Source organism: Chionomys nivalis, chromosome 21, assembly GCF_950005125.1.
Source record: "Chionomys nivalis chromosome 21, mChiNiv1.1, whole genome shotgun sequence".
Taxonomy (NCBI): domain Eukaryota; kingdom Metazoa; phylum Chordata; class Mammalia; order Rodentia; family Cricetidae; genus Chionomys; species Chionomys nivalis.
Genome location: NC_080106.1, coordinates 3,122,508 through 3,244,403, shown reverse-complemented (window position 1 = coordinate 3,244,403; position 121,896 = coordinate 3,122,508). Strand labels below are relative to the sequence as shown.

The 121,896-nt window shown below is 47.8% G+C and overlaps 2 protein-coding genes across 3 annotated transcripts; one reads left to right on the top strand and one right to left on the bottom strand.

Annotated features, from left to right (window-relative positions):
* The first annotated feature begins 11,610 nt into the window (after positions 1–11,610).
* On the top strand, positions 11,611–14,832 carry LOC130864055 (cytochrome c oxidase assembly factor 6 homolog). Its single transcript, XM_057754431.1, has 2 exons — positions 11,611–12,082; positions 14,296–14,832. Exons 1-2 carry the CDS (start codon positions 11,939–11,941, stop codon positions 14,389–14,391), a joined length of 240 nt encoding a protein of 79 aa, XP_057610414.1. The 5' UTR covers positions 11,611–11,938; the 3' UTR covers positions 14,392–14,832.
* Positions 14,833–22,873: 8,041 nt separating this feature from the next.
* Tarbp1 (TAR (HIV-1) RNA binding protein 1) lies at positions 22,874–69,910 on the bottom strand. 2 transcript variants are annotated; one of them, XM_057754429.1, is made up of 30 exons: positions 69,100–69,910; positions 65,980–66,077; positions 64,765–64,834; positions 61,309–61,457; positions 59,175–59,227; positions 57,455–57,552; positions 54,789–54,924; positions 53,519–53,615; positions 52,045–52,134; positions 51,551–51,686; positions 49,349–49,448; positions 48,749–48,921; positions 46,765–46,862; positions 45,707–45,868; positions 42,734–42,948; positions 41,853–42,114; positions 41,572–41,760; positions 39,012–39,202; positions 38,788–38,859; positions 36,218–36,338; positions 35,370–35,480; positions 33,670–33,819; positions 33,152–33,238; positions 30,482–30,678; positions 27,637–27,718; positions 25,727–25,898; positions 24,381–24,572; positions 24,095–24,219; positions 23,612–23,748; positions 22,874–23,378 (listed from the first exon to the last, which is right to left on the bottom strand). In XM_057754429.1, exons 1-30 carry the CDS (start codon positions 69,908–69,910, stop codon positions 23,210–23,212), a joined length of 4,743 nt encoding a protein of 1,580 aa, XP_057610412.1. In that variant the 3' UTR covers positions 22,874–23,209. The 2 variants fall into 2 exon arrangements, with proteins under 2 accessions (XP_057610412.1, XP_057610413.1); XM_057754430.1 differs by having other exon boundaries at positions 49,349–49,445.
* Positions 69,911–121,896: the final 51,986 nt, after the last annotated feature.

Here is a 121,896-nt window from a genome sequence, read left to right as displayed (position 1 = left end):
CCATGTGTTTCCATGGAAACCTGTTCTATTGCCTAGGCGACTAAGGACTCATGCTGGCACAGTTAGATGATTATTTTAAAATTTTCAGAATATTCAGGTCTACTTAGACAAAAAAAATCACACTTCTTAGCCACATTGAAACTGCTTCATTATTTTCCTAAGCCACATTCTAAACTTTGCATTTTTACTCCCCAATAAGTTAAGGCAAAAAATAAATCTCTGACTTTGTAAATTCTCCAAGTCTTTATCAACAGTAGTGACAGTAAAAAGTTGCAGCTGCCTGTGTCCATGCAAAAACACAGCTTTTGCCTCAAAGGGGATAAAAGATGCTTTACTCTGTGGCCAAATATGAGTGATCATGGTCCAGGCACACAGATTCAGTTTACCCTAAATTCCGTGTTCCTATGTGATAACATTTCATGGAATTGTTATCATAACAGAACAAAGAAAGTCATAAATCAGGGCTGGAAAGATGGTTCAGTAGTTAAGAGCACTGGTTGCTCTTCCAGAGGTCCTGAGTTCAATTCCCAGTAACTACATGGTGGCTCACAACCATCTATAGTGGGATCTGATACCTCTTCTGGCATAAAGTCATACAGATAGAGCACCATATACATAAAATAAATAATTTTTTGTAAAAAGAAGGAAGGAAGGAAGCCATAAATCATGTCACCTTTCAAAACTATCGGTGGGAACGTCCAGTAAGCAGGTCATGGAACAGCAGGGAAACGGCGGCGTCACAGAGCAAGAGAAAATGTAGGCCTCCAACACCAGCTGATGCAGTCTTTAGGTTGGTGGAAATGGGGATCTGTTCGTGCTTTCCAAAGAATTTATCAAAAAGTCATGAGAATGCTTGGTCGGACACAGTGGTGGGCAGTAAGTGGCTGTTAAGAAATTGAAGGATGGCCCAAGATAGATTTTGGTGAGGCTCTGGATCTGTAACATTCCAACCCCTCTGTTCTGGTAGCCTTGGGTCCCATCTGCAAATTCAGCTTTTATGGAGACAGACACAGCTGCAGAGAGCAACTAACCAGCCCCTAGCATCTGAGTGCTAACATTTCAGCTCGCAGACCTGTGAGAAATAAATTATATTTATAAGATGCATGTTTATGCTATTTTTTATTATTGCAGACCAAGAAGACTTAAAACACCACTGCTCCTCTGATTTTTAAAAAATTGTTATAAAGCATTATTGTAATAACTTCATATGTCAACTTGATATAGACCCAAAACAGGGGAACTTCAACTGAAGAACTGCCCAGATCATCATGACTGTGGGCAATTTTCCTGATTGCTAGGTGATATAGGAGGGCCCAGTTCACTCTGGGCAATGTAGTCTCTAGGCAAGTGAGCTGGGGATGCTTAAGAAAGGTAGCTGAGCAGTTCAGAGAGTGCCAGACAGCACCAGCTTTTCTCTGTTGTGGGAAGATAAGGCCTACAAGCCCTCCAACCTGGAGTCTTCCAGATGGCCTAGCAACAGACACTGTCAGAGATCCTGATCATGCCTAACCAATAAGGAGAGACCACGCAATGTCAACGGCTCAGAACACAGCCTGGGTGCTGGGACAAGGGTATTTAAGGCTCTCCTCACTGCTGAATAAACGAGCCCGCTGTTTGCCTTTTACTGGACTCGGTGTCTGTACCGTTGATGGCGTGCCTTCTTGCCCCCTCCCTCAGGGAACCATTAGGACCCAGCAACACTCTGGTATCTGCTTTGGTTCCTACTCTCCTTGAGCTCCTTCCGACTCCTTGAACAATGGATTTTATCTTGTAAGCTGGGATAGACCCTTTCTTCCGCAAGCTGCTTTTCATCACAGTAACTGAAATCGAATTAGAACAGTTGTGTAAAACTTTTTAGTGCGAGTGTGAAATACACTTTGAGCCTGTTTCCGCCCTGTCCCCTTCTACCTTCCCCTCTCTCACCCCGGCCCTCCCATCAGCCCTCTTGCTCCCAGTTTCACATGCCGTTCATCAGTACATACGATTTTCTGTATCTACTAAGTCTAATGAGAGCACTATAGCATGGGCCTTTCTGAGACTAATACAATTCACTTACTGGTGCGGGAGAATTGTCTGTATTCTGTCAATCGTGTTTTAAATAAACGCTGATTGGCCAGGCAGGAAGTATAGGTGGGTCAACCAGACAGGAAGTAGAGGCGGAGCAATGAGAACAGGAGAATGCTAGGAAGGAAAAAGCCCATTTCTCACAGTCCTGCCCAGACCACCGAAAGAAGCAGAATGTGACTTGCCCTGCTGAAAAAGGTACTGAGCCGTGTGGCTAACATAGATAAGGATAATGGGTTAATATACGTTATAAGAGCTAATACGAAGCCTGAGCTAATGGGCCAATCAGTTTATCATTAATATAGACCTCTGTGTTATTTTCTTTGGGACTTGCCAGCTGTGGGAACTGGGCAGGACATAAACCCCAACAAGCCACCCCTTCTGTTACAACTTACTAGGGCTATCTCCAGTTCCATCTGTTCTCCTGCAAGCACCGTAACCCCTTTCACTATGGCTGAAATTCTGTTGTGTGTATGAATTGTCCTTATCTGTTTCTCTGATGTGGGACATGTGGGTCGATCCATACTTAGCTCTTGTGAATAGCGCACACTGGTGTGCAAGATCTACAGGGCATGACTTGACTTGGGGTTAACACTGAGAAGTGGCGTATCTGGTCACATGGAAGCCATGTGACCACATGGAAGCCTCTGGAAGACCATCGCGCCGATTCCTACGGTAGCTGCAGTAGTTTATGGTGCTCCAGCGGTATACAGAGCTCCCTTCCACCCACATCCTCACAGCCTGCTATGTCTCTGATTGCTGCCTTTCTGACTGGGATGAGGCAGGCTCCTTAACCTGAACTGCCTTGACTCCCACCTGCTCTAGAAACCCTGTTCCTCTTCTAAGGCTCAGCCCAAGTGCTATATATTTTTTCATAAAATAGTTATCTGTCTCCCAAGTCTACCTAACTGAACTGTCTTTACCGCCTGGGTTAGAGTCTTGGCAACTTGACTGGTCCTTGATTGGCCTCTAAATGTAAGGTAGGAGCTGTTTCAATTATTCAGCTTCTTGAAGCATTTATAGAACAAAAAATAAATATTTAAAATTCTTTCTGTCCAAAATAAATTGAGAAAAATGAAATGGAATGAAAACCTAGGTCTTGGGTTTGTGGTTGACTATAAATAGAATAAACAAAAACACAATGCGTGTCTAGAGCTGACCTGAACACGGGGTTCACCACCCAAAGCAGACAGGGCTCCAGCTCCTAGCCATGATGCCACTGCCATTCTACATGGTGACAGAATGCTAAAGGAATTGCTCTGATGTGGGCAGGAAGGAAGGAGCTTCACGTGTAGGGTTCTAATTGTCTAATGGTCCTGTTCTGGGACCAAGGAACTGCCACACATGCTCATGCCTGAAAGGACCAAAACATTCAAATAAACTGTGTGTTTTGTGGTGAGGAGACAGATGGACCAAAAGGGAGAGAACTCATTTTCTTTACAGTAGGAAGAAGTACCATGCTGGATCGTGGAGGGGGTGGCAAGCACGGAGCCATGGTGAGGAGACCATGAGGGAAGGGGGCAGAGTGGGCAGCCTGCACCAGCAGAGAGTCAGCGTCCCTTCCTGACATTGGCCCGCTTGCTCACTGCAAGCAGCACAGGTGCTGGGCAGCTGTGTTTCCCGTCAGCATCACTGGTATTTTGGAAAGAGACTAGCTTGAGATGACAGCGTAAGTACTTATTTTCTCTCCCACCTCAAGTCCGGAAAATGGAAAGGTCAGGAATGCTGAGGGATTCCTGAAAGTAGAAAAGAAAGCGAAGAAATAAAGACTGCAGGGTGAAGTGTCCTCTCGGTGAATGTGGGCAAGATTGGCACTATACCCTGCACGGCTCCAGACAAACTTGGTGCTCTAGAACGTGATGAGACCAGGCTGTGAGTGTAGAGTTCCTCAGAAAGAGCTGTTCTGTTTAGAGCTGGGGCTGTGAGAGGTCCAGCCAGGGCTTGTGCACCAGGTCTAAACCCTAGAGTGTTTGCTATGCAAGTAGTCTGGGAGGAGCCATGTCTGTGTAAGAAGGCAGGTGAAGCAGAGCGGATGTGAGATAGTGTTCCCAGTCACGACTCTGCGGGTATGTGATACTGTGATGTCACCAACAGGTGCCCTGGGACAAAGGCCACCGCAGCACTGAACACATTCTAACATTTACCAAAGTGGTGTGAAGGCCTAGATCTGACACAAACGAGACTCAAGAGCAATTCACAGCAAGGCAGCCACACATTTGACACATTAAACTTGTGCATAATGTTTTTAATGAAAATACCTAATGTGGAATTAATTTTCATAAATGTATATACATAAAATTTTATCACGTTTTATTTCATGAACTGATTATTTTCCTATTTTGCCTTTTTAGATTTTGGTGATGTTTGAGTCTTTTATCATTGTACTGTTTAAAAATATGGACAAGAGGGCAGTGGTGGTGCATGCCTTTAATCCCAGCACTCGGGGAGGCAGAAGCATGCGGATCTCTGTGAGTTCAAGGTCAGCCTGGTCTACAGAGAGAGTGCCAAGACAGGCTCCAAAGCTACACAGAGAAATCCTGTCTTGAAAAACCAAAAAAGAAGTAAAAAACTTTAATTTTTTCATTTTACATTTACTTCAATTTATACTTTTCTGAATGTATAAGTTTTGAGTACTTTAAACATATATTTTATTATTGCATGTATTATTATTTTAGATTTGTGTGAAACTTTTAGATATATAACAATTTTTCTAAAAAGAAGGAAACATATTTTTAAGAGTAAGCATGTATTTCTAGATAAATTACCTTATTATTAAATATTGGGAACCAGTGGCAAGACTCTCAGATATGGCAATATTAATTTAACTCAGAGAACTTTGAGATTTAGCAGCTTTTAGCCACTAAACACCAATACTTTTACACATGCTTTTAAATGATACCCTATGAACATCGATTTGTCAAACTAGAAGACAGCGTGTCACACCTGTCTTGGAGTGACTCATTCCAGACAATTCCAGCCAGTGTTCATGAAACAGGTCATGATCACCACGGCAAATGGAGATGCTGGCTGAATGGGCAGGTGCCTGCCTGTGGTCCCCACACTAGGAAAGGGAAGGCAAGGGGAGCAGAGGTCAAGTCTGCAACACAGGCCAGTGGAGGCTGCACACAAGTCCCTGTCAAAGCAAAACAGAAGAGCTTTGAGTGCACTGAACTCTGTATAAGAGCTAAAACTAAAACAGAATCACACACAAAACAAAAAACAAAAAATAGAAAGAAAGAAAAGAAAGAAAGAAAGAAAGAAAGAAAGAAAGAAAGAAAGAAAGGACTAAGGAAAAAGAAAGAACGTGGATGAATGAATCTCAACAGCTGCTAAGTCAGTGAAATGCACATCTAGGAGTACGGACAAGGAAGGAAGCTGCACTACTGAAACACACCACTCTGTACACCCAGTGAGCCGGCTGTGAGACACACCACTCTGTACACCCAGTGAGCCGGCTGTGAGACACACCACTCTGAACACCCAGTGAGCCGGCTGTGAGACACACCACTCTGAACACCCAGTGAGCCGGCTGTGAGACACACCACTCTGAACACCCAGTGAGCCGGCTGTGAGACACACCACTCTGAACACCCAGTGAGCCGGCTGTGAGCTATTATAACGTCACCTATTTTCCATGGCCGCAACAAAATACTCAAGACTGTGTAGTTTGTAAAGAAAAGGTTTATTTAGCTGACAGGGTTGGAGGCTGAAGTCCAAACAGCATGGCAGCTGTCTGCACTGCACCATAGAGGACAGTATGGAAAGAGATGAGCGAGTGGGAAACACCACATGGTGACAGATAAAGCCAGAGAAGGGAGGGGTCAGTCTCGATCTCTTAAAACGGTTCACTCAAGAGAACGAACCAGGGACGCATGAGAGCTACCTGAATCTCTCATGAGGACAATATATTAACTGATCTGCTGGCATGCTTCTGTGTCCAACGACAAGGTTCTAAATGACCAGATGGCATTCTGTTGTGTCCATGGTTCCAGGGACTGGCCCTGACTGGGGCAGTGAGGGAAAGAAGAAATGACAGACAGGCACACACACAGACACACAGACACTCAGTGCTGGCCTGGGCTCTCAGTATGTTTATCACAGTGGCTTACAGACAGGCAGGGTTATCACATGCAGATCAGCCAGTAGGCAGACAACAGTGGATCAAGGAGGAAGAGTCTTTGTAGGGCAACAGTCTTAAAGCTGTAAATATCCGGGTTGGGGAGAGCTGGGGTGGCCATTTTCTGTATACCCTATCGACACCTGCACCCAGATCAGGAGGGACCCCTCTGCCGTGTCTCCGTGGGTCCATCACTTAGGGTTTCCTCCCCTCTTCCACCAGAACCCACATCTTAAAGGTCATACCACTTCCCAACATCACCATACTAGACACCGGCCACTCAACACACGAATCTTAGAGAATCATACTCATACCATATCCAAACCCTTCACAACTGTTAGAAATAAATCTGGGAAGCAGGAAAACATTCAGGTAGTATGCTGTAAGCAGCTACTTTCAGTAGTCAATAGATAATTTAAGAGCCACCACCAACATTTGTGGGGTATGAGTAAATATCACAATACATATGACTGACTGAATGAATGGATAAAAATATACACACAACAGAATATACATGTATGCATAATTAAAAGCTGGCTAGACACACAGATACAAATGCAGGAACAGAGGACAACAGATGCTAGACATGCACACACAGGGATGGCTGGGGACAGAGTCAGTGGATGATTCGATAGCAAGGAATAAGTGACAGACGTAAGGCAGGGGACACATGGACAGACCCAGCTCTGACATTCCAAGAGCAAATCAGTGCAGATATCCACTGGCAACCCGAAAAGGGATGTTTATTTAAGGTTCAAACCTTATCTTGCCTCGCCTTTCTGACAGAAATAGTAACTGAAGCTGTGAGCGTAGATCAACACAGCAAGATAAATAAAAGTGGGGGTGGGGAGGAGGAAAGAAGAGGAGGGGCGGGGAGGGGGAGAACCTTGCAGTGCATCTCCAGCTAACCAGAGGGAAGCATCGTACAGATGGACACAGCATTTGGAGGGTGCGCAGCAACACTGAAGTCAAATCTGCCCCACTTGTGTTCCTGAGTAGGTGTCTCTGATAATCGCCTTGAAAAACAGAGTATAAATAAAAGTCTGTGGGTGGTGGCAGAACAACACCCTTGTTTTCAGTCTGCCCTGCCCACCAGAGGTTTGGGGATCCACTCACCATTTCTGGTGGTTAGAACAGCCAGCAAGCCTGCCTTCCACCCTTCCTCTGGCTTCTCTCCACCAGCTCTTCATTTCAAACCCTTTGTGGTCACACACATACTTGAGACCATCTTGTGGCACTCACACTTTGATAATGCGCACATGGACTTCGCTGTTATCCACTTGCATCCCTAGATCCCTCTCTGGTGGTTCTTTTGCTCTGTTGGTTACTAAGAGTCTCCTGGGGGAAAGGTTGGAGCCCAGCTGCAGTGAACTCACCTCTTTGGCAGTATGTCTCCTCTCTGCCACAACCCTATCAGAGACAAGGAGGAACTGTGTGGCTGCATAGGCAGTATCTAGTACTAGACATGGCTGACTTTTGGCTAGGGTCTTAGCTAGGATTTTTATTAGTGTGAAGAGACACCATGACCATGGCAACTCTTATAAAGAAAACATTTAATGGCGTGTCTCACTTACAGTTTCAGAGGTTCAGTCCATTATCATCATGATCGGGAGCATGGTGGCCTGCAGGCAGACTTGATCCTGGAGTGGCTGAGAGTCCTACATCTTGCAGGCAACAGGAAGTCAGCTGAGACACTGTGTGATGTCCTGAGCATAGGAAACCTCAAAGCCCGCCCCCACAGTGACACACTTCCTCCAACAAGGCCATATCTTTTCCAACAAAACCACACCACCTAATAGTACCACTCCCTGTGAGATTATGTGGCCCAATTACATTCAAACTACCACAGCCAGGAAGGACATATGAGATGATAAACACATTGAAATTAGTAACCATGCTCTGTGTGTTGGCCATTGTTCTTTTCCACTTTTCTGTAGATCAATTCTACCAGTGATGACCTCTTTGGGGGCAAGTACTCACTCTATTAATAACTGGACACACACACACACACACACACATTCATGTAAAAATGTAAACAAACCATGTATACGGTTTTAAGAATGTTTAGAAAGAGCCGGGCGGTGGTGGCGCACGCCTTTAATCCCAGCACTTGGGAGGCAGAGGCAGGCGGATCTCTGTGAGTTCGAGACCAGTCTGGTCTACAAGAGCTAGTTCCAGGACAGGCTCCAAAACCACAGAGAAACCTTGTCTCGAAAAACCAAAAAAAAAAAAAAAAAAAAAAAAAGAATGTTTAGAAAGCAAATATACAGGTGCAGAAGCAGAACCCAAAGCTTCCCACCCAGAGTGATCAAATCTCTCTTTGCCCTAGAAACAGCTGTGAAAACCTTTGCTGCTCTTAATAGTTTTAGACTTACATATTTATCCTTAATACTGTAGTTTACAGAAAGTTCAAAGACTCACAAAACTACCCAGCACTAGGGAGGCAGAGGCAGGAGGATCTCTGAGTTCAAGGCTAGCAGGGTGTACACGGTGAGTTCCAGGACAGCCAGAGCTACATGGTGAGACCCTGTCTTAAACAAAACAGTAACAAAAAAGGACTCTCAAGACTAGAAGGATCACACCGTGTCTTGCTTTGACTTGCTTTTCTCACCTAATGCTGTGATCTACCTGTTGTTGTACAGGGGGTTTTCTTTTTAATTACTGTGTCATATTTCACAGCACAGTCGTGATTTGTCCATTTGGTTACTGGTACAAGTCTGGGTTGGATGGTGAGTTCAGCTAGTTCAAACACTGTCAAGTGCAACGAACTCCAAAACAGCCAAACTGCCGTGAGTATTCTCTTCATGTTTACTAGGAAGATCATTTTACTGGTTAATGACATACAGGTTACCTTCGTTAAAGCTTGTTACTGTGGGGTCTGTGTGTGTGTGCACACTTGATGTGGGATTCCCCGCTGTATGCTGTAAATGTTTTATTGCCATTGATTAATAAAAAAGTAGCTTTCGGCCAATGGCTTAACAGAGTAAAGCCAGGCAGGAACTCTGAACAAAAATAGAGAGAGAGAAAGTAGGCAGAGTCAATGAGACGTCATGCAGCCACAGGAGGAGAAAGATGCTGGTGCTGGTACCTTTAAACCACGAGCCTTGTGGTAAAATATAAAATAATAAAAATGGGTTAAGATATAATAGCTAGATAGCAATACACCTAAGTGATTGCCCAAGCAGTGTTTTAAATAATACAGCTTTTGTGTAATTATTTCAGGTCTGGGTGGCCAGAAAATGAAGGAGCAGCCTCTGCTGACACCAAATGATGTGTGTACATGAAGGTATGTACACAAGGGGGCCAGAAAAAAATCTCTCCTCAGACACTATAATATATATATTGGGTTTTGTTTGTTGAAATAGCGTCTGTTACTAGCCTGTGACTTATAACTTGTTATGATGGCTGGCCAGCAAGCCTTGGGTATCTGTGTCTCCACCTCTTTGGTGTTGGGATTAAAGGCATATTCCCACCACTCTCCCTCACTTTATTTGAATTCTGGGTACTGAACTCAGGTCCATTACTGTCAGTCTTTGGTCCGGCAGGTGTCTGATGGCACTGCATTGTGACTGTGGGTTCCTGGCTGTGGTTGTTAAGGAGGATGTCGGTATCTGCATACATTGGCTATTTGCATTTTCTCATGGGTGCTGCCTCTGTTTAAGTCTCCTGTCACTTTAAAAATGTTTTCCATTTCCTATGGTATGCCTATTAAATGGGTCCTAGATATTATGAATATGGAAACTTCTGCACTGTGACTCCATTTTATGACGTTGTTTGGTTTGGGGTAGATAAATTTGTGACTGAAAAAATCCTTTTCAAGGCTGGAGCAATGTGTCTCAGCTCTTCCAGAGGACCAGGGTTCAATCTAGCAAGCACATAGCAGCTCACAACTGTCTGTAATTCCAGTCCCACGGGATCTGACACCCTCTTGTCTTCCAAAGATGCTACACACATGTGGTACTTTATACATGCAGGAAAAAACATCCATACATCCAAAATAACAAATTTAAAATGTTTTTCTTTTCAACCCCAAATTATATTTTCTCATACATGTCCACCACAGGATTTGGAATAGACTTTTTTTTGAATATTGGAAAGGTACTGAGTAACATACAATATATAATGTATAATGTATAACACCCTCAACAAAGACTCAGCACCCACCATCATATACATTAATCCTTCTAGAGCAAAAATTCTTAGTTACATAAGTAATAAATATAGTCTCACACCATTTTAGTTCTCTCTCTCTCTCTCTCTCTCTCTCTCTCTCTCTCTCTCCCTCTTATATCATTGAGTTCCAAAGAGTTTGATATTTCAGAGATCGAGAGATTTTGCAATGAGTAAGATTTACAATCACAAGATACAGGCATAATTAAATCAGTAAAAATCAAGAGGACCCTCCTGGTGGAACCATCTGGAATTGTCCGTAGAAAGATTTTTCAGTACGAATTTGAACGGATTACTAGCGCCGATAGGCATCTCTCCGGAAATCTGTGCACTTTTCTAAACTTCACTTGCACTCAACCGTTTCTAAGAGCCTTTGACTTTCTTGTCGTCTAGAGCTAGCCTTTATTTTGCAGTTCCTACTTTAACATCTCTCTCCAGATGTTTGTTCATTGTATTCTTTTACCCCAAAACTCAACTTGACTTTCTTTTCTGGGTGTCGGATGCCGCTGTGCGTTAGTGGATTGGCTCCAGACCTGACTAAAGCAAAATTCTGGCTTGCTGTTTGCCACGGGGTGACAGTTGCATCGTGGTCAGTTTCAAGCTACCAATGAAATTTCGGTCATGGAGTTGGGACGGGGCACACAGACGGCTCTCTACACAAGGCTGGCTGTGGACACCACCGTTCCCATTTCATTCATGCCTGCTCCTGACTCGCTGCCAAACAGACAAAATAAACCTTTAAAATAGATTTCCGTCTCCAACTTAACTCATCTAAGGTTCTTTCATCGTTTTATAGCCATTATATTTCCATAATGCTATCTCCTTTTATAAACTGACATTGATAAGGTAAATTCATCCCTTAGACCACGGGGGTACATGTCCCGTATCTTGACGGTGCTTAGAATCACACGGTCACCCTAAAGACCCGAGCCCATTGAAGGTGGTTCGGGCCTCACGGCGACCCAGTGTAGAGCTGTCAGCTGACTCTCCCGGACTGGTGTAAGTCCGTGCTGCACACGCATGCACGCGGCTCTTTCCAGGAGCTAGAGCAGACAGAACCAGGGCCCAGCCGGCAGACTGGCCTTCATCTTGGCTCGACTCGTCTTCCTGAACATTATACTTAAACACGGGCTCATAAATTAAACGCTCCTCTCAAAACATCCGAAGCACAGCAGAGACGAGGGGTCTGCAAGCCTGGCCAACCTGAGCTTCATCTTCGCCGGGAGTCCGCGCTCGGTCCCTCCACTCCAGCCCCGGCTGCCGTGACTTCAGGGCCGAGGGCGGTGACGATCGGTGACGCCCAAAAGCCGCGCCCACCACGGCCGGAAAACGCAGCCGGAAGTCCCGCCCTTCCGTGTGGAGAACTGCGGCCAGGAAGGATCAACGCGGGTCTGGCGCCGCTTTCCCGGGGGAGAGTTTCCTTGCGTGGTCCGTGGACTCGCCGGGCGACTCGGCGGCCCAGGAGCCGAGCTCCGCCCCGCGCTCGCCCACGTTGGCTGCTCCTCGGGAGGCCGCGCGGGACTGCAAGGCTCGGGACCTCCACGCCGCAGCCCGGCGTTGTAGGCTAGCCCTGGGAGCCCTGCAGGAATGGCAGCCCCGTCCATGAAGGAAAGGCAGGTGTGCTGGAGCGCGCGCGACCTGTACTGGCGCTGTCTCGACGACAACGCGGAGGACGCGGCTCGGTGCAAGCAGCTGAGGAGCTCGTTCGAGGCCAGCTGCCCCCAACAGTGGGTAAGTCCCGGGCGCTCGGCCTCACCTCGGGGTAGGACTGGAGGGACAAGGTCACGGAGGAGGGCGCGCGGTGGAAGCCGCCAGTTGTTATTGCTGGAGAGAGTGACAGTGCGCGGCCGGATTCTGGGGAAGAGACAGTGTTGTGATGGTTTCTGCAGGAGTCCATAGCCTCCTCTCACAGTTCCGTCATCCAGCAGCATAAAAAGAAAGTTCTTTTCTTTTTTAACTTTGTTCCGGTCTCTGCCAACTCCTATAAAGTGCAGACTGAGAGGTGTGTCTGTGTAGTATCGTGGGAGACACTTGGTTTTATTTGCTGGAATTTTCATCAGTCCTGGGAGGCCTTGAATTCAGTTTTAGGCAGAGGGAGCCTAAACAGTTGTCCAAAACGAGCCAGCCACTGTTGTGGAGAGAGGATTTGAACTTGGGTCCTTAACTTTGTCTTTACTCTGCTGTACACCAGTCCCTTGAGAAAGAGGAGGGTTGTGCTGTGCAGTACAAGGCCACGAGAACCAGGACTGTGGGTGACTGGAGTGTTCAAAGAGCAGCTTCAGGAGGAGATCCGCGCCCGGGAGAGGCTGAGTTCTGGGCAGGTTGCTGTCAACAGCATAACACTGCTTTCATGGCAAAGGATAGTGTATTTTCTAGCCAAATATGAGTGACTGGCTCAGGAACACAGATTGAAGTTTCCCTTAATACCATGTGGCAGAAGTTTCATTAAGTTTTATGGGAACAGAACACAATTTGCAAATACATGGGTGGAAATGCAGGTTAAGTCCGTTCCTTACAGCAAAGCAGGAAAGCCTGTGCTGGGCTCAGAGGCTGTCACATGACACGCTTAGCCTTTGGGGTGGTGGGAGCCAGTGAGTGGTTTCACCTGTCTCCAGGGTGTGAAATGAGTCACAGAGGTGGGCAAGGAATTCAGAGGGCTAAAGACGGACCCTCAACTTCAAACCTTTCCAAAGCCACTCAAGTTCTGATCAGTAGAATTAGTCCTGTGGAAGGTTCAGTGTAAGGTGTGGCTTTTCCCCGTTCATATTGGACTGTGATACCTCAGGTACCGCTAAATGTAACTGTCTCTGAGCACAACAGATACCTCAATTAACTTTTCACAGAACAGGAGGGACATTGTATGCTTTTAAGTCTGATATTCTTTTATATAGCACCCATTCTAGTGTAGTCAATTCAAGACCACCAGGGATAAATCTCCACGCTGACAGTGAGATTTTTGAATACCTTGTCATAACACCAGAGGGACAAAGGCCATCAAACCACGGGGGATTTTGAGCAAGGATGGGGCTTTGGATGAAGCAGTGATGTCACGGCCTCAGAGCAGAGCTGTGCACCAGCAGGACCTCAGGGCTCAGGACTGAGGTAAACCCAGAGTCCTGTTTTCCATGAAGTGAAAGATTGAGCATCATGTTCAGAAACTATATGTGAATTCGTACGTAGGTGGGCAGTTAGGGAGGCTTCTCTGTGAAGGTGCCTTGGATACTCTGGGCAGGTGTGTTACATTTCCTTCTGATGGAACTTTAAGGAGTGAGTCTCTACGATGGTAGAGAACGGGTTTCTCGGTGAAGGAGAAAGCCGTGTTCAGGCAGGCTCCATTAAGACATGCACTGAAGGTTTTTAACAAAATCAGCATTTTCTGGTCTCCAGTGCAAACATGAGGCATCCTACATCTGCCCTGTCTGCTGAGCTGCTGGGATACAGGGGCTGGGGCAGCAGCACGGCTGGCACACGTGCGTTTTCCTTGGGTTTGATTTCTACTTGTAGAACATCGGACTTTTCAAATGCCGCATGAAGAGGATGATATGAATGGAAACAAAGCCAAGCCTTGAATAACTTGTGAATATTTAGTCATGTGTCCGTCTCGTCTTTCTTGACAAAGATACCAGGCCTGATAAATGATACGATACACTGACCCTATAACCAGCCATGGTCTAAAACTTAAGATTCCTAATCCAACCAAGAACTGCCAAACAGGCTCTTATGTGCCTAAGACTGTTTAAGTTCACGGGCCATACGTGCTAACAGCCATGAGGGAACGGAGACTCATGGCTCTTTCAGGCACTAGATCCCTGATTCAGGCAGGAGGCTAGAACACAAATCCTGGTTCTGCCTTGATACCATTAATGCCGAGTTACATTTAAATCTGCGCTTTTGCTTGCCAACTGCACAGCTTGCTCTAATGTCAGGCCTTTTTATCTCAATAGATAAAATATTTTGACAAAAGAAGAGACTACTTGAAATTCAAGGAAAAATTTGAAGCCGGAGAATTCCAGCCTTCACAGTCCACTGAAAATTCCTAGGCTCTTCCTGAACTTTCACGCAGGTGGAGATTATTCTTCTGGACTTTCAGAAAAGCTTTGCTGGTTCCAGGACAAAAGCAGTTTGGCCGCAATTACACATCAGCCAGCACCTGTCCCTTGTGAATACCAATTAGTAAAAGGGTCAAGTAGCAGGAGATCTTAATCATTCAAACTATGAAGGACTGACTGGTACTACGTGTGCTGCTTTAATTTCGTGAGGATCTATTTCAAGAAAAAAATTAAAGTTTATTATAAAAACACAATGTTTATCTTCCTTCCCCCCCTTAGAATGAAAGCCAAGTAGTATGCAAATCGAGTTGCAACTGATATAAATAAAAACTAAGATAGGTTGTTATGTGTGTTGCTGGCTTTTAGATTAGCATTTTAATGCGGAAACGACACAGTGAAGTTAGAAGCCTTAAGTAACCAATAGGTTATAATAAAAAGTTGTTCAAATGTCCTAAATGATCAGACAGTGCCTGAGTCTATACCAAGGTGATTAAGAAAATGCCAAAGGATGAACCCCCAGAAATGAACAGTAACTCACAAACCTGCAGACAATACTTCATATCATGTATTTTTTTAAATATTTTATTTTATTTTTAATTATTTATTAAAGATTTCTGCCTCCTCCCCACCACCACCTCCCATTTCCCTCCCCCAATCAAGTCCCCGTCCCTTGTCAGCCCTAAGAGCAATCAGGGTTCCCTGCCCTGTGGGAAGTCCAAAGACCATCCACCTCCATTCCCGGTCTAGTAAGGTGAGCATCCAAACTGCCTAGGCTCCCACAAAGCCAGTACGTGCAGTAGGATCAAAAACCCATTGCCATTGTTCTTGAGTTCTCAGTAGTCCTCATTGTCTGCTATGTTCAGCGAGTCCGGTTTTATCCCATGCTTTTTCTGACCCAGGCCAGCTGGCCTTGGTGAGTTCCCGATAGAACATCCCCATTGTCTCAGTGTGTGGGTGCCCCCCTCGCGATCCTGAGTTCCTTGCTCATGCTCTCTCTCCTGCTCCTGATTTGGACCTTGAGATTTCAGTCCGGTGCTCCAAAGTGGGTATCTGTCTCCTTTCATCGCCTGATGAAGGTTACTGTTCAGGAGGATGCCTATATGTTTTTCTTTGGGTTCACCTTCTTATTTAGCTTCTCTAGGATCACGAATTCTAGGCTCAATGTCCTTTATTTATGGCTAGAAACCAAATATGAGTGAGTACATCCCATGTTCCTCTTTTTGCGTCTGGCTTACCTCACTCAGGATAGTGTTTTCTATTTCCATCCATTTGCATGCAAAATTCAAGAAGTCATTGTTTTTTTACTGCTGAGTAATACTCTAATATGTATATATTCCATACTTTCTTCATCCATTCTTCCATTGAAGGGCATCTAGGTTGTTTCCAGGTTCTGGCTATTACAAACAATGCTGCTATGAACATAGTTGAGCATATACTTTTGTTGTATGATAAGGTATCTCTTGGGTATATTCCCAAGAGTGGTATTGCTGGGTCCAGAGGTAGGTTGATCCCGAATTTCCTGAGGAACCGCCATACTGCTTTCCAAAGTGGTTGCACAAGTTTGCATTCCCGCCAGCAATGGATGAGTGTACCCCTTTCTCCACAACCTCTCCAGCAAAGGCTATCATTGGTGCTTTTTATTTTAGCCATTCTGACAGGTGTAAGATGGTATCTTAAAGTTGTCTTAATTTGCATTTCCCTGATCGCTAAGGAAGTTGAGCATGACCTTAAGTGTTTTTTGGCCATTTGAAATTCTTCTGTTGAGAATTCTCTGTTCAGCTCAGTGCCCCATTTTATAATTGGGTTGATTAGCCTTTTACGGTCTAGTTTCTTGAGTTCTTTATATATTTTGGAGATCAGACCTTTGTCAGTTGCAGGGTTGGTGAAGATCTTCTCCCAGTCAGTGGGTTCCCTTTTTGTCTTAGTGACAGTGTCCTTTGCTTTACAGAAGCTTCTCAGTCTCAGGAGGTCCCATTTATTCAATGATGCCCTTAATGTCTGTGCTGCTGGGGTTATACGTAGGAAATGGTCTCCTGTGCCCATGTGTTGTAAAGTACTTCCCACTTTCTCTTCTATCAGGTTCAGTGTGTTCGGACTGATATTGAGGTCTTTAATCCATTTGGACTTGAGTTTTGTGCATGGTGATAGATATGGATCTATTTTCATTCTTCTACAGATTGACATCCAGTTTTGCCAGCACAATTTGTTGAAGATGCTTTCTTTTTTCCATTGTATACTTTTAGCTCCTTTGTCAAAAATCAGGTGTTCATAGATTTGTGGGTTAAAGTCAGGGTCTTCTATTCGATTCCATTGGTCGACTTCTCTGTTTTTATGCCAGTACCAAGCTGTTTTCAATACTGTAGCTCTGTAATAGAGTTTGAAGTCAGGGATGGTAATGCCTCCATACAGTCCTTTATTGTATAAGATTGTTTTGGCTATCCTGGTTTTTTTTTTTCCATATAAAGTTGATTATTGTCTTCTCCAGATCTGTGAAGAATTTTGATGGGATTTTGATGGGGATTGCATTCAATCTATAGATTGCTTTTGGTAGAATTGCCATTTTTACTATGTTGACCCTCCCAATCCAAGAGCAAGGGAGATCCTTCCATTTTCTGGTGTCCTCTTCAATTTCTTTCTTCAAAGACTTAAAGTTCTTGTCAAATAGATCTTTCACTTCCTTGGTCAGAGTTAACCCAAGATATTTTATGTTATTTGTGGCTATCGTGAAAGGTGATGCTTCTCTGATTTCCCTCTCTGCTTCCTTATCCTTAGTGTATAGGAAGGCAACTGATTTTTTGGAGTTGATCTTGTATCCTGCCACATTACTAAAGGTATTTATCAGCTGTAGGAGTTCTTTGGTAGAATTTTTGGGGTCGCTTATGTATACTATCATATCATCAGCAAATAATGAAAGCTTAACGTCTTCCTTTCCAATACAAATCCCCTTGATCCCCTTATGTTGTCTTATTGCTATTGCTAGAACTTCCAGCACTATATTGAAGAGATATGGAGAGAGTGGACAGCCTTGTCGTGTTCCTGATCTTAGTGGGATGGCTTTGAGTTTTTCTCCATTTAATTTAATGTTAGCTGTTGGCTTGCTGTAAATAGCTTTTATTATATTTAGGTATGACCCTGTATCCCTAATCTCTCCAAGACCTTTATCATAAAGGGGTGTTGAATTTTGTTGAATGCTTTTTCAGCATGTAATGAAATGATCATATGGTTTTTTCTTTCAGTTTATTTATATGGTGGATTACATTGATAGATTTGCGTATGTTGAACCAGCCCTGCATCTCTGGGATGAAGCCTACTTGATCATAATGGATAATTTTTCTAATGTGTTCTTGGATTCGGTTTGCCAGTATTTTATTGAGAATTTTTGCATCGATGTTCATGAGTGAGATAGGCCTGTAATTCTCTTTCTTGGTTGGGTCTTTGTGTGGTTTTGGTATCAGGGTAACTGTAGCTTCATAAAAGGAATTAGGCAATGACTCTTCTGTTTCTATATTGTGAAATACGTAAAGGAGTATAGGTATTAGCTCTTCTTGGAAGTTCTGGTAGAATTCTGCATTGAAGCCATCTAGTCCTGGGCTTTTTTAGGAAGGGAGATTTTTTATAACAATTTCTAATTCTTCGTGACTAACAGGTCTATTTAGATCGTTCACCTGTTCTTGGTTTGGCTTTGGTATTGGTACTTATCTAAAAAAATGTCCATTTCTTTTGCATTTTCCAGTTTTGTGGCATATAGGCTTTTGTAGTAAGATCTAATGATTCTCTGAATTTCCTCTGTGTCTGTGGTTATGTCCCCCTTTTCATTTCTGATCTTATTTATTTGCGTGTTCTCTCTCTGTCGTTTAATTAGTTTGGATAGGGGTTTGTCGATCTTGTTGATTTTCTCCAAGAACCAACTTTTTGTTTCATTGATTCTTTGGACTGTTTTCTGTGTTTCTATTTTGTTGATTTCCGCCCTCAGTTTGATTATTTCCAGTCTTCTACTCCTCCTGGGCATGTCTGCTTTTTTTTCTAGAGCTTTCAGGTGTGCTGTTAAGTCCCCAATGTATGCTTTCTCTGTTTTAAGTGGGCACTTAGTGCTATGAACTTTCCTCTTAGCACTAATTTCATCGTGTCCCATAGGTTTGAGTATGTTGTCTCTTTATTTTCATTAAATTCAAGGAAGACTTTAATTTCTTTCTTAATTTCTTCCTTGACCCAGGTGTGGTTCAGTAGTTGACGGTTCAGTTTCCATGAGTTTGTTGGCTTTCTGGGGGTAGCATTGTTGTTGCCTTCTAACTTTAATCCGTGGTGATCTGACAAGACACAGGTGGACACTGATATTTTTTTGTATCAGTGGAGGTTTCCTTTGTTTCCGAGTATGTGGTCAGTTTTCGAGAAGGTTCCATGAGCTGCAGAGAAGAAGGTATATTCTTTCCTATTTGGGTGGAGTGTTCTATAGATGTCTGTTAAGTCCATTTGCTTCATTACCTCCAACAATTCTCTTAATTCTCTATTAGGTTTCTGTCTGATTGACCTGTCACTTGGTGAGAGAGGTGTGTTGAAGTCACCTACTACTAGTGTGTGTGGTTTGATGTCTGCCTTAAGTTCTAGTAATATTTTTTTACATACATGAGTGCTTTTATATTAGGAGCGTAGATATTCAGGATTGAGACTTCATCCTGATGAATTGTTCCTGTTATGAGTATAAAGTGTCCATCTCGATCTCTTCTGATTGATTTTAGTTTGAAGTCCGTTTTGTTAGAAATTAGTATGGCCACACCTGCTTTTTTTTTTTAGGACCATTTGCTTGAAAAACCTTTTCCCAACCCTTTACTCTAAGTAGATGCCTGTCTTTGTGGTTGAGATGTGTTTCTTGCAAACAGCAGAATGTTGGATCCTGTTTTCGTATCCAATCTCTTAGCCTGTGCCTTTTTATAGGTGAATTGAGACCATTAATATTAAGTGATATTAATGACCAGTGGTTGTTTGCTCCAGTTTTTTTTATTGTTTTTGGTAGTAGAGTTTGTGTGTCTCCCTTTGAGTTGTGCTAGTGAAGGGTCGCTAGATGCCTGAGTTATTGTAGGCAGTGTTAGCAATGTTGGATTCCTTGGGTTGTGATTTTCCTTCTATTACTTTCTGCAGGGCTGGATTTGTGGCTGCGTATTGTTTAAATTTGTTCTTATCCTGGAATGTCTTGTTTTCTCCATTGATAGTGAACGATAGCTTGGCTGGGTATAGTAGTTTGGGTTTGCATCCGTGGTCTCTTAGTTTCTGCAGTACCTCTATCCAGGACCTTCTGGCTTTCATGGTTTCCATAGAGAAGTCAGGTGTAAGTCTGATCGGTTTACCTTTATAAGTTACTTTTTCCTTTGCAGCTCTTAATATTCTTTCTTTAATCTGTATATTTTGTGTTTTGATTATTATATGGCGAGGGGATGTTTTTCTTTGATCCAGTCTGTTTGGTGTTCTGTATGCTTCTTGAATATTCAAAGGAATATCTTTCTTTAGGTTGGGAAAGTTTTCTTCCATAATTTTGTTAAAAATATTTTCTGTGCCTTTGAGTTGTGACTCTTCTCCTTCTTGTATCCCTATTATTCTTAGGTTTGGTCTTTTTATTGTGTCCCATAATTCCTGAATGTTTTGTGATGAGAATTTGTTGACTTTGCTGTTTTCTTTGATCAGTGCATTTATTTTCTCTATGGTGTCCTCAGAATCTGAGATTCTTTTTTCTATCTCTTGTATTCTATTGATTATGCTTGATTCTGTAGTCTCTGCTCGTTGACCTAGATTTTCCATATCCAGCTGGTCCTCAGTTTGTGTTTTCTTCCTTGCTTCCATTTCAGTTTTCAATTCTTGAACTGTTTCCATTACTTGTTTGATCATTTTTTCTTGGTTTCCCAGGGTATCATTCACGTATTTACTCATTTCTTCAAACTTTTTGTTATACTTCTCATCCATTTCTATAAGGGCATTTTTTACATGTTGTTTAAGGGACTCTATTGCTTTCATAAAGTCAATTTTTTCCACTTCTTCTGTGTTAGGGTGTTCAAGTCCTTCTGATGTAAGATCATTGGGTTCTGGTGTTTTCATGTTGTTTTTCAGATTGTTGGGTGAATTCTTGGCGCCTGCCCATCTCCTCCTATCGATGCTATCTAATGGGTCTTTTAAAGCAGGATCAGGTTTCCCTGCTGGGCCAGGGGCCTCACTTACAAGATGCCCTCGCTCCGTTTCCTGTCTCCCACCGCGGGCCAAGATCCTTCTCACCACTCAGAAGGGTCTTCAGGAACAGGGCCAGGCTCCCCGTTCGCCAGGGATCTCGCCAACAAAAGGCCTACCACTCTGTGGGCCAGCCACCAAAACAGAGAAACTCCCGCTGCCCTCTGTCCCGAGCTCCTGACCCAGAGCCCACACAGGCTAAACTGGGTGATCCTGCGGCCCCGCGTATGGGAGGGAGAGTGAAGGGGGCCCCTGGGCGCAAGCTGGGATGGGCCAGGGAGAGAGAGGTCGCAGGAGAGGAGGAGCAGCCCCAGCAGAGGGGACCAGCCCTCACAGACTAACCACGGGGCCAAGGGGGTCTGGGAATGCCCCCTGCTCCGTTTCCCATGGCCCGCCGTGAGCCAAGAACACTCTCCCCACCCAGGAGTGTCTTCAGGGACAGGCCAGTGGATCTCGCCAATAAAAGGCCTCCCAATCTGCAGGTTAGGCCCCAAGAAACCTGCGCGTGCGTCTCCATATCATGTATTTCTTACAGAGCTTGTATTCAGAATACAAAAACAAAAACTTCATGATTCTTCGTAAGAAAAATGAACCTGTTTAAAAAGTGAGCAAATTATGCGAATAGATATTGTAAGGATTACAGCTCGGATGGAAAGGAATCCTGGCAGACAGGATCACCACAGACTCAGCGGAAAGGTTTCCCCAATGGAATAACTCAGGTCCGCCGGAGAACAGCTCTGCTCTGCCACGGAAGGTTCTGCTGCACTCCAGGGAAAGAAGGTCTCACTGAAACCTCATTCAAGAGATTTATTGGGAAGGAGGAATCCTGAGGGTGGCTGCTTCTGCCATGGTAGGAAAAGGCAGCTGCCAACTGAATAGGTACAAAGCTTATATAGGGCTTCTTAGGGGCAGAGTTTTTCCAGGGTGGAATTGGTTGGATTTCAAACCTTGAGCTTGGACAAGCTCAGATACTGAGCTGGATTTCATGTGCAGGGGGTTGGTTTCATGCCCAGGGATTAATTGTTTTTCTGCCCAGCTGGTCAGGGGCAGAGTGTGTTTATTTGGCTCTGGTTTCGGGGCCAAGGTGTATTTCTTTTTTCTTTTTTTTTTTTTTTAAGATTTATTATATATACAACATTCTGCTTCCATGTATGCATGCCAGAAGAGGGCGCCAGGTCTCATTACAGATGGTTGTGAGCCACCATGTGGTTGCTGGGAATTGAACTCAGGACCTCTGGAAGAGCAACCAATGCTCTTAACCACTGAGCCATCTCTTCAGCCCCTGAGGTGTGTTTCTTTCACTGGCCCTTTTTAACCTTTAGGCTCAGGTCTCAAGGCCAGCAAATTGGCTCTGGTCTCAGGGTGTGTTTCTTTCATTGGCCCTCTTACCCCACAGATATTTCTTAAAATACAGTGGAAGATGAATATCTGAAAAGAGCCTCCATATCGTTAAATATTAGAATGAAAGTAAATACTGATAGGTCACTAAGATACCTGCTTGAATGGCTTAAATTAAAAGGCTGACAATACCAAATGACAAGAATGCAGAACAAGTCAACCTCGGTGATACTGTAAACTCGGAAAGCCCTCTGCAGAGGTTTTCAGGTTAAACACACTGACTTTATGACCCAGAAGCCCCATTCCTTGGAACTGAAAGCAAAACCGGCAGTGTTATGCGGTCCCTAAACCAGATGCCCATGTCAGTAGATGAAATACTACATCCCTATAATGGATGGAATACCAACAGCATGAGCAAACACCCGGATGGGCCATGGATGCATTCTGCTACCTGAAAGAAGCCAGATTGTGATAGTGTTGGTTATCTCAGGTCACAGGAGTGGCATCTGCTCTGATTGATGTTCTAGGCTTGAAACCCTGTTGTAAATCAAAGCCTCAAAACTACAGAAGAAAATGAATAGGCTAAGGACCCTGAAATCTGAGTATTACTCAAAGGGTTTCAGGGATTGCAAGTTCCTTGCTGGACAGTTAATAATGATCATCCTTAAATAATGCAGCTATCTAAACATAAAGCACTTACGGGCTTCACTCTTGGTTTCAGTAGGGATTTGCAGGGGTGGCCCAGAAGTCCTGGGGCCATGATTATCGCCCTCGGAGACAGATTTCTCACCACCACCAGAAGCACAGTAGGACAAATACCATTTAAGCCTAACGTGAACAATGGCTGAATTCACAGCTTTGGAAACAGCCTAGGACGTGAGGACAAAGAACTTCACTGGAGAGCGGATTCACATTTTGCCATATATTAAAACGGAAGGGCACAGGTGCCCATAAGTAACAACTTTAATTTTTCCACACCGTTAGCACAGTCACCCTGACAATAGTGGTTTCTAGGAAGAACATTTTAAAAAAATTCATTGTTTAAAAAGTTCCATAGTTGCTTAAAATATTTAAAAAGGTCATTTGACTTAGGGGACAATATATAGTGACAGACTTTAAGGCACATAAAAAGGTTTTGGCATTGAGGTGCAAGGTTAGAGAGATGCAGATAATCCTCTGACATCTCAGAATATTTCATTCGTCCAGAAGGTTATAAGGCACCATCATTAGCACCATGAGAGATGGTGGGCGAGGCTCAGTCTCAGGATGTGGGCCCCACACACCCGAGCAGCTGCTGCCTGGTATACTCCCAGATGAGGAGAGCCCCGCTCACGTGCACGTTCAGTGAGCGGATGATGCCCTGCTGAGGAATCTCCACACACACATCCAGCTGCTGGATCAGGTCAGCTGGGATCCCTTCCCGCTCATTTCTGCAGAAGAAAAATGGAGCAGGACACGTTAGCTCCCCTGTAACACAGGGAGACCCTTTTACTAATTTTTTTAGAAGTCCTGAATGTTAACTGTAGGAGACAGATAAACAGATGACTTCAGCCTGGGTTCCAGGAAGTGGCCAATTCCCTGTTTACTAGTAAACATCTCAAGGGTCCCCATCAGTGCTCTAAGTTGATAGGAAGTTGTGTAACAGGAACAGGAGCCGACTCACCCCAACAGGAGCAGTGACTTCTCAGGGAAGCGGAACTGGGCCAGGTCTGAGCTCTGCGCTGTCTGCTCCACACCGATGACAGTGTAGCCTTCCGCCTTTTTCTGCTGCAGATAATCCGTCAGCTGCGCCGGTCTCACCTTGGTGGCAGTTTTAGAGGGGCAGGATATGAGATCATTCCGTTGTGAAATGAGAGGGTGGACAAAGCACTGAACTCAAACCCGACTTGTCAAAGGGACTTGAAAGGGAAAACAGGACATCAAATGACATCAGAAAGAACTCCCTCCACATAGCAGACTGCTGAGCGGTGGCTGAATAGAGGGTAGCATGTTCCACCGAGGGGACTGCTACACTACACTACTGCAGGTCACAGATAAAACCCCGTGAGAATCAGCACTGAAGGATCAGACCGAGAAACCGGCATAAAGACAGTGTGCCAAAATATACTTGCAAGTACAGGATCTACTAAGCAGCGTCACACCTTACCTCTAGCAGAGGGAGCCATTGCTCCGCAGAGACACTGAGGTGCTGGAACTGCCTGTCGCTGACACACTGAAGACTGCCGACCACGAGTGCTGCAGCTCCAAACACCTCACAGGTGCGGCACAGCCCTGCACAGAAGGGCCTGTTACTCAGGTCTCCAGCAGGTCACAGAGTTCACGGCCTTCCAGCCTTTCCTCTGAAGCCTGCCAAGAGGGCCGTGTGTGGAGCAGACAGCCACAGAGGGGTGCTGAAAGGATTTAGGGTGACCTTCCCGGAGGACGATTTTTACCTCCTAAGTTGGTTGGCTTGTCGATGAGCGAGGCCACAACGATGAGTCTGCTGATGGACTTGCCGAGCTTGGCGGCCCGATCCTGAAACAGAAGCTCCAGGTCTGACTCCAGAGCCTTGTGTCCCCAAGGGATGATCTTCTTCTGGACATCTGCCCACTCTGATTGGCTGTCTGCTTCACCCAAGGTAGACCCTGAGAAGAGATAATATTTCCAGTATCAGACAGTGGCAGTTAGCCTGGGGCAGTTCTCTGTGTATTGGCATCTTTGTTTGGTTTTGTAACTATTTTTTTTGATGTTTTTGTTAATGCGTGTATACGGCCTGAGTGTGTGTATGCGATGTGTGTATACGGCCCGAGTGTGTGTATGTGATGTGTGTATATGGCCTGAGTGTGTGTATGTGATATGTTTGTATGGCCTGAGCATGTGTATGTGCGCCACGTGCACAGAGGTGCCCCCAAAGACCAGAAGAGGGTGTCAGATACCCCAGAGCTGGAGTTTCGGGTGGTTGTGAACTTGTGTGGGTGCTGAGAATGGAATCAGCCGTCTGTGCTTAGTGCCAAGTTCTCACAAAGGTCTCTCAACCTGTGGTGCTCTCTCTGCTAGCTGTGTTCCCTGAGTTTCTGCTGCTGCCTGCCGCTGTCTGCTATGAGAGGGCAGGGACCCTGTCTATGTCCAGCACATTGGCTGCCAGCAATGGATCCTCACTGGATGAGGAGATTCGAGATAATCTGTCCAAAGACCAAACACTGAACCATCTCCACCTTTCTCAGAATGCTACCCAGAGTCCTGAGTTGAAACCAGATGGCGAGGCTTGATTCTGCAGTTAAAAACAATTACATTTATCAGGAGGTGCCGGGGCACACGGGTCAAGGTGTCATATGGACGTCGAAAGGCAGACAACCATGGGAATTAGTTGTCTCTTACCATGTGGATCAAACTCGGGTACTCAGGCTTGGCAGGAAGCACCTGTATCCAACGAGCCATCAGAGAGGTGGGAAGAAAACCAGAGGGCCACAGATCAGCAGAGGAAACTTACAGAAGGCACAGGTGTGGTGTGGGGGGAGACTTTAGGGATGCTGGCTTTGGGGAAGCAGTCACAGTGGTAGATGCAGTTAGGGAAAGTTGAGGAAGGGGCCAGTAGAAGGAGACCACCACCACAGTGCTACTGAGGTGAGCTTTCTGGACACACCCACAGGCTCATCGGGGAAGCCTGACTGGTGCAGATGTTCCTGCCTTCTCTAAGCAGAGGCAGAGATGCAAGTCAGTGAAACAATACCAGGACCCATTCTTAAGCTATAGTCAGGAGCCCTCACCAATGAGCCAGCACAAAATGAAGCTCCCTTACCTCCGTCCTGCTGGGACCAGTCTCCAGGACTCAGCTCACTCAGTACGGTCCCAGATTGGTACCATGGGGACCCTTCATTAGAAGGGATGTCTGTGAAGCTGGCAAATTTATCCAGGGCGATCCACTCCTCTTCAGTGACACCCGAGAGCCGTGGGAGAGTGTAAAATATGGTCTGAAACAAGAATCGTCAAAGCTAAACATTTTCCCTAGGAAACAAAGAAAAAAACCAACATGGGTTTTATTATCGCTGGCTCTTCTCCCAAGCCACCCTCTACTGCAGGCTCTTGGAGGTATGTCACTTTGCCCTAGGACACTCAGGGGCTCATTTAGGGATCCCAAGAGCAGGAAGGGCCTCTCTTCCAGCTCTTCTAACTACATGTGACTAATGTGCTCTTATCAAGGGCATTGTCACTAACAAGAAACATATGCCTGAAGACAGTTTCCTGGCCACCAGATACTTCCCACGCCAGTTCCATTACAGACATCCAGAGCCCGAAACCTGGCAGTGTAACTCACTGTGTGACCTTCCTCAGCTTCATCTCCCGCGTGTGTAAGAAGGTAGGATAACTGGTGCCTATGAAGCCACGAGGCCACCTTTCTGCCCTTCCCTCTTGAAGAACACTCAGTGGTGGAAAGGCATGAGAGAGAAAACCCAAGGAACAGGCGTTTTAAAAGTGAAATGGCCCTTACGGCACACGTCTCTGTGGGCAGTTTTAAGGCAAATATGGTTTGGCTTCAGGCTAGCCATTTTGTGCAAATCTGATGTCATGAGGGAAAGTACTGTTTATTAGGTGGGCTCCTGAGCCCAGCTCAAACACAAAGCCTCGGTGACAGAGTCGGGTAGGGTGTCAGCTCTCTGCACCACAGTCCACACACCGAGCCCTCACTCACTGCTGCACACAGACCATGCTGCCTGCTGCTGCTGAAAGAGGCGGGAGGGATGAGGGAAAGGAGGAAGGACTCAGTGCTTACTGGCTGCCTGGGAAAAGTGGGCAGGATTCTAGAGATGTCAGGAAAGCATGGACAGAGGGCTCTGGGAGCCAAGGGACACAGACAGTGTGCTATGATATGTGAAAAACCCTAGTATGTTTTATCCCGACAAGACTGACATGTATGTCGCATGTAGCACATCTCACAATACGTAGTATGTCTTCAAACATAGCTTTAAGCAAACCATAAAAGAACTGGTTGCATAGTAGCTGATCTAGATTCCCCAGAGGAAAAGTCTCCCAGGCCGGACGTCTGCACAGCAAAGCTGAGTAGATAGCACAGGTTTGTTGCTGGAGTTGAAAAGGGTTTAAGATCATCTTATATGTTATGCAAATTTTAAGAGTTTACACAATGGAGTTGTTTATATACTAACTGTAATAAGTATATTTACAGTTCTTAAAATTACACGAGCACTCTGCTACTATCAGCAAAGTGGAGTACCACTTGACAGACACATACTCTCATCACCCAGAATCTAAAAGGATTAATTGCCATTAACAAGAGATCTTTTTGTTCTTGCATGGATCATGGGCTTCAGGACAAGAAAATCTCACCTGCACAAAGGTTCTCTCACTCACTTCCTTTTAGAACTCTGATCTCTGTTTAGAGTTAAATATTCCCTTCCAAGGTTTACAAGCCAGACGCTGCCAGAGAAATAGAAAGTGAGAATGACTAGCCAGTTGTCACCACTGAGGTCTGAACCGCGAGCACAGCACAGGACGGGGACAGGAGACGAGCCTGTCCCAGTCCTCCAACAGCTGGGGGAGGAAAGGGCCAAGTTGGGACCGTGGACAGCAGACAGCCTAATCACAGAATGCTACAGGTCACAAGACAGGAGCCTGTCCCAGCCCTCCAACGCTGGGGCAGGAAAGGGCCAAGTCAGGGCTGCAGACAGCCTACACAGGGTGCTCTCAGCTTACCTCCAGACAGTAGTCCTTCAGGGGGTGGAACGTGGAGAAGAAGAAATGGTCCTGGATGCGCTGCCAGTTCTTCCTGGCATTCCTGAGGGGAGGGACAGAAAGTGAGGCAGGACTTGGAAGTCAACAGTTCTGGTGAGGGAGGTCAGTAGATTATCTTTAAGAATCCCATCCCGAGTTCATACTCCGGCTCTTCAACATCAATGTGTATGTTCTGTCTCTGAGGTTGTGGTTTAAATGAGAAATGTCCCCCATAGGCTCATGTATTTGAACACTTGGTCCCCAGTGAGTGGCGCTGTTTGGGAAGGTTTAGGAGGTATGGCCTTGCAGGAGGAAATATGTCATTGGGGGCTGGCTTTGAGAGTTCACAACCTCGCCCTCCTGCCAGTCTGTTTGCTGATGTGATCGCTCAGATTCCCGCAGCCATGCCTGATGCTTGCTGTCATGCCCCCTCAGTGTGATGAACACTTCTCCCTCTGCACCGGAAACCAGGACAAACCCTTCCTTCTGTAAATTGCTTTTAGCCATGGTGTTTGTCAGAGCAACAGAAAAGTCACAAACATAGGGTAACTGGGATTAAACCCTGGGGCCTCATGATGCTCTGTCCCAGCACTCAGTGTGCTTCTGGTTTGTTTGCTTTCAAGTCATGGTTTCTCTATGCAGCCCTGGAACTCACTTTGTAGACCAGGCTGGCCTCAAACTCACGGAAACCGACCTGCCTCTGCCTCATGAATGCTGGGATTAAAGGTGTGTGCCACCACTCAGTGAGCTTTTCAAATGGCAACTTTAGAAAGGTTCTCATTTTTGCTTTGGTATCTTGAGACAGTCTCAGGTTCGTGCGGGTAGCCTTGAACTCATTATGAATCTGAGGACAATCCTGAACTCCTGATTCTACATCTGTACTGATGTTCTGGGGTTACAGATATGTGCAGACACACCTAGCGTTTCTCATCTTCTTGTAAGCTAGGCATTGTGGTCCTCACCTCCAACAGACATGCAGAACAAAGCCACCCTGCGCCACACAGCCAAGACTCTATCAAAAGCAAAAAGACAAAGGTTTGCCCTGCTGTTTTGCAGAACCGGGGTTTGAGCCCAGGCTTCACGCCCTCCAGAACGTACTCGTTACTCAGCTAGCCCACAGGATTTTGTATTTTGAAACAGATAAACAGAGACTAAGTAATGCTTTTAGAATCATGCAAAACCAACTAAAGGAATAAAACTCAGGTCTCTTAGTGTCAAACAGACACTGGCCAGTAGAACATGAAGAATGTAGAGAGAACAGGCTGGCTTCATACTCAGTCACGCAGTACAGACCAAAGTCACCCATCACCTGCCAGCACGAGGAACCTGTGGGTTAGGATCCCTGTCTCTGGCTGGCAGTGGACCTTTCTCCCTAGAGGGCAGATCTTACATAAGCCGTGGTTTTCACCCTGAAGGCACACGACACAGCTAAATAGTATCCATTCTCAAGCACCAACTATGAGCAAGGGCGAATTCTTAACTCAGCCGCCAGATTGGAAAGGCGAAAGTCACGTGACACGACAAGCAGCTTAGAACTGTGCAGAACTTTCAGGCCACGAGACTTCCTATACTTTACTCTTTAAGGGATTCTCTGTGGAAGTTCCTGGCACTTCACCATCCTCACTGACTGTGGTTTTGGAAAATGAGTGACATGAAGTACTTTAAGCATCCCAAGTCTAAACAGAGAATAATGGACCCCAAATCCTTCTGCATCGAGGGAACAAGTGTCTACCACTTGCATGTCAAATGTGTTGCAGTATAGGCTCCTTCCCTGTCCATGCCGCTGGAGCAATCTCCCAACCCTATCACTCGCTACACTGAGCCTGCTTCTCCCACACTCTGGCCTCATACCTGTCCATTTATCCCCTCGGTAGCCTCAGATGTCAGCAAGCAGCTTCCCTCCCATTATGCGGGCTACCTGCTTCTTACACAAAGGCAAAGCCCGTAAGTATCGGTCACGTTCATCCCGACTCTCACTTGTCCCAGGACTCTCAGACGACCTGCCTCCAGTCTCCACTTCCCACAGCTACTGCAGGGGCCCAGAAGCCTCTTCCCTTCACTCACCACTTCCTGCTCTTCCTCTGGGAGTCACAGATCACGTTCCCTGAGCCGCAGACAGAGGTCTGTATTTGCCATGGTGCCCTCGATATTCCCATCACCTACTAAAAAGCCTGCGCACTGCTGACTGCTTGGCAGTCCTCTATCCTGTCCTCGGTTCAACTGAGCCACAGAAGACAGGACCTTCGTCCACATGCTGGGGCGTGCATCTGCCTCAGAGGACTCAGGGAAGGACAAGCCTTCAAGGACAGAGAGAGTGGAAAGCTCAGGATGCCCGGTGCTCACTGGCTATGTCCCTGTTTGGAACCAGGAGTTAAAGAGATAAGTGACACCATAAAAGGATGTTTTCTTGCTTAATAATAACATATATGGGATCTAAGCCAACTGCTTCTAGGGACCAGGGATTTGAGGATGAACAGGCAGAGAAAACAGCTCAGTGCCAAACAGTCAGCCATGATCTCACCACAGAAAGCAGTGTTTGGCTGGAAGTAGGTAACAGAGGGATGAAAGGCAGCTCTGGGGTCACAGCTTCCTGCTGTGCTGGGAACAGAACTGAGAGTTCACAAGGCTCAAATAAAGGATGGAGAGAAAGAATAAAACCCCGATCTAGACTCATCATCAGTCTGTAGCTTAGCACCATCTGCCACACGGGACTGACCAAGTCCTCTGTGCCCAGCACAGTGAGACACTGACATATAAGAGGGTCACAAGGCCGCTCCCCACTCCTCCAGGCTCTGCAGGAAAGAACAGAGCCGCGAGGCATCCTCACCCTGCTCCATGCATGCTTTCCGCCTGGCTGAGGCTGCACTCAATGACTGTGGTCCAGGCGTCACACTCTTGGAACTGCAGGGCTTTACACAGGTGCCAGGCCTTCTTGAGGGCCACCAGAGCGTAGAGTCGGACGCTGAAGTTGTGGCTCAGACACCACTGCAGGGCAACGGTGAGGGCCTGCTTCAGAACCAGCTTCTGGAAAGACAGGGAGACCCTGCTGATTACATGCCCTAGGCTGAAGTAGCCTATAGGAGCCCAACTTTTGGAGAACCCGAGGTGTCCACTTTCCTCATTTGAACTCCCTAAAAACGAACTTGAGCCACACAGAAGCAAACTTGAGAAGTGGGGAGAAGAGAGCCAGGTATGGGATACCTGAGGGGGACAGCATGATGACCCGAGTTCAGGTAAACTGGGCTATGTGAGCCCTGTGTTAAGAAGCTGAGCAAGTCAGCAGAAGACTGCGGGGTCTCCTCCTCAGTCCTCAAACCTTCTGAAGCTCTACCACAGCCTCCTACACAAGGTCACCTGCAGGACAGGCTGCGCTGGCTGTGAGCCCTACAGTCAGCTTCTACCGGCTGGACAGCAGCCATGTCCATAGAATAGGCTGCCAGATAAATCACAACGGTTACTTATACAATGCAACTATCCCCAAGCAGCTGTAAGCAAGTCTTTCTCTCATTCTCTCATCCAGTATACTGTGAACACTCATCTAGGGCCACTGCTTCTCAGGACAACATTGCTGAGAGGAATTACACACACACCTCGCTCGCTTGCACGTATACACATACACACACACAAACAGGCACCAGATGACTCAGAAAGCCTAATGACCTGAGTTCACTCCTTGGAACCCCAGTGGGAAGAGAGAATTGATTGTACACAATTGTCCTCTGACCTCACACTTACTACAGCATGTACACACACACACACAAATGCACAAAGGTAGAATAAAATGAAAAATTGAGGCTGGAGAAATGGCTCAGTGGTCAAGAGCACTGGCTGCTCTTGAAGAGAACACAGGTTCAGTTCCCAGCACCTACATGGCTGCTCACAACTGTAACTTCAGTTCTAGGGAATCCAATGCCCTCTTCTGACTTTTGTGGGCACCAAGCATGGACATGGTGCACATATATTTTGTGCAAGCAGAACACTCATAAAATAAGTGTAATAAATCTAATTTTAAAAAAAGAGTTCCTGAATTACTTTTATGGCACACATTGTATCTATTTTCCTTTTGATGAAACAGTAATCAAACACTAAAGAATCAACTTGGACATAGAAAGAAAAAATTATTTTTAGACACTTGAAGAAAATGGACTTTAAGTTTTCTGATATGACTTATTTTCTTTTTTAAAGTAGTGTTAATCATATGAATGCATTTCTCTTCTCTGCCATTTCTTTTATGAAAAATAATGAGCATGCATCTTTGTTTTCCATCCAACTCTGTATTGTTAGATGTGAATCAAACGCAAATACACATCTGATTGGCAAGTTTTTAAAAAACTACAGACTACACGTGTGCCCCCCCCACAGATGGCACAGATAGCCATCCCTCTGTGATGAACAACTATACAAACTGGTACCTGCATCTACAAGCAACGCCAGGGCCCATACAGGGAGGCCACAGGGGAAGAGAAACTCTAAAGTGAGGAAAGAAAGGAGTACTGGGTATGTGGGCTCCATGTGACCACTCCTAGGTCCATCTGTGTGCTCTGTAAACAGGCTCCCTGAGCCCACTCCTTGGTCATGTGACCACTCCTAGGTCTGTCTGCACCAGCATTTGTAAAGGAATCTCCACTGAGGAGGGGCGTAAGAGGTACTATCCTAGCTGAGGAGTTGTTGACAGTGATGACTTCTACCAGAGGAAGAGTCAACTTTCCTTAAGGGTGTGGTCCCTGATTAAACACCTACACTCTGGGGGATGGCATCACACACCCAGGAAAACATGGGCAGCACAAACTGGACTTGAGTTATATTTTAAAAAAAGCTGGGCGGTGGTGGCGCACGCCTTTAATCCCAGCACTTTGGAGACAGAGGCAGGCAGATCTCTGTGAATTCGAGGCCAGCCTGGTCTACAAGAGCTAGTTCCAGGACAGGAACCAAAGCTACAGAGAAACCCTGCCTCGAAAAGCGATAGATAGATAGATAGATAGATAGATAGATAGATAGATAGATAGATAGATAGATAGATAGACAGACAGACAGACAGACAGACAGACGGACAAAGTTGGGAAGGATGGGACGATGGGGATAGACCTGGAAGCAATGGAGGATTCCCATGATCAAAATAGATTGTATGAAATTCTCAAAGACCTGATAAAATTATACGAACAACAACAAATCTGAGTGGCCGAGAATTTAAACCCTTGGTGTGTACTGGGCGTGTGTTTTCCCTCACGCACAGCAGCAGTAGGGGAAGGGAAGGAGAACTGGAGACCCCCACAAGGACGTCTGACAGTTGGGGGTGAGTAGGGAAGAGGGTGGAGAAGGGGTGGATATCATCAAACTGCAGTGGATGAAATTCTTAAAGAATAAAAGATAGGGAAGAAAACAATTTTAAAGATAACTAATCATGAAGGAGGAAAAAAAGTCCTCCAAACTGGCATAAATGTATTCCTTTTTAGAACACCGAGTTCATAAATTCTTCTTGCAAGTAATTCAGACTCACCTTTTCCGGAATATTCTGAATGATGATGTCCAAATGTGATAAAACAGATAAAAATGTACAAATGCTTGTTTTAAGTTTTTCTTCACCCTGACAGAAGATGAGGTAGAGAAATTATCATTAGGGCCTTAACTGTGAGTAAAGGTTGCTGGACTCCGGCACGTAGAAGTGGGAGGCAGACTCTGCCCTTGTCCCTGAAGTAGCTTGGGCTTGCCACGTATAGGGTACAGGGCTGAAAACCAAAGAGGAAGGGCACCTCCTGTAGCCCAGCAATGCAGGCAGAAATGTGGGTACAATCAAATAGCACTGGGTGGCCCCAAATGCACCAAGCCTAAAGGACAGGAAATCCTGCCTGGGGCAGGAATGGGTTCTGGGTCAGTACAGAGGGAACCCCGAGCAGAGGAGGTGAGGGTCTCACTGGCCTTGGGACCGTACCCTGCTATTCCATCCAAGGCTGCAGACACATCTCCACATGCCAACCATTTCCCAGTCAGAAGAATATGAAGGAAAACTTTACTTACGTAAGAAAAACAGTCCCAGAACTTTGGAAGAAACTGAGGGAATTTATGAAGAATCAATATAATAATCCACTCAATAAAATATTTTATAGATGCTTGATTGTTGGTGAAGCCAGCATGGAAAATCTTATCAATAATCCCATTCAAGAAGTTCTGAGGGAGAAAACAAACTGTTAACATGCTGTTCCTATTCAGTTTTAGAAAACTCTCCAGCTGAGGTTGGAAAGATGGCTCAGTGGTTAAGAGCACTGGCTGCTCTTGCTAAAGACCTGCTGAGTTCACTTCCCAGAACTCCGGGCAGTTCACAAACACCTCACTCCAGTTCTGGGGGATCCAACACTCTCTTCTGGCCCCTGTGGGCACTGCACACACACAGTACACATGCACGCAAACACATGCACAGACTGTCTTTGTGCTGGAGCAGTTCTGAGCTCTGCACTGTTTATTCAGGCATCCATTGTATGACAAAGGTTTTGATCTGCTAGGCTTTTACAGGAAAAGGGAAAGATACAGAAGTCTAACAATTACCCTAGTTACACACTTCATTTCTGTGGGTGGTGCATGTGTGTGTAAATGCCTGTGTGTGCGTGGAGTACTGAGATCAAGTGTGTGTGGATGTGGGCACACACGCATGGAGGAAGGCCAGAGGGCTTCAATGCTGGTGTTTTTCTCAATCACTCTCCACCTTGGTTTTTTGAGGCAGGGTCTCTCTCTCACTGACCCCAGGCTTCTCCACTTTGGATAGACTGGCTGACCAGCAAGCCTTAGGGCTCCTCCCATCTCCACCTCCTAAGCAATAGGGGGTGCCAACAAATCTCAATTTTTATGTGACCTCAAGTCCCACTAAGCCACCTGTCCCATGTCCATTCTATCATCCGTGGTTTTGGTTGAACCCCCAACCCCCAACACATACTCAGTTATGTGTTTAAGTGGCAGCATTCACATGCAGCCTTATTTCACACGTGGTCCCGCAGCACATAAACAACATTCGGAAGGGGAGCAAAGCTGCTTTTCCTACGGTATGTCCATCCACCTACCTCTGGCCTCTCAGCTCCACGGCCATCCCCTCCCCAGCTGTTCTCTGGCCCAGACTTTGAGCTCCAAATTCATCCCTCCCTCCCTCCTCTCCACAAACATACTTCTGCCTGAGTGATGGATGATACACGTGTGAGCATCAAGTGGAAAACGATTTATGTAAGTCTATTTAAAAAATAGTGCCTGCTATGTTTTTTAAGAGGAAAATCATTCTTTTGATAGGAAAATTTTGATAGGAAAATGGCAAAGATGCTCATTTTTTAAAAACTACTTTTGGTTATTGTGTTTGTATATTTATGAGTGTGTGTGTATATACACACAAAGAGAGGTCAGGAAAACGTTTGGGAGTCAGTTCTCCCCTTCCACCATGTGGGTCCTAAGGATTGAACACAGATTGTCAGTTGTCATGCTTGGCAGCAGGCAGCCTCTGTCTGTCTGCCTCTGCCTCACTCTCTCAGACACAGATTTGTTGTTGTTGTTGTTTTGTTTTCTCTATATAACCGTTCTGGGCTGTCCTGGAATTTGCTTTGTAGACCAGGGTGGCCTTGAATTCACAGAGATCTGCCTGCTTCTGCCTCTGAGTGCTGGGGTTAAAGGTGTGCGCCAACTCGGACAGATTTTTTTCTTTTAAATAAAAACAATATTACAGAGCATGAGAACTATCCTACCTGATCAAATCTGGGGAACAGGACAAGCAGCGTCTGCCACACCCGGTTCTTCACCCGGTGCTGGAGGGAGTTCTCATGGTAGCGAGTTCTGGACCTGGATGCTGACCCATCCTGTACAGACAGGGTGGACATCAGGAGTAAGACACAGTGACGAAGAACAGTATCCGTGACAACTTCAATATAAGAGGAGTTACAAAGTAACATTGCAGGCACTCTTTCTGCCCCTTTGTCCTATTAGATTTTGAATTTGCTAAGCCCAAACAGTCAATGACACCTCTGGACACAAGATGGCAGCACCCAGCCCTTCCGCACCAGAGCTTTTCTTCCTGGCTTTCAACCAAGCCAGCCAGGCAGTCCACCTTCCTCCCTTACACTGCTTTTATCAGGTCTTTTCCCCAAGACAACAAGAAAGGTAACTAACACAGCAGTGTTTGAGATATCCTCAGATCCTTTGGGTGTGCCCTTCCTGGTATTTGCTGGTTTGCTTCATCCCATGCACACTGTGTGGATGCAGCACAGCAAACACAGTACAACACAGACTGGCAACTGAAGTCACACGGATGAAGACTACAGGGCCAAGGGAAGCAAACCAGAAAACCTGAGGGAGACAGGTACTAACTATGCCCTACCCAGAGTCGGGCTTTCTGTGGTAAAAGGAGTTTAGAATGACTTACTCCCTGTTTCCATATCCCTGTCTGTCTGTCTCCACATCCCTGTCTGTCTGTCTCCACATCCCTGTCTGTCTGTCTCCACATCCCCGTACATCTGTCTCCACACACTCGGGTCAAGCGCCAGGCCACGGCCTGTGGAGAGCAGAGTTGGCGCAAAGCAGGAAGGCTCCTCCGTACCTTATCCAGGAGTCTGATGGCAAGATCTTCTATAAACAACTTGTGGGACATGTCGGAGCCATCTAGCAGACACAAAAACTTGACAGCACAGATTCGCACATAATAATCTTCTCTCTTAGTGCTTAAAATATAAAATGATAAACTATGTTAATATGTTTTAGAAATAGAAAAATGCATTCACTGTTTGTACCAAATGTCATCACAAGTACCAAGTCCTCTCCTGAAATGTGCTTGAGGTCTATACTTAATGAGCAGCCTTTGCACTGGGAGGCAAGAGATCACAACAAATATCTTACAGGAGAAGAGCACAGAATGGGCACAAATCCACCAAGGATACACACACACCAAACAAAAATAAACATGTCCCTATCGATAATGATGTCATAGCAGACCCAGACCCTAGCAAGAGAAAGAGGAACAAGAATATGACTCTCAACTCCATAGCCTGTCTCTGCCTCCTGCTATACAGGAAGTGCTCTGAACGCCTGCCCATCTGCAGCAAAGTGAAACCCTCAGTATTTCCAGTCCTGGTTAACTCTTACAATGTCAATAAGTATCACTCTACTGTAACAAAAAGCACTTGGCAACACCCACTGGAAAGTATCACTCTGACTGTTCTGTTAAACCAGCCCAGTAAACAGATAAACAACATAATGAACTAGGCTAGAGAGATGACTTGGCGTTTTAAGAGGATGTACAAACTATCCACAAGATCTGAGATCAGTTCCCAGCACCCACATCAGCTCACAGCTGTCTAGAACTCCAGCTCCAGGGGGCGCAACGCCCTCTTCTGGCCTCTTTAGGAACCTGCACCCACATGCACATACCCATCCACAAATACACACAGATCTGCATAAATAAAAGTCTTTGGAAACAACTGTAGCAGTTCTCACACTTCAGGAAGCACAGTAGATGACTGAAGATACAGATAGCTCTGATGTGAACACCTGTTACATAAATATGACGATTACTTGTCAGCCTTGCCTCTAAAATCACAATAAATGATGTAACAATCTTTCCATCTTTTAAACACACGTGCAGGTTTTTGAAAGACAATGAGAAAATAAGACTTTAAAGTATTTAATAAGCTCCTAAACTTTCAACTTAGGGCTGATGAGAGATGGCTCACTGGGTTAAGGCATTTGACATTCAAACCCGGCCACCTGATTCCACACTGGAAACTCACGTAAAGGTGGAGGGAGAGAACCAACTCCACAGAGCTGTACCTGGCCTCCTTGTGTGTGCCATCGCACAAGCCCTGCCCCTTCTACCACAGAAGAAGAAATACATTTAAGGTCAATCAGATGAGAGCCATCTACCTAGAGTAGAGTACACCCTCACAGCCTACCCCATACACATTAGCTACATACATCAATTACCTAGGAATTTTTGTATGTTAATTATTCTTCAGTGAAAGGACTTTAAAAACCCAGGGCCTTTCATTCACTGTTTTTGTGCATAACACATTTACTTGTTAAAATGGTAAGTATGAATTTGATGATAAATTTTACAACCAAATAAAGGGTTACGGAATAAAGTATGCATGACTGCCTCCATCCTGCCACCCAGAGCCCTTCCCCCAAAGAGGAGGAGGAGGGGTCTATGTTATCTGATGGCACATCCTTTGGGGTTTCTCAGTGAAACAGTTCTGGCTGTCCTGGAACTAGCTCTGTAGACCAGGCTGGCCTCAAACTCACAGAGATCGGCCTGCCTTTGCCTCCCAAGTACTGGGATTAAAAACATATGCTATCACTGCCTGGCCTGATGGCATGTCTTTACTTGGACTAGACTGTGCACTCAATTTTTGAAAGTTTATTAACTCAGTAAATGGTGAAGATAAAAATAAAATACACGAGCAAAGAATAATATTTTTAACACATTTTGAAGGCTTGTGTTATGGTTTGATTAGGAAACTGCGTCTCAGGTTCAAGTGCTGATGGCCTGTTCCTAAGGGGTGGCCCCATTATGGAGTTTGTGGAACCCTGGGGAGGTGAGGCCTGGTTGGAGGAGGCAGGTCACCGGGTCCTTAAGGTTTACAGCCCTGTCTCACTTTCCATTTCTCTCTGCGTCTGGGCTTTTAAAGTCACCGCCATAAGCCAATCCTAAACTATATACAGGATTGAATATCCTGGACTATATCCCCAAACCTCTCTTAAATTGTTGTCAGACATTTAACCACAGAAATAACAGTGATTAATAGTAACAGTAACAAATTAATATAGCTTGTTCATTAAAATAGATGTAACGATAAAACTTATTAATCTATGAATAATGGAGCTAGAGAGACGGTTCAGCAGTTAAAAAAGCACGAGCTTCTCTTTCAGAGGACACAGGGTCAATGCCCAGGACCCACATGGCGGGTCACAACCTTATGTAACTCCACTTGCAGGGGATCCTTCTCAGCTCTGAGGGTCCCGGGCGTGCATGTGGTGCACAGACATTCGTGCAGGCAAAACTCATCCATACATATAAAATAAAAACAAATATCCCTGTCTGTTATGAATAAAGACTGCCTTAGTCAAGTGGGAGGTCTCACTTGGATCTAGACACAGGAAATGGGCTGCACTTACTCCTCTATGATGATGTTTGCTGCACAGTCTTGTCCAAGGTTTTCTATGAAGGTTTGGACATCCTGAATAAGTCTTAAAAATGTGGGAAGAAAAAACAAATAAGTAACAGATTCAGGAGAGGAAAATATTAAAGCCCCAAAGTTAATACTACAACCTTCTGGCTGAAAGCTCAGCACACACGTTAACTCCACCCACGCGTGAGAAGCTGACACTGGCATGTTTACCTCTGATCGCGCCTAAACACTGTTCCAAACACACAAGCCTCCAGGACAAGTTCACTGTAATCCTTAGCACTGGAAAGCAAGCCCTGGGACACCCCGGAAGAAGCCGCTACCCAAGACTGGCAGCAGTGATGGATCAGAGTGTTGAAGACCCCTGTTTTCATGGCGGACATTTCGATTATCTCGCACATAATCTGAAATGAAGCACAGCACTCAGGTTAACCTCTGACCAGCAGCGTAACAATGATCACAATTAGCAGTGTAATCCTTTTGATGACGGTTCCTAAAGAAATAGCCTTCTGGCCTGGGACCGTTAATCTTTAAAGTCAGCGTGGCAGATGTAGATGAGGAGACACGTGTCTGTGAGTGCCTGCAGGATGTTTCTCCCAGAGACACTTCAGTGAAGACAAAGATCCACTCTGAATGTGGTGGTGGCACTCTGCAGGCTGGGGTCATAGGCTGGATCAAAAGGAGGAAGCGAGCAGAGAGCTGGCATTTATCTCTGTGTTTGCTGACTGTGGATGCCACGTGACCAACTGCCCCGTGTCTCTGCTGCCATGCCTTCCCCACCGTGTTGGAGTGTGCCAGGCATTCAGTCATAGTAATGAGAGAAGTAAGACACAGCCGGGTCGCAAACTGCGTACTAACTGGAGAATACATACAGATTGTGATGTCAACGTACAAAGGGGTTCCAACATGGAAAACAAAACTCTCAGGACCCGCTGGAGAGTATTTTCTTTTTATGTGCAGTATATTTACTTTACTGACATGATAAATGGGAGTTGTGTGATAAATTTAGTGTTTCAAGAGTGTGTGTTAAGTCCAGTCTTCCTGGCCAGGCCATCCACCCAGTGCTCTCCAGGAGAGATGTGTGCCAAGGACACAGAAGGAGAAAATAGCCCCTCCCTGCAAAAACAGGACCTCAGTGCTCCAGGGGCCAAGAGCATAGTCTGCACCTTCCCACAGTGACAGAGGGCAGGAACCGGAATCAACCTGAGTCTCCAGCAAGACAGAATCCCATTGGGTTATCCTCCATATTGAAGGAGTGCAGCCACCCTCACAGCCCTAGGGAACTGCTCCTGAATGCCCCTGGACCAAAATCAATAAAGGCTTCAAGCCCTACTCGTGTAAAGCATGTAAAGCGGTGTGCAGTCTGAATGGAGCCTCCACGTGAGAACATTATGGCTACTTTAGATCAGACGTGCAACCTGGGCCCACGGCTGCAGCTGGTCTAGGAGAGTCGCACATATCCCATCATGTCTGCAGACTGATATCATGTTGCAGTACCCAAAGGCTGACACCCTGCTCCTAGTGATCTCTGGGTGACTGGTAATATCTATTACAGTATAAGGAGGGGTCATATTTTTATAAACAACAAAAAGGCAGTACTGATGCAATTTTTAAAATATCCCTTTTTAAAATGCTCTTTAAATTTTTTTACGTTCATCTCTTTTGGGCAGGGCACACAAATATCCCAGGATGGATATGGAAGACAGAGGATAACGTTCGGAAGCTGCTCCCAACTTTTACTAGGTGGATGGAACCCAACTCTGGTTTCCAGACTCGGCAGCAAGCTTCTTTACCCACTGAGCCATCTCTCTGGCCCTCAAATGTTCTGCTTATTGTCTGATCTGTGAATGGGGAAGCCTCGGGTGCAGGGGTTGTCCACACCTCTAGAAAACAGAGGACTATCAATCCCCGTATTTCTCTACAGGAGACTTAAAGACAAAGTACAATGTGAGCGCAAGGGCAAGCGCCATGCCCCTCCAGTCCCTGCCAGTGTCAGAGCACACCAACTCGGCTCCACACCATGCTCCTGCCACCCTCCAGGAGGAACAAGGCTTCCAGGAGTTCAGCCTCCTGAGTTCCCCATCCTTAACTTGCCAAATGACTCAAGTTTGATTTTGGTGGTGGTGGTGGTTTGTCTTGAGGCCGTGCCTCACTATGTAACTCTGTCTGGCCTGAAACTCAGTATGTAGACCAGACCGGTCACAAACTTAAGAGATCCACTGGCCTCTGCCTCCTGAGTGTTGAGATTAAAGTGTTTGCTGCCACACTCAGCTGTGACTCAAGGGCTTAAACCCTGTTTGAACAGGGCGGGAAGAGCTGTGTCTGAGTGTGAAGTGTGCCCCACAGGCTCCTGGGTAACAGCCCCTTTGTCCACCTGGTGGTGATGTTCTGAAAGGTGGCTCTTTGGAGGAGGACAGCTAGACTGGCCCTGCTTTGGGTTCTCTGCTTCCCCGTGTACTAATCTGTCAGGAGTGGCTGCTTCCCTCCCTTCCACTACAGAGGGAACGGACACGTTCCTTCCCTGTCACAATGGACCGTAGCCCCTGAAACTGTGAGCAGGAGCCAACTGCTCCTCAAGTCCTGTCTATGGACTCTCCGGTCACAGCAGGGCAGGTAGGAGCATCCTGAGCCTCCCGCCGCTGCCATGTGCCCTCCCTCATCTCATGCAGGAAGGCGTTCTGAGAACAGAGCCCCAGTCCTAGTGCATAGTTACAAACACGCCTCTCCTTTCACCGTCTACAGACTGTCCAACACGCAGAGAGAAAAGAATTACCTCCTTGATCCTGAAGTGTGCCTGGCTCTTGAGTTTTGCAGCCACGGTAAGAGTTTCATTATTGAAAACAAAGTGGACGAAAGCTTTTAAGTTAGGCCAGAATGTCAGCTGGGTGTTGCTCAGTGAAGACACCGTTTTCCAGGCTAGGTCAAAAGATTCTATGCAGAGCGACTCCTCAGAAGTCAGGAGCTGGCAGAAGGGGTTAAAATACTCAGTGGTGAAAAAAACCCAGAAAGGCTGCTGTTTCTCCATCACCCAGCCTTCCTTCCCCTCCGTCTCACCTTGGGAACCAGCATCTCCATGCAGCGGAACACAGGTAAGATGCGGCCGGCAGGGAGCACGGTGAGGACATCAAGGGCCGACCGCAGGGTCTGCACAGGCATCTGGACAGCAGGGAGACGGCACTCCAGCGTGTCACTGTCCGTGGCTGGGATAAGGAGGCGGTGTTTCCTCAGCAGCCAGCAGAGGCAGACCCACTGATCGTGCAGATACTGGGCCACTGCTTTCCCCCACCCTCGAGAAGATGGCGATTCTTCAAAAGCACTGAGATTTTGAAAAGAAAAGACAGTAAGTCACTGACTTTCCCAGATTCGTCTTCACTTCCTGGGAACGTGGCACTGTGCCTTACAGAGGCAAAGCAGATGGGTGGTTTGAGAGTGGTCTAGCTCCTGCAAACCCTTCCACAGAGCTGGGAGGTGGGGGCTCTGCCAGCTTTTCCATGGGGAGGTAAAACAGCATGAAATCCTCTCCATGATCCAGGTAGACACTGGTGCCACATTTACAGGCTTTTCAGTCTCCAAAATCACGTGTTTCCTTATGTGCTACCCAGGCTCCAGCACTGTCAGAGCAGCCGGAAACAGACCGCAGCAAAGGATATGTGCACCACATGTGTCCAACAGCCTGCCCACTAGACACTGGAGCCACGCCACAGTCTTAACTTTTCTGTCAGGCATTTCCACAGCCTTGAGAGACTTGTTAAAAACTAAGTCAGCAGGTGTCTGACGCGGAACATGAAGAACCTAATGGTGCACTCTCCACCAAAATGGAGCCTCATTTCCCCAACTCCGTTACACCATGAACACCACACCACCAGGGATCCCTAATGACCACGACCGCACAAAAACCAGATTGCTAAACCTTAACAAAAATGTTCCTCATTCACCTGCCGTTCTCCAAGGGATGCACACAGCTGTTCTGCTCCTCTGAGCGGGGCTTCTTCAGCATCTGATTGAGTGGAAGAGCGGCCAGAAACCTGTCCAGGGACTCAGCATCGGGAGAATCCAGCTGCAGCACTGGGTACCGGTCCACAGCCTCACACAGAGCTGCCAGGGTAGCCATGCTGACTGCTCTCTGCACCTGATGACCCAGGGCTGGCTCCTGCAGGGGACAGAACAACCCTGATGTGAAGGAATCGAATCTCAGTCTGAGGCAACCGGGGCTGCAAGGCTGCAGCACCTCATTCCCTACCTCCCCTCTTGCTGCTCCGAACATCAGTGGGACAAAAGAAGTTCAAGCATACGCCTCCGCCAGTTTAGAAAGGCAGTTAGCACTCAGCATGTAAGAGGCAAATTCAACCTCTACAGTAAGGGCTGCCTAGACCTCCTTATACAACAGATCAGCTCCCTCTGAGTATCACGGTTCGAACCCAGTGGCCTCGTCAGGGTTCGAACCCAGGAGACAGCCACTGAAGCTGGGCTTTTAACCACTCTGCCTTTCTGGGATGTTTAAGAAATGCCTATGGGTGCTAAAATTCAGCGCCAACGTATCTGCATAAATCACAACACAAACTATGAATAATAATCAAAAATAATAAAAAATAAAGGAAATAAACAGTACCATGTAGGCTCAAGGGGCATCGGGAAGGAAAGAGCGAGACCCTGATCCAGCAGAGGCTACCACTCCCTCTCCTGCAAGGGTTAAGCCAGATGGAAGTCAGGTAGAAGGCACTATGGTCAAAGTATAAAACCACCCAGGCTCACATGAACACGTGGTCCTCAGCTGGTGGTACTGTTTGGGGGTTCTGGAATCCTAGTTAGTAGGGGTGGGTCACTAAGGGGTTGGCCTTGAAGACCGTTCTGGTGCGAGTTCTTTACTTCCTGGTTTGCTGTGACATTAAGACAGGAGCCTCTACACCTTAACACCCTAACACCTATCTCTTAAATGCTAAGTAGGAAAGAACCCTTCCCTTCAGTCACCTGTCATGTGAGTAAAGATCATGGAGAAAGGGTGGATGACTGGCCTGGAGACCAAGCGAGGAAGCCGAGCACAGCGGCTGAGATCTAAGACTAATGATCCTGTCCCGGCCAGCGTGAGCAGACGACCTGGGTCACCTCCCGTATCTGAGGTGACTTAAGACTGAAGAACTGCTGGGTTGAAGGCTGAAGAACCCAGCAGCTCAGGAGGCTGAGGTAGGAGGAGCGTGAGTTCAAGGTCTGTCTGGGCTACAAAGAGAATTCAAGGTTAGCCTGAGTAACCTAGTAAGATTCTGTCCTCAAGTTTAAACAAGATGGGGCGGGGAGGTGGGGAGATGGGGGGGAGGATGATACAGCTCAGTCATAAAACACATGCCCAGCGCAAAGGCATCCTGACCTATATTGTGACCCCACAAGTGAAGTACAGCTGAAGGTGGGATCATGAAAATCTGGCCATTGTCAGAGAGGTCTGAATGCACAGTGACTCAAAATTAATTGAGAATCAAACATGTGATGAGTCTAAGGTGTTGATGGCTGTGCCTGTCCACACCAACTGTGGGACCTCACGGTGTTGATGGCTGTGCCTGTCCGTACTGACTGTGGGACCTCACAGTGTTGATGGCTGTGCCTGTCCGTACCGACTCTGGGACCTCACGGTGTTGATGGCTGTGCCTGTCCATACCAACTCTGGGACCTCACGGTGGTTTTGGTTCTGCACACACAGTACTCTCTCCTTTACTTCATGGCACAGAGCCAGTGAGTACTGCCAGACTGAGACTACTGTATCTTATAAGCAGTGTTGTGTGTACAGTTTCCAGCTCTTACAGAAGCATAGGCTCAGGTACAGAAAACAAAGACGTGGGCTGGAGAGATGGCTCAGAGGTTAAGAGCATTGCCTGCTTTTCCAAAGGTCCTGAGTTCAATTCCCAGCAACCACATGGTAGCTCAAAACCATCTGTAATGGGGTCTGGTGCCCTCTTCTGGCCTGCAGGCATATACACAGACAGAACATTGTATACATAATAAATAAATAAATATTAAAAAAAAAAGAAAACAAAGATGTGCATGTGTCCTTACAATGGCTCCTCAGCATGTGAGCATAAACCAGTGTGTCTCTGCATTACACTGTTAGACAAACAAGCACAGCCACCTCACTTTGTGGGCTCTTTGCTTTCTTCTTTAATAAAGATTAAACTATTTGCATACCAAAGAACTGTTTTAATTTGTGATCCCATTTTTTTTTTAGACCTCTAACCCAAGGTTCATGAAAAAGTTTCTTCAGTGAAAAGGGATCACAAGTGAAGCCTGGCAGTGGTGGTGCAACCCTGTAATCCCAACACTCAGAAAGCAGAGGCAAGTGGATCTCTGAGTTTGAGGCCAGCCTGGTTTACAGAGCTAGTTCCAGGACAGCCAAGGCTACACAGAAAAATCTTGTCTTGAAAATTAAAAATGGGGGCTGGAGAGATGGCTCAGCAGTTAAGAGCACTGACTGCTCTTCCAGAGGTCCAGAGCTCAATTCCAAGCACCCACGTGGTGGTTCACAACCATCTGTAATGAGATCCAGTGCCCTCTTCTGGCCTGCAGACATACATATAGGCAGAACACTGTATACTAAATAAATAAAGTTTAAAAAAAAGAAGGAAGGAAGGAAAAGAAAAGGGGTCACTAGTGAAAAAAGATAAGGCCTAGCTTAGGGTATTCAAACCAGCAGAAGGACGGAGGGACAGAAGGAGGGAAGAAAGGAAGGGAAGGAGGAGTGGAGAGAGGCATCAGATCTCCATTACAGCTTTGACATGCCCCAACTCTACAGTGTTACTACCTGGTGGCAGAATCTTAACAATCACATTCATAAAATCCCCTTCATAATTCCAAAACATCATGGAGCAATCAAATGGGTATTCCTGGCCGGACATAACCACACACCTTCAGCCCAGGAGGATTACCTGTTCATCCTTAGCCCCCTGCAGATGGTGAATGCATGCGTTTTTCAAAGGAGAGATGATTCGGGTGATGGGGTTGCCTGCTTTCCAGCCCAGCTTCACCTGGAGACTCGTAAGCTCAGCCAACACCGTCAGGTATAGCTGGCAGCGGTCCAGATCTGCCACCTACAACAAAGTCAGGACACAAGAACAGCGGGACCTGTAACTTTCACACAAGCACAATTCAGAGAGGAAGCAATCCCTGCACGTAAATGCACTAACAAAGACACTGAAGAGAAAGCCAGTGCACTACGCAGTGCCCAGGACATCTCCATGCAGGCTAAGAATGTCCTCCTTTGCAGTCTGGACTCTTCCAGAACCCGATGACACCTTTCACAGCACAGCATCGGAACCCTCAGCAACTAGGAAGCCTTGGGAGGCAGAAACTCATCCATGAATTCTTTCTTTTTTTAAACATATATTAACATACATAGCAATGGGTATCTGTATTTTCATTTCTGTAAAATGAATTTTGTGTGGTCACCACAATTTCCCTCCAGTCTTCTCACCACTCCCAATGGCCTTCCTCCTTCCAATCACCTCTTCTTCTGCCTCAGGAGCAGGAATGGGAGGTTGCTCACAGACGCATGTGTGAGGGGTTGCTTACAGAATGGGCAACTTCCCAGTGGCTACACCCCTGAAGAAAATATCTCTCCTTCCCCTAGCAACTGTCTGCTTAATGGACAGCCTCAGGAAGAGGCAGCCTTGCAAACCCTCCCCACTCCGTGTCAGGTAATGACGGACCCAGGCCACCTGCTTGCACAGGCCTTGTGCAGATACCCAGTTTCTCTGGCTCTTCCATGACAGAGACGGCCCTCAGGGCCTTAGTTACCACTGACATCAGTCCTCAGGGGAGGGAGGAATGTCCTAATTCCAGAGAGCTAGCAGGGGAGGGGCAGGAACTTCCCAGAGTGGCTTCTGGAAAACCCTCACACTAAAGAAATGTCCACTGAGTGTGGACAAGGGAAAGGCAGAGCAGTGACAGCCTGAAGAGAAAGCTCCCGAAGCCCAGAGCTCCTTACACTCTGCAGCTCGTTCATGGTGAGTCTCCTGAGTACAAACTGAGCCACGCTCTCGGCAGCAGACAGGACAGAGGTCTGGAGGACGGTGGACACCTCATCTGTGGGGAGATCGTGCTTTATTAACCCGACAGAAGTAGGGGCTGTGGTACAAACCATACCAGTGCTGGTACAGCTGTCAGACAGAGTCCGGGATGCCACACCACAGCCCAGCACAAGGACACTGGGTGGACTTTAGAAATGTGTTATGTGGAAAAGACATAGCGACTTCTCACCATAATCACCATCTCTGCGGGGCCCCAGAGCGAGAAAACATTAGCCTGTGTTCACATCAACTAATCTTCAGCCACTGCCAAGAGGGCACCATGGGCCAAGGGAGTCTTCCGTGAATGGAAGCCAGGTGCTGGTGCAGAATGGACCAGAGCACATGCACAAAGGCACTAAGTTGCTTAATAAGTCCCCAAACCATAAAACTATTAGAAGAAAACACAGAGAAGATCAGCTTCACACCCCATAGCCACAAAGTACAGACAGCAAAGAGAAAAGCTATAAGTCTATGGAAATGAAAAGCTTGGGCTGGAGAGATGGCTCAGCAGTTAAGAGCATTGCCTGCTCTTCCAAAGGTCCTGAGTTCAATTCCCAGCAACCACATTGTGGCTCACAACCATCTGTAGTGGAGTCTGGTGCCCTCTTCTGGCCTGTTGGCATACACACAGAATATTGTATACATAAGAAATAAATATTAGAAATGAAAAGCTTGCGGAGAACAGAGAGGACAGCAGAGAAAAGACAAACCACAGGTGAAGCACGGGCCACAAATTACACGGTTAAGTCTCAGAATCAGAAGCAGGGTAGAGCCTGACAGCTGCTTACTACATACAGCCTTAGAACATAAGGGGGCAGATCTTGGGCAAATGACTAGAATTACAGACAATAGTGGAAACCCGGGGAGGTGACAGGTATGTCCAATCCCCAAAGTGCAGAGTTGGATGTATTAAATATGCACAGATTTCCGACAAGTCAGTCATGTCTCTAAAAGAGCCTCACGGGCCAGGGCTGTAGCTTGACTACCAGAGTGCTTGCCTAGCATGCAGGATGCTCTGAGTTCCATCCCATGATCCTATCAAACTGAGCATGGTAGCCAAGCTCTCAGGAGGTAGAGGCAGAAGAATGGGAAGTTCAAGGTCATTCTTGCCTAGGTGGCAAAAAAGAGGCAGCCTGAGCTACAGGAGACACTCCATGAACAAGTAGTATATCAACACAGCGTTAAAGAACACACACACACATATACACACACACGGACTGCTGAAATGGCTCAGTGGGGAAAGGTATGTGCCACCAAGCGTGATAATATAAGACCATCCCCAGGACCCACATGGTGGGAGAGAACTGACTTCTGGAAGTCAAAGCGACCCTCTGATTTCTGTGTGAGTGCCATGGTATGGGCAGAACTGCGTATACCTGCACACACAAATACAAAATAAACAGCTCTTAAAAACCAGCAGGGGTGGGAGGATGGCCCAATGGTAAACCTCATGACAAGCAAACACGAGGGCCCGAGTTGGCTCTATTTAAAGCGGGTGTAGCGGTTCTCGTCTATAACCCCAGCATGAGGGAAGGTGGAGGTGGGACGGAAGCAAGTGGACCCGGGGGCTGACCAACCTGTTCAGCCAAAACAGCCTTGGGTTTAGTGAAGAGGCTCTGGCTAAGGCAGTAAGACTGGCAGCAATAGAGAGAACACTCTATGTCAACCTCTGGCCTCCACATGAACACACTCACACACCTCACATACATGTTCTAATGATAGTGAACAACCCTACCAGCGTTATCACAGACACCCCACGGCATTCCCGGCAGCACCAGGAGCTAGCTCCTCAGTATATGCATGGGAAGAACTAATTCTTACGTGAAGAAATTAGGAGCTTCCTCCCAGTCTCAACGCCAGCGACACCCCCGGCAAGACACCCCAGAGCTCAGTTGTCCTCACCATCCTGGCCACTGGAACCTCTTGGCACAGAAGAACGCAGCAACCTCACCAGCAGCTGGAGGCACCTGTCAGTCCTCAGCAAGGGCATGTAGGCATTGGTGCCTAGCTTCCCCAGAGCATCCAGCAGGGGGTCTAAGAAGATCCGCAGCACATTCTGAGTCTTCTGCTTCTCCCTAGATGGTGAAAGAACACCCACATCAGCCACCTCAAAAGTATAGCCAGTCCCCAGCTAGCACTCTTGCAAGCAGTTAGCTCAGGGGTCATACACGTTATTTCATGCTCGGGGGTCACTGCATCCAAATTGCCAGTTTTGTTTATGCCACACGCTTTACAATTTACACTGAGATTGTAGCATCTACTTTTCTAATACCAGTATAAAACAGTAAGCATCATATTCTCTAATTTAATATTAGATTGTAATTTTGACATTTAATTACCAACCTGCAAGCACTACACGGCCCTGTTATATCAAGCATTTCTTTAGTATGACCAGTATTCTAATCTGGCCTTTGTTAGTGACTCTACCAGCCACTGAGAATCCTAAACACCCATGATAAACCTTATTAACCTCCCCACTGTCAGCACTGAAGAAACAGTGACCTGAATTGGGTCTTCATTTCTTCCACGTCCACAGCCAGCAGAACCATCAGAGAGGTCAGCCTGGCTTCAAACCAGTCCGGCATGAAGCCACTTTCTCCTGCTGGGATAACAAAAGTTACAGCTTAAGAAGCATTCTCGGGGGCCTGAGGAGCAGTTCAGTGGGTAAAGGGGCTTGTAGTCACGCCTGATGACCTAGTCGGTCCCAGGACCTACATGGAGGGAGAAAAGCCCCGAGTCCCCGAAGTTGTCTTCTGACCTCCAAATGAGTGTTGTGGTGTACACACGTACACACGCATGTGCACACACACACACATTTTTGAAATTTAAAAAGAAATTAGAAGGCATTCACTAACTCCTTCAAAAATGATGAACTGAACCATTAGCATGTTTATTATTCCTGGTCCTTATGTCATTAGAAAAACATTATTATGCACCATGGTTAAAGACAATAAAAACAACTCCTTGTCCCTGCTGTGTGAAGAGATCCGCTTGAACATGACAAACATATGGCTCCCAGAACCCAGAAAGTATTGAGCCACAAACAGCAGAACTGTAATTAGAGCGAGGGCCGCACTGGGGAGAGGTGTCTGCAGCTGGAGCATACACTCCGGAAGAGCTGAGAAGAATAAGCTGAGTGAAGGGAGACAAGAATGTGTGGACAGTCCCGCCAGGAGAGCAGTCAACAGAAGGGTGCATGTATGCGCGAGAGACGGCAGACCTACTGGAGAGACCCAGACACTTGGCAGGACATTCAGGGAGATTTGCTTTTGTCCTAGAGGCAATGGAAGCCTCTGAGGGTGTGTGCACCCAGGGGAGGAGGGACTTCCAAAATGGGAACCGCAGGGAAGCAAAAGGAGGAACAAGGGAAGCAGTCAGAGCAAGCCCAGCGGGGCAGAGACTTCCAGGTGACACCTGGCCCTGGATGGAAGGGGCGAGCACCAGGGCTGGGCAGCCTCAGACCTACTAGAGCTGCCTGTGTGGCTGCACTAGAAGCAATGAAGGTTTGACTTTAGCAGCAGGCCTCACCCAAGATGCTCCCAAGCACAGAGAAATGCATCGAAAACCGAGAGGAAACACTAAGGAGAGAACGCTGATGGACAGACTTGAGCTCTCAGAGGCCAATTCCCTGATTAGTTAAGACCCATTCCTGGATCGGATGAGAGAAACAGAAATAACAGGATCTGAGACAAAGGCAGGGACTTTCAGATGTACTCAATTCAAGGGCACAGTTTCCCCAAATCATGGCTAAGGGCTTTAATGAAGAAGCATCCGAAATGTAAAAGAAATCCTAATTAATGAGACTCTTTGAATTCTTCCCTCCTGCAGGCTGACAGGTTTTCTCCAAAGATATTTGCAAAAGTGGTTTCTGCCAGGAGAGGGGCTCGGTGGCAGAACACCTGCCAAGCATGCCCAAGGCCACCCCAGAACCACATCAAAAGCAAAAGAAAACACGAAAGGAGAAGAAAAATGGTCTTCACCAGAGTGTGATGAAAATAACACACACACCCCGCCCCCCGGCAAAACAACCCTTCCAATAGTATGCTCTCTAAACAGGCTTGGGGGGAGGGCGCTGGAGAGATGGCTCAGGGTCAGAGCCTTAGCTTGGAAGGGATGAGGATGAGTTTGCAGTTCAGATCCCAGTACCCACGTAAACCTGGCAGGAGTGGCGGTCCACCTGAACCTCAGCGCTCAGAGGCAGGGACAGCAGATCCCGGGCACAAGCGGGCCAGCTAGACTAGCCTGTCAATCAGCAAGTACCAGGTGGAGAGCAACTGAGAGATCACCCGAAGTCAAGCCCCAGACTCTACACATACACATGTACACACACACACACGCACAAACACACACTGCTCACATGTTAACCAGATCAATGAACCGGTTTCCATCAGTTCACAGTAAACACAATGCTTCTAATGCGTGAAAAATAAACCCAGGTGCATCCTAGAGACCCACACACACCTGCCTTGGGGGACAAGTTCATGGACTAATTGGGCCCACTTACTGCTCTGGGAGTTGAGCAGCTCCTCCAAGCATCTATACAGGTTTAACATCCTCAAGTCTCAAAACCCAGGAAGCCAGGAGGGAGTGATTCTGCTCTTGTGGCTAAAGCTCAGACTCACACTGCATAGCTGCTTAGGCACACATCAACCTGAAAGCTACTGGTGACACATTCTGCTACCCCCTAAAGGAGTTCAGACTTACTTTCCCAACCAGGAGACTTCACGAACTCCTGAACTAGGCTTTTCACGTAAGCATTTAATGATGTCTCGTGTCCATCAGAGCCACCAATCGAGGGCTGTCTGAAGTATTTTTCATTGATGCGCAGCCAGTCACAGAGCTGGACAGGAAAACCATAGCAGGGTTAGTTTATTCTTAAAATGGAACAGAACAAAGCGTTTCTAATTTCTCCGAGCCAATCTTGTCTTCCACATAAACTGAGTCTAAATCATTAGATACAAAAACTTGGTCCAATCCTATGAAGCCATCATTCACTGGTGTGGAGCGGTACTGATGAATATAAGTTCCCATGAGGGTTCCTGTCTTCGGAACTATATTAGCTGGAGAGGACCACTCAGAACCCAGTGTAAGGGAATCTCAAACTTCTGATGAAGCAACTGTTGCATTTTCAGAGTGGTTAGTGATGGCTCCAGGGGGAAAGGGCTTCTACAGAGCTTCAACAGCGGACTGGCGCTCACCTCTGTCCACAATCCAGTCCCTCGTGCCAAGGACTCTTCTTGTCTCAGAGACACGAGAAAGGCGGAGACATCAGAAAGAGACACTTTCTCCTAGGCAGAGAAAGCTCAGTTTAAACGTTTGGGGTAACAGGAAAGCTGTGTAGAAACAGCAAGTCAACTAAAGTAGCAAGTCATCACTTAAGATACAGGAAGTTACATTGTTTCCACAAAAGAACAGGAGCTGGGAAGAGGCTCAGTGAACACAGCTGTGCTCAGTGAGGACCAGACTTCAGGTTCTCAGAACTGGACAGCGCTGGTGGCTATCTGTGATCCTAGTGCTTGCGAGACAGAGATGGGGGATCCCAGGCAATGCCGGGCAGGCAGACTAGTGCAGACCAGGGGGAATCAGCAAGGTCTGGGTTTGGCAAGAGACCCTGCCTCAGTAAGTGGAGTGAAATAGAAGACATCTGCCTCCATACCTCTGTAGGTGCGTGTGTGTGTGCACATGCACACAAGCCACACACAGACACAAGACAAATAAATAAATAAAGAGAATTCCTCAGAAGCAATCTATTGTTTTATCAAAGGTCAATTCTTTTGTTTGTTTTTTTAATACATACTTTTTATGTATACACATGTATTTTTTGTGACTCTTAGGGAGAGGAAGTTTTGGATCTCACTCTGCAGTCTTGACTAGCCTGAACTGAATAATCTAGCCCAGGTTGTTCTCAAACTCAAGGCAATTCTTCTGCCTCAAAAGTGGGTAACATTCTAAAAATACACATTTTCTTTAAAATCAGTCAGCATCTTAGAGAAAAGATGAATATAATCTTTAAAAAACATATTCTCAAGAAAAAACAAATTCCTGTGAATAAAAAATGATTCTTTAAAAATAACAAAAAGAATCTCCAACTGAAGCAAAACAGCAGTTCGTCAGCCCAAAGGTCACAGATTCTGAATAAAGATTCTTTTTGGGCCAGGTCAACAAACGCACACACAGCTCTTGGGCTAAGTGAGGTCCTATTGGAACATGGCATATACATTTCTTTAGATGACAACAACAAACCCAAAATTAAACAGGGACCGCATAGCATACACAGATGTCTCATGTCCCCTGCCCTGTCCAGCACAGCAGTGTGCTGACTCTGGCTCTTGGTATTTTCCTTGGGACTCTATGTCTACAAGCTCCTCTCCTGGTGAGTCACCCAGGATGGCCTGGTCCCTTTACCGGGCTGTGAGAATACACTAGAAAGGCTCCCAGGGAGTTGACTGGAGCCTCAGGGCTCAGGTTTTGTCCTGGGACCTGGTTCTACAGCAGCCCAGGCCTCACAAAGGTTGACATTCCTGAGCCCCAGACAAGAACCCTGTTCAGCACAACCAACACTTCCTGCTCACTACGCCACTTCTGTCACCTAGGATGATGTCAGTCGTCCCCAAGTCCACCAGTACTCCCTGAGAAAGACTTGCAAACGGGTGTACGGACAGGCACACTCACCACGTCCACCAGACGCATGGCTGTCTGCAGAAGATAGCACTGTGCTGCCCCTCTCAGGAGGACCTGGTGTGTAATCATGGTGCACTGGAGAACGTCCCTGGTTAAAGCAAGGACACACAGGTAGGAACTAGAAGTCTGAGCACTCACAATCACTTACACTGCCTACAACCTCCGACATACAAAATGATCATCACCAGGAGTGACTGTCACCAGGAGAGGCCAGTACCAGGAGTGACTGTCATAGGAGTGGCCAACACCAGGAGTGACTGTCACCAGGAGCGGCCAGCACCAGGAGTGATTATCACTATCACTAGAAGTGACCAGCATAAGGAGTGACCACCGCCAGGAGTCACCAGCACCAGAAGTGACTGTCACCAGGAGTGGCCATCACCAGAAGGGCTACATGGCCAGTTTCCACTGTGATCGTACACAGAGTGCAATTTTTATTTCTTTTTTATTTGAGATAGTCTCAGCATGTAATCCATGCTGACCTCGACTTCTCTCTAGCCAAGACTGGCCTCAGGCTTGTGAGCCTCCACAATCATTTTCTTAAGTACTGGAGTTACACGTGTGAGCCACCACACCCAGACAGAGCTCAATTTTAATATGAACCCACTCTCTTTTAATAAGAAAAAAAAGCTAGGCAAGGTACCCCATGCCTGTAATCCCAGCACTTGGGAAAGTGAGACAAGAGGATTGTTGGGAATCAGAAGCCAGCCTGGGCTACACAATGAAAATCTGTCTCAAAGAAAAAATAAAACAAAAATATACCTAAATGCAAACGTTCTTAAAATTTTTCATATATTTTTAGGCCGGGCGGTGGTGGGGCACGCCTTTAATCCCAGCACTCGGGAGGCAGAGGCAGGAGTATCTCTGTGAGTTCGAGGCCAGCCTGGTCTACAAGAGCTAGTTCCAGGACAGGCTCCAAAGCTACAGAGAAACCCTATCTCGAAAAACTAAAAAAAAATCTTAAAAAAAAAAAATTTCCATATATTTTTAAATATTTTCTAATTGATATCATGACTTGATATTTGCCCTTAAATTTTCCTACTTATCCATACAATTTTTAAAAAATTAGCAATTGGTATAATTTTTTTAAAAAAAAAGTAGTCAAAACCCAAGACCATATATTTGGAATATATTTAATAGTACTTCATCAAATAAAATACACTCAATTAATTATTTACATGCAAAAAAATGTCAGTTTTTCTTACACAAAGCTACATGAACCCAGTCATAGCAAACAAATGAACATATAGTGTGTAATTACCTGAGGGCTAGAAGCCCTTCTCCACCCAGAGCCTTACATCTGGGCACGCTTGCCAAAGCCCTGGAGAGGAACAACACTGGCACCGCACACCAGTGTCTATCTGCCATCCTCTGGATGAACTTCAATAGGAAATGACCTGGAAGAAAAGGTTTGGAAACAACGTTACAGCTGCAGGGGTCATGTGGAAAAGCCCTCCACTTCCTTAGTAAGAAAATAGAAATCAAAACCTCGATGAGACAGCACCTCACACCCCCTCAGAGAGCAGAAAGCAAAAGGGACACCAGGGGTGGAAGAATCTGAAGAAACCAAAATCCTCCTGCGGGTGGTAGGAATGGAAAGGGTGCAGCCAGCATGGACCACATGTAGAGAGGGTGACCCCCCAAGTGTGACCCCCCAAATCCACTTCTAGCTGTGTAACTAGGAGAAGTCCACACAGGTTCATACAGAACCACTCATGGGGCTGCCACAGCGGCACTGTCCCCAGAGCGAAGAGAGAACACACAACCGCCTACTGAGCCATGGACGGACCAGGAGTGAGGATGGAGCTCGACTCGGACACAAAGGGCGATCCTGTGACGTAGGCCCACTCCCAGAGAAGCCAGCCCTTAGATGCCCATGGGATGCAGACATCAGGGAGACAGGACATGCATCAGAAGCTGAGGAGCCAGCGTGTGAGGCCCAAGTGCTCAGACGCATGGGGTTCTGTCTGGAGACAAGGGAAGTGTTTTGGAAACAGACAGTGGGGATAGATGGACAGTTTTAAATAGAGTAAACACCACTGATCTGAACAGTGTGAAGAGTGTAAACAGAGCCTTAAGGGATGTGAGTTAAATCTCAATAAAGCTATTTTGAAAATTATTACAATTTCATTCCTATCTAGTATGACTGTACTGTCGAGAATCTGATAATCAGAAAACTGTGGCTTGGGCTGGAGAGATGGCTCAGCAGTTAAGAGCATTGCCTGCTCTTCCAAAGGTCCTGAGTTCAATTCCCAGCAACCACATGGTGGCTCACAACCATCTGTAATGAGGTCTGGTGCCCATACACACAGACAGAATATTGTATACATAAATAAATAAATATTAAAAAAAAAAAAAAAACGGAGCTGGAGAGATGGCTCAGAGGTTAAGAGCACTAACTGCTCTTCCAAAGGTCCTGAGTTCAATTCCCAGCAACCACATGGTGGCTCACAACCATCTGTAATGAGGTCTGGTGCCCTCTTCTGGCCTGCAGGGATACATGCAGGCAGAACACTGTATACATAATAAATAAATTTAAAAAAAAAAAAAAAAAAAGAAAACTGTGGCTTTATCTTGTTTTTGTTTTTTTAACAGAAGATTAAAGAGAAAGGTTTTTTTGCTTGTTTTTTAAGGCAGGGTCTCCGTCAGTAGTCTAGTTATGTTGAATTCATGGTGATTCTCCTGCCTCAATTTCCCCTGTACTACAATTAGAGGCATGAACAACCACACCCAGTTAGAAGTAAAGCTTTAGCTGCTGAGGACTTTTCTGAGCTGCTCAAGACAGGGTCAGATCCACTGATGGGGCAGCCCCTGGCTCCTGGGCACACCTTCCTGGAAAGCCATTTCATGCCCTCCTTGGGTCTCACTCAGTGACTGATGTCCTCCATCTGCTCTGCTAACAGTTTCTGCTCACTGAACTGTTTTCTTCTGCTAAGAAATTCCAGAACCAGCCAGACATTATAGCGCATGCCTTTAATACCAGCATTTGGGATCAGAGGCAATGGATCTGAGAGTTCGAGGCCAGTGTGGTCTACATAATGAGTTCCAGGACAGCTAGAGCTACATAGTGACCCCTGTCTTGGGAGAAAAAAAAATTCCAGAGACTTCTCAAAACTGGAGGAGCTACTGGGAACTGTGGGTAAGCATTCTTCTCTCTCCTGGCTGCACGAATCAGATCCAGTACACGCCATCTCATACCTACCCCTCACTCAGTGCAACAGTCAGACTCCCTTCAAACTCACCCCACATACTTCCGGGCCACGCCACCAACCCCAGGTGGGCAGCCTCCACGGGCCACTCTGCTGGGCGCGCCAGCCATGCTGCAGACACACAGCCCCAGGGGCTCAAAGCTGGCGGCTCCACTGTCCTCTCCAGGAACTAACTGCTTTTAACAGAGCCGTGAGACAACCAATTTAAGTCCTGATACTGCACACCACAGTCACCTCTTTTGAATAGATGGTATCACTGGTCATCTTGTCAATAAATAAATATAAAAAAATTCATACTCAGGCTCAGTAAAAGTCACAAAGGCCACTGTGACAAGATGGTTCAAAGTGGAATAAGCCCTTCCGCTACCTGGCAACAAGAGTCGCAGTGCTTTGTGCCCACTTCTAAACTTGGCTCAAAAAAAAAAAAAATTAACCCCGACCCAGGGAAGTGGGCTGATTCCAGGGTATAGAACTACAGAAGTGTGTGCTCCTTAGCTACGTAGCTGTCTTTCTGCTGCAAAGATCAACCCAGAGAGGGCAGGGTACTGTTCAGCAGTTTTCCTTGGCTTAGCCTTGCTTGCTAACGCCTGCAGAGGAGACAGTATACAGACCACAAGGCCAGTGGCCCGCTGCAGACACCAATCATGACAGTCACATAATGGCACATGTACCAGAACATGCTAAGTTAAAATGTAAATTAAAACCTCTAAGGACATACTCTTTGCTTCTTCTGGAAGAAGAGAAACGTAAGCGACCAGAAACGTCTGCAGCTTTAATCCCAGGGGAGAGCCACTTCCCGACAGTTGCCCTGGGGATCTGAGAACAAAGGGGAGAAAAACATGAACTTAAAATCCATTTACAAATAAGCATACAGACATTAGTCTAAACGCAACGTGGTTCCCAGCAGTAAATAACTGGACAAGGCCTCTTGCCCTGGACTTGCATTTTATTTCTCAGTAATGTTCAGAGACTCTCTGAACGCAGAAACATCTGAGTGTTCTAGCAGAACAAGCGGGACTCTCCAGGACCTGGGCTGTTAGACTGAAGGGGCACGGCAGCCTGCGATGACACTCCCCTTCCCCTCCTGACACACATCAGTCTAGCATCATAATAAAACCGCTGAGGATGATCAACTTAAACTGTGCTTTTTTGTTTCCAACATATAACTCAGTGGCTTTCCATCTCTAGGTTAAAGGAGCACTCCCAGTGAAGACAAGTACCTGAGAGGCCTCGCATCGGCTACAGTGTTTCACTGTGAATGTGGACTCCACCAAGCGTTTCTGGCTCTGTGTGTTATCTGCTAACTGAACACAACAGGGTACCAGAAGGTATGTCGTGATAAATGTATATGCCAACTCTCCCAAAAGCATGTGGGCCGCTGCTGACTGCACACTGCCCAGCTGCCTCACAGATGTGGAATGCCATCTAGCAATGACTCCCTGAAGACTCATGTCCCTGTCAATCATGCCATTTTATGTTGTCAATATGTATGCATCAGACACTAGAAACTAATATATTCCTGTCAGTTGGCCAGGATGCTAGTTAGCATTTTTAAAGAGTGTGAGAAATGGGGTGTTTTTTCTTTTTTAGAGGGCTCCTAAGCATAACTTGCTTATAGTTATGAACTCAAGTGATCAATATCAGAAAGACAAAACAATTCCAAAAGCAGAGATCTGAACGGGCAGTTTCAGGGTATCGATAATTCTCCCAATGAGGCTAAGGCAGAAAACTGACAAGCTTCCGACTGCTAACCTTTTCCAAGCACGAAAGCTGTGGACAAGCAGACCTCCTATAGGCCATGGCAGCCACTGTCAGACACAGAAAGGAATGTTAGAGTGGGCTGTGCCAGACATACTGGTGTGAGCTCGCAGTTCTTAATACAGAGGGAGAAAGAGGATGAGAGAGGAGGGAGAGAGGGAAAGAGAGAGAGATGGCTGGGTGGAAGTAGGGGACAGACACACCAATGAAACATGAAGGAGGGTATGTCGGTTCAGCAGAGTCACACACACACACACACACACACACACACACACACGAAGTGATGACTCAGCAAATCCCATCAGACATTAACATCTGCTGACTCTAGTGAACAATGAAGAACAACTCTGTATTAGCCCTGAACTTTTCTGAAAAACGGTGACACTAAGTCAAAATTAAAAAGCTAAAATAAAAAGGTGATCTAGGCGTGTTTCATGACATCAGCATGTACAGATGCACTGCACAGCTGCTGGGGGCTAGGCGTGTTTCATGACATCAGCGTGTGTAACTGCACAGCTGCTGGGAGCTAGCACAGATGCACTGAACCACACTGCTGCTAGGGAAGAGAATGACGCTTTGGGCTGGACCCTCTGTCCATGGTGTGCCACTGCCCAACACGCACAAGGCCCTGTGCCTGGTCCCCGGCCCCACAGCAATGCCAGAGCAGCATGGGCGCTTACCTGCTGTACAGACAGCTCTCTGAGAGGGTGTCCATCAGCGGGCCAGTGATAAACTGAAAGGGAAAAGACGGGAATTAACACGAATTTCCAACTGCCTTTGCTCTACACGGGACACAGGAGAGCAGAGGGGCAGAGCGGGTTAATGCAGGGAGAGTCCTGCGGGCACACACAGAATGCTGCTACCTGTAACACCCTCCGGGGCCCTGGGCGTGGGTCAGGGCCAAAGGAGCTTGCCGAAGAAACTAGATGGGAAATACAGACAGTAATAGGGAAATAAGGATTCCTCAAGGGAAGGCCAACAGCCTGTGCTGAGAAGGTGGGGATCAGGGATTAACATCCCCCAAATAGTCTTAGAGGCCAGTCAACCCCCACCCCACCAGGTTACCTGAAATGCAGGGGCAGAATTGCATCTCAGGGGCTGCAGTGTGGAATTCAGACAGAAAAAGCAGGCTGGTGTGTGTGACCCTAATGTAAGTGAGCTCCTGGGTCTAAGGAAGGGGACACGGAGCCCAGGGCCCAACCGCATAGACCCCAGCACCCCTGGTCTCCTCACGGCCCCAGGGCCCAACTGCATAGACCCCAGCACCCCTGGTCTCCTCACAGCCACAGGGCCCAACTGCATAGACCCCAACACCCCTGGTCTCCTCACAGCCACAGGGCCCAACCGCATAGACCCCAACACCCCTGGTCTCCTCACAGCCACAGGGCCCAACTGCATAGACCCCAGCACCCCTGGTCTCCTCACAGCCACAGGGCCCAACTGCATAGACCCCAGCACCCCTGGTCTCCTCACGGCCACAGGGCCCAACTGCATAGACCCCAACACTCCTGGTCTCACTGCGTGAGGCAGCTGATGGACAGAGGCAGACATGAACAGCTCAGACAAAAAGACAGCAGAGTGCACACAGCTATGGCTCATGGCTCCAGGACAGCATTACCATGAGCTCCCTGCCAGACTGCAAACTCCATAAACGACGCAGACAAGGCTCCCGTGACGGCTAATACTGTCCACTGGATGGATCTAGGCTCACCCACAGGCAAGTGTCTGGACACAGCTGGGAGGGGCTGCTTTGGTTTAATTACCTGAAGCAGAAGACCCACCCTGAGAGCGGACAGCACCTCTAGCAGACATTCAGATACAGGGAGGACCAAGGGCAAAGCTGTTTGCCTCCTTGCCTTCGCCTCTCCCTCGTGAGTTCTTCTACCCTGCAGCTGCCCCTGTGGCTCCTCCTGCCGCTCTTCGCTCCATCGGAACCCAGCCTCTCTAGGCTTCCAGCCTGGACTCAAGTCCTGACTCAGCGGCTCTCTAGGAACCATCCAGGCCTTTGGTGCCAGACTGGACAACTGAGGCATCCAGCTATGGGATTTCTGCCTCCCCAGCTAGCAGACGGCCATTGCTATATTCCAATCTAATACATTTCCCTTTAATACACAGCCATTTTATCACTCTGTCCCCTGAAGAACCCTGACTAATGTGCTCCCATTCAGCTTTCCCCAAACAGGAGAGCTACATCTGAGGTAGACAGGCAGACTGAGACCGGGGACGTGGCCCAGAGTGTTTGCCTCCCATGCTTGAAGTCCTGGGTTCAATCCCTAGAACCATATAAACGGGCGTGCTGATGTGCATTTAAGCCCAGCACTCTGGAGCTGGAGGCAAAAGGAACCAGAGTTCAGAGTCAGCCTTGGCTACACAGGGAGCCTTAAAGGCCAACCTAGGCTACATGAGACACTGCCTCAAAAAGCGGAGCCTGGTGTGTGCAGAGCTATAAAAGACCTGTCCTTGCTGCGGCTGCTGCTATGTGGTCTGCCCACTCATCCTAACTCAGGGAGCAAAGCTTTCCTGTCTTTTGCGCCCCTTGTTCACTGACGGAAGCCTGGGTGTGCTCTCCCTCTCCATCTCTCAGGCTTTATGAGCCCCCTCATCACATCCCACCCCAGCACTGCCCCCAACCCCCACACAGAGGACTTCCCCTCTCCCTCATCTCCGACTCCTAGTCCGAGCAATGGCTGAGACTGGCAGCTTGCCCACTGGGTGGCTTTTCTCTTAAACTCAAAAGATCCTGGGCTTAACAGACGACCTCCACCTTCTCCATCCTGAAGATGGCTAAGGAGGAAAGGGCTGGGATGTCATTACCTCGGAGAGTTCCGGTGAATACGGAGGTGATCTCACGGCACACAGCTCCAAGAAGTGGATCACGCCTTCTTTGGTCAGGATTTTATTCTCGCTTTCAAACATTCTTGTATAAACGCACACGAGCCAGGAGGGATGAATGAGCCAGCAGCCTGCGGGAACAAGCACCCGAACTGACCCACACCTCAGCTTTAGATCTCTGCGTGGAGACTGAGGCTCATACTACAAATCTGCGTGCGACAGAGTCACACTGACAGCGTGAGAGCTCTGGCTCGGGGAGTTTGTTCAGCACACACCCAGAGCCTGTAGAACCCTCAGCGGTCAGCACTGTGGATGCACTCAGCTGCTGCAGGCACCACGGCACTCAGGACAGCACTGGCCTCTGTGTGTGTGTGTGTGTGTGTGTGTGTGTGTGTGTGTGTGTGTGTGTACGAACGGAACCTTACATCTATCTGGGGTGGGTTCAGCTCGTTCTCCCCTCAGCTGGTTTCAGGCCATTTTTCATACACAAATCTCAAACTGCCACCCTCTACTTACACCCTCTGCCTAGCTTCCCACCATTCTTAAACTGTGAATAAGACACAGGCTGGCACTGGCTACCCCAGCCTTGCCCGCTCTGCAGACCCACTTTCTTCAGTGCCCCTACCATCCTCACAGAGCCAGCTCCCCATCCCAGGCTGGTCAACTCCCAGCTCGGAGTTTGTGTGTCACCCCTAGGTCAGGCCTGAGCCCCCTCACATGAACTTCTTTTCGGTCCCTTCTCTGTTCTCTTCATAGGACTTGGAGCCAAAACTGCTGTTTCATGGGGAAAAAAAAAAAGACAAAACTCGAGTGGAAAATGCTTCCCCGGCCTCCAGTGCTTGTACACACTGACGTGGAATAAGGGACCTCTCAAGTGACTGTATAATTGAATCCACAGTAAAAGATAGAATAAGGGCTGGAGGGATGGCTCAGTGGTTAAGAGCACTGGCCGCTCTTCCAGAGCACTGAGGTTCGAGTCTCAGCGCCCACGTGGGGCGGCTCACACCCAGCTGTAATTCCAGCTCCAGCAGAGCTAACACCTTCTGGCCTGTGAGTGCACCTGCATGCATGTGGTATACCACATAGGCACATCCACACATTCACATAAATAAAAATAAGACTTAAAAATAGAACATATGTATACCTTCTATTGATTGTTCCTGATTCTTAAAATAGTCTTTATTTAATTAAACTAGAAACTTTTTTTAATCTCATTGTATTCTACAGCTAAATTGGCCTATTGTTTGTAATCTACCCCAACATGTTTTTCAACTCTCCGTCAACGGGAACTTTTCAAAACCAGTCAGTGCTATTTGGTTTGGCTTGCTAAGCGCCATGGGCAAAGCATGAAATGGGAGCATCATTTTAACAGCAAGAGCTCAAGAGAAGGGCAGGATCCCATTATATGCTAGCCCAGGTGGTACAAGATGCCTATGGCCTGTGGAAGCTCTCACTGTGTCAGAGAACGGCCAGAGCCATCCGCAAAGTAAAGACCAGTTCCTCAGAGGTCAGCCCATCATGAGGTGACCGCCCAGGGCAGCCACTACCTACAGGGGTCAGCCTATCAGTGAGGTGACTGCCCAGGGCAGCCACTACCTACAGGGGTCAGCCCATCAGTGAGGTGACTACCCAGGGCAGCCACTACCTACAGGGGTCAGCCCATCAGTGAGGTGACCACCCAGGGCAGCCACTACCTACAGGGGTCAGCCCATCATGAGGTGACCGCCCAGGGCAGCCACTACCTACAGGGGTCAGCCCATCATGAGGTGACCGCCCAGGGCAGCCACTACCTACAGGGGTCAGCCCATCATGAGGTGACCGCCCAGGGCAGCCACTACCTACGGGGGTCAGCCCATCATGAGGTGACCGCCCAGGGCAGCCACTACCTACGGGGGTCAGCCCATCATGAGGTGACCGCCCAGGGCAGCCACTACCTACGGGGGTCAGCCCATCATGAGGTGACCGCCCAGGGCAGCCACTACCTACGGGGGTCAGCCCATCATGAGGTGACCGCCCAGGGCAGCCACTACCTACGGGGGTCAGCCCATCATGAGGTGACCGCCCAGGGCAGCCACTACCTACGGGGGTCAGCCCATCATGAGGTGACCGCCCAGGGCAGCCACTACCTACGGGGGTCAGCCCATCATGAGGTGACCGCCCAGGGCAGCCACTACCTACGGGGGTCAGCCCATCATGAGGTGACCGCCCAGGGCAGCCACTACCTACAGGGGTCAGCCCATCATGAGGTGACCGCCCAGGGCAGCCACTACCTACGGGGCGCAGCACTCACTAATGAACACATGCTAGCGCACCTTCCCATCCCTACAGACAGGAAGCCTCAGCCTGCAGTTACTGCATCACTGGCTGAAGCTCAGCCTCACAAAGCCACTAGAGGAAGCTCCAGGTGTGCTGTGTTTCAGGAGCGATTGAGGGCTCAAAGCATAGGTAAAGTCACACCTTGAATGCCCTCTTCCTAAGAACCCCAAGATATCTGAAACAGGATCTACCCCCACCCAGTCTAACAAACAAGAAATAGAAGTGCATATCCATATTAGAAGGGTCTTATTATAAAAATAGCCCTACCACGAAAGCATTGGCATTTTCTTATTTGTGTGGGTGTGGAGGGATACATGTGCATGTGTTCCAGCATGGGCACATGTGAGTACAGACCAGAGCTGGACATCCGGTGTCTTCCTCAACCCCTCTCCACCTTACATATTGAGGCAAGGTCTCCCGCTGAGCCCAGAGCTTGCTTATTTAGCTAGTCTATCTAGCCAGTCCACCCAAGGCTTCCCTGTGTCTGTCTCAGGAATGCTGGGATTGCAGGCAGGTCACCAGACCCACAAGGCATTTATATGGATGCTGAGGATCTGAACTCTGGGCCTCACGCTTGCACACCAAGGCCTTTGCCCACTGGGCCCTCTCCCCAGCCTGCTCTGCTAAGGACACACAATGAGATTTACAGATGAAATCAAAGGAAGCTGAGCTGCTGGAGAGGGAGCAGCAGAGACCACATGGGCCCAGGAGACAAGGCTGCCCGCTGTGTGCGTCTGCCATGACCGAGACAGGCCCCTGTTCATCACACATATTCTTTCCTTTCTATAAAGAAGGGAAGTAGTTTGAAATTTTTATAATAAACCGCTTTAAAAGTCTAATCATACCTCTAAGTTACTGGAATCTCTGCAGCCATTGAAAGCTATGTTGTAAAGAGATGGGTAAAGGGTACAGTGGGTACACAGGGCCAGTGTGCTTGGAGAGCACGTACCCACAATGCCGGAGGCCAGCACCGCTTGCTGGAGGCACTGCGGGTTGATCCCATTTCCTCCTCACTATTAAATGGTTTTCCCAAAGACTCTAATAGATAACGGTTAGTTACGAGATCGGGGGACTAATGTTATTAAAGCAAACAAACGAACAGAACCAAAAAACAATCGTTACCATTTTCCTCTGATACTGCGTATTCAAACAGACTGTTTAGCTTGGGTAAGACTGGCTTTATGACATGTATCTAAAAACAAGAGCAAAGAATCTCATGAAAAATCACACGAAACGGCTTTGAAACCTCAGGGGAAGGTTCCTGTTTACATACTGCGCCCTTTCTCTCGTTGCTATGTCTGAAACAGGTGTCAGGAGCCTGGTTCCCGCAGGTCTGAGCAGCATCAGTGACTCATGTCTGTGAGACTGAGCGGCAAAGCTGGGGAAGACTGTGCAGACCCCAGTTACGAAACGTCCTAACTCAGAAGCGGGCAAGGCTGGGAGATTAAATGGTAAATGCACTGGAAGCGCTCACCCTGAGTCCCACCACTGTCGGGGTCACACACTGGGAAGCCCAGCGCATTCAGAGCTCAGGGTTCCGGGGTCTCTTAGACCATGCTGTGACAGTTCAGCTAGAGCCTGACTCGCAAAGTTCAAAGTAACGTGAAATCTAAGTTTCTAAAACAAATAGGCTTATGGGTTAACCGGCCGAAGCAACCCAGCAATCTTATCTGAATTTAGAAAGACTTCCTAGAGCCCATCCCGCATCTCAGTACACTTGGCACGGAGCGGGGTGGCATGTAAGGACTGGCACCTCCTATTGACATGTATCCACAGACATCCATGGTCTGTAGCTTACAGACAGGGGACCACACACACGAACCCTTAGCACAGGAACCTTAGAGCTGAGGAGTCTTACACACTGGGACCCTTGGAGATGAGAACCTCTAGGAACAGTACAGACAGGAACCCTGAATGCTGGGACTCTTTCAGGGAGGGACCTTTAAAGACTAGGACTCTCTACACCAGGATGGCCGCACAGGTGTCACCTGGAAACGTGTCTAAAGGTCATACTCGTCAGGCCTTACTTCAGACGAACTGAACCCAGAAGTACGGGGGAGAGCCCAGTAGTTCACACCTGGTAACATGCTGGAACACCCCAACAAATACGGCAGTTGGAGAATGCCAAGGGGGACCAAGTGAGACTAAAGTTTTGCACAATCACAGGAATCCACTAAGAGCATTCTTTAATTTCCTGAAACAATTCATGTGTTATCTTAAAGTGTAACCATTTCAGGAAACAAAGGATTCAGCCATGCTTATACAGGCTGGCCTTCCCATGAGGCCTGAAAAGGGGCCCATGGGCTGTAGGATTCACTAAGACGGGAGAACACACACCTGATTTCCTTCTAGGACTTCCATGATCAAGATATAGTTTTCCCAGAACTTTAGAAGCTCGTCTTTTTTCTTCTCAGACCACCAGAATAGGCTTGAACCTAGGAGAGATTCAACAGGAAAGGAAAATCAGTTCTTTCTTTAGCAATGTGGTTAAGGCCTTCATCACAGCTGTTCTTAACTCAATTCCAGTGACACCAGACAAGACAACTGCTAACCTGGGAGGGGACCACTTAAAGGGCTTAAGAAACTCAAACAGAAATTTGTTGTCGAATACTCCTTTACTCTGTGTGAAGATGTGTCACTCTTTAATAAAAACTAAACGGTCAATAGCCAGGCAGGAGGTATAAGCGGGACTTCTGGACTGAGAAAACTCTGGGAAGAAGGCAGAGTTGCTAGCCAAATGGTGAGGAAGCAGGATGGGCAATACAGAGTAAAGGTAACTGAGCCACATGAAAGAATGTAGATTCAAAGATATGGGCTAATTTAAGTTATAAGAGCTAGTTAAGTACAAATCTACGGTAAGGTTGAACTTTCATAATTAAAAATAAGTCTCCATGTCATTTTTTCATGAACTGGTGGCCCAAAGCAAAACCTTTCTACAGAACTTCTGTTTAATTTTATTTTGTTGTTGTTGTTTGGTTGATTGACTACTCTGAGCTTGAATTTTTGCTTTTATTTGGGTTGAGGGATTTTTTGAGGGTGTCTATCTCAGCAACAGAAAAGTAACTAAGACGGAGGACAAGTCCAGAGGTTCCAAGTCCAGAAGAGAAGCAGAAAGAGACAGCCAGGGAGGAAGTCACCACTGACAAAGCTCAGGGAAACTTCCAAGTGTGTCGCACACGAGTGAAAGAGGAGACTCCAGGAGGCCGGGGACCTAAACCCCAGGAACCTCCATGGGGAAGCCACAGGCCACCCTTAAGCAGGATCCAGAATCATCCTAACTTCCCAAAACCAACAGTAGAATCTCCAGCTTCTCAAACACAGCTGGATGGACCGAGGCCTTAAACTTGGATGCAAAGGAGCCTCGTTTGTGTGGCAGGCAGCGCGTTATCTCATAAAATTTGGATAGAAATATCTCCCCTGGCTGGAGATGGGCTGATCAAACCATCAGTCGAACTATAAGGACAAAATGAAGGTGTGTAGACCATCTCCGCTCTGCTTTGGAAGCAGGAAGCCACATACAAGCATTTCTGCCAGAAAAGGAAATAACATATAACTCACAAACTGCTGAATGTTCAGGGGCCATCAGAGAGCACAAGGCCAAAGGACAGGGCTGTGGGCCACAAGCACCATACAGTAAAAGTACAGCTGACAAAAATCACGAGACTAACTCATGGAGTGCTCCAGCGAGAAAACCCAATTTGCAAAGCTCTGGGACTATTCGTCTTTGGACTAGCCGCTGTCACTTCTGTAGAACCCTTGTGAGGTCACTGTGTTCCCCGTTCCATAGTGGGATTCATCCCAGGAAAGTCCAGCAGTGCATTAATTATTGGGTATAGCTCCCTCATACACTGTATACTGGATGACTTTCCATGGCTGTATGATCTTGATATACAGAATACATACCAGGTGCCTTGAACTCGGGAAAAGACCCAGGAGAAAGGAAATGATTCTCACTCAGGCATCGGCCAGAACCAAGTTGTCCCTTAGCCTGGAGACTGGAAATGCCAGGCTCCAGGCTTTACGCTTTAGATGTTATCTCTAGGGCTCAAAGATTCCATTCCCTTTAATTCAGCCAGCAAAAATGCCAATGTGCACTCTGGTTGCCATGGTTACTACAATGCTGTGTCTCCAGTAACTAGGAAAGGTAGCAAAGAACTGCTCAACATTTATCAATTACAAAGTCTAGCTTAACAAGCCACACATGTGTAATTAACACACATTCCCTCTCTTAGAGATCACAGCCTTCTTCTAATTCACCCCTTCTCAGGTGTGCCCAGGCGCTTCACAGCCACACCACGAGACTAATCAGCCCGACTGGGGCCTGCTTTGTCAGTCTTATCTGTCTGTGGCCCTAAACAGTGCATGCCTGGTATCCTTGCTGTGTCACAAAGAACTGTTAATTGTGTCTGTGTGGGTGTATAGCCTGGAAACCTTGTGGGATCCAGAGATCATCATGGGGAGAACACAGGAGGAATAGACGGGACATGATGAGATTTATGTGAGCTGATCTGTTCCTTCACCCTCGGATCTTTCTAACCAGTGCTCACTGGCTACAGCGTTCCTCCTGAATCCTGAGAGGTTTAGGGTGCCACAGCATACACACACAATAAATACAATAAAAAGTTCAAATGGAAATGACAGACATGATAACCCATGTAGAAATACCATCATTGTGGCATGTGCTTGTAAGCCCAGCTAAGGAGGCAGAGGCAGAATGGGGGATGAAAGATTAGGATCCCTGGTCAGCCAGTCTAGCTAAACATTGAGTTCAGGATTCAGAGAGAGGCCCTGACTCAAAAAATAAAGTGGAGAGTAAGGAAAACACCTTCTGTTGACTTCCAACATATTCACGCGCATACACACACGCGCGCGCAAGCCCGCACACACGCGTGCAAACATTAACAAACCCTGCTCCTACAGTTCCCAAAGGGAATGTCAAGAGACCAATACTTAATAAGTTCCTCAAGCTTCAAGCGTTAACTTGGGACACACCGTCTTTCTTTTAGAATGACCCTTCCTTTTTCAATCAGGATGTCACGGAATGGAGCAGGCTTGTGGTACGGATCACACTACCACCATGTGCGGTATCCCACCCTACTCTGGGTCCACTGTTCCCAAAGCTCAAGCGGAAATCGCTATAGAGGTGCCACACGCAGGTGCTAAATGAGGACGAGGTGGATGGCCCTTGAAGAGCTGGTTTGGGGAAGCTGGGTGGAGCTGGGGGAAAGAGACAAACAGGTACCAGGCTGGAGAAATGGCTCGGTGGCTAAGAGCACTTAATGCACTTCTAGAGGACCGGGGTTTGGTTCCCAGCACGCACAACAGGTAGTTCACAACCGTCTTTAACTCCAGCTCAAAGAGATCCGATGCCCTCCCAGGCACCTACACGCACGTGGTACACACAGGAGCACATACTTTGACATAATTATGTTTAGAAAGAGAGAGAAAAGTAGGTACCCATTGTGTCCTGGGGACCGCAGGTACAGTCCATCGCCAGCTCTGCAGACACCTGTACAGCCCTCTGCAGCAGGTAGCGCGCGCGCTTGCGTGTGAGCGCGTCCTGTGTGCAGCCCAGTCCAGCCTGCACGGTTCTCCAGAAGCGGCCGCGGAGGCGCGCGTCGAGGTCCTCATGGCGCGCACGAGCCGACAGTAGTTTCTCGGCCAGCGCGCTCAGCACCAGTAGCTCTGGCCCAGTGCGGCCCTCAGCTCCGGGTCCCGGGGAAGCCAGCGCGTCCCAAGCCGCGCGCAACGCCGGTTCTGCACTCTGTGCCAGCGCGGGCAGCAGGCGCGCGCCCACCGCCGGCGGCGCGTCCCCGGCCAGCGCCAGCTCCACGGACGCGCGCGCCAGGCGATGCAGCAGCTGGGCATCATCGAGGGCGCGCAGACAGGGCGCTACGGCGGCCAGAAGCTCCACGGCCGGCACGTTCGGCAGCTCGCGCAGCGCCTCCTCGGCCAGCGCCACTGCCAGTTCGGGCCCTGCCAGGCGCGCGCACGACCTCAGCGCCGCGCTCGCCGCCCGGAGCACGCGCGGCCCTGCGGGCCCTCCACGGGGGGACGCGTGCAGCCAGGGCACCAGGTGGCCCCTGGCCACCTCGTGCGCCGCCTCGGCCAGCCCGCCGGCGCCCGCGCCGCGCTCCTCCAGCCGTTGCAGCACCAGGCGCAGAGTCTCCGCCCGCTCCGCACTCGCCTCCCCGCCGCACAGTGCCCCCAGCAGCGCGCAGGGCTCCCGGCTCTGCGCCAGAAGCGCGTCCGCCAACACCCGCTCCATTGCGCCGGGAGTCGACCCCGTGCGCGTGCGCCGGCAGCTCTAAGCGCGAGTGCGCGTGCGCAGCGAGAGGTTCCCGCCCACACACTCCCCGCTGGGCGTGGAACCGTCTGTAGTTCCTTCCACTTCGTTGAGGGTCCTAGAGCCCTAGGGTGTAGTGCCTCCTGCCACTCTGTCCCTTACAGTTTTTAGCAAGAAGAGTCGCTGCAGAGACGTTCACTGTAGTATTACACCAGTTCCGGGGATCCTGATTAGGAGAGGTCTGGGGCCGAAATTAGCTAAGAGGCACCAAATTCACAAGATGTCCAACGCAGTCCCCCAGTCGGCTCCTTTCAAAAACGCTCCTTTGACCTACCACAAAGACCCTAAGACAATGAATACAAAATGCACTCTGGATTTACGTGTTGAAAATAAGTCATGAGGGAGATGAGATGGCTCGTTGGGCAAAGAGCTTTCTCTGTAAGCATAAGAATCCGAGTTGGAATCCCCACAGAGGGGTAACTGCCATCCCGCGTGATGGAGACAGGAAGATCTCTGGAGTCGCTGATCAGCCAGTGTGGCTGAGGTCAGTTCCAGGTTCAGTGAGGGAACCTGTGGCTTAGGAACTAGGTGGGAGCAGGGCGTGGTGGCACACACCTTTAATCCCAGCCCTGGGGAGGCTGAGGCGGGAGAACTACCGGGAATTCGAGGCCAATCTGGTCTACATTCCAGGACTACAAAGAGACACCTTGTCACAAAAACAAACACACACAAGGTGGAGGAAGACACCACACATCAACCCTTAGCTTCTACACACACACACACACACACACACACACACTCGCGCGCGCGCGGTGTGAGCCCCCACCTCACATGCTAATACAAATGATGACCCTTCCCCCAGAGATGCTCAAGACCACTCCCACAGGGCATTTAAACTACCTCCCCCGAAACAGACACGTGGTTTTCCGGACTCTCTTTCCCATCTCCTCTCGGTGTGTGTGTGGGGGGTGGAGGGGACTGGAAAATCATCCGGGAGAGTTCTATCCTTTAAACCTGGGCTTTTTAAATTTCGTTTGACTTGATCTGACTTGGATTGCTGCATTGGCGAAGAGGCTCACAGGCCCTCTGCTGGATCCCGCGAGCAAACTCAAAACCAGGCTTCCCTATGTAGTTCTGTGTTTCTCACAGTCTCCACTGCTTGATTCAGACTCAGACAAAGAAGACCTCATCTTGACATGCACATGGCTGCTCTCGCTCCTCACTGAATCTCAGGTTTAACTGAAGGAGTGATGTGGATTCCCTTTGTCTTTCTAGGCGTGAAGTGTGCTCCTTAGTCAATGAGGGAGACTCAGCCCCACCATCAAATAGCTTGACATATGAATATAGTTTTAAAGTTAACTGATACTACAAATGAAAGATTTCCTTCGTGTCTCAGTCATTCCGTTTGCCTTTGGCAAAACACATAAAAGATTCCATTTTAAACCCATTTAGAATATTGGTAAATATCTATTGCTTAGTCCATGGAAAGTGGTTAGAAATACCATTTCTCTCATCATAAACAGATATCAAGCATAACATGTTTTTTTAAAAAAATATGTTTTGAGCAGACACTTAACAAATGAAGATATAAAATGATAACCGCTTGCAAAGGTATCTGACATTTTTAATCATAAGACAAATGTGCATTAAATCCATAAGGAGACAGCCACCCTTTCATGCTTCTAAGGAAGATCTGAAGTGAGGGCTGGCAAGATGACAAGGGGTAGACGTGCTCACTGCCAACCCAGACAACCTGAGTTGGATCCCACGTGGTGGAAGAGAACTGACTCTTGCCAGCTCTTTTCTGACCTCTGTGCTGGGACAGTGTGGCACCCAGTCCTGGGCGCACATTCTCAAATAAATACAGTACAATAGAGTTTTAAACAGTATTTTAGAACGCCAAATGGCAAGGGCCAAGGATGGAAATTTAGGATGCTTTTGCGTTACTGACAGGCAGGGAAATGTTAGGATTGTTTTGAAATACTGTTTCCCGTAAAGATACAATATATCTACTTTATGATGTAGTGAGCACACATCCCCATGCCCCACCCGGAGTGTTTAAATTGTCTCTAGACTGTAGAAGTCTTTGTAGGAAGCTGCTTTTCGCAACATTAAACTTTGTAACAAGCTAAACCTTCCTCCTCAGTGGACCCTGGATGCACAAATGGCCATTTACAAGATAAGGCCATGGACAAGTACAAAGAGTTGATCACTCATCTCTGCAGAGTTGTGGATAAATGTGAGATCTCCAGCAGTGTTTGCATCCTGAAGATTCCCTTTGCTGACATTCAAACGTCAGCAAAGCCTCTATTGCATTAGAGACTAGGACCGCAGTGACCCGAGGACTTCGGTGGCCTATGGAGAATGTGGAAGGTCCAGGACCCGCCAGCAGGGAAGCTTCTAGGGCAATATTTTAATTGGATTCAGGTGCTGATTACACAATCTAACATTTGTCAAAAATGCCTTGAGCCCTTGAGAGCTCTGAATTTCATTCTGCATAAATTTTAACACAGACCAACTTACTTTTTCTTTTGTAGAAGTCATTTTTAAAAACCGTGTGTTTGATCTTTTTTACTCATAGACTTAAGCCCGGTAAAGAGCATGGCTTCCAGGCCAACCAGTAGCTGATGAAGGCAGCCAATCTGATAACCTGATAAACTGATCCCTTTCACAGCCCCCCTCTCCCCACCCTCTCTCTCTCTCATGTGTAAGCATGAGTATGCACATCTTTGTGTATATACACATAGAGGTCAACCTCAATGCGCTGTTCTTTAGGCCCTATCCACCTTGGTTTTTTGAGGCAGGGTCTCTCACCAGTCTGGAGCTTGCCAAGTAAGCTAGACTGGCTGGTCGGGAAGCCCCAGGGGTCTGCCTGTCTCCACATCCTTAGAGCTGGGATTACACTTTCATGCATATGGGTATGTATGTGTACAAAGATATAACTACAACCTGCTGAGCATGTTTTTGGTTTCAGGGATGACCACTTTATATTGGATAGCCAGTTTGGGGACTAATACCCCAGAGAGGCCAACACCCCTCTCCACACAGCCATTAGTTACCTGTAGCTCTTTGTCTAGAAGTGAGATTCCTCCCTCTGCCCGTCCTTCTTTCCTGAGCCACTGCCTTCCTCTGGGATTCCTTCTCTGCCTTCCCTATCTTTTTGTTTGCTATGCTTCCCCAGCTCCACCAGTGCCTTCCTTTTTTTCTGCACATGTTATGTTTTCAGAGTGCCATCCACTGCCAAGCTCTGATGTTTGTTTATTGGGCTGTTTGTTTTCCATTCTTTAAATGTCTCCTGAATAACTTGGTTAAAGCCGTAGTTCTGGGGCTGAGTAGCCCAGTTGGTAGAGTGCTTGTCTAGAATGCATGAATCCCGGGGTTCCTAGCATCACATACACCAGAGTGGCGGTACATGCCGATCTCTAATCTTTGCCCTGGGGAGGGGGGGAGTAGTGTAGGTAGAGGCAGGAGGATCGGGAGTTCCAGGCTGTCCTCTGCTGCATGCTGTTTGAGGCCAGTCTGTCTCAAAAGCCATACTATAGATTTGATTGGCCTCCCTCTGAATGGTAATGATGAACAGTGTGTCTCCCGAGCACTCTCTCCCAGAGAATCCATCCAGCTGTCAATAAGACATCAACCTTAGACGACACTCACTCCACTTTCACAGCCCACCCTTAGTGCTGTCCCTTCTGCTGTCACTTCTTCATTATTACTGCTTTCCACCTGTTTAGGCATGAATTGCCCTGCAAAGGCACACATGTTGAAGGAGTAGTCCCCGGGGACTGGATTGAGAGGGTTCTGGTCTATGGATGTATGAAGCTGCTGATGAGGTCCCCATCCAGTGGCAGTGAGGTGGAGTCCCCATCCAGTGGCAGTGAGGTGGAGTCTCCTTCTGATGGCGGTGAGGTGGAGTCCCCTCTGATGGTGATGATGTGGAGTCCCCATTCAATGGTATGATGATGAAGTCCCCACCTGATGGCGGTGAGGTGGAGTCCCCTCTGATGGTGATGATGTGGAGTCCCCATTCAATGGTATGATGATGAAGTCCCCACCTGATGGTGGTGAGGTGGAGTCCCCATCCAGTGGCGGTGAGGTGGAGTCCCCACCCGATGGTGGTGAGGTGGAATCCCCATCTGATTGAGATGTGGTGCCGGCTTTGTCAGCTTGAAGAAAGTGCATCACTGGTCACTGGCAGTGTGTCTCGGAAGGCTCATCTCTGTCTCTCTGTCCCTTCTTCTAGTTCTCTCCTCTCTCTCTCTCTCTCTCTCTCTCTCTCTCTCTCTCTCTCTCTCTCTCTCTCTCCCCATGAAATGAGCACTATTGTCCCATCATACCCTTCCACCATGATATTCTGCCTCACAGTAGACCCAAAAGAACTGGGTCATCGAGCATGAACCCAAACCTCTGAAACGAACCAAAGTAAGTCCTTTCTCCTCCTCCTTTAGGTTGATTTCTCAGGTGTTCTGATCCAGTAATGACATGGCCTATTTTTTGTTTTGTTTTGTTTTGTTTTCGAGACAGGGTTTCTCCGTAGCTTTTTGGTTCCTGTCCTGGAACTAGCTCTTGTAGACCAGGCTGGCCTTGAACTCACAGAGATCCGCCTGCCTCTGCCTCCTGAGTGCTGGGATTTGACATGGCCTATTAACATGTCATCCATGTGCTTCTTCCCGGGACGTTCCTACCTTCCTTTCCAAATTGCCCATCAAAAGTCTGCAAGCCAGCAGACTTCTCCTCCATCTCTGCAACCTTCTAAATCTGTCTTAGTTCCTACCGTCTGTCCTCTGCTGCTACCTCAGGCAGCTTCAGCCTTCCTTTCTTGCTGAGTTAGCAGCAATACCCGACTTAAATCCTTTCTCCTTTTCAGTCCATACTGCTTCCAGCAGAGGGAAAAGGCTGATGGCAAAAGTGTGCTGTAGGGACTTTAAAACGCAGTGTGTGGGTCCTTTCAGGAGAGTGAGGCTGGGGAATTACCCAGGGGTCTCAACATTTTAACTCACAGTCCCCCAAATTCAAACATCATAGGAAGCGATGTGTTCCTTTTAGGAGTATCCCTATGCCTAAATGAAGGCATGTATAGTTGCTGTAGCCCCAGTGTCTAGTACACAATGGGGCACAGTAAATTATTGTTAATGAAGGAACTAAAAAAAAAAGTATGGTTGTGACATAGTGGATGTGTTCCTTAAAGGTTGTAAGCCAGTAAGACAGCTCAGCAGAGAAAAGCACACTGCACAGTCTTGAGGAGCTGAGGAGCTGACTTCATTCTCAGAACCCACAGGCAGCTGAACCAAACTTACTTAAAGCTGTTGGGGAGGTGCAGGATGGAGTGGCTGAATCGCAAATAAGGGGGTTATGACCCTTTCCACCCTCCTTAGTCTTAGTCTATGGGAGGTGGTCCAGGTCTGACCTTGTGACTTACTAGTCACAGCTGCTTCTGATGAAGACGATGCTGACATTCCACAGCGCACACTACGTTGGTCTGAGAGGCACACGGAACGAGAAGCCCGCTGGAGAAATGGTTTTTAAACTCTGGGGTGTGTTTATGTTCTGGAATGCAGGGCAGTTGCATAATGAAAAACAAGCTCAGAAAAGAAACTCTATCTAGAAACTGGAGTTTCGCTGGCCAGAAGGTGGCGCTGTTGCCAATGCCGAGTCCTACTCAGCCACAGTTGGAAAGAGTGACGAAAACAATCACACCTCAAGTCTGCAGCGGGAGGTTTCTGTGCTTGCTTCTGAAAGGGCGGGGCTGCTGGAAAAGCGGGGATTGGTGCCTCCAGGCCTCCCCAAAAAGTCATAACTGCTCGCTGAGCCAGGGTGCGCTGTGCGGCAGAGGACTGCTCTGGCTCTCATGGGCCACGTTGCATGTTGGGACGCACCACCAGCTCAGACACACGCGATCTCTCTCTCTCTCTCTCTCTCTCTCTCTCTCTCTCTCTCTCTCTCTCTCTCTCTCTCTCTCTCTCTCTCTCACACACACACACACACACACACACACACACACACACATCACATCACAGTACGAGGCTCATCTCCTCAGAGAACCCTGGTAAATACCGACAGTTTCCAAACTTCAGTGCTGAAAGAAAAACTCAATTTTCTAGATGCTATTAAGGAAAAAGAGACAGACAGACGTTTTTAGCCAAGAAGTTCAGCTTAAAAACAGTGGTAATTTTTCAATTGGCCATCTCTGATCCTTCTCACCGTGGGCAGTTTTCTTTCCAAATTCAAGGCTGCTCTTACCAGCTAATAACTGCTTCCTTTTGTCCTTTCTTGACTCTCTCCTCTCCTTGCCTCTTTTATCCTCCTCCTCTTCTTCTCCCACCCTGCCACCTTCTGTGACAGGGTTCCATGAAGCCCAGGCTGTCCTCAAACTCCTAGGTAGCCAAGGATGACCATAAACTTCTGATTTTCCTGCCTCCAGCTCCTGGTCGCACACCACATTTGGAGATGTGTTTCTGAAGAAGCAGGTGAAACCCATTTTGCAAGCCTATTGTTCTGTTGGCTAAACAGGGCTGCTTGGAGATTTAACTTTTCTGTACGAAGCTGTCAATCAAGATGAATATATTCTGCATCTCTCCACGGCCCTGCTCCTGTGCACCTTGGCTGTGACAGACAAGCAGTTCCACCCCCAACCCCTAACTCCACCTTCCCCTGTGCCTGCACCTGCCCAGTCTCAGGGAAAAGATAGGCACCTTTGTCAATAGTCCGGAAATAGGAGAGAGATAGGTGACCATTAGCTCAACACGGGGGAGGAGGTGTCCTAGTAGGATGTGTAGTCTTTGCAGTTCCAAGAGGTGATTCAGCAGCGCCACCTAGCGGCTACCTTGGAAATGGCCCCTTCCCCTCCAGCCTGATAAATGAAGACCTCAGGACTGGAAAGAGAACTCAATGGGTATGAGAATTTGAGTTTCAATCTCAATATGAACATATCAGATGAACATATATGCCTATAACCCCAGAATCTCGAAGAATGAGTCAGGAGGACCTTGAGTGCAAGGCCAGCCTTTACCACAGCAAGACCATATCTATAAAAATAAATAAATATTGAGAAAAAAGATTTAATTTTTTTGAGCAGGATTTTGTCTGTGTAGCCCTGGCTGTCCTGGAATTGACTCTTGTAGACCAGGCTGGCCTCAAACTCAGAGACCCGCCTACCTCTGCCTCCTGAGTGCTGGGATTAAAGGTGTGCACTACCACCACCAGGCTTTGGGAAAGGAAAGCACCTTAAAAAGAAGCGTTAAATAGTCTTAAATCTGACCCCCCCCCCAAAAAAATGTGGTAAATTGAAGGTATCTGAGGATGACCTTGAATTCTAGATCCTTCTACCTTCACCTCCCAAGTGCTGGGATTACAAGTACCTACCACACCCAGCAGGACATTTTCTTTAGCGCCAGTGGCAGTGGTGGCTAAAGATGTTTTTGCTTTTGACTAACTCCAACTTTGGGATGCTCTGCTCTCTGAGTGAATGCTGCATCGTGCCTCCAGGATGCTCACTCAGTCTCTACGGTATGTCCTATATGTAAGGGTGTGGGATCCTTTGGGAACATCCTAGCCTGCTCAGCCCTGCCTCCTCATGAAAGACGGCGGGGGTGGGGGGCACTCTACACAAATCCTAAGGTTTGTGGCCTCCGGGCCTTTGACAGTAGTCTATTGGGACAAGGACTCTTTACTCAGGAACTCCTATGGGACAACCCAAGAGGCCTACGTGACTGGGATCCTTCAGTTATTTTTAGTGTCTTTTAAAAGATGTAACAGGCAGACTCCTGCAAAACCTCATTTTTTTTCTCTGCTTCCCTCAGGCAGAAAATTTCAATCCTTAACTTTTATGCTAAATGGCACCGTGCTTGACAATGGATCTCACTCACTCTCCTCCTGCACGGCTGCCAGATTATCACACTACTGAGGGTGCAACGGAAGCAAACCCCGCAGCCCTGGTTCACTCCAGAGGTCACACTGGAAGTCGTGGGTCCCTGACTGTGGAAGCCTGAGATGCCAGGAAAGCGGGCAATGTTGTGGTAACACCGGGATCTAAATGCCAGCTCCCAGCCCGTGTGAACGCGAATGTGAGTGGCTGCTAAGCTGGCCTCTAGTTCATCTCAAGAGATATACTTCATCAAATTCAAGAACACACCAGAAAAAATCATCCACCATGATCAAGTCAGCTTCATCGCAGAGATGCAGGGATGGTTCGACATATGAGAATCTGTCAAGGTAATCCACCATATAAACAAACTGAAAAGTAGAAACCACATGATCATCTCATTAGATGCTGAAAAAGCCTTTGACAAAATACAACATCCCTTCATGATAAAGGTCTTGGAGAGAGCAGGGATACAAGGAACATATCTAAACATCATAAAGGCAATATACAGCAAGCCAAGAGCCAACATCAAACTAAATGGAGAGAAACTCCCAGCGATTCCACTGAAATCAGGAACAAGACAAGGTTGTCCACTCTCTCCATATCTATTCAATATAGTTCTTGAGGTCCTAGCTAGAGCAATAAGACAACAAAAGGAGATCAAGGGGATACAAATTGGAAAAGAAGAAGTCAAACTCTGTTTGCTGATGATATGATTGTTTATATGAGTGACCCAAAAAATTCTATCAAGGAACTTCTACAACTCATAAACACTTTCAGCAATGTAGCAGGATAAAAGATTAACACACATACACACACACAAAAAAAAATCAGTAGCCCTCCTGTACACAAATGATAAAAGGGTTGAGAAAGAAATCAAAGAAACATCACCCTTCACAATAGCCACAAATAGCACAAAATATCTCAGAGTAATGCTAACCAAATAAGTGGAAGACTTGTATGACAAGAACTTTAAATCTTTGAAGAAAGAAATTGAAGAAGAAACAAGAAAGTGGAAAGATCTCCCATGCTCTTGGATAGGTAGAATTAACATAGCAAAAATGGCAATCTTACCAAAAGCAATCTACAAATTTAATTCAATGCCCATCAAAATCCCAACAAAATTCTTCACAGACCTCAAAAGAACGATACTTGACTTCATATGGAAAAGCAAAAAACCCAGGATAGCCAAAACAATCCTGTACAATAAAAGAACTTCTGGAGGCATCACAATCCCTGACTTTAAACTCTACTACAAAATTACAGTACTGAAAACAGCCTGGTATTGGCATAAGAACAGACAGGAGGACCAATGGAACCAAATAGAAGACCCGGATATCAATCCACACATCTTTGAACATCTGATTTTTGACAAAGAAGCAAAACGGAAAAAAGAAAGCATATTTAACAAATAATGCTGGCATAACCAGATATCAACATGTAGAAAAATGAAAATAGATTCATATCTATCACCATGCACAAAACTCAAATCCGAGTGTATCAAAGACCTCAACATAAAGCCAACCACACTAAACCTCAGAGAAGAGAACGTGGGAAGTACACCTGAACACATTGGCACAGGGAACCATTTCCTAAATAGAACCCCAGCAGCACAGACACTGAGAGAAACAATTAATAACTGGGACCTACTAAAACTGAGAAGCTTCTGTAAAGCAAAAGAAACGGTCAACAAGACAAAACAGCAGCCTACAGAATGGGAAAAGATCTTCACTAACCCCACAACAGACAGAGGTCTGATCTCCAAAATATACAAAGAACTCAAAAAATTGGTCATCAAAAGAACATATAATCCCCTGGGCGGTGGTGGTTCACACCTTTAATCCCAGCACTCAGGAGGCAGAAGCAGGCAGATCTCTGTGAGTTCAAGACCAGCCTGGTCTACAAGAGCAAGTTCCAGGACAGGCTCCAAAGCTACAGAGAATCACTGTCTTAAATAACAACAACAACAAAAACAAAACAAAAACAAACAAAAAAGAACAAATAATCCAATTTAAAAATGGAGTACAGACCTAAACAGAGAACTCTCAACAGAGGAATCTAAAATGGCTGAAAGACACTTAAGGAAATGCTCAACATCCTTAGCCATCAGAGAAATGCAAATTAAAACAACTCTGAGATTCCATCTTACATTTGTAAGAATGGCCAAGATTAAAAACACTGATGACAACTTATGCTGGAGAGGATGTGGGGTAAATGGAACAGTCATGCATTGCTAGTGGGAGTGCAGCTGGTACAACCCCTTTGGATATCAGTGTGACGATTTCTCAGAAAATTAGGAAACAACCTTCTTCAAGACCCAGCAATATCACTTTTGGGTATATATCCAAAGGATACCCAATCATACCACAAGAACATGTGCTCAATCAACTATGTTCATAGCAGCTTTGTTTGTCATAGCCAGAACCTGGAAACAACGTAAATGCCTCTCAACTGAAGACTAGATAAGGAAAAGTGGTACATTTACACAATGGAGTACTACACAGCAGAAAGAAATAACGACATCTTGAAATTTGCAGGCAAATGGATGGAGCTAGAAAACATCGTATTGAGTGAGGTAACCCAGACCTAGAAAGACTAAAATATCATATGTACTCACTCATAAGTAGCTTTTAGACATAAAGCAAAGAAAACCAGCCTACAAATCACAATTCCATAGAACCTAGACAACAATGAGGACCCTAAGAGAGACATACATGGATCTAATATGCATGGGAAATAGAAAAAGACAAGAACTCCTGAGTAAATTGAGAGCACAGGGACCAGGGGAGAGGGTTAAAGGGGAGAGGAAAGGAAGGGAGGGGAGCAGATAAAAATGTATAGCTCAATAAAATCAATAACAAAAAGAAAGGAAAATAACCAAAAAAAAGTACATACTTCTTTTTAAAATATTCATTTTTGTGTGTGTCAGTGTGTCTGTGTGGAGGTATGTACACATAAGTTGTAAGAAGCCACAGAGGCCTCTGTTCAGGCTGCCCCATGTGGGTCCTGGGAACCGAACTCAGGTCCTCTGTAAGAACAGTATGAACCCTTAAGTGCTGAGCTACCTCACCAGCTCTAAGGCTTAGAGCCCCTAGAAGAGGCTGGGGAGATGGTTGAGTGGTTACACGCGTGTTCTGCTAGAGTTCAATTTCTAGCACCCATGTCAGGCAGCTCAAGCTGCCTGTAACTTCAGCCTCAGGGGCCCTTGCACCTTCCTCTGGCCACTGCAGGCACCTGCACATGAGTGTGCCATTTATTCACACCAACACGGACACACGTGCAATTCTAAATAAAGACAACAACCAAAAGCACACCCTGCGGAGTGTAAGGTGTCTAGCTCGAAGGTGCTCCACTCCGATACCTTGTTCAGCCGACATCATTAGGAACTCCAGGAGAGCGGCTGGGGTGATGGCCCAACAATTAGGAGCACCAGCTGCTCTCCCAGAGGACCTGGGTTCAATTCCCAGCACCTGCATGGAAGCTGTAACTCCAGTTCCAGGGGATCTGGCTTTTCCTCGCACAGACATACATGCAGGCAAAACCCCAATGGACATTTTTAAAAAATCTTTTTTTTTGTTTGTTTGTTTGTTTTTCGAGACAGGGTTTCTCTGTGGTTTTGGAGCCTGTCCTGGAACTAGCTCTTGTAGACCAGACTGGTCTCGAACTCACAGAGATCCGCCTGCCTCTGCCTCCCAAGTGCTGGGATTAAAGGCGTGCGCCACCACTGCCTGGCTAAAAAATCTTAAAAGAAAAAAAAAGAATCTAGAAGAGGTGTGCAGATATGGCTCAGTTGGTAGACTGTTTTCCTAAGATGCTTGAAGTCCTGGGTTCAGTTCCCAGCATAAGATAAACCAGAGGATTCCTGTAATCGCTGCACTTGGGAGGTAGAGGCAGGAGGGTCAGAAGCTCATGGCCAGCCTTAGACACAGTGAGCCAGAGTGGAACACATGAGGCCCTGTCTCTAGTTTAAAAAAAAAATCTCTAAAAGGGAGTCTGGAAATGTAAGTCACTGTAGATTCTTTTCTGAGCTTGCAAGGGGCCCCAGAGGGGTCCCAGAACCCCCACATACAAACTTTCTAAGAGATGTGGGTCACTTGTCAACAGAGACATGAATTTTTCATTTGCTTTCATTGGTTGCACATGCCATGAAAGTCAGACAGCTGAGAAACCCCGTGGAAGCAACTGACTGCTTCCCTCAGTCGAGCGTAAACCTATCCCCTTTTATTCTGAGTATTGCCCATGCTACGGTAACACTAAGTGATTAATCCAGCACCCAAGGAAACCCTGTGGCCTTCAGCTGGGCTCAGTAGCGGTTCACCATCTCTCCCCTCCCTGTGGTACACGTGTAGAAATCAGACAAACACACATATTCACATAGCTTGAGCCATTTGGAAGTCAGTTGTGGGCATCACGGCTCTATGTGCTTCTGGATGCGTATTCTCAGAACAAAAACATTCCCCATCCCAACGGCACGATCGCATCCAGGAACGCGAACATTGACATGTTAAAGGATCATATTCAAAACAAAGTAAAATGATGGTTGCAAACCAACTTTCATCATTGATGAAGAACTGCAGGCAGTACAGTCGGTGCCGGATGAAGCCAGAGAGCTTCGTCAGAATATTGGAGAAACCTGGCTTCTTTGTGTTCCTCTCCCTCCCTCCTGCCTTCCCTTTTCAGTGCTGGGGATGGAGACAGAACTATGCATGCTAGGCAGGTACACTGCCGCTGAACTACACCCCAGCCCCAGACCAGCTCCTTGTGTATGGGTGAGAGTCCCTGTGCAATGCCATCGATTGGCACAAAGCCAACAAACTGTATGGCACCTCTAGAGGGTCAAAATTAACTGACCACGAAGGGTGTGTGGTGGTGTGGAGTCCGTGATTTGTCCATTAAGAACCCATGAGTAAATATGCCGGATTTTACAGACCACAGGACTCTCGTTACGACAAATCTCCAGCTGTGCTGCTGAACATAAAAGTCACCACAGATAATGTCTGGAGGGAAACATAAGGTTGTGTGCTGATAAATCTTTATTTACAAACAGGTGGCGGCAATGTATTGTTCAGTGGTTGCGGTTTGCCCTTCTCTAAGGAGTGTGTAATCTTCCATCAAAGCATAAACTTTCACCAAGAGATACAAAAACAGGGCCTCGAGATGTGGCCCATCTGGTGGACCGATCGCCTAGCACGCATAAAGCTGAAGACTCAAATCCCAGAACTATAGAAAGCCAACCGTGGTGGGCTTGCCCGTCATCCCAGCACTTGGGAGGCGGAGGCGGAGGCTCAAATTCAAGGTCAGCCTAGGTTACGTAGTGAGTCGGCGGCCAGCTGGAGCCACAGGAGTCTCTGTCCCCTCAAAGAACACCAATAGAGCAAACCCCTAAAATATTACTGGGGTGCCCTGAAATCCATATGGTAAAGCATTTTTGTCTGTTTTTTGGTTTTTTTGAGGCAGGGTTTCTCTGTAGATTTGGAGCCCAGCCTGGAACTCGCTCTTGTAGACCAGGCTGGCCTGGCAAAGCATTTTAAACATAGTATTTTAATTAATTTCTCAAGAATCTCATACATGCTTACAATGTATTTTGATTATATTCATCCCATCGACCCCCCAACTCTTCCCAGATCCACCCCATCTTCACCCTCTCCCAAATCATGCCCTTGACTTTATTTTCTTGCCCCCCCCCCTTCAGCATCCTGTTTTGTGCTGTCCACTTACTCGTGAGTGTGGGACTGGGCACTGGGGCATGATTAACCTGCCAGGGGCTGTACACCTAAGAAAATGAATTCTTCCTCTCTCAGAAGGCATCGTGAGCCCCGCCCCCTAGGCTAGATAAGCGCGTTTGGAGTCAGGGCCTTTTAAGAGGTGACTAAGTAAAAAGAAGCCAGAAAGGCACGTCCTACTTCCATGTGACAGATGTCCTTGTGAGGAGCGGAGACCAGGGTACAGTCGGTGACAGAGGAAAGACCAATGAGGGCATAAGGAGATGGCAGCTGTAAAGGGCCAGTGGACGGTCCCCAGAGACACCAACTCTAAGGACACCGTGACCCCAGACGTCTAGTTTCCAGCACACTGAAGAGATTGATTCACACTGGTTAAGCCACTGAGTGTATGGAGCTTTCCTAGGGCAGCCAGAGACATCCTCCAGTATTGAAAAGACAGCTACAAGGTCATGTGTCAGGCAAGCAGGATGGAGCAGTGCTCCCTAAAGTTTTACCAAGGGCAATGTCTTCGGCACTGTGCACGGGTCTCGGGGTGGGGGGTGGGCACAATGTCAAACACATTTCAGTGCTCGGACACCCATGGCCTTCCCAGGCTGTTCCGCGATCTGGCATCAGCATTACCGCCCAGGAGACTGGTGTTCTGCGGGTGTAAAGATATCCACAGATGGAGCTTGGGGAGTGTAGGGTTCAGAAGGTCAGAGAAGAACATACGTATGTTTCAGACAGGGATGAGACGGGGGACTCGTGTGCTCAAGTGTTGGGGGGATCATGGCAGGGAAAGCAGAGCATGGAGTCTAAGGCAAGGCACTGTTCAGAGTTCCACGGCTATGTTGTCGGGTGCTGGTCCTGGAGCTGGGGCCGCTGAGCTGCTGGAAAGCTTACGTACCATTCATGAAGCCCTGGGTTTGATCCCCAGCACCGTGGTGTGATGATGTACATCGATAATCCAAATTCTTAGATGGTAGAAACAGGAGAACCAGAAATTCAAGGTCATTCTTGCAATAATTCAAGAATTTCTTGCAAGAAATTCAAGGTCATACTAGCAAGTTCAAGATCCTACCGCTAAAAACAAAACAAGTCTGGCCTTGAAACTATTAAAATCTAAAATCAGTGCCTTCTTCAAGTGAAGGTGAAGAGATACGCACCCAGAGGTATAAGGAAGAATGGGTGTAGACGCTTCTGGCCTCCTTTTCTTCCTTTGGGGTCTCATGGTAGTTTCATACAGAACTTAAAAGCCCCCATAAGTCTCTTCTATCCATCCCCCATGAATGAGAAAAAGGCCTGGATGGTGCCTGCAATGTCAAGCAGCAGCCACCAGATGGCACACAGCCCCCACAGTGCAGGCACATAGCCCAGTGCCTCAGGAAATGTGTCACTGTGCCTCCCTGGCCTAACACTCCCCTTCTCCCCCAGCAGTCCAGTGTCTACACCACAGGAAGCGGTCTTTGGAGAAGTGTGTGAAACTCCACACCGCAGGTTGAGCTCTGCCCGCCATTCCTCCTAGGGACACATCAGCAAGATCTCTCCTACCCTGAAGAGCCCTCCGCCCTCTTCGATGCATGTGTCCTAGCGCACACCTAGCTTCCATGATGAAACTTGCTGTCCTGGGGAAGCACAGTGCAGGAGGGGAAAGACTATTCCAGACTGCACATTCAGAGGTCTGCATTCCTAGCGTGAGCACAAATGCAGCCTTGAAAACACCGTTTCTCTGGCATTTAGACCACTCACAGTGGGATATAAGACTCTGACGTCATCCCCAACCTCAGTCCCGGGGAATTAATGAGTTCATGCCATCGAGGCATGAAAGAAAGACTCGTACTGGGGTGGTTACTGTTTGCCCAGAGGGCTGGAATGAGCCGTGGGGCTGGAGGCCAAAGGACTCGGGCCACCCATGCAGGGAAATAGTTCCCAGAGATCCGGACAGACATGGAATGCTGGGCACAGAGCAATTGCTCCATCTGAAGGTTGCACGCCTCCCAGCGCCGCGCACCTGAGAGTCGGGGTGTATCCCACAGGAACCAGGCCATGACCAAAAGCTGGCCGGAGGAATTCTGCTCTCGTCAAGCCTGGCTTTCAGGCAGGGAGCCCTGTCCTTGCTTCCAGTTCCAAAAGCAATGAATAATTAATCATCACATCCTTGAATGGAGAGAATATTTCAATGGGTGAGCGACACTTTCAATAGGCTTTCCTGACAGCTACATTTGAAGCAGGACCCCGGGAGTGAAAGGAAGTGAAGACAGAGGCAACGTTGTGTTTATTATGGTCTGTGCTTCTGGCCCATCAGAAATGCGCATGGAGAAAGAACAGCTGGGTCGGGTATTTACCTTGGCACCTGCTTTGTAGTGGGCACAACTCTCCCATATGGGGTGTAAGAAGTGTCTGACTCCAGACTCAGGACAACTGCTTGGTTTGAAGCCCCACTGTGTGAGTGCATGTGAGTGCACACGTGTGTGAAGGCCAGAGGACAACCTCGGGTGTCCATTCTCAAGTGCTGTCCATCTTTTTTTTTTTTTTTTTTGACTCTCTATCACTGGTCTGAACTTACAAGTAGAATGGACTGACTGGCCAGCGAGGCTCCTTGGCACTGGGACAGCACGGGGTGACAAGTGTGTGCCACTACTTGCAGTTTTTTGTTTTTTTTTTTTTGTCTTTAATGTTGCTTCTGGGCATCAAAACTCAAGTGCTCACAGCTGCAAGGCAAGTGCCTTACCAGCCAAGAGAAGGCCCAGTTCTGAACCTGATCACGTGAGGATCCTACATTCAGAGAGGTGATGAGGCTAGCCCAAATCACACAGCTAGTAACCATTAGCACCAGGAGTGGGAATGTCCGACTTCAAAGCCTGGGCTTGTTTCTCATCACCGAAGCTTCATGAACTCATGGAACTTCATGAAGTCTGGACAGACTTGGAGTGTGTGTGTGTGTGCGCGCGCGCGTGCGCGTGTGTGTTGTATGCACAAGTGCGTGAGTTGCTTTGCACACTTGTGCACATGCAGAGGTCAAAGTCCGGTGTCCTGCCCTGTCAGCTCTCTGCCTTGGCCCCTTACAGCGTGTATCTGGAGCGAGGCTGGCCCTCAGCAAGCCCCAGTGATCGTCTGCCTCTGCCACTCACCCCCTGGGGTTACAGTGAGTGTGGCCAAGCCCAGCATCTTACGTGAGTGCTAGAGATTCGAACTCCAGTCTTCATGCTTGCTCATCACAGGTTCTGACCTGCTTGCCATTTCCCCCAAGCCCTCCAGCGTCTCCTAAGTTGAAAGCAAAGTAAGTGTGACTGAAGCTGGTGGAGTGAGAGACGAGCCTGGGACTGGAGAGACAACAGAGCAGTGATATCGCTTGTTATTCTCCCAGAGGCCAGTCCCACGTCCACGTTGGGCAGTTCACAGCTGCCCGAAACTCCAGCTCTCTGGGATATGACACCTTCTTCTGGGCACCCACAACGGGCGTATGTAGCCATATATGCACAAAAATATAGTTTAAAAACAGTTCAGGAGGACCAAATAAATGTAGAACATTTTCTTTCTTTCTATCTTCTCTCTAAAAATGTCCCCTGTGTGTCCCATCACTCGCAACGCCACCAGACAAAGCAGGGGTAAGTCTGAGACCCGTCCTCTCAGCCCAGCTCAGCCACACGGCCAAAGAACAAGGACCTAGAAAGTGACCCGACCCCTCCTGTCCTAGCATGCCCCCCTGCATCCCAGAAAGCTGAGGTGTTGTACAGGAGGGTCCCCACACTGCGGAGAGATGTGTTAAGGGCAGCTGTGCTAGTGAAGACACAGATGCCAATTTGATGACTTCCCAGAGAGATCTCACAGGGTTCCAGGAATTTCTTTCCTTCTGTTCTTCTGTAAGTGAGATATTCAGGGTGACTCTGGAGGTGACGTGGATGGAACATGATCTGATAAGGTCTTAAAACCAGGAATTATTAGGGTTGCGCAATTTCTGGTGAGATTCCTAGAAGACTGGAGGCTTACAACTGGGAAGGAAGAGAAGCCTTAAGCTCTTGCTGTTTCGGAATTTTTTTATCCAACAGAATATTCCTTTTTATTTTTTATTTTTAATAGTTTTTATTGAGCTATATATTTTTCTCTGCTCCCCTCCCTTCCTCCCCCTCCCCTTCTACCTTCTCCCATGGTCCCAATGCTCCCAATTTACTCAGGAGATCTTGTCTTTTTCTACTTCCCATGTAGATTAGATCTATGTATGTCTCTCTTAGGGTCCTCTTTGTTGTCTAGGTTCTCTGGGATTGTGAAGTGTAGGCTGGTTTCTCTTTGTTTTATGTCTAAAAGTCACTTATAAGTGAGTACATATGATATTTGTCTTTCTGGGTCTGGGTTACCTCACTGAATATAATGTTTTCTAGATTCATCCATTTGCCCGTGAATTTCAAGATGTCATTATTTTTTTCTGCTGTGTAGTACTCCATTGTGTAAACGTACCACATTTTCCTTATCCATTCTTCAGATGAGGGACATTTAGGTTGTTTCCATGTTCTGGCTACCAATATAATATTCTTATTGATTATTTGGGAATTTCACATCCTGTTCCCTGATCACATGTCCCATTCCTCCCAAGTCCACACCCCAACTCTGGTGACCCCCCCCCCCACAAACAAGAGAAACAAACAAACAACAACATCTAAAACATGTTGATTTGTGTTGCCCGTATACTAAATGGAGCAAGGTCACTCTCCCAATGGCCAGCCCATTAAAGAAAATTAAGTCCTTCCCCACTGGCACCCCCACCAGAATCCATCAGTCATGGAAAACTACGCTTCAGCATCCTTATCACAATCTGTAAGAATTCTCTTTGATGGCTTTCTGTCTATGCTGTTACTTTGGGGGGGTAGGGTGCGGCAGAGGCCATTGCAGAAGCCTTCTGCATCCTTCTTTCTCTGCTGAGAGTCTGCAGTCATCAACACCACTACAAAGGTAGCTTCCTGCCCTTTACAGTCAGTGGGAGCACAGATCATAGCCTTCCACATGGTCTCTGGCCTCAGCCTGGTCTGCAGCAATACAGACCACAGACATCAGCACAGCCCTCTGTTGCAGCATGAGCCATGGACACCATCATAGCCCTGGGTGGCAGCACAGGCCAAGGACATCAACATAGCCTCCAGGGAAACGTGGTGTCCCTGTCCCCCCCCCCCCCCCACAGCAGCCTGGCCCATAAACATAAACATGGGTTCAGGTGACTGCCACACAGATCACAGAGATCCGCATGGCCATGGGTGGTAACTCAGCTCCCAGACATCAGCACAACCCCCGACTGCAGCAGGCAAACAAGATCATATACCCATCATGACCCTCTGCAGCAGTGTGGATCACAGACATCAGTGCGTTTCAGAATTCCTGCTTAGAGAGACGCTCCTGCCTGTACTTCAGGGTTGACGAGTTCCTTTTTTCCCCTACATCCCCTTAATTTTCCTTATCTTTCTATCTTGCCTCAAGTGAAGCAATTGTAAGAAACAGGCCTGGGGCCGCAGGTTTGTAGCTGAGTCAGAAACAGGACCAAGCAAGGACCCTGCATCTCTTGACTGATTTTCCCACTGTTTCTCTGCCTTCCATGCCTACCCTAAAAGCCTGACTCTTTCCCCATCTCCCTGCTCCCAGGCCACTGTTAGGATTGGAGGTTCACTTGCCCTGTTGTTTCCTCCCCAAACTTGAATAAAATTGTCCTTGACCCTCATTCTGCATCCAGCTTTAAGATCTTTGATTAATGAGACGAAGAACCCGGAAGGCCACCTTTGTTTTCTGGGAACAATGCCGTGTTTGACCTGCTCAGTTACAAACTGGCATCCGTTCTCCCAACATGGCTTACAGACATCTGCTTTTGCCCAAAGGATGTTAGCTTTAAAAGATTTACGGCAGACTTCCACGCTGAAGGTGCAGGCCAGATGTCTTGGCTCTTGGCCCTTGCAAGTCTGGTAAGCAAACTTACCTTTTCACCCAAAGACACAGACCAGAAGTCGGGAGGAAGCGCTGGAGCAGGCCTTTGAGTGCAAACAGACATTTATAACGGTGCACAGCAGCCACAGCTCCCCAGGTGAGCATGCTGCGCTGGGTTTGCTGCTGGGTTTGCTGCGCTGGGTTTGCTGCGCTGGGTTTGCTCGGCGATGGATGAGCAAATGACCGTTTGTGTTGTTCTGGGTTGATTGCTGCCTTCCCTTTTCCTTCCGGTCCTCGTTTCCACCAGTTGGGGGGAGGGGCTTCTGTATGATTTTATTTGGTGCGGTTTATCAAAGATTTAACTATCTGGTCTGGAGAGGCAGTTTGGTTGGCAGAGCTCTTGTCTAGCACACGTGAAGCCCAGGGCTCAGTCCCCAGCATCGTATAAACCAGGCATGTTGGTATATCCCCGAAACCCCAGCCCTCAGGAAGTGGGGGCGGGAGGAACAGAAGTTCAAAGTCAACCTGGGCTACATAGTGAGTGTGAGGCTAGCCTGGGTCACATGAGACCCTGTGTCAAAACAAACAAAGTAAAATGTAAATATCTGGATTGATAGCTCTCTTTAAATTAGCATTATGTTCTGTGAAAATCTTACCTGTCCTAGCCCAATATACAAAAAAAGGAAGTAGGGAGAGGAGAGGAAGGGAGCTGTCTCCTTGGCCTTCCTGGCTCACCCTCTCCTCCACAGGTTTCATTCTCTGACGAGACACTGTGTAGTGGCTAGAACTGCTTCCCCATGGGAAGAGATCCTGAACTCTCCTGGGTCTTGTGAACTTGATTTTGTACGAAAGGAAGGACTTTTTACAGACATAAGTGAGAGGATGGATGGTCATGAGGAATAGGGAGGGGCCCAACCTCGAAAGAGAAGACACCCAGGCAGGGACATGGGAGACTCGGAGGCTGAAGTGCAGCCCCAAGCTGCGGATGGCTAGGGTCACTGAAAGAGGCTGCTCTGTGCAGGTTTCTGAAGCAGGTGGCCCTGGTGACCCCTTGATCTCAGCTTCCTGCCTCCAGAACCGCAAGACAATCCATTTCTGTCATTCGGAGCTACATGGTTTGTGGCACCTTTGTCATTGGCACCCTGGGAAAGTGCACTCAGGGTTCCACTGCCGAGACGCCGCGGACCCTGGGCTTTGAAATCAGATCCGAACTTGAACCAAGGAACAAGGATTCATGGCTTGATTTGTGGCAACTTTCTCACCACGCCTCATTCCTTCTCTGAAACCTAAGTGGCCCGTGAAAGGCTAATAATGAGGCTTGTCTTGCAGGATGATTGCAAGGATGAAACAGAATAGGCTATGTACATCAGTTAGGAATGCCTGCCTGTCCTAGGGGAGCAGAGGCTCTGCAGAACTCCATGGAAACGGGGGCGGGGGAGGGGATGGCTCATGGCAAGCGGGGAGGGGGCGGTCGACTTGGCGGCTCTAGACCTGAGCACTCTGCCCCACCAGCTCCTGCCTGGCTCCCGCCTATCACTTCAGCAACCCCTTCCTTCCACATCCAAACTGTCACAGCGTCAGCACCCAGGCAGGAATCAATTTGACAGTTTCACGTGGAGCAGGCTCTCTGTCCCAGACTCTTTCGCCAGTCCCTTCCGTGCCCCTCTTCCCACACTGCCACCCCTCTATCCAGGCTTCAAGTTTGTATTCAAATCCCTCCCCAAGCTGAGTTCACACATATCGCCTTTCTACTGTGGCGATGTTTCTAGACGTTTGCATATTTTCTTACTGTTTTGGCCAGCGCACCTAACACAGACAATGAAGGGAAGAAGGATCTATTTAAGCTCATGGTTTCCGAGGTGTTGGACCATTGTGATGGAGGATGTGGTGAAATGAGAAGCTCAAGACATGGCTGCCAGGAAGCAGAGAAATATAATACAGGAAGGAAGCTGAGCACGATATCGCCCCAAAGACAGGTTCCTAGCGATATACTTCCTCCGGCGGCTAGGTTTCCGAGGAGGTCTCAAGCCAATCACATTGGCAATCTGGATTCACCGCCCTGATCCTTCGCTGTCTTCTGATTGGTCCTTGGCCTGGATCATAAGCACCTGAGAGCTGGGAGCTGGGAGAATGCCTTATGGTGGTGTTCAGCTGTATAGATCATAGATACACTGGTTCCATGTCTCAAATCAAAAAGAACATTCTAGAAATAGCTTAAGAAGTGTGTGGATAGAGAAGGCATTCTGGGTTCTAAGAGTATTCACAGCAGGGGAAAAAGCTCCATGCATTTTTCCTGGGCTTCAGGCTCAGATGGAGGCCAGCTTTCCCAGGTTTTTAAAAACTCTCTTTTTGATAACAAAACACAATAGATGCTAGGGGTACAAAGCAAGCTTTTGCTGCCGGTGTTTAAAAGATGAAACAGAAGCTTTCTAGGAAGAAATGTTTTCTTTCTCCCCCAGTGAGAGGTATTCACATTTGTGATCCTAGAGCTCCTGGGCTCAGGATTCAGGTAGAGCTGACCCCAGGAGAATCTGGGGTCAGTAGTGACAGCCCAGACTTCCCCACTAGGGGGGCTGGCTGAAGAATGAGGGTCTTGTTCATGGGGCCGGCCTGTAGACCTAGGAAAGGTTGGAATAGGAGTGAGTCCTGGACAAAGAAAGAGAGAAAGGGGAGCCCAAGGAGATACGTTACACACACACACCATCAGTGCAGGGAGAGGCCCTCAACTCCTTGGTCAGAGTGTCCATTGGCCCAGACATCCTTCAGAACCAAAGCACACGGGTTTAGAAAGAGCTAGACATCGCCTCGTCCAGCTCTCTTATTTTGAAGCCAGGAAAATAGAAGCTCAAAGAACTTAGGAGACTGGGGGAGGCGGTGTACATAGCCAGAGCTGGGGTAGGTGTTATACGCACTCAGAGCCAGCCAGAGCTGTACGGTCAGCATTCACAGTGGGGCTGGGACTACACGATAAAGTTGCAATGACATTCAGCCTGATGGGGGAGCAGGCAGCTGCCATTCCGCTGAAGTAAAACCCGGGGCGAGGATTGTTGGAAAGCGTTGGTTTATTAGTTACTTTCCTTATCGCCGCGGCAGGATGCTCGACAGAAAGAACATAAAAGAGGAAAGATTTCTTTTGACTCATGGTCTGAGCTATCAGGGTGGAGAAGGTGTCTGCCTCCAAGCGACCCAGTCCTTCCACAGAGGCTCCCTTTCCCAAAGTAGCTCCCACAACCTCCTCAAACAGCGTCACAAGCTGGAATCAAGTGTTCGAACTCACGAGACTATGGGGGACATTTTTTTATTCAAACCATAATGGAGACAAACATTAAAAATCCCAGGGTTAGAGAGTTGGGTTGATGCTTGTCACACACAGATGAGGACCTGAGTTCAGATCCCCAACATTCACATAAAAACTGGATGTGGCCTGGCGGTGGTGGTGCATGCCTTTAATCCCAGCACTCAGGAGGCAGAAGCAGGAGGATCTCTGTGAGTTTGAGGCCAGCCTGGTCAATGTAGTGAGTTCCAGGACAGATAGAGCTACATAGTGAGACTCTGCCTCAAACAAACAAACCAACAAAAAGGTGGGGAGAAATCGAGAAAGGTGTCTGACATCGGTGTCTTCCATGTGCACACACATGCACACCTGTGCCCAAAATACACTAAGCAAAGGAGGACAGGCCAGCCCACTCTGTGCTGACCCAATGGACACTGAGCCTATTTCCCCAGGTTGTTTTTCAAGGTCCAAGGTCATTAGGTATAGAATGATCTTTAAGTGTTTCCTGGCCAAACCAGGATTAGGGTTCTTAGGATAGTCTATGAAGTATCTTCACTTTATTTTCTGAAAACAAGACAAAGCACCACCAGGAAGGTGGCGGGGTCGGGACCCAACCGTACACACTCACAATCGTGTTGTCTGGCTTATTTACACCCAGGATGGAAACAACCTCATCTCAGGTGTAAGCTGAGCTCTGTCTGCACTGCCAAGCCGGTGTGCCAAGCAAGTATTTCTGGAGGCGGGGGCTTCTCAGAAGCAGAGACTCTGAAGGGAGGTCACAGGCAGACTCCAGGTTTTCTGTGGCGTTAGGTACTGGGGAGCTCTGACAGCTGTGTCCTGACGACAATCTGCAGCTTTCGGTTTCTCTGCAGCACCCTTACCCTTGTCTGTGCATTCCCACCACACCTGGACTCTCCCGCGAGTCCTGGGACCTCATATTTGCACGGCGGGTACTTAACTAACTGAACCTTCTCCTGAGTTCTTCCACTACGGGCATTTTGACTGTGATCCCACAGAGAGACCATGCCTCAAAAGTCAATATAGGCAGTGCCTCAGCAGCAATACTTGAGGTTGGTCTGTGGCCCTCACATATGCTACATATGTATAGACACAGACACATGGGAACACACACACACAGCATACACACATAAATAAATTAAAAATAAATAAAATCTTTCCATGGCTGGGATTAACTGAACAATGAGAAAACCCCCAGTTTCCACTCTAGACCTCCTGCTAATTACCGCAGGAGGCTTCTTCCTGTCAGTCTTTGGTTAATTATCTCGAGGAAGTGCTTCTGTGGAGCAACATTCGGTGGGATGACTCATCTGACATAACTTCCTTCATTTTCTGTCCAACTGGAGGAACTCCAGGCGGTTGGACCAGCCATGAAGTAGTTCCAAGCGTCCCACGCAGCCCAGCCGAGGCTGAGGCTGGTGGTGGGGCTGTGCGCCTTCCTGCTTCAAGATAAAAGCGGCGTTCAGTGAACTATGAGAACACATCCTGATGACTGAGTCTTTTTCATAACTGATGACGGAAAGGATGAGTCGGGGCTGGAGAGGTGGCTCAGTGGTTAAGAGCACTGGCTGCTCTTCTAGAGGACCTGAGTTCAATTCCCAGCACCCACATGGTGACTCACAGCCTCCTTAACTTCTGTTTCAAGGCATTGGATGCCTTCTCCCGGCTTCCTCAGGCACCGCACATACACAAGGCACAGAGACTTGTGCAGACAAAACATCCGTACACTGGGCATGGTGTTACACAGCTTTAATCCCAGCACCTGGGGACAGAGGAGTTTGAGGCCAGCTTAGTCTACAGGGTGAGTTCCAGGACAGCCTGAACTACATAGTAAGACGTGGTCTCCAAATAGAAACAAAACAAGGACAAAAACAAAAGAAAAGAAAAAGAGAGAGAGAGAGAAAGAAAGGAAGAAGGTGAGCTGAGCGCTGGCCTTCCCCTCTTTCTGCTCCTGACTGTGGGTGTCATGTGACCAGCCGCCACGCGTCCTGCCGCCACGCGTCCTGCCGTCAGGACTGCCCCAGCCGAAAGGACTGTAGTCTTAAACTGCAAGACAAAGTGAATCCTCCTTCCTTATGTTAATTTGGTCACAGCAGAGAAAAATGACTAACATAATTGCTAATTTGAAAATTTTAACATCTCAGGGGCCTAGTGAGGTGGTGCCGTGGGTGAAGGTGCTTGCTGCCAACCTCGAAAAGCTGCATTCAATGCCCAGAACTCACACCATGGAAGATGAGAACTGACCCTACAATATTATCCTTTGACCCTTAACATGCACAACACACACTCACACACACCCACACGCACACGTGGGCACACGCATACACACTTACACCCACACACACAGAGCCTGTGTGGTGGTCAGGAGACAATTTGCAGGAACCATTTCTTTCCTTCCACTTGGGGGTTCAAACTCAGGTCATCAGGTTTGGTGCCAGGCACCCGAGGAGCCATCTTGCTTTGTAATCTGAATATATTATATTGCCTGAATATTTAACAGGGGTTTTCAGGTTGGAAGGATGGTTCAGCTGTTAAAGGCTAGGCTCACAACCAAAAATAGAAAAGGATTTCTCTGTCTTTCTTTGCTTAAAGTTGCATGGACACATACCCATCAATCCATCTTTCTCTAATTTACGTCAAGCAGAGGAATGGCTAACTGTGAGGCAGAGAGAGAGGGCAGCAAAAATATCCTTTCAAATGTGCAGGCTGCATTCTAGGAAGGCACTGAAGGAACAAGGGGGTAGCCACACCCACCCGCCCAACACCCCAACTCATGGTGTGTGCTGGCTTCCAGGAGCCTTTAAGAAAGACTTCATCAGGCATCCAAAAGCATGGATTCTAATGCAATTATTGTGTATAATTAGCTGTTTCATCTTCAGTATCAGTGTTGGCAATTTAACCTCTGGTTGCACCAAAGAGCAGAACCAGCAGGCAGGCGACTCCTTGGTCAGCTAGGTGCAAGTGTATGTTGGTTGTTGAATGGAACTGCTAAACCTAAAGCCTCAGGGGCGAAGACTGGAAGGAAGAGGATGGAGACAAGACACTGATGACCACCTTATGTGTCCTTGAACTGTCACAGGTCAAGGTATCCTCTTCTCTGGAAATCCTCTTACCTTCACCCATGGCAGATGGAGTTGCTGGCCCACTTTAAGCACAGTATAAGACATGTGTGGAATGGAGCCACCAGCTGTCTCCTTGTGCGTCCTTCATGAGGGATCCTATTGTGTTAAAACTTGTGCTTCCATGCAGAGCACAGTGCCCAGCAAACACTCGATGGATGGATGGATGAATGGATGGATGGATGGATGGATGGATGGACAGTTGTATGGATGAATGGATGGATGGACGATTTCATTAACCAATGAAAGCAACATATAGACAGAAGGACCTCCTACACCAAGCACTGAAGAGCACGAACTGCTCTTGCACAGGACCAGGATTTAGTTCCCAGCACTCACATGGTGGTTCACTACCATCTGTAACTCCACTGCCAGTGAATCAATGCCCTCTTCTGACTTCTGAGGGCACCAGGCATGCATGTTGTGCACAGACATACATGCAGGCAAAATACCCACGCACACACACATTTTTTAATTAAGAAACAACAGAAATAAAAAAATTAGAAAACTTTCAGCACACCCTCCCCTAATTACCCTAGCGGAAAGACTCTTTGAGGACTGTGATTCCTTGGGCAGCAACTGTGCAATGACCTGGGGGTCTGTGCAGGGCAAAGGATTCAGCTAGGGTTAGCACAGGGCTCTTTTAGCACCCAGTGAAGACATGACTCTCTCTACTGCTTTTCCAAGGAAAACAAGCCAGAATAACAGCAGAGATCAATAAAGACACCACACAGAAAACAGGAGAAGAGATTTCACAGGGCGGGAGCTGACGTGTTTTCTTATTTATGGCTCGCAGTAGGCAGGGGACAGATGTGCTGAGGGCGGTCGCAGAGCAGCTCCTAAACAGGGTGCATTCCGAGGGTCTTTGGAGCGGCTGCTTCTCCCACGGTTGACACTGTGACAGGTAACTGGAAGGTTCCGGGAAGTTGGGAAGGAAACAAGGGTTTTTCCTAAAGAAGGTAAAAACAGAGAGGCAGCTCGGGACTGAAGCCGCTGACCCCGTTCCTCAAAAATAGATCCGGCACCACAGGAACCCAAGCCTTCTCAGAGCCCCCCACAAACACCTACTTCACGGGAGAAATGTGTTTTAAAGATCACAGCCGTGACATTCGCTAGCTGTTTGGTCACCAAAGTGTTTCTAGAAATGGAAAATAGCGATTCAGCATTAAAGATTTAGGAACGTCTGTTGACATATTAAGGAAACAGCCTCATGGGAGAGCTGACAAGACTCCCAGAAACATCACCAAGGGAACAGTGACGCAAATGTGCTCGGTTTTCACAGGCTGGCGTGCCGCCAGGCTCCCTGCCTGATGGCTGATGTAACCCCGTCCCTATCTAGGTTAGCTTGCTTAGATAGTGCTGGCAGTGTGCACAACTGCAGTCAGCAGCAGGTTTCTTTTGTAGACAAGAGCAAAAGGATTTTATACATTAAAACACATGCACATGCACACACATACACACGCACATCCTTCTCTAAATCCTGATTATATATATTGTATTTTGAAAGGGGGCAAGGCTGGAGAGATGGGTCAATACTTAAGAGCACTGTCTGCTCTTCTAGAGGATCAGGGTCCAATTCCCAGCATCCACATGTGAGCATCCAGCTCACAGCCATTCAAAGCTCCAGTTCCAGGGGACTGACACCCTCTTCTGACTTGTGTGGGACTAGGCATGTATGTGGTATACAGATATATATGCAAACAAAATGCCTATACATGCACACATTTTTTAAAGGAATCAAACAACAGTGTAAATCACACCTTCACAGAACAGGTGTGTCTTCACAGAGGCAGGCCAGTTATCTGTAGAAGGCATTGCTATTTCACAAATACCAACTTTTAATATTTGTTTAGCCCATCTCGGGAATAAGAAAGAGATTGTTTCCAGCTGAGCTAAATAATGCTGGGAGAAAGCAGAAGATATTAGTTGGGAAATGTGAAAATAATGATTGTTTTCATTATTGACTAAATGGGCTGAGGCCTATGGAACCTGTGCTAACAGGATCACTGTTTTAGGAAGTCTCTAGTTTTTTTTCTCAGAGACCACCGATTTCCAGTTATTTCAGAATCACTAATAAGACTTGTAATTGTGCGCATTTCCATCAGACTCAGATTGGATGCGGATGTCCTGGCTTCCGCAGGGTGTGAAGGACCACTTTGCACGTCTGTTCTCAGGCTTGGCAGTTTTAACTTTTCAAGAACCAACAAGAAGACTAGCTTTTCAAACTTAGTGTTCATGATGCAGTTCCTCTCTTACTAGGTTATGCCAGGATTGAGGGACCCGTGTTGTCTTTGAAGGCCAGTAGCTGAAACAGGGTTGGCTCCCTGGCCTTTGGAGGTAGATAGTTAGATCTGCAAGGGACGGAGGGTGGACAGCAATGGAGACAACAGAGCCAGGCTAAAAATACAATGAAAGGGCCTGAGATGACAGCATAACCACGCTTAGACACGACATTGAACTTGTCCAGGTTTAGAGTATATTTCCCCCTTTCTTCCCTTCCCCCTTCTCCCCTACCTCCTGTCTTTCCTTTATTAGTTAACTAATTAATTAATTTAGGCTAGCTTCAAACTCGAGACCCCCCCAGGTGTTAGGATTACAGGTGCATGTCACCACCCACAGGTTAACCCATGTGTTCTGTGCATGTGTATGTGTATGCGGAGGGATGGTCTTGTGTGTATGCTTGCGTGTGCGAAGGCATTGGGAGGTCAGAGACCAACCTCATATCATTCCTCAAGTTGCAAAACCCAAATAAAAACAACAAAAATAACTTCCTGTAACCAGGCATTAGCATCAGGGCACCTCTGGCCAGACTTCCCGGTGCATTCTCAATCCAGCGGCAAACAGAAGAGGCACCTGGTGTCCATTTCTGCTGTGTCCTTGTTCATAGTAGCCAACCTATGGTGTCAGCCCAGGTGCTGGGCAACAGATGAATGGATAAAGAAATGTGGTTTATCCATATAATGGGTGTTAACTGGCAATGGAAAATGAAATTGGAAGTTCCAGGAAGATGGCTGGAACTAGAAATCATCATTTTAAGAGGAAATAAGCCAGACTCAAAAAAGTCAAGTGTGAAGTGTTTCATAGGAACACAAAAAACCAACCAACCAACCAACCCAACCAATCAGCAACAACAACAACAAAAAACCCAAAACCAAAAGAGAACCTGGAGGTAGGAGAGGAATTACAAGGGAAAGGCAAGGGGGTCAGGTGGGAAAGGGAAGGAGGGAGGACAAGAGAGAATGGAAGAGAAGATAAGTGTGACGCGTGCGTGTAAACACTCCAGTGAAACCTTTCGATTTCTCGGGGCACGCGAGTTAACAGTTGTAGCTGAAGAGCCTGTTCTTGCACATTTCTGCCTGACCCTTGTCACACTCCACTCCGTGTAACTTAATTTGGTGTTTATGACACACACACATGGCTGGTTTCAGATTCCAAAGCTTTCTACACCTTTTCTCTCGGAAACCACATTTCAACCTTTCTGCACACATGGATCACTCCTGACACCTCATCTTACACCAACCCCACCCACACGCAGCACATGGGGGAAGTGAGGTGCCCATCAGACCCGTTCTGTACAGGACGGTGACATGGCATGTCCCTTAAATCCACATCCATATTGTGATTATTTTGTCAACAAAGCTTTTGCTTCCCGTCTCCAGATATTTTTTTCAGTTTTAATAAAGCCCTGGACACAAGGGTCATCTGTTATGTGTGGATTTGCTAAGAAGTAGGGAGTATCATGGCCATTACATATCCACAGATCCTTCTTAAGCTGCCATGGGTTTGCCATGTTTTTATGAACATGTGACACACCTAGAGGCATATTGTTCATGCATCTTGGCTGTTTTCCATTCAAGATGGGCTAGGAATATAGTACCAGTTTGTTGTCATGGTTTTCAAAAATGAGATTGCCAGGCAGCTGCTCTGCTTTCTGTTTCGCCCTTTGCTGTGTGTGTGTATGTGTGTGTGTGCGTGTGTGCACCTCCGTCTCATGTATAATCTGTACATGAAGACTTGAAGACCTTCAGATCTAAAATATCAGATGCTTCTGAAGAAATCAAGCTGTCCTCTCAGATTCCTCGAGACTTAGGATGAATTTTTGTTGTTGTTGCTGTTGTTGTTTTTTCAAGACGGGGTTCCTCTGTGTAGCCTTGCTATTCTGGGACTTGCTCTGTAGACCAGGCTGGCCTCGAACCCACAGAGATCCACCTGTCTCTGTTGTGATCCAGCTGCCCTCACTCTCCCCTGACAGACAGCAGAACTTCCTTGTGGTCTATAATTGATAAGGATGTTTGTGTTCTTTCTGGCCGGTGGGTATCCACAGAAGGAGTAGAGGTATAAAAGGTTGCTGGGCAAAATAAAGGTTGCTGTTCTTCCACCTGAAAAGAAGCCTTCATGTCTCAATTCTGGCACCCCTCGCCAGTCTTGGCTATCCAGGCTGCGCTGGCTGCAGCAGTCTCTGCCTCCAGAGTTCTGGAATTAAAGGAGTGCACCACCACCACCTGGTTAGGATAAATGTTTATTTCTTTATTTTTTTTAAAAGTATGTATTCATTTTATTTATTTTTATTTATATGTATGTGTGCATCTGTGCATGTGTGTGCACTGTCCATGGAAGTCAGAATAGAGCATGGGGTCCCCTGGAACTCGAACCACAGTGGTTGTGAGCTGCCTGACCTAGAAACTGAGCTCTGGTCCTCGGCAAGAGCAGTGTGGGTTCTTAACTGCGGAGCTGTCTCTCCACCCGTAGAACGAATCTTTATTATACTGGTTACTGTCCCCTCACTCTGACCAAGCACCTGACAAGAAACCGCTTGAGGGAGGGAGGGTCTGTTCCTGCTGCAGTTTGAGAGGATACAGTCCCCAGGCATGCAGGTGTGGAGGTGGGCCACGCCTTGGGGGCAGGAGTATGACACAGCTTTTTCACACCTCAGTGGACGGCCAGGAAGCAGAGACTTCAGATTACAGTCAAGACCACCTGTCATCTTTGGGAATTCCTCTCCTGCAGTCTTTCTAGGTCCCTTGTCCTGGAGGTTCTGCAACTTCCCTCAACATTGCCATCAGCTCCGGAGGTTGAGGGGCTGGGGGACAAGTGTCCAAACACATGAACCTGGTATGGTAGGATGGGGAGGGACTTGGACATTTATCTTGATTCCGAAAGATGACAGAAAGAATTAAGACTGGCTCAAAAGTTTGCATTGTTTCTAAACCTCAGCAACATCTGGACACAGGGGCTGAAGGCTTTAAGGTGTCAGCTCCTAAGATAAGGCAGCTCCCTCGTTCAAAAGACTTGCTTGCTTTTCTTTGAAACCACACAGCCCTAGGCTGACATTACACTGATTCAGAACCCATGTAACATCTCACTTCTGTGTGAGCATTGTGTGTGTGTGTGTGTGTATGTGTGTGTGGTGGGGGCTGGGTATAGTTTGGGAGAAAGTTGACGGTAGACTCTAAATACCATTTTTTAAAAAGGCTACTTGTCCTTTCTAAGTGAGGGAAAGGCTGAATAAGGAAATCCAGCCAGTTTTCCTCAGTTCTTCCTGCTTTATGGAATCTTCGCCTTTATAGAGCATATCTGTTGGTTTTTTTTTTTTTTGGTTTTTCGAGACAGGGTTTCTCTGTGGTTTTGGAGCCTGTCCTGGAACTAGCTCTTGTAGACCAGGCTGGTCTCGAACTCACAGAGATCCGCCTGCCTCTGTCTCCCGAGTGCTGGGATTAAAGACGTGCTGTTGGTTTCTTTTAAGGGAAAAATTATCCTGAGCAATCTACACCCTACCTCATGTTTTTAGAAATAAACACCTCCTTGATGAGCTTCTAAGAAGTAGAATACGGAGATAGCGGGGGGGGGGGGGGGGTTGTCCTTGGGGAACTTCTCGTCCTCCTGTCTCTGCCTCATGAGTGCTAGGGTACACCACCACACCCCACTCAGGCAACCTAGTCTGCGAGAGCTTGTTGCTGCTCAACCTACCTATATTTTAATTTTATGTTCATTGATGTTTTCCCTGCATGCATATCTATGTGAGGTTGTCCCACAGACAGTTGTGAGCTTCATGTGGGTGCTGGGAATTGAACCTGTGTCCTCTGGAAGAGCAGCCAGTTCTCTTAACCATGCAGCCTTCTCTCAGCCCCTGCTCAGCCTAGTTTAAAAAGCAAAGGCCAGAGATGGGCAAGACAGCTTGGGGGGAAGAGAGGCTTACTGCTAAACTGACGACCTGAGTTCAGGTCTCCCAGGGGACAGAGCACCATCAAGATCCCTGACTCCTGGCTTCCTTCAACTTCACAACAGAGGTGCAGGAACCGGAGGGGAGGAAACAGGGAGGCTGTGTCTAGCACAAGTCAAGAACAGGGCAGACCTTTGGCATAAACAGAAAGCAGGTCAGGAGTTTTCTGGAGCCCTGGCTTTTTTCTTCTTTACAGAAGCACAAGCCTGTTAACCGTTTCTAGTGAACTAGCTCTGGGAGACAGTCCAGGATGGGAAGGAGATTCCCTTAGTGCTGGGACACCCTCTTCCACTCTTAGGGCAACGTAGTCAAATGATGCTTCTCCAGCAACATCAACCACTGACTCCTGAAGGAAAGGCAGAGGAGGATGGGATGGGGACCGGGCAGGCGGAGGGAGAATGAGAAAAGGTAAGAGAGAAACAGGTTAAAGGCCATGCTAAGGAGTTGTCCTAGAGAAAGCACCAGCTATGGAAAGTAAGACTGAGTCCCATCATCCCTCCAGTGAGGCCCCACTTTCCCTGGCGTGGTGGCAAATGCTTGCAATTCTAGCCCCTGGGGAGCCAAGGCAGGGCAGGAGAATCAGTGAATTCCTGATAAGCCTGGACTGCATGATACCCTGTCTCAGAAAAGCAGCCAGCCAGCCAGCCAATCAGTCAGTAATCAATACAGCTCCAGGACATGCTACATGCATGTTCGTGACTTTCTCCCACACTCATGTTCCATGCCGAAATCTCCACAGTGAGGTCTCCTGGGAAGGTGATTCCAGCCCATGTCAGAACACTGCCTCACGTCGCAAAGCTGTCGCATAATTACGAGTAATTGTCCTTTGTGGCCATCCTGGGAGGCCAGTGTTTCTGTCCTCATTTAGGAAGTCAGGGTCAGATTACAACATGGTGTCAAATCCAATGTTGCTTTCTGAGTTCTGGGCTTCTTTACATCCTGGGAGGAGGACAATGCGCAAACCCAGCTCTCCCCACCACCCCCGTGCAGAGGGAAGCTGAGGTATAGTCTGATGGGATGGCACAGTTGACTTCATCAACTCTTAGAACATCTCAAAGTTCCAGTTTAACAAATCGTATGATGGCGCATGTGTGTGTGTGTTACATGCGTGTGTGGGGACGTATGTGCAGGTATGCACATACCTGTGCATGCACATGTGGAGGCCAGACGTCAATGCTAGATATCTTCCTGTATCACCCTCCACCCTATTTTTGAGTCAGCGTCTCTTGATGAACCTAGACCTCACTGAACCAGCCGCGTTGGAAGGCCAACAAGATCACAGGCGCTTCTCTGTGCCCTTTCAGCTTTGGGGCTACAGATGTGCACAGCCATGGTGAGCTTTACTTTGGGGCTGAGTATCTGAACCCAGTTCTCACACTTCCTTGGCAAGTTCCCTACCAAGTAAGCCGTCTCCCTGGCTCCAGGGAGCATGATCTTTCAAGTCAACAAAACTCTCCAGAAAGCAAAGAGAGGGAATAACTATGAAGCCGTAGGGACAGTTGTTATTGGAAGGTTGTCCAGACGCCTGCTGGGAGCGGAAGGGACCTCGCTGTACTGTCTCATCATGGGCTAATACGATTATCTCATGTTGGCTATGAATAATGCCAATCCTAGGCTTCTGAAGAAGAGGCGTAGGGCTGCCAGCCTTTGAGAATGGCCCTGGGCAGAGTCTGAGTAATCTAAGCCCATCTGAATCACAGGAGAAGGCCTGCTGGTCTGTTTGGGATCAGAAAACACATGAGGCAAACACTGCCTCTCTAAGCCCTGGACGGAGGCACAAAGAGGCAGAACCTGGTGAGAGGGAGGCCTGGCAACTTCTCTCTTGCCTGTTTTTTCTTTGACCAGCTTGGCACACCTTCCCAGGCCCATCTCCCTCTTTAAAATCTGCCTGTGTGGCACATTCACACTCTCTAGGGCTATGAGCCAGTCCTCAAATATACGTGGTATATCCTGAGGGGGCTGGCATCGCAGGCCCATGAAGGCAGGTTTGCTTACAGGATAACTGGCTGGAGTCATGGGTTCTTTTAGTCCTAGTATTTAGGAGACAGAGGCAGTTGGATCTCCACGAGTTCAAGGCCAGCTTGTCTATATAGTGAGTTTCAGGATCTCCAGGGTTGCATAGTGAGACTTGTCTCAAAAGTAAACCCCACATAAAACAGCAAACTAAAACCCGGGATGGCTGAGCCTGTCTCAGATCCCGATAGCTGCTGTTGCTGAGAGTAAGCAGCTTTCATGTCATTTCCCCAGCCCCCAGTCCGCCTCCCTCCACCACATTCCTGTATCACATGGTACTGCTTCTCCTAGCTCACTACTGGGCAGTCTCCATGATTCGAGACATCCTTCTTCTCTAGAATTTCCAGGAAACACAGCAGCCTACCACACATCACACTTAATGTAATTTCAACCCAAGTTGGAAGCCATTTCTCCCAATTCAAGGGAAGTTATGAACTTGGCAGCCCCCGTGGAAAAAGAAACACACACACACACTCACACACACACAGTGTGCTAGTGGATTTGCAGGGAGTGTTTCTCATTTGGGTTGTGTGTATTTCACAAAGCCCAGAGAAGAATTAAGCCCCAAAAGCAACTGCTCGGAGAGAGAGAAACTCTCTTGTAATTCATGTTATGCATAATGGATTTGGCAGGCCTGAGCACAGAAATTTCCAGAAGTGTTTGCGTGGCAGTGGTTCTTAGCCAATGCACATTTTTTCGCTGTCCTGGCCAGCTGCCCAGCCTGCAGAAAGAGGCTCGTATCTCCACAAGCTTGGCCGGCTTCACTGTCGCGTTTCCAAACTGCATGGCGGCGTCCGATGAGCTTATTCTTAAGTGCCAAAAAAACTTCTGCTACTTATATTGTTACTGAACACTAGACGTGCTTAATAAAGAGCCTGCGGAGCCAAACCCTAGGCTAATCAAATAGCCTGTCATTAGCATTTTCTAAAAACAACCGAAAAATTCAGTGGGACACCAGATCACTGTTTCTCTTTGTTTGCTTTCCACCCTATTCCTGGAACCCCAGGGGAGATAGGAAGAGGAGGGGCAGGGAGGCGGCTCTGAACCGGCTGCTTACCCCCCCAACTTCTGAAATATATGTGAGAAAGTTACACCCTACACATACCCCATGCACACATACATGCCACATACGCGTACACAAACACACATACATACACAAACCCATATAACACAAACATGCCCCATATACATGTCACACGCATACACTATACACACATACACCACACATGCATACATATATGCTACACGTACGCATCACAGATAACACCCGTTACACACCTACCATACACATATCCCATATACACACATACATACCATATACACACATACCATATACATACACACACACTGCACACACAGACACATACATACCACACACACATATCCCTCCCCCACATACATACCATATACATACATAGCACACTGCACACACAAACACATACATACTACACACATATCTTCCCCACACATACATACCATATACATACACACACCGCACATACAAACACATACATACCACACACACATCTATATCTCTTACACTCACTCTCCAGGGACCCTGCCTGCACAGGGAAGAAAGACTGAGTCTGAAATATTCTGGAATTTGACCTTGAAAGAGAAAAAGGAGGCAGGAAGACAGCATGGGGACTTGGCAAAGTAGAGACTGTTCTAGGATTGGGAGCTGCTGCCGGGAGACTGGATACTTGGAGCTTCATCAGAGACCACAGCTGGTATTCAGTTGTCCAGCAGGGTAGCCTCTCCCCGTGCCTCCCTCCCCTCCTTTCTCTCCCAGGGCCCCACCCGCTTAGTCTGTCCGTCCCTCTTTTAAAGCTAATATGAACTTATTTTACCTTTTATTTTGAGACAAGATTATACTAAATTGTCAGGTTCATGGCCTTGAACTTGTGAGCCCCCTACCTCAGGCTCCCGAATTGCTGGAATGGCAGGCCTACACCACCAGACCTGGCTTCCGTGTGGAGATTCTGAGGTCTCTCTTCACACAAAAATCTCCAAGTTCACATGTCTCGTTGTGTGGCTAGTTTTCGGGGGGGGGGTCCCTTTGCTGATTTCAAGAGCATTCCTATAAGACCCCACCCACCCACTCAGTGCCCTAGGGACTGACACCCCGAAACTTCTGAGTGCCTGTCTTTCTAGTCTCCCCAATCTCACAGCTCTGAGAGATAAAAAGAAACATTCCCTTTACCCCCAGGTTGGTAGGTGACCCTCACAGATAGTGTCTGGTGTGTTAGAAACAATTTCAGTGAGAAATGGAATAAACAAAATCAAGTAGAGACGGCATCTTACAGTAAGAAGCTAGGAGCTAATAACACGCTTGGAAAATGGAACTTCTGTCTTAAGGCAGACTCATAAACAGAAGAACAAGAGAGCCTGTTGCGGGAGGTCCTTCCGCTGTTTATGACTTGCACCTTCAAGAGCCTGCTTGGAGAGGGTTCTCAGCACGATGCTCTTATGCTTCGGGCGCCACATGCCACGCCAAATTAGGAGTGCCGAGATGCACGGTGTCTATCCAGTGTGGAAGCCATCAGGGCTAAGTCAGGTGCTGGGCTACTCAGCTAGGCAAGGCTTGGGCAGTGCAGGGTTGGATGAAGTGGCCGTGGTGCTGTTCTGTGGAGCTCAAGTCCATCAGCCTTTTAAATTTAACAAAACAAAACAGTGTGTGTGTGTGCGCACACGTGTGTGTGTGTCTGTGCATGTGTGTGTGTGTGTGGTGCATGTGTAGAGGTCAGAGGTCGATTTTGGATGTCTTCTATTACTCCCCACTTTATTGTTTTTGAGAGTCACTCATTAAATCTGGAGCTGACTGGCCAACAGGCTTTAGAACCCCACCCCCACGCCATTCTTCACTTCCTCCTGACCCCAGCACTGGGGCTAGAGATGTATGATGTCACACCTAACTTTTGTTTGGATTCTGGGGATCCGATTTTGGGGTTCGTGTTTGCACTGAAAACTCTCTACCCACTGACCTAGCCGGCCAGCCCCTCTCCTGCCACTCCACTTTGCACTTCCCTTGATGTTTTACACTTCCAATGCCACCCTGATTATGGAATTGTGGTGGCGGGAGGGAGTCTTGTTGGTTTTTTTTTTGACATACCCTAGAGTTATTTCCTACAGGGAGGCTTCAGAGAGGGCTGAAGATCACAGTCCCAGGTCTGGGCAAATGCGTGAGGGGTTCACAAATAGCTTTGGAGTCCTTCATTTTCTCTGCCTCAGTCTGGGCAGCAGAGAGGAAAGGGCTGGGCCGGGAGAAGGTCAAGCAAGGCAGGGCTGTTTTGTTCTCCAGAACAGAGCAGAGAAGACCAGCAACACCACCCAGGCAATGCTCTGTGGAGGCAAGTCAAAAACAAGAGCCAGGAAGCCCATCTCCTTGGAGCTGTTTATGTTGCGTAACTCAAATAGACCCAGCAGCGCAGAGCTCCTCAGTAAAGCCAGACAGAGGGCGGCTCCCTCCCTCCACTGCAGGTCGGAGAGGGCTGCTTCAAAACAACAACAACCTAATTCTCGGGGACACACTGTTGCCACTCAGCAGGACATCCTGATTGAGCTTCTCTGAGCAGTCTCAGCGAGGGCTTGGCAGGGTCCTTATCTTCTCGAGCTGACCAGGAGCGGAGGGATGAACTCCAGAATGGGAGATTTCCTTCCTGACGAGGGGAATATGCATGCTGGCTGCCCTGGGCACTCAGGGACTGCTTTCTCAGGAGTCCAGCCCTCTGGAGCCTTGTGCATCCGGCAGTTGACTAGGAGTCTCTCTGTGTGTGAAAAATGATTAAGAAAGCCAGGTAATAGGAGGATGAGAGGTTCAAGGCCTGGGCTAGAGAGATGGCTGACTGTGGAGTGCTTGCTGTCCAGGCGTGAGGACCTGAGTTCAGTACCTAGAGCCCGTATTGGGACGGAGGGGGTGGGGCAGGGAGCAACTGTGGCAGTACAAACATGTAATCCTAGTGCTAGGAACACTGAGTCAGATCTGTGGGGCTTATTGACTAGACAGCCCCGCCTACTTTTAGGCCAATGAGAGACCCTGTCTCAAAAAACAAGGTGGATGGCTCCAGAGAATATCTGACGTCGTCCTCTGACCTCCGTACGCATGTGTGCTTACGTGCACATGGACCTGTACATACATACATGTGAACTCTCACACACAAAAACATGCATAACACATACATGTTCTACAGGCCAACCTGGAAAATTTAGCGAAATCTTGTCTCCAAATAAAGAGTCAAAAGGGAGGCTAGAAATGTTTCTCAAGAGTGAAGGTTTATCCAGCGCACAGGAAGCTTTTCGTTTAATCCCCAGCACTCCAGCAAAGAATACAAAAGCAGGTAAGTGAGGGCAGGCCCCCAGGCCCGAAGCTGCAGAGTCAACCCTGGAACTGAGAACAAATGAGAACCCAGGAGACCTCTTACATCAACACGCCGCCGTCCCTGAGGATGGTGGCCCCACCATAAGCAGGGAACAAGAATAGAATGCCAGATGAGAACACAACCCTCAGAACAGGCAGATGGAACCGGCTGCCAACACTTGTCCTGTTAGTGGGCTGTGCAGACATGGAGAGAGCATTTTCTCTCGCGGGCCTGTGTTAAAAAAACAACAACAAAACCAACTTTCTTCAAGGATGGCTGGGAAGAGGATGAGAACCATGAAGCCTCTTGTGTCTGTGCTGAGGGGGTATAAACTCACTCTGTGATTTGATGAGACTTGATCGGTGCCCCCACCCTCCCTACGCCTGCTTGGGCTCCCTATTGTCTCATCAAGTTCATGACTCAAGTTTAATGGCAGCCAGAGAAATAAACACGGCTCCTTTAAAATGTGGTTCAAAGGTTGGGAGCTCAGCTTAGCAGTAGAACCCTCACCTAACCTGTGTAAGGCCCTGGATTCCATCCCCAGCTTTGCTACACTCCAGAAACCTTGATCCCTGGGAGAGCTGGCTGGGTGCCCACAGAGGACTAGGGGAGGGAGCATTACATCCTCTGGGCTCTGACCCCTCCTCTACGGATGTGTCCCCAATGACATTTCTCGTCCAGCTTCCTTTTTCTCAAAAGTAGTATAATTTCTCCCCACTCCGTATGAATAGCTAGGAACTACACCAGCAAAAATCGCTTTGAAAACTTGGCATTGAATTCTGCATTCAAGTTCAAGTGTTGAGCGATCCCCTCTCTCGCCTAGCCTGCCTCGTGCAGTCCTCACGGCTCGCCTTTAAATATCACACTGACAGACAGCCCTGCAGGGTATGAAGCTACTCTGCCCGGAAGATGTGGAGGGCACCTCCAGAGAAGCTGGCTTGGAGAAACCTCTGAAGTCCCTACAAGTCCAAACGTATGTTTTCGGTAGAAAACAACAGGTGATGAGCTGCCAGGCTTTGGAGTTGCCAGAATCTACCCATGGGCACCCTGAGCTTGGCACCCTTTCCCTGGAGGAACTGCGGGTGAGCAGATCAACAGAGTGGGGTCAAGTTCAAGTCTGCCTCAATGAAACTCTGGGGATGCCTTCTTTGAAAAACAACCGGGGTAATGTGACAGCTGTTTAAGCAAACCAAAGAGAAGGGTCCCTCGGGAAGCTTCCCCTGGGACTGCTCTGCCTGCTGACTGCCGGTAAAGAGAAAGATAGGCAGCAGGACTGGGAGAGCCAGGGCCAGGTGAATGTGCTAATTAGCCAATGAGCAGAGGCACCCGCAGGCCTACGTGGACTCTGGAAAGAGCAGCGTCATTGTAACAAACAGTGATTATTATTATAACAGTGTAACAACAGAGGGCCCAGGGTGGTAGATTGCCTATGGGCCAAGACCTCCGGTCAGAACCTCCACCATAAAACACCCACCAAGTTGCAGCCCTGGAGGTCTTTCCTGTTGCTTCATTTGGGGTGTTTATAAGCAGAACAAAAATGAAGCGTAATGGTAGCTAGATAGATAGGCGTGGATCCTGGGGAAATGGTTCGTGGGTAGGAGCAGCGACTGCCAACTCCTGAGCTCAGTCACTGGAGCTTCATGGTGGAAGAAGAGAGACAAGGCTCAACACTTGTCCTCTGACCTCCGCTCATCCCTCACGGCATTTACATGCCCCACAAAATAAATGAATAAATAAATATTTAAAAATTAAAGTCTGGTTCACAAACTGGGGGCATGGCTCAATGCGTAAGACAGTGCTTGTTGTGCAAGCAAGAGGATCTGAGTTCAAATGCCAGCGGCCATGCAATTGGTGGGTCTGGTTGCTTGGGACTTGATTCCCAGTGGAGGACAGACCAGTCCTGGGAACTTGCAAACCAGGTGAGAAAGGTAAAGGAAGTGATTTGATGTCATTGTCTACACTAGTGCATATAACACACGCACAATTAAAAATAAAATCTAATTCATGGATCTGCTCCCACATAACTCAGGGATAGAGCACCTGTCTATGTGCCGGGCCTTGGGTTTCATCCCCAGCACTGCAGGGTGGGGGAATATCCAGTTTATTATACAAGTTGTCATCCTCATGACAAGTGGGTGAAGGGACAGTAACAGCAAAGATGGGAACCATAATGTGCTCTTGGGAATTCAAACACAGGCTGCAATTAGCCAAAGTCACTATCTCTGGGGCAGGCTGGGAAATGTCTTCATGAGTGACACTGCACTTAAACCCAAGATTTCACTGTGGCTCCTGTCTGGACCACTTCCTAGCGGGCTCACCTGGGCTCCTTCACTCCCCTTTCAAGACTTCACTTCTTTCCCCGCCCCCACAAGCTGGAGTTCAGGATACCCACTGGGGGGGGGGGCTTCAAGGACTGCAGTTGGAGCACCACACTGCAGTTGGAGGACCACACTGCAGTTGGAGCACCACACTGCAGTTGGAGCACCATACACTGCAGTTGGAGCACCACACTGTACTTGGAGCACCATGCACTGCAGTTGCCACATCAAGGGCTGAAGTTGCATGAAGATGTGCCCTCCATTCTTCTGAGATCATTTGTGCAGAACTAAGAAGCTATTCTGCCTTTTTCCTCCTGAGAGGCTGCTCCAGACATGACTGGGAGCCTGTCCCTTTAATTCACAGCACCCACCACCAGGGTCAATGGTGGCCAGAACTGCCTCCATCTTCACCCGGACTTAAGAGACTCTGGCTTCCAGAGGGTTCTCTTCCTCCTTCCTACCCCTGGAGTTTTGTCTAAAGTAGGAAGCAGGTAGTGAAGCCTTAGACAGAGAGCACAGGAGGACAGACAGGGACACAGGGAGAAGACAGTTCATTTCTTGTATTCTTTCTGGATGAATCCCCAGACTGCATCAGCCTCAAGCGAGTCCCAGGCCTGCAGCAAACCTGTCTGCCTACGAGGCTGTCTCAACACGCCGTTTGCAAAGTCAAGTTTGCAGTATGAATTCTGATCTCCCTTCCCTTTCTTTAGGGATTCACAGATGGACTCTCAGCGGCTCTTCTGCTCCAAGCCTCTGTGGTGCTGAAGAGTGAGGTCACTGCTCTGGAACATACCATCCTGTCAGAACAGGCCCTCCAGGCAGTCAGCCTGCGGCAGGGCCAGCAGGGTGGGCCATGCTGGCTCCCGAGCCTGCCCTGACTTACGTTTCTCCTCAGCACTATTTTTGGCAGATTTTTTTCCATCCTTGCCCTTTATCATAAGCCCATTGGGCAAATGACAGCGGGGCTGGGAGCTTGAATGGGCTTGTTTGACAGGCTACTTTCACCCCGTGAGCGGTGGCTGACTGTTACAAAGGGAACCGTGAGGACAAGGGAGCAATTCCTTGCTGTGATTTGCTTTTGAGTTGAACACTTCTTGTTTCCACCTCCCTGGCTGTGAGGTGTGAGGGAAAGGTGGGACCTGTCTGTGCATTTGTACATGCCAAGGCCCTCTTTGCTCTGAAGCTCCACCCTCTGGGCACTGACGGACAATTTGAGGGGACATCCCCCAATACAAATGATTGCATTCTAAGAAACTGCTGATAAACTTCTCGGACTGGGAGATTTACTGAGTAAACATGAGAACCCGAGTTCAAATCCCCAGAAGCCACGTGAGAAGCCTGGTGTGATATAATGGATCTCTGACCTCAGTGCTCCCACGGCAAGATGGCAGGTAGAGCCAAGAGAATCCCTTGAAGCTCTTGGACCAGCTAGGCTGGAATATGCAGCAGCAAACAGGAGACCCTATATCAGACCAGGTGAAGGGTGAGGACTGACCCCAAGGTGTCCTCTGGCCCCTGTATTTGGCCTGCGCTCAAACACATGAACATGAAAACACACACACACACACACACACACTTCTAGCTTCAGCAAAGATGGGGAACTGGCTTAGACAGAAACCTCGTATTCAAAATCCCCAGCATTATCCCCCAAGGCTCGTTAAGTAGAGCGGGAGTGGGTTTCTACAAACCCCCAAAGTAGGAAGATCTAAGGCAGGGTGTGGTGATGTATGTCAGTAATCTTAGCTATTCAGGAGCCTGGGGCAGCAGGATTACAAGTTCCAGATCAACCGGGGCTCTACAGCTACACCTTGTCTCGGGGAGGGCAGGGTGGGGGGCACAGAGACAGAGAAGAAAAAAATGTGGGAATTCTGAAGCCCTGGATAAAACAAATCCAGCCAGGAAGATGGGAATAGGTTTGCAGAAGGGAGAGGGGAGAGGAAGTTCAGACTCCCTGCTGGAGGCAGTGGGTGTGGCCATGCTGCAATCCCCTAGGGGAAAAGGCTAAACTCAGAAAGGCCAGGGCAGGCAGCCATGCACTGTGCAGCAGCAAGGAACTGTGATTCATAAATCTGCCCGGGAGAACCCTAATCCTAGCCCTTCATCACTTCCCTCCCCGCCCGCTACCATGCCACGCGGCGTGACCACCAACTCTTCTCTCTGGGAGTGAGATGCTGTTGATGTCTCAAAGACTTTATCCTGTTCCTTGCTTGGACTAGTAATTCTTTGAGGGTCCAGAGGATGGCCCAGTAGTCAAAGTGCCTGCTGAGTGAGTTTGGACCCCCTAGACTTTATAAAAAGGCAGACATGATGGCTTGCCCTTGTAATCCTACTGTGGGGAGGAGAAGACAGGCAATCCTGGAGGCTCACTGGTGAGTCAGCTTAGCCTAACTAGGCTCAGTAAGAGACCCTGTCTCAAGAAGATAAGGAAGACACCCATGGATCCCTGACCTTCACACATGTTCACACACATGCATGTGTACCCACAGGCACACAGGAACATGTTTAACATATAATACATACACACACACACACACACACACACACACACACACACAAATCTCTCTACTGAAAAGAGAACCAGATTTTGTCTGGAATATCTTAAAGACTTTTGCTCGTCGTCACCTGTTTTCAGAGGCCCTGAAAAGATCATCCAGGGCTATTTTTCTTCAGGGTTTTATTCAGTGGGCCATGTTTGTACTCACTAATGGGACACCAGGAGCCATTTGTGCCCCAGCTTCTGTCCTCCCAGGCCTGTGTACCCACAAATGCACAGTTCTTTCTGGCCGACTGCCCTCACCCCACTCTTCTGTCCTTTCAGGTCTAGGTCCTCCTTCTCCTCTCATCGAAGCTCTGCAGGCTGCGGGCACAGCCGGTGCTGAGCCACCTTTGAGTCTACAGTGCTGCCTGGAGACGGGATTGGGAGGAAGGGCCACGGCAGGACAGCAGATTGGCTCTGTCTGTGTGGGCGTGTGGGGGAGGGGTTGGCTAACAAGTTGACCCTTGCATATGGTAGCCACACACTCTTCCATTGAGCTGCACCCCAGCTCTATGAACCAAACTTCAAGAGATGAGGTCAGACTCCTCCTTCCTCCTTGTCTCAGTTCCTGTCCCCTGAGTGGTACCTGGGCTTGTGCTCAGAGCAGGGTATCTTTTCCAATACAGAAGGTCCTGGAGAAGACATTATCAGGACAGAATGTAAGGGACCCTCCCGAATCAAGATAAAGATTCCTTGGGCAGCATACTCAGAGCCTCCTGACAAGCTAGGATATGGTGCCTGGTGCCTTGAGAGGCGTTCATGGTTTCGGGAATCAAGCTTCATTTCTAGAACTCTCTCCACTCCTAGAGTTCCTGTTTTCCATTTGTATGCATGTACGTCAATGTCTTCTTAGATGGTAATCAGTTTTTAGCGTTGGACTGAGCGGAGCCAGTGAGCCACAGTGTGTAGGGATGGAAGAGAGAATGATACTTCCTGGGTCAAGCTGGAGACAGGAGAATGGACATCAAGACCTCTAGCCTGGGGGGCTGGAATTCCAGGTAGCATCAAGGTGACAAAGAGAGCATGCTCAGTTTCCCTGCTTGTTAAGAGGCAATAGCTTCCTTACTGCAAACTCTGCAAAATCAAACAACCCAGACATGTGAAACCCATAAAGTGGACTTGACCAATGCTTCTCGCGTGGACTAGTTGCCCCTGGCTCTCAGACTCTGTAGTGTCATCCTGTCTGACTTCCTCCACTCACAGGAAATGTGATGTAGGGCCAGTCCCTCCAGCCCTCTGCTTATTTGTTTGCGATAAGGAGCCTGATGCAGTCTCACTGGCTGTTGTGAGAACCCACACGATGGGAGACATGCATATTCTCGAAGCTCTGAGGCCCTACTTGACATGGTTGCTAAGGCACCTGGGAGGAGGTATAGGGAAGGAGGGAGTTCTCAAGTCCTATTGCAGGAGAGTTGAGACTATTAATTCATTAACCTTCCATTTCTGCAAAGGGATATTTGAATCTCTTTCAAAAGGCCTCCGTACTAGTTACTTTCCAGTTGCTATGACAAGATACAAAAGCCACTTAAGGATAGAAAGGCTTGTTCTGGCTCACGGTTTGAGGGTACACAGTGCATCAGGGCAGGAAGCCATAGTTGTAGTAGCCGGAGGCAGCTGGTCATGTTGTGTCCACAGTCAGGAATCAGGAAGAGATAAATGCCCATGCTCAGCTGGCACGAAGTCTGGGGCTCTAACCCATGGGGTAGTTCCCTCGGTAGCTGAGGTGGAAAGATCCACCTCAGCTAGTTCAACCTGGATGACTCCTTGGCCCCTAGATGATTCCAGATTCTGTCAAGTTTGTGCTGTTAACCATCATATCAGTAAGTTAGCTGTGACTTAGCCGGTTGTGGACGATTGTATGTTCACTTGGCTGGGTCATAGTGCAGATACACCATCACGCATTGTACCTGGTGTTTCTGGAAGGTATTTTTGGATGAGATTAACATTTAAATCAGTGGGCTTGTTCCGTCTGGTGAAGGCCAAGTGATGTCCTCAGTAACGGAGGCATTCCGTAGTGCATGGCCTACATCTATACCTGTGTATTCATGGTTACAGAATCATCGAGTTTGAGGATCTGGGAGAGGTCCAGTTGGCCATTTGGTCACATGGATCCACACTCCCTCATCTGCAGTTCCTATTATGGAGACCCAAGTGGGTGCTAATTAAGAAACTTAAAGGAAGAACAACTTTCACCTGAAAGCAATATTCATTTTGCAATATATCTCATGGGTCCGTTAACCATCATGGACACCTGGGCATAATCCACCCACCCCACTATACATTTATCTATCCACCCATCCCTCACTCCAATACAGCACTGAGGCAAGCATACAAAACGTATATATGGGTTTATCCTCCCTGTTCCTTCTTTCTTTCTTCGTTCTTCTTCATCCAGGCCACACGGGCTGCTATATGGATATGGGAGCAAAGCCACTTATATCAAGGCTTTGATGCTTCAGGGACTCTCCAGACCCTTTGGGAGCTACAGTTGGTGCCACCTATGCCAGGTTGCAGAGCCTTGGCACAGCATAATATTAGAGGGAAGCCCGAAGATGTCTAAGCTAATTCAGGGGAGAACATGGCCCTTCCCTTCTCTTTGTAACCTGCCAATGACAGAACGGGGGTGATTAGATGAAGCTGAGGATAAATTAAATAAGCCACCCCTGGGAGCTGATGTCTCCCGTTTCTTGGGACCTGTTGGAGGTCACTGAGTGAACCGTTACCTCTGACTGTGAGAGGGACTGAGCCCATCTGTGATCGATAGTGAAGCTGATTTTTTTTTAACACAAGCTAAGTTAAAGGTAATTAAATACTGTGTTCCAGGCATATAAACGGATCCCCATAGGAGGAAAGGAATTAATTTAATTCCACATGCAAACCCCACCCAGGTCTCCCCACAGCTCCATATAATGGACTGAGTGCAAGATGAAGAGACACAGAGAGAGGGAGAGTAGAAAACTGTATTCCAGATACTAGATATTAAAGCCACCACACGTATCAGGAGCTTGAACTTGATGGGCCTCAAGGCTGATCCGGTATGGCAGACCCAAGCTTCTCTCTCTGCACTTTGGTTTATTACACACAATCTGTGCAAGGGCTGTTTTCTTCGTTAATGGCAATCCTGAATCACTGTCTGTTTCTCATCTCCGCCTGCAGAACAGCCATCCAGAGCAAGGGCTGTGCCATAAATACGGGCCCCATAAAGCCACTGTGGTATAGATTTGCCTTTCTGTGCGCGTGTATGTCTGATTCACGGATGCGCTGGCAGCCTTCCAGGCTGGAGGAGAGGGAGAATGCATCCAGCAGCCTCACTCTCATCTGTAATACGGAGAGACTCATTTCCACTTCACAGGCTCAGCTGAGCTGTGTGTCTCGGAAAGACAAATCCTGAATGTGGCTGGCCGGCGGGCGGGCAAGAGGTGGAGGGAGGGGGTGAAGATTAAAGTGGGAAAGGATTGCATTTATTAAGCTGTTTTTCTTTGGGTGAAAAGAAGTATTTATCTGTGATTTCATATATCATGTGAGAGGTGGCTTCTTGCCAATTTCCAAGATGCCAAACAACCCACTGACATCATATGCTAAATATAGTCCAGCTTTCTCTGGGGGTGAATAAATGAGGCTGCTTCTGGAAAGGGGGAGGCCCTTCTCTGCTATGTGTTGATTATGGTCAGGCCGTCAATCATGTGCAGTCAAAAGCATAGTGTTCACGTCCAAGGAAGGATGGGGAAGGGGCTGGGCATCTTCAAATAATTCTGCAGGTGGCATCTTTACCACCTCCCCAGGTCACTAGCTGAGCCTGTCAGATGGTGAGTGCTTCTATACTTGTAGAACACACTGGTGTGTGAGTGTGTGTGTGTGTGTGTATACTTGTAATCACTGCCCTGTCCTCCAAATAGCACAGCTAACCTTTCTGAAGGTGAAACAAAAAGAGTAAAGATACACGTGGGGGTCCCTGTATGGCCAGGAGCTTCGCAGAGGCTGAGGTTGGGCAGAGAAGGGACAGGGTTTGGCATAAAGGCAGCCAAGGATGTCTGTGTACATTGCAAGTTTGCCAGTAAGGTCACCGTGGACGGTGACTGGTGAACCAGTCCAGCTGGATCTCAGGAACCTTTGATCCCCTCCCCTAAGGCTCTTGGGAAAGTCAGTCTTGTCTGGGACTTGTTCTTGTGTGAAGCCATCTGAAAGATAAGATTGTACCCTCTACTGGCGCCATCCTTTACGCCTACCCTACAGTCTAGCGTGGCAGAAAGTTGAAGCCATCCTGGAGGGCTTCTAGTGCCCAAAGAGGGGCAGCTGCAAGGAGGGGCGTGGGGTGGGGAAGACAGGTAAAAGAAAATCCACGCAAGGAGATGGGGAGAATGCTTCCAAATCGCTCCTCCTGGAAGGCACAGCATCCCTAGGAAGGATTCTCTTCACAGTCAGGGATAGAATAGAAATGGTTACTATGGAAACTGGTGTAAAAGGAGCAAGGAGAAAGGAGTGGCTGACTAGAGAGAGTGAAGGGCGAAGGCAGCAACATCAAAGACGGACACTGGAGAACCTCCGTGTCTGATGAGAAAAACAGTTTGTTACCGTCCTAGAAGGGGTCAGGGGTCATCGGGCACCTAGATCCTTTCTCTGGAAACCTGTGTGTCAAGCCCTCTCTCCCGCAGTACAGCCCATCAGCTGGGGAAGAACTTCCAGCTGCTTGGGGAGGGAGGGGGAAGGTGGGCTCAGCTCTGCAGCGGTCGGTGCCGTTTGGTTTGCACACAATCTTCGGGGACAGGCTTAGAGAGCAGGTCATTTTTCTGTGTCCTGATTTCATCACGTGCCTTCCTCCCAGGCATGACGAAGCACCTTGCTCGGGAAAGAAGCCATAGAATTGCAGAATTGCTTAAAGCCAAGACGTGACGGTGTCGGGAGTTGTACAGAGACGGGGAAGAAAAAAAGTGAACTACCCGGCGGGTCCCCTGAGCACACCCTGGAGAGAGGAGGAGGCCAACGCCCTGGTCACACCAACTTTACTCTGCTTCACTGTGGTCATTTGAGGAAAGGGAAAGGGTGATTGCACCCCCTCTGGCTAGGGACAGCCCCTCCCCACACACACAACCTCCACCCTCCCTACCCCGTCACTGCCCTTTGCGCTAACTCACACACAACCCTACCAACCCACTGTCCAGCTGTGTCCAAACTACACAGACGGGCTTTAAATGTTCTAGTAGCCACAGCTAAAGGGTAAAAGGAGCAAACTGAATAGCTTTTACTAAAATTCTTTTAAGCCAGTAAATCCACAACAGCTTTTGTTTTTGCAGTGTTGGGGAATTGAACCCAAGACTAAGCAAACACTTAACTGTGGAACTATAGCCTTCGGTGTAGAGATTTTTAACGAGATGTTTCAGATTCTTTCACAGTGTGTCTTTGAACCCTGGTGTGTGGGCTCTACTGGTCAAGTGTCCGGTGAGTCACATGTTAGGTGCTTCATAGCCAGGCGGGGCTCCTGTGTTGGACAGCAACACAGCTCCAGAATTTTCCATCCAAGTGACGGGCAGCATCTAGAAATAAGGAAACAGGAGCGTGCGCTTATCCTATGGCCATGAGTGGCCAGGCTGGGTATCTTCTGAGTTGAGACAGTACCCAGCTTTCTCCCAGGAGTGAATCTTTGCAGTAAGACAGCTTCAATTCTTGAGGCTCCAGGGGCTTTGTGACCATTGGGAGAAATGGCTAGTCCTAGGAAATCAGAGCGGGGTTAAAGGGGTGGGAAGGGGACAATAGCACCTGTTTCTTTAGGCTTGGTGGGAGGTACTTTAATCCTAAAGCTGCCTGTGTCCTGTGTAATAGCATCTCCAGCCCACAGTCCAGGACTGCTCAGATGTTAAAACACTCTCAGAAGCGTGTCTGATGACACAGATCTGTAATCATAGCAGCTTGGGAGGCTGAGGCAGGAGGTTCTCAAATTTAGAGGCTGGACATTGTCTTTCCCTCATTGTGCTTCTGGTCACTGTTAGTGCTCGCAAAGTCAAATGTTAGCATCTTCCCTGATGGCTCATCTGTGCATGCCCAGCACGATGGCTCATCTGCGCATGCCCAGCACATTCCTGTAAAGAAAATGCTAGGGCTGTCCCAGAATCCTGGAGACGTTGTCAGTCTTTGGAAGAGACACTCTTGTGGCAGCCCACTGCCCTCAGGGCCATATCTGTAAGCACAGCAAGCAACACCAGCTGAAGGGGAAAGGAAAAGACAGGGAGTCGCTCCTGGTTCAGGGACAGCTGAGAGGACACACTGCCGGCAGGGTAATGAGCCTCCAGCATGCCTGTGCCACAGCGTTCCCAGGTAACCCCAGGCCTGGGCTTCAAGCGCCATTAGCAGCCCTGAAGATTTAGACGCTGACTCCCTCGGCGGGCCAGACTGAGTCCTATGTTTTCCCCTGTGGAACACAGGGCCGTGACTTCTCTGTGGGCTTCTAGCTTCACTCCTGGCTTTCCCCTCCCTACCAGCTGTTGCTAAGAAAGGAAGATGCTTTTCTTGGCCAGAGTTCTGTTTGATTTTTTTTTCTATGAAGACAGGATCTCACGTAGTCCAGGCTGCTCTCCCTAGCTATACAGTGGAGGACGATGTTGAATGTCCTCTGGCAGAACCGCAAGCACTCTCAGACACTGAACCCTCCTTCCAACTCTGACCTCGAACTTCTGATCCTTTGCCCGCACCTCAGAAGTGTTGAGATTATAGGCCCGCACTGCCTGGTTTACATGGGTCAAAACCCAGGGCTTTGTCTGTGCTAAGCAAACCCTCTATTAACCGAGCCTTATCCTCTGCTCTGATTTTGTCTTTTGAGGTAGAATTTCACTCAGCCTTGGCTGGCCTGGTACTTGCTATGCATGGAGCCTGTTGAATTCCTGGTCCTCCTGCCTCAGCCTACTGAGTACTGTGATTCCAGGTGAGGGCCATTGAGTACAGCGAGGCAGGGCTCTGCGGGATTTACTTTCGCTCATCTGGTGCTTTCCCCAAGCCTCACAGATTAGAGGCTCTCTGAAGGGCGCCAGTTGTCCAGGTTCTAGCATATACTCCCAGAAAGGTCCTGGGCCCTGACTCTCTGGGTCCGCTGGTCACCTGCCCTGTCCAGCCTTCAGTGGCCCCACAGCAGGCCCAAGGGTCTGCCTGAGCAGTAGGCAAGCTGAGAGTTGCCATCTTTTCCAGCAAAGAGCGCTGTGGCATTTAAGACAACAAAGGACAGGCTAGAGTGGGCATTAGCCTGGGGCCTCTGATGTTTTGATCAGAGGACAGGAGCTGGTCCAGAGACGGAGATGCCTGCCCATTGGCATTTTCCCACTGAGCTTAGGGTTACTGGGGGCTGGGGATTCCAGGGGGGTGCATAAAGAAATGGGGGAAGAAAAGGGAGGCTCTATGTCATGACTGATGAATGCACTTATGTGCTGTTCTGATAATCCTCTGGCTCTTCGGGACAGAGGTGGGACAGGTCCTGAATGTAGTGTAGGCCAGTACCTTGGTGTAAATACTTCTGGCTTAGCAAACACCTAACAATCCGATTAAGGGAAGATGGGTTATTTTGGCTAACGGTTTCTATCCAGGCTGGAAGCAGGGAGGCATGGTGATAACAGCTGGGGACCAAGATTTTAAGAGTGTAAGAGCATAGGGGTGTTTCACATTCAAATGAGTATAGCTTTCACGGTTTAGTTCTGCCATTATGGTGACAGCAGGGATGCTGCTGCGGTGGCGGGGGGGGGGGGGGGCACTGCAGATGGCTCCTAGGAGCCCTGTGTCCTGTATGTTTGTGCTAAGTGTGGAACTGGCTGTGTGCACAGGGTACCCAAGACAGCGTGCCAAGGTGGAGGTTGAAAGATATCCGGCAACACTAGGAATCCCGCTCTCCCTCTGGAATCCTGACCATATCACATCTTGAGGTTTTCTCCAGAAACAGGAATCCTAAGTGACAAGAGTCAGTAGTGAGGACATGAGTAGTTGGCTTTATAATGGCGTAGGACATATTGCACAGCAAGCCAAGGCACAGTGAGAGCCATGTTCTCTTGTGGAAATAAGTAAGAAAGGTCTGGGCATGGGCACAGTTAGCAGAGTGACTGCCCAACATTCCTGAGGTCCAGCCCTGCCTAAACCAATTGTGGAACACGTCTATAATCCCAGTCCTTGGGGAGACAGAGGCAGGAGGATCAGAAGTTCAAGGCCACCTTGGACTGTGTAGTAAGTCTAGGGATAGCATGGGCTCCATGAGTCCTATCTCAGAAAAGAAAACCAAAAATAAGTAAGAAATGAGTAAAATTGTGGTATGGACAAAATATTGGAAAGGAAGGCCAGGCTTTTCCTTCACCGCTGGAAAACATTTTTTATGTGGGTATAACAGAGAGTCAGTTATCAAACATCCCTCTGGAGAGAACATAAATGATAGTGAACCTCAGAAAGGACCTCTGTCTCACTCTACAATGAATCAAGCGGCGTTTGACGGGTTTGATGAAGGCAGTAAGTCACACAGAAAGAGCCTGGCACGTGAATAGAGCTCAAACCACAAATCTTATTAAGAAGCGTTTTACATATAAAATACGTGAAACACGAACAAAATTTAGTAGCAAAAGCAAAATTAAATATTTAACGACACAATTAAGTCTTATTAATGGTATGTTCTTTATTTTGCTGATTAA

Excerpts from the sequence above, each read along its gene's own strand:
- LOC130864055 (XM_057754431.1), top strand. The coding sequence starts at position 11,939 with ATGGCAGCCCCGTCCATGAAGGAAAGGCAGGTGTGCTGGAGCGCGCGC. Across the intron at positions 12,083-14,295 it reads CCAGCTGCCCCCAACAGTGG|ATAAAATATTTTGACAAAAG; the intron begins GTAAGTCCCGGG and ends TTATCTCAATAG.
- Tarbp1 (XM_057754429.1), bottom strand. The coding sequence starts at position 69,910 with ATGGAGCGGGTGTTGGCGGACGCGCTTCTGGCGCAGAGCCGGGAGCCC. Across the intron at positions 59,228-61,308 it reads ATTCACCGGAACTCTCCGAG|TTTATCACTGGCCCGCTGAT; the intron begins GTAATGACATCC and ends TTTCCCTTTCAG. Across the intron at positions 39,203-41,571 it reads CACACTTCAGGATCAAGGAG|ATTATGTGCGAGATAATCGA; the intron begins GTAATTCTTTTC and ends GCTTCATTTCAG.